Source organism: Gossypium arboreum, chromosome 11, assembly GCF_025698485.1.
Source record: "Gossypium arboreum isolate Shixiya-1 chromosome 11, ASM2569848v2, whole genome shotgun sequence".
In the NCBI taxonomy this organism is placed as follows: Eukaryota; Viridiplantae; Streptophyta; class Magnoliopsida; order Malvales; family Malvaceae; genus Gossypium; species Gossypium arboreum.
Window position 1 is genome coordinate 25,370,420 of NC_069080.1, and position 122,323 is coordinate 25,492,742.

The 122,323-nt window shown below is 34.7% G+C and overlaps 8 protein-coding genes, 1 long non-coding RNA gene and 1 other non-coding gene across 11 annotated transcripts; 6 read left to right on the forward strand and 4 right to left on the reverse strand.

Moving 5' to 3' along the window:
• The first annotated feature begins 16,599 nt into the window (after positions 1–16,599).
• On the forward strand, positions 16,600–18,217 carry LOC108473313 (uncharacterized). The gene is made up of 3 exons (XM_017774810.2): positions 16,600–16,857; positions 16,953–17,389; positions 17,483–18,217. Exons 1-3 carry the CDS (start codon positions 16,779–16,781, stop codon positions 17,984–17,986), a joined length of 1,020 nt encoding a protein of 339 aa, XP_017630299.1. The 5' UTR covers positions 16,600–16,778; the 3' UTR covers positions 17,987–18,217.
• LOC108473312 (uncharacterized) lies at positions 18,113–40,074 on the reverse strand. Its single transcript, XM_017774809.2, has 35 exons — positions 39,472–40,074; positions 38,625–39,349; positions 37,315–37,440; positions 37,145–37,230; positions 36,013–36,121; positions 35,780–35,875; positions 35,607–35,669; positions 35,459–35,518; positions 34,533–34,601; positions 33,628–33,709; positions 33,371–33,423; positions 33,163–33,261; positions 31,855–33,087; positions 30,687–31,658; positions 30,278–30,616; positions 29,698–29,956; positions 29,388–29,610; positions 28,905–29,292; positions 28,186–28,335; positions 27,868–28,089; positions 27,515–27,736; positions 26,574–27,227; positions 25,746–26,006; positions 25,309–25,656; positions 24,369–24,781; positions 23,858–24,287; positions 22,301–23,599; positions 21,707–21,967; positions 21,338–21,628; positions 20,762–21,247; positions 20,028–20,459; positions 19,548–19,826; positions 18,791–19,342; positions 18,487–18,696; positions 18,113–18,382 (listed from the first exon to the last, which is right to left on the reverse strand). Exons 1-35 carry the CDS (start codon positions 39,527–39,529, stop codon positions 18,263–18,265), a joined length of 11,670 nt encoding a protein of 3,889 aa, XP_017630298.1. The 5' UTR covers positions 39,530–40,074; the 3' UTR covers positions 18,113–18,262.
• Positions 40,075–41,178: 1,104 nt separating this feature from the next.
• Positions 41,179–42,222, forward strand: LOC108471953 (WEB family protein At3g51220-like). The gene is made up of 2 exons (XM_017773491.2): positions 41,179–41,429; positions 41,613–42,222. The coding sequence occupies exons 1-2, from the start codon at positions 41,280–41,282 to the stop codon at positions 42,111–42,113; spliced, it is 651 nt and encodes a 216-aa protein (XP_017628980.1). The 5' UTR covers positions 41,179–41,279; the 3' UTR covers positions 42,114–42,222.
• Positions 42,223–43,198: 976 nt separating this feature from the next.
• LOC108473259 (uncharacterized) lies at positions 43,199–43,745 on the forward strand. Its single transcript, XM_017774774.2, has one exon. It carries the CDS (start codon positions 43,331–43,333, stop codon positions 43,697–43,699), a length of 369 nt encoding a protein of 122 aa, XP_017630263.1. The 5' UTR covers positions 43,199–43,330; the 3' UTR covers positions 43,700–43,745.
• Positions 43,746–44,427: 682 nt separating this feature from the next.
• On the reverse strand, positions 44,428–48,402 carry LOC108473635 (RNA demethylase ALKBH9B). 2 transcript variants are annotated; one of them, XM_017775313.2, is made up of 6 exons: positions 47,948–48,402; positions 47,010–47,636; positions 45,892–45,977; positions 45,460–45,770; positions 45,282–45,353; positions 44,428–45,188 (listed from the first exon to the last, which is right to left on the reverse strand). In XM_017775313.2, the coding sequence occupies exons 1-6, from the start codon at positions 48,117–48,119 to the stop codon at positions 44,903–44,905; spliced, it is 1,554 nt and encodes a 517-aa protein (XP_017630802.1). In that variant the 5' UTR covers positions 48,120–48,402; the 3' UTR covers positions 44,428–44,902. The 2 variants fall into 2 exon arrangements, with proteins under 2 accessions (XP_017630802.1, XP_017630801.1); XM_017775312.2 differs by having other exon boundaries at positions 47,010–47,639; positions 47,948–48,400.
• Positions 48,403–51,504: 3,102 nt separating this feature from the next.
• Positions 51,505–54,441, reverse strand: LOC108473636 (uncharacterized). The gene is made up of 7 exons (XM_017775314.2): positions 54,037–54,441; positions 53,119–53,507; positions 52,990–53,020; positions 52,783–52,856; positions 52,515–52,672; positions 52,114–52,194; positions 51,505–51,787 (listed from the first exon to the last, which is right to left on the reverse strand). The coding sequence occupies exons 1-7, from the start codon at positions 54,200–54,202 to the stop codon at positions 51,739–51,741; spliced, it is 948 nt and encodes a 315-aa protein (XP_017630803.1). The 5' UTR covers positions 54,203–54,441; the 3' UTR covers positions 51,505–51,738.
• A 13,830-nt stretch (positions 54,442–68,271) lies between these two features.
• Positions 68,272–69,426, reverse strand: LOC128283712 (uncharacterized). The gene is made up of 2 exons (XR_008274121.1): positions 69,359–69,426; positions 68,272–68,524 (listed from the first exon to the last, which is right to left on the reverse strand). It is a non-coding gene; the product is annotated as an uncharacterized LOC128283712 (long non-coding RNA).
• Positions 69,427–94,558: 25,132 nt separating this feature from the next.
• LOC108471167 (AAA-ATPase At3g50940-like) lies at positions 94,559–98,096 on the forward strand. The gene is made up of 3 exons (XM_017772768.2): positions 94,559–95,748; positions 95,821–96,162; positions 97,126–98,096. Exons 1-3 carry the CDS (start codon positions 94,825–94,827, stop codon positions 97,804–97,806), a joined length of 1,947 nt encoding a protein of 648 aa, XP_017628257.1. The 5' UTR covers positions 94,559–94,824; the 3' UTR covers positions 97,807–98,096.
• A 2,274-nt stretch (positions 98,097–100,370) lies between these two features.
• LOC108471954 (endoglucanase 2-like) lies at positions 100,371–103,340 on the forward strand. Its single transcript, XM_017773492.2, has 6 exons — positions 100,371–100,861; positions 100,940–101,223; positions 101,292–101,729; positions 101,797–101,944; positions 102,124–102,290; positions 103,008–103,340. Exons 1-6 carry the CDS (start codon positions 100,621–100,623, stop codon positions 103,338–103,340), a joined length of 1,611 nt encoding a protein of 536 aa, XP_017628981.1. The 5' UTR covers positions 100,371–100,620.
• A 7,726-nt stretch (positions 103,341–111,066) lies between these two features.
• On the forward strand, positions 111,067–111,173 carry LOC128285050 (small nucleolar RNA R71). Its single transcript, XR_008275465.1, has one exon. It is a non-coding gene; the product is annotated as a small nucleolar RNA R71 (small nucleolar RNA).
• Positions 111,174–122,323: the final 11,150 nt, after the last annotated feature.

Sequence of the window (122,323 nt, forward strand, 5' to 3'; positions counted from 1 at the left end):
CTTACATATATTCTTGTTCTTTTCACTAAACCTATGTATTTTTCACAAGCACCACATTATGCATCACCATAACATCTTGCATATACACCTCCTGCAGGTGTATTTCGCAGCACCTCCGTCCCCAGTAAACCTGCTCATGGGTTAGGCCACCGGCCCAGCCCGATGGCCCGCCCGAAATGTGGGAGGGTTTGGGTAAAAATATAGGCCCGAAAAATATGCTTGGACAAAAAAATAAGGCCCGTTTAAAAAATGGGTCGAGCCTCGGGTAAGGTGTTTTTGGCCTAGACCTGGCCCGACCAAGCCCAAATTCACTCAAAGACAAAAAATTACATTTTTCAATATTATTTTCTTGTTGTTTTCTCCCTATTTTACTACCATTTTACTATAATGCTGCTACTATTTTGTTGTTATTATTCGGATATTGTATAAAACATATTTTATTGTTAATTTTGTTATTATTTTAGAGGCATCTATCTTAGTGTTATTTAAGTATACATATTTTCTAAAATTTATTTTCAATTTGTTGAGAAATATTTATTTTGATGTTTTTAGTATTTTTGATATATTATATATATCTTAAAGTTATATAAAAATTAATATGAAATTTGGGTCGGCCTGGTCCTAGCAAGCGAACTGAATTTTCAGTTTAGCCCTACCGACACGCCCATGCACACCTCTAGTCCCCAATATTATGCCTCAATGCTGACATTGATGTCGACACGAATGACAACACTAAATCCGATATCAATGTCAACATATCCACCAACAACAACAATTCATAGATATTATGCGGAACCAGATTTTATGACATTGTACAGTTATTCACCTATAGTGTCACAAACACCCACCGCGTCATTTTTTTTTTCAAGGTGCTCATCATCGTAACCATCTTCTCTTAGAATAGAGGATACTTGGCTGGAGGCTTGGATGACACCTCACTCAACCACAAAAAGATATGAGGACGAAGACAGCGGTGGAGATGAATATGAATATGAGGGTCGAGATGAACATGAATATGGGAGTCGAGGTGCTAGTTTCGAACCATCCAGCCTGAACTATTGAATTGGATCAGGGTCTAATTCAGATCCGTGAACAACATTCGCTGCCCCTTCGTCCGTGGCTGCATCTTCTTCCTCAGCTGCACCTTCATTGTCATCTTCAACCAAAGGGCTCGATGTACCTTCGTCGGACCCGAACGTAAAGAGTAAATCATCAGTTCTTTTATACCCCATGTTACAGTCAACATTTGCACCAGATTGCCAACCGGTGTAGGTTGATGGCATACCACTATAAGTGCTTTTGCCCAGGACATCGAACCATCAAAGTTGAAATCGAATGCACTAATTGAATACCATGCTCAGGTTTTGAGTTCGGGTTACACTCATACTTGACTGATAATGGGCACTGAAGTTGAAATCGATGTCTAAAACCGAAGAATGTCTTCCTATTGATAATTCAGGGACATTATAATGGGAGCTTTGTAACAAAGTAGTGAACCCTACGCACAACCGTGTCGTAGAACTTTCTGCTTATGCTGCGATTCCCGCATAAGCTGTAACATTGGTCAAACATGGACAAGCTCCATCAACCTCGACAAACTCAACATATAACTCCATTATAGATTTTCCACTTGAGTAGTGCAAATCTATACCAACTCCAACTCCAACTCCAGCTCACCTTTCACATCAAATAACTCATACTAAAATAGGTTCACTAACACCAGCTATCTACATTTCAAGCTCGAAATTCTTCATCGGCCTGAACCCAAAATTTCCTTTTCATTCTAGTCCGTAGCTTACGAAATTGAATGCTACAATTAAAAGCTAATTCCACAGATTGGGCTCCTGTACAACCTCGATGTTCGTATTGCAAATTTGACCGTTATAATAAATTATGGATTTTATTCGCCTACTCATTTTAATTTAAAACAAATTAAATATTTAAAACAAAAAATATTCAGATGGTTATCCAAAGAAATGAAAACGCCACTCACAATACAACTCTTTAAAAAAAAATTGCTTATGTCTAAGTATTGAATAATTTAGTAGTTTAATAGCAAAAATAAAATGACGAAAGAGGGAAGGCGTGCTTTAAAACACGTTAAAAAAGATACTTTTTCATCTAATAATAAAAATGAAAAGGTCTTTTGTACTTGAAAATAGATTTCAACCGAGTGTGCTTCAAAGAGCCTTTAGTGTGCTTGAAAACATACCACGATTCCAATGGGCAGGCTTTGAGTGGTGGTGGACAGAAAATGCATCCAGCTGGCCGAGCTTTCTTGCTAACATGTCAAGGAAAGTGCATTCATCTAAGCACGCTTTCCCTGACATGTCAACAGGAAAGCTTGCTCAGATAGATGCGCTTTCTATCCACTACGATCCAAAGTCTGACAAAATGCTATGATCCTAGGAATCCCGGGTAAGATTTGAGGCACCTCTTTCAAATATTCAATAAAAACGCATTTTCTGTGATGCATTTTCAACCACATGTTGTTTTTATCTTTTCAATATCACCCCTCCCCCATACCTATAAAAGGGGGGCTCTCCCTCCATACTCTATCATTCCTAAAACCATCGTCTTTCTCAGTCATCATCCTTTCACTTTACAACATTTCTCTCTCTAGTTTTTCTTCTCACTTCAGCATTCAAAATTTTTGACAATAATATTTATTCCTATTTGAGGCGTAATAGCCCATTTTTGCCCGGCCCATTTCAGTATTTAAAATAATAAACCCCCAAAAAAGTAAAAATAAAACAAAGTCCAAGTCCAGTACAAAATTACAAACATATAATTTGGCCCAATCGGAATGGCCCATTACTTGAAAGGATTTAAGGTCCATCTATAAGCTTGACTCATATGGAAATATAATCTTTAAGGATATGCAATCTTAGATATGATATGCAATCTTAGATATGATACAATCTTAGATATGATCTGCAATCTTAGATATGATATGCAATCTTGAAGATATGATCTTGTAATATTGGAGATTTAATTTGTAGATATCCTTTAATCTTAACCGTTGATGTAATTGATCTGTACCGTTGGATTTGGGGAGGCTCAACTATAAATAGAGGCCTCTCCCTTCATTGTAAATCACTTAAGTTTTGGGAAGCAATAAGAATTCTTGAGAGCATTCATTCAAATTTCTCTCCTCTTGCGTTCTTACTCTCGTGGTTTGTTCTTATTTTATTCTTCGTCTATCTTAGTTTTTCAACATTTTTATTTTAATTTCTTCATTTTTCAAATATGTATATTTATTCCTATCTTTTATACATTTGATTATGTATTTTATATATTATAATATTTAACCTTTTATATAGTTTATTTTCAAATATATATTTTCTATGCATGTATATATATTATATTATCATTTCATGTATTTTGAACTATTGCATTATATTTTTATAATTTGTAAATGTTCTATTTATTCATTTTTTAGTGTATGTCATTTATCTTATTTGTGCATAGTTTCATTTTTTTATATGCTATGTTTAATTATTTCTTTTATGTGCTATTTTATGATATATATTGTTGTATAATTTTTGCATGTATTATGTTTTTCTTTTAGTTTACTCATGTTTTTATTTGTTTATTATCTTATATTTACCCTAGTATGATTTTTTTTCATTAAACGTATGTTAATGTTATTTAGTTTTGTCTTAATGATATTATTTATGTTTGTATGGAAATGTTAGAATATTTTGTACATCTATGCTTCATGATGCATTAATATGTCATCCTAAAACGTCATTTAAAATAATATTCCAAGGTTTTTTTTAAAAAAATAAAAATAAAAAGGCAATGTTTGATGTTTGGAAACTTCGAGAAATGTAGTGCCCTAACTTACTGGGTTGCAACTTTTCTCGTTGAATTCGAATAGTCAAGCACCCTTTTAAGTGATTTTGAGTTTTCAAAACTTAAACAATTATTTCGAGATTTCAAAACATAGTGTCCTAATTTACTGGATATGGCATTTTGTTGTTTCGAGATAGAAATTTTCGAAAGACGAGCTTAGTTTCGAAGGTTTTAAAATGTTGCGTCCTAACTTACTGGATGTGATGTTTTGACTCGTTTAAAATAAGTGAGCCTTAATTTTCAAAATTGAGACATTCTAATTAAAAGAGGTTTGCATCTTAAAACTTTCAAATTTCTGACATTAAAGACACTTGATAATCAATTAGGTACCAATTTTTGGGCGTTACGAGGGTGATAACTCTTCCTCGTACGTAACCGACTCTCGAATCCGTTTTCTCGACTTTCGTAGACCAAAATTAATGTTTTAAAACAAAATGTTTTATAAGGTGATCCAATCACACCTAAAAAGATTGGTGGCGACTCCCGTTTTCGTTTTTCTTAAAGTCGATTCCCATTTTCTAAAACTCAATTTAAAAATGGTTTCGACGGCTTGGCTACTCCGCTGGGGACTAATAAGAGAGTTAAGCCATATAATTGATTACCTTTTGTCTTAATGTCGAAAATTTGAAAAATTTTAAAATTCAATCCTCTTTTCATTACATGTGTTTGTATTATTGCATATGTTATATATTCTGATACACATTGCATTCGCATGACCGTTGTGGTCACAACCTTAAGTGGGAGTAAGAAACTACGCCTTCGTGAGGTTTTCGCCTCCGTGCAGGATAGTGGATCACTTTCGGGATACATCCGTACCTATGCTTTCGTGAGATTTTCATCTCCGTGTAGCCATAGGGAAATGTATTCCCCTGAACTGAACTCGATTCAAATGAGTCTATAATGGGTGAGGATCGAGGAATCTGCTGGTTCGGGTACCTCAAATTTTAGAAACAAACCACATATAGAAAAACAGTAAGAGCTCAATATAGATAGAATTATACTTAGGTTATCTTTGTGTTTATTAATATCATATGATCTTGTTGTTTTCTTTCTTTTGTGCATGTCATTTTGCATTTAAAAGGTATCGATTCACGGTCAGTTTCTAAGTTAGAAAGTTTTATTATGGAGAACGGACTTCTTGATAGAATGGAGGGCAACGTTAACTTCCATAAATGGTCAAAGGAAACGCTGAAGGATACACATCAGAATTATGGGGTTACACTTGCATCAGCGTGACGCAAAATAATCTCCAGGAGTTAAAGGAAATATGGGATCAATTGAGTAATGAAGCCAAGTAGTTGTTCTACAATAACTAAGGAGACTTGCAGTATTTGTTTGACAGGAGGATAGATGAGCAATTCAAAGTGAGTGTGGGAGTATCGATGGACACTTCTACCATTATAGCATTTCTCTTTCATATGAAGACGGTTGCCATGTGGATGGTAAGGGTATTGGAAGGAAAGTGATTGATAGAGTGCATGAGACCTACAAAAATGAGTTGGATGGAAAGAATTTTGCCTATGATGGTAAAAAGCTCGTTTACTATAGGACCGCTACCAAACAACAAGCTTGAGTTTACTGTTGTACTTATCAGAAACAATGGAAATGCAAGCCCCGATGGCCTAGATAGCTCAAGTAAGCGTGAAAGAAAGCGATTAAAAAGACCGTATCATACAAAGACCTTTAGAGATTAGCTATCTTCTTGAAGGTACCGAGGCGGGATGCTGCGTGGGTAGAAATCAAAGCTCTCAAGAAACATTGAGGATATAGGATATTATTTTAAGGTAGCACACTGCGAGCAGGATACCTACACTGCTCGCTAATCTATCTCAAAATAATCGAACAACTTCATAGGTATTGGAGGAGGTGCCCTTAGCTGCACGGATTACCCCACAGGTGAGGTCGTAGCTCAAACTCAGGAGGCAACTGATTATTTACAGACATTGGCAGCACAGGCTGACATATTGAGCACCAATATGAGCTACAATCTGATCGTGGCCAAGAGTTTGTTTTGTTATTAAAACTTTAGGCATTAGGGCGAAAGTGTATTTGTAATCCATTTATATGTAAAGATATTCTTTTTCTAAATAAAGTTTTCTAAATAAGATTGAATCGAGATCGATACCTTTTGCATTCATGCATTTGCATCTCATAGTATTTCATTGCATCATTTACATTCAAAATTATAAAAAGACCCTAATTAGTTAAGGTTATTAAAAAGAGAAAGAAAAAGAGAGAGAGAGAAGAGGGTCACGGCTGAGTGAAAAAGAAGTTGAATGGGAATTAACGACGTTCCCTTACATATCCCCGACTTTTGTGTTAGGAGGGATAACTTACCAGAGAATGGGGTGTTTGGAAATGAAAATCATCCCATCAATGTCATACATGAAGAAGGGACTAAACAAAGAAACCTTGAGGGCATTTGCCCTTACGAACCGGGAAGTTCTTTAAACAATTGGACTGCAGAAGAACTTCCTGTAATCTTTAGGAATTTTACGGAGTAATATTCAGAACACTCCTGTTGCTCTAAAACCTAGGAGTAATGAGATTTCTTTTGAGAAGTGGGCCCATGTTCAGACATTTTTATTTTCAATAAAACATACTTTTATTATTTATCCGAGTAAATATTCTTTCATTTTGATTCTTTTGACCTTTGACATTCTTTATAAATTTTCATTTCATGTAAATAGTCATTCTTGAATTCATTTATTCCTTGTATATTCTTTTGTGTGCCTATCATAAATCCCTAGATATCAATGACACGGGCAACGATTCTACAGATTCAGAGTTCCTTTTGAGTGCAATATGTGTTTAGAGGAATCTCAGTACTTTGAAGGTAACAGAAATTGTGACTTGTTTCTGAATTTGTTGAAAATGGTTTTTACCCCATGAAGTGGTGGTAGGAAATATAGCCTTAAAGGAAAGAAAGATTGCGAAATTGGAATTAGTTGAGAAGACAAAACAAGACCTTGTTGAGACTATTATGGGAATTCAAAAATGTGGTCCAAAGATGCATGCAGGAGGATTTGCAATTGCCAGGATAAATATGAGGTTTTGGGGCACTGTTGGTCCACCATGGAAAGGGATCGCATCAGTTGTATAATGAGTGCCAAATTTAAAGGAGTCAAGACTTATGGGGCATGTATGTTATGGGCCCGAGCTCGTCAAAAGTTTCAAGCTGACAATGACTCATCTTTGTAGACGTCAACTACTCCATTAAGAGAGGGAGATAGCTTCATATGCCAACATTACAAAGTCAAAAGTCATCCATTTCAAAAAAAAAAGATTATATATAACTGCACAATGCCAAAAGTTTGCAGTCTTTTCAAAGATAATGCGCCATACCACAGCACAATGTTGCCAAAAGAAAAGAAAAAGAAGAAAAAAACAAATTACAGAAGATGACCGAGATTGGTAAAAATTGGCATAAGAAACTACCGCCCACTCTCTATGCTTATGCTGGGGCAAACACCTTCAATTCCAGTTGTTTCAAAGGTTCCAACCATCATCCTTGGAATGGGTGCATTGTTTGGCTTTCTGAAGCGATCGATGTCATCAATCAACAATTGCGATGGTTAGCTCCAGGAGGTGGCCATTGATTTCACTATGGGGCATCGGTAGCATACGATCCTCAAGCTTAAAATGCTAGATTCTTTCTTCAAAACCAGTTTCTGACAAAGTGGATGACAGTATCATGAAGGAAGCTCTCTTAGACTTCTATACAAGTTCGGGGAAGAGGAAACCTGATCAAATCATTATTTTCAGGGATGGAGTTAGCGAGTCTCAATTCAATCAAGTTTTGATCAAGTTATTGAGGCTTGCAAGTTCCTTGACGATAAGTGGAACCCTAAATATTGTGGTTATTGTTGTACGAAAAACTATCATACCAAGTTTTTTCAGCAGGGATCTCCTGACAATGTGCTACATGGTACTATCATTGACAACAAAGTATGCCATCCAAAGAACAATGGTTTTTTACCTTGGTACCCATGCTGGAATGATTGGAATCACGAGGCAGACCCACTATCATGTTCTCTTAGACCAGACTAAGTTTTCAGCTGATGATCTGCAAGAGTTTGTTCATTCTCTATCCTATATGTATCAAAGGAGCACCACAGCCATATTTGTTGTGGCTCCTATTTGCTACGCTCATTTGGGCAGCTTCACAGTTGGGGGCAATTTATGAAGATTAGGGATGCTTCAGAAACATCATCGAGTTATGGTGGGATGTATGCTCCGGGAGTAATCTCTATACCTCGACTTTCCGGTTGAAGGATAAAGTCAAGAACTTCATTCTTGTCTGCCGAGAATCATTGAACCATCTTTTGTATGGTTTGACAAACAACGACCGGGGCTGCCATTGGGCAATCCCTTTCTCATGGGTTTATGAATCAAGATTTTCCTCCAAGCTTTGATGGAGTCAAGAATTGAATATCTCTAGTAAACTTAACTTGAAAGTATTCATCCTAAGCAAATGTACCAAGAATGGATGACACAGGCTTATGACAAAGAAGGTTCATCCAAAAGAATTTTATAAAGGAAACCTTGTGCCGAAAGAGATCCTTCCCCTGTAAAAGGATGCTGAATTAGGAAGGGCCATATGTTGCGAAGAGGGCTTTCTCTAGAGGTGCACTGATTTTGATAAGAAATGGATAGGAAGAATATATCTGATCCAGTGAATTCGGACTCGATCAAGGAGTACTTTGTCTGAAGGAGAAGGGAAGCCAAGGTGAAAACCCGCAAAGGGCACTTTGGGACTTCTATTTTAAAAATAAAAAGAAAAAAAAAGAAAAAATGGAGAGGCCAAAGTGAAAACCCGCAAAGGGCGCCTTAAGACCGAAAGGGTTTTGAATTGAAAACCCGAAAGGGCAGCTCAAATTTTGAAAGGCCTGCAGTGATCTTGCTATACTAGATTTGACAAAAAGTGAAATATGTTACATACAGGGGCATCAACAAACTACTTTGGATCTTTTAAACACATGTTAAACTCAAAGCAGTCTTCACGGAGTTCACATACGGAAGCCTAAGCTGTGATATCTGGGGCAGCTGATTTTTTTTGTCATGTTTACTATCTTGGGATTCTCTTTCTTCTCAAAGATAGATTAACTTCCTTTGTTTTTTGATAAATCATTCAAATTATCCTCAAGATCAATTTATTCGTCCTCCATTATTCATAAAGTATGTTACATAGAAACAATGATTGATGAACTAAATATCTTTACAAATAAAGTTTTGCATATTACTCTGGAAATTTTTAGATAATATAAGAAACTGAAACAGGACAATTGTTTAAGGAATTCCCATATGTGAGGGTCGGATGTACTCGGGGAAACTGAAATTTCTTCTTCAGTCTAAATGATGATTGAACAAATCAAACAATTCGATCCTAAGAGAGGATCATCTTACAAACATTTTCAGCAAGTCATAGCATTTGAAGAATGGTACAAACCCACAAGCTGAGTAGGAATGAGACTTCGAGAGAAGTAAGGAAAACTTCGATGAGGGAATAAGTGATGTCGTCCGAAATAGGGGTCATATTCATAACATTTTGCATTATAACATGTCTAATTAGGAGAATTTGACTCACTTCGATCATAGCATCCTAATTATTAGGCATGAACTCATACGCATTCTACAGGTTATGTCTTTTATGGGATAATGTAGATCAGAGAAACAAGATTTGGCATCCCTGTGTTTATAGGGAACAGATCAAAGATAGCAGATCTGACACTCCTGTGCTTACAGCGAAGCAGATCGAAGATTTTAGCATGGCATCCCTATGTTTATAGGGAACAAGTTGAAGATAGTAGATTTTTCATCCCTGTGTTTATAGGGAACAGATCGAAGATAGCAGATCTGACACTCTTGTGCTTACAACGAAGCAGATCGAAGATTTCAGCATGGCATCCCTATGTTTATAGGGAACAAGTTGAAGATAGCAGATTTGGCATCCCTGTGTTTATAGGGAACAAATCGAAGATAGTAGATCTAACACTCCTGTGATTACAGCGAAGCAGATCGAAGATTTCAGCATGGCATCCCTGTGTTTATAGGGAACAAGTTGAAGATAGCAGATTTGGCATCCCTGTGTTTATAAGGAACAAATCAAAGATAGCAGATCTGACATTCCTGTGATTACAGCGAAGCAGATCGAAGATTTCAGCATGGCATCCCTGTGTTTATAGGGAACAAGTTGAAGAGAGCAGATTTGGCATCCCTGTGTTTATAGGGAACAAATCGAAGATAGCAGATCTGACATTCCTATGATTACAGCGAAGCAGATCAAAGATTTCAACATGGCATCCCTGTGTTTATAGGGAACAAGTTGAAGATAGTAGATTTGGCATCCCTGTGTTTATAGGGAACAAATCGAAGATAACAAATCTGACATCTCCATTTCGACAAAGAGCAGATACATAACAGATCTAACCTTCAAATGATTTTATTGAAGCAGATCCAAGATGATTTGGCATCCTTGTGTTTACAAGGAGCAAATCGAAGACACAGCAGATTTGGCTTTCACGTGTTTACGCTAAAGCAGATTTAAGATGATTTGGCATATCTGTATTGCCAGAAAACAAATCGAAGAAGCTGATTTGGCGCCTCTGTGTTTGACGGAAAGCAGATCGAAAATATCAACATGACAATCCTGAGTTTGCAAGGAGCAGATTGAGGACCATGAAGTCTGAAGCTGATGAGACCGGGAAAAATGGGTCCTTTTATAGTCTTTGCTCTATTCTCGTTGCACAATGAGCAAAGAGGGCAATTATAATAGCCCATTTTGCCCGCCCATTTCAGATTTAAAATAATAAACCCCAAAAAATAAAAATAAAACAAAGTCCAAGTCCAAGACAAAATTACAAACATATAATTTGGCCCAATCGGAATGGCCCATTACTTGAAAGGATTTAAGGTCCATCTATAAGCTTGACTCATATGGAAATATAATCTTTAAGGATATGCAATCTTAGATATGATACAATCTTAGATATGATATACAATCTTAGATATGATATGCAATCTTGAAGATATGATCTTGTAATCTTAGAGATTTAATTTGTAGATATCCTTTAATCTTAACCGTTGATGTAATTGATCTGTACCGTTGGATTTGGGGAGGCTCAACTATAAATAAAGGCCTCTCCCTTCATTGTAAATCACTTGAGTTTTGGGAAGCAATAAGAATTCTTGAGAGCATTCACTCAAATTTCTCTCCCTCTTGCATTCTTACTCTCTGTGGTTTGTTCTTATTTTATTCTTCGTCTATCTTAGTTTTTCAACATTTTTTATTTTAATTTCTTCATTTTTCAAATATGTATATTTATTCCTATCTTTTATACATTTGATTATGTATTTTATATATTATAATATTTAACCTTTTATATAGTTTATTTTCAAATATATATTTTCTATGCATGTATATATATTATATTATCATTTCATGTATTTTGAACTATTGCATTATATTTTTATAATTTGTAAATGTTCTATTTATTCATTTTTTAGTATATGTCATTTATCTTATTTCGCATAGTTTCATTTTTTTATATGCTATGTTTAATTATTTCTTTTATGTGCTATTTTATGATATATATCGTTGTATAATTTTTGCATGTATTATGTTTTTCTTTTAGTTTACTCATGTTTTTATTTGTTTATTATCTTATATTTACCTAGTATGATTTTTTTCATTAAACGTATGTTAATGTTATTTAGTTTTGTCTTAATAATATTATTTATGTTTGTATGGAAATGTTAGAATATTTTGTACATCTATGCTTCATGATGCATTAATATGTCATCCTAAAACGTCATTTAAAATAATATTCCAAGGTTTTTTAAAAATAAAAATAAAAAGGCAATGCTTGATGTTTGGAAACTTCGAGAAAGGTAGTGCCCTAACTTATTGGGTTGCGACTTTTCTCGTTGAATTCGAATAGTCAAGCACCCTTCTAAGTGATTTTGAGTTTTCAAAACTTAAACAATTATTTCGAGATTTCAAAACATAGTGTCCTAACTTACTGGATATGGCGTTTTGTTGTTTCGAGATAGAAATTTTCGAAAGACGAACTTAGTTTCGAAGGTTTTAAAATGTTACGTCCTAACTTACTGGATGTGATGTTTTGACTCGTTTAAAATAAGTGAGCCTTAATTTTCAAAATTGAGACATTCTAATTAAAAGAGGTTTGCATCTTAAAACTTTCAAATTTCCGACATTAAAGACACTTGATAATCAATTAGGTACCAATTTTTGGGCGTTACGAGGGTGCTAACCCTTCCTCGTACGTAACCGACTCCCGAATCCGTTTTCTCAACTTTCGTAGACCAAAATTAATGTTTTAAAACAAAACGTTTTATAAGGTGATCCAATCACACCTAAAAAGATTGGTGGCGACTCCCGTTTTCATTTTTTTTAAAGTCGATTCCCATTTTTCAAAACTCGATTTAAAAATAGTTTTGACATGAGGTATTCTTGAGTCGTCGGTGATGCGATATCACTCCGAGACACACACATTTCATATATCTTGCTGAAATGGGACCATTACCTCAGAAACATATCCTATGGAAGTCAGGTTCAGGGTGATGGTGTTTTATATGGTCACGGGTGGAAATCTACGTAGAAGACTCAATCAACGACTATTATGAGGTCATATATCAAAGTACAACTGGAGAGCTAGTTGATGGTTTTTATACGGGCATGAGCTCAAACTTTTTGGATACTTGGAGATGTTGCCTTGTAAATACCATACAAAAGTTTGAAGGCATAATCATAGGGAAAAACTGTGGGGCTTCCCGTTATAATCGATGTAGTTTTTTTCTCCATTTTCACGCAGTCAATATCTTTAACCTTTCTTCTTATCTGAAAGCTGGCACCGTCGTGGACACAATAAGACTCTTAGGTAGGCAACGTCTATTTCGGTGGAGTAAAGGCGATGCTCCTTTCGGGGCAACAATGGTTGTCATCATTCAACAACTCATTAATAACTACAATCGCTGTCACACCAACCCGAGTTTGACCTCTACTCTGCCTGAACATTCGCTCTCTACCTGAGAACCTTCTTATGTCCACCTCGGTGTTAGCCTTCGGATAAGAACAAAAGATTAAGAATATCGATTGTCTGGAAATAAAGAAAAAAATTATTTTGATTACATCGGAAAACTTTTCATTTTTCCCTATTATTATGGCCTCAATATTATGTATGGTATATATAAGGCATCATTTGCAGGTATCCTTAAAGCTTGAACTCATGACCGCATAACGATCATCAACTGACCTCCAATTATACTCGAACTATTGACAGCATAATGACTGCCAACTAGGACTTTCACTTAGGTTTCAACCTGTGACCGTATCAAGCACTGCCACCCCGAAACTTGACTTCCATATGATGGGTTTCTGAGGTAATGATCCTATCCTGACATGACATATAAAATATATGTATCCTAAGATACGTTATCGCATCCCCGACCCCTCAAATCTACCTATAAACTGTCACAATTTCACTCTCAAAACCCTAAACCCAATAAAAATCATAATTCCTAAACAAAAAAAACTCTAACCCTCTTAACAAACTCTAACCCTTAAAAAACTATAAAAAATCGATGGCCGACGTACTTTCCTGCCAACTGTGCAAAAAGCGCACCTAGTTGAACACTCTCACACACACTCTCCAAAAACTATTTTCCTAAATTTTGAAAAAAAGACTTATTTGGCCTATTAAAAATATGGTCTATATTGCCTATTTAGTCGTTATTCCTAGGATGCAAGGCAAATTGATTTATGGATTTTCTTTTTTATTTTCTTTGTGGTGGAAAAAATAATAGTGTTCTATATCTCTACTATAAATAAAGTATTGGGCTGATGTTAGAAGTTAATCGGATATTAATTTAGTCGATAAAATATAAATAAATTAAATTATCTAAAAAGTAATATATTAATAGGATTATACAGGTAATTTATTTTAAAATAAAAAAATCAATCTATTAAATAGTGACTTATGTTGGAAAAATTCGATTTAAAAGTAGTTTTTTTCTTATAGCGGAAAATTAAAAATTAAAAAATTGAGCCGATTTTTTATATTTATAGTAATAAACTTTTCTCGAAAATTATTTGTGCGAGACAGATCCTAAACATTCTCGGCTCTTAATTGAACGACCTTCTTCCCAATTCTCATATCACGAATCACTTTCAGTGTAAGCCCGAACAATTACGAATCAAACATAGAACCAAAAATAATTTTCTTACTTTCAGTAGGAAAGTAAATATCTCTTTATAAAATCTGGTAAAATTGATATTCCAGAAAATTGAATTTATACTTAGAAAATTTTTTTGAATGTTTTCGGGCAGAATAATAATATCTCAAAGTTGTGTGTTTTTAGGCTATCAGTGGCATCTATTTATAGGGAGAGATTGAAGAATAATGATTGAATTAGTAGAATACAAATAATACTTATCTAATAGAAATACAAGTCATCTAGTTCTACTAGGAGAGAGGGGCGACTAACCCTAGTTAATTATACTAGGGTTGCCACCCCTCATACACATTATATTTGGACCTCTCATGTATTAGGTCCAATTATACGTACTTCATACATTTTTAACTCAACACTTTATAATTTAATCCAACCCAATTCATGTTTTTCTATTTCTCAAAATAAATATTATTTATTAAATTAGTTTAAATAACTAAAATTTTCAATTAAATAATTTTCTCAACCCAATTCTAATTCCATTAAAGTTATGACAACTTTACCGTAAAACATCTATGAGAAAATATATTTAATTTCCATATTCAACGGATTCACAATGATAAATTAATTTAACTGCATTTTCTAATGTCAATTATTAAATAATAATTCGAAAAACTTAAATTAATTCTCATGTCATTTCCACACTTGGTGAGAAACCACATTCGTTTTCGAATGTAAATCATTTATCTAACTTTATCATTTCTAACCATTTTTGTTAATTTGATTTTATATTTAATTCATTTCTGGTTTCAACGAGCTAGCGAGGGACTAATTAGATATATGTAATTGGGGCTCAAATGATTTATAATTAAGTTCCAGCTTTTTGCCTATTAATATAAACTTATTTAGTCACAAAGTCATTTAACTATAATATCGTGATTGAGCTCTCTCCAATTACATGCAATTACGAAAGCTACTCGATTAGTGCTCATTCAATGATCTTGTCATAATTGTGTTACCCACATTAGATATCCTTAATTTTTTTTAAGATAAATTCATTCTCCCAATATGACCATATTTTATCTTATGGTAACCATTACATCTTCCTTCATGAAAAGTAAATTATTATCGAATACAAATGAAGTCATTCATTACAAAGACAAACGATTCATGGTCACATTTACTTTTCATCTATCATGTAATACAACATACTGCAGAAGTCGTTTACCCAACACACCTGCTTTCGGTTCCTTATCTATTTGAACTCAGACTTTTACTTACATCAAAGTATACAAATACGAATACATGGTCTGTCATCCACTTAGGATTAAGGTATATCACACCATAAACGTCACAAATGAATAAATCTATAAACGAATTTAAGATCTATTCTACTTGGGTCTTGTCTGATGTATTGTCAGTCCAATCAGTCACATCTATATCTCTATATTTTGGGAACCATTCACTTTGATACCCAAGACAAAACATCTCTCCAATTGGACTTGATAAACGACATATTAGTCTTTCAATCGATTTACTTATTTTTGATTAAACTAAGGACATGGTTAGGTTCATCTACTAATATAAGTTATCTTTCCATGTTATAATCCGACCACGTAATATCATTTAGTATTAGTTAAACGTTAGATAACCAATGAACCAATATTTGCTTTAATTTTACTTTGCGTGCAAAAACCATTGATGACAATATACAGGGGTATTAATATAGTTTATGGATGTTTTTATTAAATCAATTTGATCGAAAAAAATACAAGTGTAAACAGATAAAAATACTACACTTAGGGCACCAAACCCAACAACTTGAACTAGGTGTTCAGGAAGATTATTCTTCTGATGCTTAAGAAGCAAGGTTTTAAAGTTGAATCCTAGATTCATTTATAGATTTTTTTTTAGGGTTAGTTTAGCATTATTTTTAAAAGTGGTGTGGAAAAGATACTTTTGAAAAGTTTAGTTTAATATTTAAGTGTTTAATATTGATGTTAAATAGTATTTTGAGAAATAAAATATTTATTTTAGATATGTTGTAAAGTAAAAACATGCATTTAGATTATGTTTAAATTCATCAATATTATGATATTTCAATACAAATATAAGAAAATAATTTATTGTAATTTATTATTAATATTTTGATATATGAAATATAAATTTTAAATATTTTTAAGTAATTATTATTAATTGTTTGTAAAATGTAATTTGAATATACAAATTATATTTTAAATATTAAAATATGACCATTACAAATTCAAATGTACGATATTATATATTTGAAATAAATTTAAAAGGAAAATAATCGTATACCTAATATAAATAATACATATAATACATATAGATAAAAATTAATACACTGGGGCAGTCGCAATTCTAAAGAGGAGCCAAATATCAAAATGAGAAGACCAACCCATCATAATAAAGTAAAAGGAAGTGGATAAATGGAACCCTGAACAAAAATATATTAATCAAATAAAGAAAAGAAGCCCTCGAGGGCAACGGCTAGTTTTGTTTACAACGGTCAGAATAAAGATGTTACCCATTAAACCCTCGCCCCAGCCTTAATCAAAATCATATCTCCATACGATATATATAAACCCCTCTCCTCTTAGCCCTTTAAAAACCATCAATTCTAATCTTCTTTTATTAAGGGTTCTGGGCATCTTTCGTGATTTTAGAGTTTTAACGTTCTTTCATTAGCGGAGTTGTTTTGATTTTCAATGGAGACCCCTTTATCTTCAAGAAGAGTTACCAGGTCACAGACTTTGGCTGCTTCCAACAACGGTATCCCCGTTTCCAGTGAGTTATTTTCACTTCTCTTTTCATTTCATATATATTTCTTTGTCTATCTTAGGAAAAGAACAAGAAACTAATTTCCTCGTGTCCTGTTGTAGAAGTAAAGACTGAAGGATCGGAGAAGAGTGCCTCTAAAACAAGAACAAGAAATGGGAAACAAGAAGAAGAAGAAGAAAGGTCTGCGCTAATTGATATAACAAACGATTCGCCGATTGTTGGGGTTGCAATGAAGACTCCATCATCTGCTGTAGTAGGTAAGGGTAAGACCAACACGATGACGATGATGACTCCTGGTTCTGGTGAGGCTTTGTTAAGGGGTCAAGTCAAGACTCTGTTGCAGAAGGTTGAGGAAGAGGCTGAGGTTTCAAAAGTTCCATTGGAGAGCCGCCCTTTTGTTCATCTTCAATCCCCAATGGCACTTGTGGCCCCCACTCCTGCAAATACACCCCAGGTCCCTAATCTTTCTGAGTATGGAGGATTGGGTTCAATGCTGATGGATCTTCCTGTTGTCGAAGAAGAGTTGAAAATATCTGAGGTTAGTTTTTTTACTCCCCCATCGCATGATGTCCTTTTTATTTCGTGATCGAATTGCTGAACTTGAGAAATACTTTGGCATGTGATACGACAGATGGTGAGTGCTAACATTGAAGGACAGAAATGTGCGATTACTAGATCGCTGCTGCTGGATTTTGCTGAGAAATCAGAATGCCGTTCTGATAATGGAGTGATAATAACAGAGGACAGCAGTGCAAGCAAAGAGAAGACATTGGCATTCCACAATGATGACATCGACAGCGCCACTATTTGGTCTATCCAGGTTAATGCAAGCACCCATGATGAAGATGAGGATAAGGAAACTTTTGAAGAAATGGGAGATGAATGCTATGACCATAAAGTAGATGGATTGGTGGATGAGCTATGTAAAGGCATAAGCAAGATAAGCATGACAGAGATGTTCACGGTAAAGCACACGAGATTTTTATACGACAGTGATGATGAGATTGGAGAAGAAGAAAGTGGAGAGAATTGGGAGTACTATTCAAGTGATATAATGAGGTTGAAGGGGTTGCCAACACCCAAAGGAAAGCACCTGCGCTTTCCTCGGGAGGAGGATGAGCAAGATTGTGAATAGTAATCTCATTTTATGATTGGCTAGGGACATTATTGCTCGGCTGTCTTTCTTTACACCATTCATTCTTTTTTTTGTCATTTTTTGTCATCTCAAGTTTTTCATGACCAAAAACAGAAAGAAAAAATGTGTAGTAAGATCACCAATGAAGTGATTGTTTCGTGGGATTTAACTTCAAATTCATTTCCAGATTTGGTGCCAAAAATCAAATCTGAAAATTTCTACATTTATAAATTATCTACAACAGGGTTGGACATTTAGAGGATACCATAACTACAATCAAAACCAGGGATGCCATGTTGGATCCATTGTACATAAATTTCTGGGTAGCAGGGCAGCCTCGACTAACTCGGTAACACCCCTCTGTGCTGACTGTGGTGGGTCCATTGCATTTTCCTCCTGAATGCACCAGAAAAAACACCCGTAAGCGTTTAAAGCCAGACCACCAAAGAAACAGGTAACAGAGAGAAAAAAAATAATAACACACACACACAATTTTATACCTCTTCAGAGAAACACTGTGGAGCTATTCCGTTGATCCGGCCAATAACATTCTCCACGTTGGTGGTAACCTTATGTTTGAAGTCAGCAGGGTTCATACTACCACTTCCAGCGGCAGAGGCAAGTGGCATTCCGAGTGGTCTTCTCCAAGACCAAGAAAGCAGCTCATCACGGAAAAACATGGCCAGTTGATACCACAAATGCTGCGATTGCTGCAATGCACCGCAGAGGAATAAATATGTGAATCAAACATTGTCGTCAACATGACCATGTCTTGGTTTTGATACCAATGCTAAGAAAACATACCTTGGGTGAGACTACAGCCTGTGCGGCAGCACACATTGAAGATACAATAAGCCCTTCCACACCAAAATGGGAGAAGAATGCTTGCATGTTCCTTGTCAGACGGAAGGGCACTGGTTCACTAAATTCGATCATTCCATTAACATCATATGCAGGATGGAAATCTGTCTGGAATATTTTCCCCGTGTTTTTTGCAAATAAAATCTTATTGGGAGACCTTCCCCCAATTTGTAACATGAAAGACATGAAACTCGACAGAGCTAACTGGATTGCAAATTGCTTTTTGAAAGCCCATATATGATTGCCACTTGGCAGGGTCTTGTACATGTACTGGGAAAAGATACCATCTGTTACAAGATTTTTTGTTATATCATTATATGCTTGTAAGCGGAGATCTACCAGAGCTTCAGGGGAAATTTGCCCCAATATAGCCTGGTTTAATTGCTCCTTGAAGTAGGTGATTGGACGATCTGCCTCTCGGTCATTTCTTGCACAATGATTTTCATATACCTCAAGGAATGTGCTGTACATCAAATCGTCTTCAACCATGCGCACCTGTTAAAGAATCAGTTATTCTTTTATCTCGATGGGAATAAAACAGGAATAGCATGACCGGACCAACTGCCATGCATTCCAGTCTCCATGGATGCAAAGCTACAAAAAGTTCCTTACACGATATCTACAGAAAAATTTGCAGGTCTACACAAAAACAATAAAAGAAATCAAGGGATTGGAGATATTAACAGGTAAGACTGATCACCTGCGACCAAACAGGAATTATAATGGGTGTGTGGATGCATATATGACGACGTCGGGACTCCTTGTGCTTATCAAACATCTGGTTCATTACACGGAAGAGCTGCAATATCCGCTCATCACTTCTAGCATTAGGAGTCAAAGATGTCTGGACAATGAAATGCCTTTGAGAACCGTCAGAGCCAATCAGCGTCAAACGACGAAAGCTGCTTCCATGCCTTCGAACAATTTGTATATCAGCTCCCACACGATCTAACTTTACTGTGTGGTCAGGTGCAATTTCCTGGAGGTTCAAGAGATGATTAATTTAAGTAGAACAAAAACAAAATAATTGAAAAGCTGCAAGTGACCTTTGGGGCATATGTTGCATTTTATTCACAAATTCAGATAGTCCGAAAGACTAGAATGGCAATCTCTGGTACATTGCTGACCACACAACATAAAGGGGTACTGTAACTAATATAGAAAGTTCTGGTTTTGTTACCTGATCACTGAAATACTGCCCCGGAATCTCTACGTCAACTACATGGAAGTCCCGTAACACCCTGCTTTCCTCCTCCAGCTTCAGAACAGCAGGAAACCTGTCCTCAACATTGCTCTGTAGTATATTTTTCCAGTGTTTTAGTCGTTCAGTCAGTTCAGAAAGTGTGACTGGAAAGGTTGTGGTACTTTCTGGATCTAGATCACGCTCAAAATCCTGCTTGTACTCCCTAACAAAATCTACATGCTTGTTGACAGCATCTGCAGAGAAGCAAGCCCGACACACACCAGAGAGCTCTTTCTTGAGAGATTGGGGAACTTCTGAGGTAGTAGCAGTGGGGTACTTGTAACAGCGGTGCAGCAGTGCATTAACCACTGCAAGAAGTCTCTCCTCAGGCAGAGTAACAAACCTTGAACCAATTTCGGTTAAGAGAACCTGTGAAGAAGTAAAGGCTTAATTTTATAAAATTAAATAGAGATTGACTGATCGGTGTGGGAAAGAGCAAACATCACAGTTTTGATTTCATGGGTTATCTATGTTTAACATTAGTGGAAAATCACTTTAAATAAATGCAGGTAGCTGGTCATGAAACAGAATGGTCCTTCACTTTTAATCAAGCTCCACTCTTAATATTCATGAGATGCATAGCAGTAAACTGAATTCTGGTTTGTTATGAAGATCTGGTGTATGCCAAATCATAAAAGGGAAACTAAAAAGTTTAGAACAGAATTTCTCACCTCAAGCTCACCAGCCAAGTTAGCATGCTTGCTTCTCAAGGCCTCCATTATATCCTTAGCGGCATTAAATGGACTGGCAGCAGATGCAACCAAACCTAATGCACCATTACGCCTCATTGTACCCTGCCCGCCATCACTGATGCTTGAAGAACTTGGCTGCAGAGCTTGGTCATTTCCTGTGTGCACACTGCTCTCTGTTGCAGTGGATCGCTCAGGTTCGTGCCCATGAGAATTTCCCCCATCATGAGATCCAATTCCACTACCAGATTGAGAACCTTGATGAACTTGATTATCTGGTGCTAAATTGCCTCCAGTATGACTCTGCACTCTAGCACTTCCATCAGCAGCCAAGCCAAGAGAACTAGGATTGGCACCAGAGATGTTCTGTTGCATTCTTTGCTGAGCCATGGCCATTCTGCCAAGTTCTGATTTATTTGCAACATCACGGCGCTCAAGCAAATAAGTCCGGAGCCAGTAATAGAGTGCCTGGATTTTAAATGAAAAAAAGTTAAAAATTTGCAATAGCTAAATGAGTAACGTACATTTACTATGTGGGTGATTAGAATAAACATTTACCTGCGGATAAACAGTAGCAATTTTAAGAAGCACAAGTTTGCAATGAGGTGCTTCAGTCCGTTGCAAGGAAAGTAATAACTGTGGAATCCAAGAAAGCCAGACCCAGTGGGGAATTTGGTCCAAATACTTATCAAATGACCTCCCTACAGGTTCACTGGGAGTATCAAAGCTGAGAAGGTACAGAACACGAGCCAGATGGCTTCTCGAATTAGAAACACCAAATTTAATGCCTTGAAGAAAGCAGCTAACAGCATATTCTAACCAAATTTCATCATGACTGTCTTTATATGCCTGCAATGTGAAATAAACAATTAGTCCTCGCCTAAATTAAACATTAAAATCCAAAGCATCAAAATCTGTAAATAGTACCATGTCACAATAATTTCCCCAGCTTATCCACCCTTTAGGCAAATTTTTGAAAAGAGTGATGGCACTGGAGTATGCAACATTAGCCCCTTCCGAGTCATTTAATTTTACTAGAAAGTCTCCTTTGATGCAATAAATTTCTGCCTTGTGTTTCACAGGAAAATATTCCAGATTAGTGCTGTTGATCAAATTAAGGCCAGTAGTAAGTTCTCCCTTCATTTCAAGGTATGTCTTTGCCTGTTCTTTAATCTTAACAAAGGCCTCCTGTACATATTAAAAGGAAAAATCATCAAGAAACTTTCAACCAACACCCATCTCATTCACCATTCTCATAAAAAATAAATAAACAAACTAGGCCAAAAAACCATAAAAATGAAAAAAAAAAAAATAAGAGCAATTTGATGCTCTGCATTGCCACTCTCGTTCAGGACATAAAATTAATCAAAAATCAAATCAGGACTTAAAAGTACAAGAGCTTTTAACATATAAGACACAAAGAAGACAGACTTCAGAAATTTAGTAGCTAAATAGGAAGAAGTAAAGATTTTATGTCAATTTAGAAGAAGCATGTTAATATGCTATGGTGATATTTAGTACCTGTACTTCCATGGTTGAATGGCCATACATCTTTTCAAGTATCATCACACATACATCATAAAGGCCCTGCTTACGAGCAATATGAGCTAACTTATTAACATTCCATGCCTTATCACGGTAACCAAGATGATGAAGTTGCGGGTTTGTGGTGCTAAACTCTTTGAATGCATCTATAACAGCATTATACATTTCGTTCCTCCATTGGAGCAAATCATACCAGACAGACATATTATCCCATTCATTTGGAGTTCTCAATCTCCAAGTCTCAAGGATATCCTTAAGATCAGCATATAGGTTTCCAGGCACACCAACAACAGCATTGCCAGAAAGTTTGTTCCCATTGGCAATGTCCACAAGAATTCTGGCAGATTCTTGAACTTCAACTAATTGCTGAAACTGCTGCAGAAGAGGAACCCTGGCATGCACAGACATCTCAGGTAATTGCCACCAATGTTCTAAAGCAAGATCAACACCCTTCCCGACTATGTTTTCCGCATCCCCTACACCATTTGCATTTCTATCATGGAGGGCAAAAAAGGCTTGAATAAGGCGGAGTTTGGGAGTTTCTTCTACTTGAGCTTTAGCGATTACATTATCCTTCATGTATGCCCAATCAGGTAACTTCCAAAGACTATCAAGTAGAATTTCGTAATTCTCAGTACTCTTTCCAAAGTCTACCAATGCATCCCACTGGCTAAGCTGACCAGCACAATAAATCCATTGCTCTTCCCAAAGGCACATTTCAGCTTTAGGAACAGTATTGTTATATGTGCCTTGAGTAGCCTTAACCATAGCTTGGTAAAAGAGGCTTTGAGCACGTTGCCAGTAACCATGCTGAACAAGTGAAAGCCCAGCTTTAGTTTCTGCAGTGACAGACCTTTTCTTCCATAACCCACACCTCATATCATCTTCATTCAGCAAACGATAAAGGTCAGCCAAAGACTCAGAACACTTTGTTTCATTCATGAATAACATGACATGACTTTCCAGCAGAGCTAATGCAATATGCCATGCATTATATGTTTTTCCTATATATTTAATGAGTTCACTTGGCATTCTAGGCTGAGGGTGGCTCAACTGAAGCCCTTCCAACAATGCTTGCACAACGTTTGGTCTGCTGGCTTGCTGCTTCTTATGATAATCTTTAGATAGGAGGGCTATCATTGGTTTTGCGAGAGCAACTTGTTCATCTTTGAGTAAGGTAACCCACACAATAGGAAAAACTAACACCCACAAATGATATGCAACATTTGCATCCCTATGAGCAAGCTCCCTCAACGGAATAACAAGATCAGCAACCTGAATGAGAGGAAAGAGTTTAACATCAAACAGCATATTTATAGGCCCAGAGGAAATGCATCTCTAAGCATTAAGCATCAAGTAACTGCAATATTTTATCAATGCCAAGGGATAATAATCATTTAATTAAATCATACTGAACAGTCTAGCAAACAAATATGGTTAAGAAGAGGAGACAGAATACAAAAACAATAGAATTAATACACCTGTTATTAGCTCAAGGACCAAAAGACATTAAAATAAAAAACATGTAAGAACCTGAAGCTTGCTCATTTCATTCAGGAATTGTGCATGTTTGAGAACAATGCTATCAAGTGTCAAAGGAGCATCCTCAGAACCCTCTGGTACTTCGGTAATCTGTTGCTGCATTCCAGAACTATCTGGAACAGAACCAGGAGCAACAAGTGGTAGAACCCTGGCAGAGTTAGGAGCAAGTGTAATAGGTTTATCCTCAACTAAAATTGCCAAAAGGAGATCAAGACCCTGCTTGAGCCAGAAGACATCACTTAAAGCTTCCCAATCCTGTATTTGGATGATAAACTGCAACCTGGTGAACAAAGTTTTGCCAAGTGATTCATGATATAGGGAGAAGAACTTCATTCGAATTTCAGGATCTCTAGCTCGAAGACCAAGCATGAACTGCCTTTCCACCTTCTGAAATACCTCTTGACGCAGAGTCAGTGGATATCTGAAATTGAATCCAATCATACTACTAAAATTTTGCAAAACATAATTTAATTATCTGACATAAAATATTAAAGTTATTTACTTGTTTGAATCAGCACAAATGTCATAAAGAAGCTGAAGATATTTTCGGTCCCACTCTTCCAATACACTAGGCTGGAAATTTTGCTTATCAACCTGCGAAAGCTTCTGAAGGAAAGAGACAATCTCCTTAGGAGTGAGAAAAGCATTAGCGTTGGCTGACATGCCTGGCTTGCTGTAATCATCTTCAACCCAACCTTTTATAACATCAAGTATAGAAAGAAGCACACTAGAATCAGTTCCCTTCTCCGAAAGCAAAGCATTCAAAATTTGAGTAACAGATCTCTTGCATTCAGGCACCACCATGACCCTCTCACTAATTAGTTTCAAGACAGACTTCAAGTTGGAGATGACTGCTCCAATGTCAGCTCCTTGGCGAGATGAAGTAACAGAAGAATCTGGATCTGTTCGCTGACCCTAAATATAAAAGATGTCTCAATCAATGTAATCAATCAAATGATCTAAGGATAAAAGTTTATTGATTCTGACACAAATAAGTATTCGAAATAAATAAAGTAAAATAGGGATAATATGAGTGGTAAGTCAAGCAAATGAAACAAAAGGATTAAATATATCTAGAGTTGGGATGTACCAAAAGCAAAACATGCATTAACACGGCTGGCAAATGAATATCAAATAAGATCTCTGGAAGCACAAACACGCATCATACAATATTCAATGATATAACCAAGTGGTAATCATTCCCTTTCAACATCTAACTTCAAATTAACATCATTCATGCCCAAGTTGCAGGTTTCGATGAACGCTAATTAATTATCAACAGCAGACCATGAAGAAAACTGCACATTATGGCAAGAAGTTTGAAACCAAAGGCAACAAACTGCAAACCATGAAACTACATACACTGTGTACCACCAGACCTACTCATGTATGTGTCCAGATGTAACTAGAGCAAAGTTGAAAAAGAACATGCAGTGGCCTACTTGTCTTATGTTGGAGCCAGCTGATGATCCCATATCACGTGCAAGGCGTTGAAAGATACGGACCAAGATGAATGGATCAATGAAGCTCTTTTGCACCTCCGTCAATGTCTTAATGACAAGGAGCACAAAGCTAATTGAATTAGCTGAGTTATCTTCACCAGATGCCTGAGGAGCTGTAACAGAAGCGATGTGCTTCTGAATCAGCTCATCCACTTTTTGATACAAAAGCTTTACATCTGGTGGTGTAGTACTTGCATCCAGAGGAAACGCATCAAATATCATTTTCAACAAGGAGCACAATGACTTTCCAGCTTCTAACATTTTATACTTGAAACAAGGTTCTAGAATCTGAAAAAGTTTAGCAACAATCATAATACAGTGTAAGGTTAGCAAAAACCAGAATTATAAAGGAAAAAGCTAATTGGACAGGAACATACCTGGGAGATCTGATTGATGTTGTTTCTAATGAACAAATTTGGCTGTTTCTCTAAAACCTTGTTCATGACATCCAAACCTTGCGAAAGAGCCGTGGAAGGATCCTTCGACTGAGAGGGCTGAACACTGCTTAGAAGCTTTTCTAAATAATTGAACTTGACATTAGCAGTAGGCCACACCTCCAAAGCTTGTGAAAGTAACTCCAAAGCTTGTTTGTACATTGTATTTGATTCCTTATCCTTGGGCTCAATTACTAGAGCAACCTATGTCCATAGCAAATATGGAAGCTCTATTAAAGTAACATTAAGTGAAATAATGTAAAATGAACTAACAAAAATATTAATTTCAGAAGCATACAAGATATGTAGCAAAATCATAAGCAAACAAGATGCCCAGATATATAATCATCTAGGCAACAAAACAAAATGATGCCAAGCACAATTTGCACAGATTTTCTAAAATTCATCTTGAAAAAGCACCGTGTAGGAACTTATGCCAAGCAAATTGTCATGCGTAACCAAGTGTTTAGGGATATACATTCCTAAACCCTAAAAGATTCAGTCATTTATGTGGTAGACAGATATCTTGAACAACATTTGTGAAACATAAGAGATGAATTCAAGCCCCAACTGTCAGCTGCGGTTTATATTAGGTCAAACAATTTGATGAATCATCATAATAATTATTATTTTCAAGAAGCAGAAAGCAGTTAATTAGGTTTTATATTTATTTTAGGGGCCCTTCAAGGATCTGAGAAATTTTAAATTCCAAGGAATAGTGAGAAGGATCTCATCCTAAAATTAAAATCATAAGTCAAAAGAAAGCCTCACTCGTATAAGAAAATTGATAATCATCTCTTCCATGGCAGCATTTGGCTTAAATTCTTCATCCGGTTGGCCAGAAGACCCTGGGGTCTCTATGTTGGGAATTGATGAAGAAGCACCAGGTGACATGACGCAAAGAGACTGAAGTCCAGGTTCAACTTTAATTCTCTTACTGGGATCTTCAGGGAATGTAGAACTGTCAACTGAACGCTTAGGATCGGCACTAGCAGAAGCAGAGTTGAGCCCTTCACTGATCTGACTAGGGACATCACCTTCAGTCACAACTTTCATTTCATTTTGCCGCTGTCTTTCCCAACTAACCACCAGACCAGCAAGTTCAATAGCAAGGCGCCTATTTTCAGCTGTAGTGTTATAAGGCAACCCAAGTCGACTCAAAGAATTCACCATCTGAGGCACAAATTGTGCTCGGCAGCTGTAGAATAGATCTGAGTGGCGGACAATGAGCTGGAAAATGTGAATCAAGTTAGGGATTGAATGACCTTCCTCAACCAAGATCTTCTTGGTGTATCTTATCCAGATTGGCATGCGAGAATCCCCAAGAGGTAACCTTCTTGGTAGAGCTGGCATTAGAATATCAAGGGCCTGCTTGACCAACATTTTATTCTCCGGCTGGCAAGTTCTAAGGAGTGCAACAAAAACCTACATATTGAGTCCATATTAGAATATTTTCATATACGATAATATAATTAAGATAAAAGGAATATGGTCCAGTACAAGTATTAGCAAGTGTGCATGTAATCACATTGGTCAATGTTAGGTGAAATACTACATGTTAGAAGAGGTAGGACTTGGCACCAAAAGTAGTTAACTGAGTAACAGTACCTCATATTCTGACATGATAAGATGCAGTATAAACCAAACCAACAGTCAATACAAGTATGAATAAGTATCCAATTATGCTGCTCCTTTGCATCTTCTACAAGTACCTGAAGGATAATTTTCTCTGGGGCCTGATAGGCCTCCAAGAAGTGACAGACATTCACAAACGCCCATTGCTTACTGGCACTATCTTCACGTTTGAGATGATTCCAGCCAAATTTTATTAGTTCTTTTCTGTGATGAACAAGGTCGCTTTGGAGATATTTAAGAAGCAGAGTGGCAAGCTGCAAAAGTTCTATCCGCAAAGGCTCATCATATTCAGCAGAAACCTAGAACATGAAAGCACAACGTGTTAAGATTGAAGTTAAAAAAAAAAAATTCAATAATAATATATATTATGAAAAAGAAGTGTTTAGAAGGTGCTACTAATCAAATAAAAAATGGAGATCAAGAAGATTACCTCCTCTGGAGGGTCCAGAAGCTTGTCAACAATTGTTTTAATAATACTAGGATCAACAACATCCCAGCTCTGGCCATTCTGGAATGCATGAGCAAGCATCGGAAGAATGAGCATTTGCATAACCACCACCAAATGGTCATGCCCAAGTTGTTTTGATTGGAAAAGGTTCAAAAAGTGTAGGAGAAGTGCTTTCTTCATGTTGGGCGGGTAACCTTCAGCAACCTGAAATCGGGGACGCCATCAACCAAGTAAGCAACAAAACTAAGAACGGTAAGACAGTGCTCGATAATAAAAGAGTATTAAAAAATATTTAGGTACCTCAATAATGTAGAACTCCTTCAAGAAAGTATAATCAATGCGACTATGAAACAAGAAGATCGAAAGGATATCAAACAGAACATTAACTTCATTCTTGTCATGTCGTAAATAATTTAAGAAGCACTTGACAAGCCATTTGCTTTCTTTCACCTGCATATAAGAAAATAATAATTATCAAATACAGATTGAGTGCAAATGCAGCGATCTTCCCAAGAAGAGTCACAAAATTTATAATAAAGTCATAAATTAAAACATCTCGCACAATAACACCTTTCAAACTTTAAAAGGTTCCAATAAGCCATACATGCAAACACCATGTGGCAACTTCTTTCTCCAGGGGTCAAAAAGAAAGGAGTAAGAAGTAAAATTGCATGTATTAATACCTATGGATGTAAGATGAACAGAGAATTGAAATAAAAGAGCTCCATACAGAAGATAACAGGATGGTATAAAGATGCAACCAATTTCTTCAATAAAATAGAAGAGCTGAAAAAAAAGTCTCTGGATCAATTATAGGGGTTAAAGAGCTACTCAACACTTAACATTCATAAATCATAAACAGATGTATGCAGCTAACCCTTAAGCCTGCTTCTTGGGATTACATGGACATAAAAAGCCAGAGAAAAGCAGATAGATTTTCATAATCAAATACTTATTTTGTCAACTTTTCAAGTATACGAAGAGTCATATGTTTTTCACTGAAGGGAAATTGAACTTACTTGCACAAGGTTCAGCTCCTGTTCATTCTGTAGACGAGATATTCTTGCGGGCGAGTTCCAAACAAGTACCAGTGTATCAAAAACTAGACGATTACTTTGTAGCCAGCCAGGTATCAACTTCACCAATGTTTTAACAAGAGCAAGTCCCAGAAAGTAAGCATCTGAAGTTGCACCAGAGGCTACAGGTGGTAAATTAGAACTATCAGGCTGAGAACTAAGCCCTTCATCGCCCAATAAAGCAGCAGCTGGAGTTGAAGATCCAGAAATCATTGCTGCTTCAGATTTGGGTACGAATTCAGGAAATGCACTAGCAAGTATCTTCTGTGGTGACTTTGCAAGTTCATCTCTCAAAGGTTGACCAGCATCTGATTTTATTATGTACATAAACCTGAAATGAACATGTAATGGAGGAAGGAAAACAATTACTCAACAGAATTATGAGTGGACATATATTAACAGCATAACCCAGAATCTTAACCTTACCGTCTGAAGTATTTTGGCTCACTTAATCGAGCAAGGAAGTAATCAACTGCAAGTGTTGAATATCTATTTAGGAATTTGGTAAGTGGAAGACGATATGGACTGTTGATCTCACTATACACTTGGCCAGGGGGAAGAGCCCCCTCCAAATCAATTGTTAACATCACAAGTTCATCAAGAAATTTTGATGCAGCATGAGGCAGCAAATGAAAAAGTTCAACAATAGCTGTTTAAACAAGGAAAATAATTTTAGATAAATATGCATGTATAAAAAGTTCAACATCCCATTAGAGAAATTCTAGAACTCCATTACCTGCAGCAATTTTTGGCTCTTCACCAGCCTTCCATGACTTCAGACTCTGAGCAAGTTTCTCTGGTTCCAACCATTTCTTAAGGTGCTCCAACAACTTGCCACCTAAAGTGACATTAAACCAGTTAGATAGAAGTTCAAGCAGCCGTGCCAAACCTTGCAGAAGAGGCATGCTGAGATTCTTGGTGTGCGCCAAATTGACAAGTATAGGCCTTAGACTGCTCTGTAGAAGCTCTTTGGGCATCCTCTGTTGATTAATAACCTGAATAAAGATGAAGTCAAGAATAGTCACTGTCACTGTACTAGCAACCCAGCACCTGAGCCTTTGGATAAACTATAGGTGCAGGCACCTCCCTCCTCAAAGAGCCAGAACGAATCCCCCTTCCAAAAAAAAAAAAAAAAGAAAAAGAAAAAGAAATACAATATCAAAAGAACAATATCTTCTACCATCCACTACACTTCTTGAACAGCTAATGTGACTTGATCAGATTGTTAATGCATCAGTTCAAAAGTAACTTGGACCTTACATAAAAGCCCAGTAAAGCATTCCAAATGACAACTCTACCAGAGAAGCTCAAACTACCTGTCGTAGACCTTCTTTCGCAACAGCAACAATTTCTGGTGTTCTACAAGTCAAAGACTTGAAAAACATAGCAATGATCTTGGCACGTAATTCAGAATGATGAGGAGTAGTTCTGAAATCTGCCCATGCCATTGTGGTACAGAGTAGTTCAATGCAAGCTGTTCGAAGCTTATTTAAAGATGTGGCTACTTTGGGGTTCATGAACTTCACCACCCAGACAGTTTCGTCAGCCTCAGCTATTTGCAAAGCCTCTTGAAGAAAATTAACCAGTTCTTGTGTCAACTTGAGAAGAGGGGGCCTTAAGGCCAAGCAGAAGTTCAAAGCTGCAACTGTTCCAACCTATCAGCCATTCAAAAAAGTTAGAAGGGGAAAATCTTAAAGAAATTTGATCATAGTACACCATGATTACCTGCTGATCAACAGTCTTAGCTCGAAGTGGCCGCATTATAAGAGGCTGAAGCAATGGCTGATGCAAAGGCTCAAGAAGCTCAGATACTTCACTGCCAGTCCTACTTGCTAAAAGTGCCAAACAAGACTGCACATTCTTCCTAACGATGATGGATGCATTTGGATTGAACAACTCTGAAGCAAAAAACTCAACCACTCCTTGAAAACTTTGTCTACGTGGTTCATTGTTTGCTTCATCAACATTATTCACCACCCGAAGAACTTGTGTAAGAACCTGACTTGTTTCTTCCTGCTCTTTGCTAGCATAAATAGGCAACCTTTTAAGAACATATACCAGACCACGAACAATTCTAACTTGGAAAAGGCAAAGAGTCTCAACAGTGACCTTCCCAACTAAAGCACCAAGACCCATAACACCTCCCATTTGTGCTTGCCATTTACTTCCATAGCAACAATGTAAAAGTCGGGGCAGAAGTTGCTCAAAAACTGGTATCCGAACACTTGGTGGAGGAGAATATACAGGATTCATTGAGGGACTAGAAACAATCATAGGAGTACCTGGGCCTCCTCTTGACATCAAAAGGTCAGCATGTTTTGAACGAGCAAGGAACAGGAGGGTTTCAGCAAACACATTTAAAGCACTAAGAGCAGCTTTTGCATGGAACCTGTTTTCATCTGCTAGCACATCAACTAAGGCATCCAAAAATATTAAGGGGTCCAATTCTTTCAGGTTAGACGAACTTGTGCTTCTTGACCTGGAACTACCGACAGAAGAAGACACAGTAGAAGCATTTATTGTTGACTGATCCAAATGAAATGTCATAGCAAAATGGCGGCAAATGTTGGTAACAAAATCATCCTTGGGATCATTCAGATCTGGTTCCGCACTGGCAGCAACAGTAGTCATTAATAGAATCTTGAAAACTGACTTCTCAGCCAAAAGCTGGGTCTTCGTCTTTACACCCAAATCACTCTGCAAGATGATAACAATTGTTATTTCAAGGAGGAGAAGAATTTAATCAATAGCATAAATGATAGCACATCCTGAAATAACTCCCAAAGATTCTTAGAAAAAGGGTAGACACAGGAATGCTTGAGGATACAACTAGCTGTAACAGTAATGCATGCAGCCTTCATTGATATACAAAAGATAATGTCTTGAGTCTAACCTTTGCATCAGTTGTCTCAGACCTGCGCCAAGACGAATCAACACTAGAAACCAAAGATGTTAATAAGTGCTTTGGTGTATACCCTTCATCTGAAACATTTCCTGGCAGGTTAAGCTGAGATGATAAGCAAACACGAAGGAATTTCAGAGCCTGCTTTCTGTAAAAAGAATCCATGCCAGCATCTTTGAGCATGACAGCTGCTACAGCAAGATTTATGCATCGGTCCAGTGGAACTAAAAACGGGGTTGAGGGCTCAAATGTAAGAATCAAGCGAAGCCCATGCTCTGGATTCTCCTTGCACTCTAGTGCTAGAGGCTCTTTGAGAAAACGTCTGTTACGACCCCCTAATTTGCCAAGGAGTTGCAATGCTTTCCCACCCCAAGGATAGGGTGCAGGCCTCAAATGAGACCATAGTGCTAAAATCACCTCTGACATCACATTAGCCATACTGGGTTCCAAGAAATCAGGATTTAAACTATCTACCCAAAACTCAAGTGTTCTTAAGCCTAAGCTTACGAGCTCATCACTTCGTTTAAGACACATTACAAGAGGCTTCATTAGCCGGGGAAGGTAAGGTAACAAGGAGCTTAAGCGTGCAGGCAATGTTAAGCAAAGCTCCAACAAAAGATCCCTCATGTCCTCAGCTGTTGGACCCTCAAGCATTGTCAACAGCATATTTAGACAAGGTTGCAGCATAGGAATTAAGTCTCGCAATAGAAGTTCAAATTTGCATCCTGCAAGTGCTCTAAACATTGTACGGAGAAGTTGGAGATAACCAAGAGGCTTCTCAACTTCAGTAGCATTTTTCATGCACGCTTCCATGATTACAGGCACATGAGGCTGCAAAATACGTTCAAAATCTGTTGGTGCTTTCGCAACAGCACCAAATATAAACCTAAAGAGATGCAAAACCAATTTGGCAATGGGTGTATCTGGATGCTTCAAAGCGTCAAGTTTACTGCTTACAAGAAAATTAACCAAAACATCCGCAAACGGCCGGTAAACCTTGGGAGTTTGCAGAAGAGTAGAAAATATATGAACCAGTTGATTGTTGGAAATCATATATTCAAAAAGCTCGGGCATACACAAAGAGAACATGTCCATGAGATCCCTAGCTTCCATAATGGCCAAAATCTGAGAAAATAGTTGAAGCATTTCTCTCTCCTCATCTTTCTCCTTGAAGAGTGCTAAGCAGTGAACACCACTTTTTAGAACACCAGAAGCTTTCCAAACCTGCCAAAATCAGAGTCACGAGGAGTTAATCATGCCTAGAAGCCCACAATAGATCTAATCATTTTAGTATAATACCTCATCTTCTCTTAATCCTTTGAATGCTTGAGGAGCAGGCATGTTAGAAGTTGGCGAGACAAGAGCTTGTGGTTGAGTTCCATGAGTAGAAGACTGAACCTAAATAGTTGAAAAAATGAAATGAGAAATAGTATTCAACATTTTAGGAAAATATTAGCAAACAAACTTTTTAGGAAAATGATAAACAGAAGAAGAGAAACCACAAAACCTGTGATCGGGGCAAATGAGCGTGAGTTATGCTCCATATGATGGTCTTCATTCCTGTGCATGCATCAAGCCAAGGATTAGAGTGGTTTTTTCATTTCTCTCTCTCTCTCTCTCTCCTTTTTTTGGGGGAGGGGGGTAGGGGTATTAACAATTTGAGAAAATACATATTAGCATTTAGTGAAGTAGAATGAAAACCTCTGGGAGCTTTTGCAAAATAACTATCCAACACCACATGAAAAACCAAAGAAGATAACCTACCAACAACCAAGGTCTTAATTAGATTTTTACAGTCACTAACTTCCTTAGAATGCTCCACGGGTACCTGCAAATTAAGAACTGCCTGCGAGCACCAAATACATCGATACCAAGAGAGTCAAAGAGAACTGTAAAGGAGCATAATATAGTAAAGGCTAAAATATCATAGACAAAAGATCCAAAAAGCTTTCTGAGTTAATGAAAGCTTGTCAGCATTGGCACGAAAAGAGTGCAATAAATCCCAAATTCTAAATAGTTTCAAGAGAAACTACTCTGAGGCCTGAGCCGACATTAGAAATCATGGAAAAATTGGAGAAATTCGCACAAAGTAGAAGTTCAAAGTTAGGTCCTAGAAAAGCCACTTTTTCTTATACAAATAAAAAAACAACCAATTTTAAGTTATGAAATTCATCTACTGGCCATAATACCTGGCTGGTACATGAACCTAGTTTCCCATTCTCTCATGGATTTCTGCCATTTAAAATTTGATAATATTATTAACTTAAATACAATATTTTATTTATGCTGGGCCTATCCTTCAAATTATAACTTCCACGGTTGATTAGTCACAATGAATTTTCTAGCGTGCATTCCTTAACTAAATTACAAAATATCCAATTCAAACAGCAATCAAAGCCAAACAACTTGAATAGCAAGAAATAAATAAATGAATTGTAATAGAAACAACAAAATTTTCAGGTTAGAATAAATGGAAATCTAACATTCTTATCATATGAAAGGTGAAAAGCCTAGACAGCTGAGAGTGAATGAAATAAATACATTGATACCAAGACTTGATTATCAATAAAACAAGGGATACAAGCGAGCTCAAGTAGTGTCAGCACTTGAATAGTAGACTAGAAGAAAAAAAAAAACCTTAAACAAATTTAGAAGTATTAGAGGAAAACCTGAACAGGGAGCTCGAGCTTTGACCTCAGCGTAGAGTGATCTCTTCCCTCTTCACCCTCCTCCAACAACTATCAATAAACAATACAAACACATTAATATTAAAAATAATTGTGATAAGAAAAAAGATTACGTGAAAACCTAAAAAGAAGTTGATTCCATGAAATAATTAGATATAGTGTTTTGAAAAATGAAAAAAAAAAAAACAGTTATCTAGGGGGAAAGAAGAAAAAGCCAAATAAGGTTAACAAATTAGAATTCAGAAATGCAAGTCAAACAAAGAAATAATATCTAAGATAGTAACAAGAGAGATAGATGCAGACGTTTAAAAAAAAACAGTGCTTTATCTTATTTCAATGAAGCCTGTAAAAATGGAATATTATCCTAGGAAGTCATGTCCTTGTGAACTACTCTTATACAAAAGGATTAGAAAGAGAATTCATTACATTAAATAAATTAGAAAGATAAGGCTAAGACCATGTATAAAAACAAGTTAACAGCGCATAAAAATGTCATAGCCAATCAACTAAGCCCAAGTTTCTTTTCCCTGATTCCCAAAGCTTCCAAGGGCAGAAGGGAAAGAAGGCCGGATTAAAGCACAAAGTCATAGCACACTATTCTTTCCAGATGGTCCAATGATTGGAATTCTGAACCTGGAGGAAAGATCTGGCTAGCAATAGTTCACTAGTTTATAGAAACCACACTTAATAAAACCCAGATGGCAATATCATAACCAACAAGGAACTCTTCAACAGAAAAACCATGTGCAAGCAACATTTTACTGGTGGTTAATACTGTCCAGTCAAACCCAAGACATAAGAAAGGCAATCCCTAGAACATCATAGCAAAGCCAGTAAAATAGAAGTAGTTAGGCGTAAATAACAGATTCCTAAACCAGTCCTACACAAAATTCGGCAATCAAAGTTACCTGTGGAATGGTACGCTTGAAAGTACTAAATTTTCCAACAAAAGCATCCAAAATACGCCCCTAAAGAAAAGCAGAGATGCAAGAGAAAATTCCTTTAAATGAGACAATTCAAGCTAAGCTAACATAAAAGTTACATCAAACTGCTTACCAACAGAACTCTTGCTTCATCCATTGATGGCTGATCCACCCCTTTCTCAAAAATTGGTTCTACCTAAATTTCAAGGAAATTCATGAGAAAGAGTCGACAGCAAACATGAGATGAATCTAAAACTATACGTATAGGATGCAAGGAAACATAGATGAAATAGTTCGCAAAGGCACCAGATTTAACATCAGCCGAGCACAAGTCGTGTGAATGCCGAGTGACAAGGAAGCATCATGCATATTACTTGAAAACAAGTAAATAATTCGTGACAACTGCAGCAGGAATATGAAGTTTATCACCATCAGAATGAAAAACCAAACTGAACTATCACACTCTGAAACTTAAAGATATATCAAAAGAAATGCGAGACAGAGAAAGTCAGATGAAACCCTGATCTTAGAAACCAAACCTGAGATAGGGAAAGGTCCCCCCTGACATGATGAACAATCTCTGCCAGGAGACTATAGGCCAGTGGCCTCAAAGTCTCGAAGCAAGCACGCCCAGTTCCAACTAGAACCCTGAAGTAAAACAGAAAGAAATAAAAGAGAACAAATGCATGGTTCAGCAATAATTTCCTATTTAAGATTTGAATACAAGATTCATGGACAAAACTAAAGCAAGGATCAGTAATGAGTTTCTTCAACATTATATCAGACTCATAGGAAGAAAGCAGAAACATAGGTCAAAGCATATAAAAATTTTAGCTGAGCAACTTCTGTGCAAGTTTATAAATTGATGATCAAGATAAAGTGGAAAAGCCAAACCCCTGCCTAGCAGGCACATCACACATCCATAATGCAATCTAGCAACTCTTATTTCTACCCAAAGCATCCTAGCAGACAGAAGAATTATCTGTGAGATTTGGGAGCCATTAAAGGGTGAAAGTTCATCATTATGCCTACAATGGTATTTATATACTGCTCTAAATCATAAAGACAATTCACAGATTCAAGGAAGTTATTAAACGGTCCAACCAATCACGCTGTCAAACTAAAATATTAGGATTTAAAACAATGACACGGAATATAATAATGCAAAGATCCCTCTCAAATTTTTGTCACTAAGAGACTAAATTTGTTGCTACAAGGAGTTCATCCTTCAAATATAATACAGCACTGAGAAAGTCAGAACCTTCTTTTGGTCTTTAAGTTTTGCTACAAATTATAGTTGAAACTACTAACAAATGTATTGTATTAGTACAATCATACAAGAGCTTCAGGAATTGACATCTGCACTAGGCAGATCTCTGAAATTATAGATTTTATTTGCCACTGATTCATCATGAGTTTGTTAAGGCAAGCTTGTTCCCACTAATATGACTGCAGAAGTGATATAGATGCTGCAATCTGCTCAAAATTTTTCCACTCTCGGAAAATTAGTCGCTTCTCATTATAACATAATGCCAAAAACGTATTGAATTAAGACCATCATTTCCTTGACCTCTCATTAACCACAAAATGTTTGACAATATAAGATCTTTATCACGGATTAAAAATTCATCATGAGGTAATGTATAAATAAAGGGAGGAAAGAACCTTTACCTCTCTTCCAACAGTGTGTCAATCAAAGGAAACAAACCCCTCTTGAAATCTGTGCCCAAAACATGTTTTAATGCTACTAACAACTCCTGCATTCAGAAATAAAATGTGAAAAATTGAACAAGAAGAGCAAAAAATGCAAAATGGAAAACAGTAATTAAGACAAAACTCACCTTTCTGATGGATACAGAGTCCGAACATGTAACGAGTAAATTCACAATGCTTTTACATATGCTTTCTTCATGCGGCCTGATATAATCAGCAAAGCTCTTCAAGAGGTACGTTAAAAAGGAAACTGTCTGCAATAAAGGAGAAAGAAAAATGTGGAAAAAATGGAGCATCAATAATGGAAGAAAGGGCTGAATATAACTTCTTTATCTCGAATTAAAAGTTTGAACATGAAACCAAACAAGATAATTCGGAGGATTTGCTCAAGCAAAGTGTAGAAAAATGCTTCTGGCTTCATTTCTTTCATTCAAATGAATACTCCTAGGCCTTTACAACTGAGAGTTCAAATGATCAGTATAACTAATTCCATGTTAAATGAAATGAAATTTGAGTCATGTCGAATCAAGTGAAATTGTTCGAGTTAAATTAAAAAATTAAACATGTCAAATTAAAATCTTATTACAGTATAATTAATTCCATGTTAGAGCACATAGATTTAAAACCATATATATTTGAAAACTTGTTCAAAGAAAATTATAATAAAAATACTTTAGTATGAGAAACTTGAATCATTAATTAACTTATTTAGGTCCCAAAATTTTTATCTAGAAATTTTTAATTTTTAACTTTCTTTATATTTTTCTAGAATTTTTTGAAAATTTTATAATTTTTAAAAAATAAATTTTAGAATTTTTATAAATATTTTAAATTTTAAAAATTATTTTGAATTTTTGAAAATTATTTTGATTTTTTTTGTAATTTTTGTTGAGAGACGAATTTGCTCATTTTCAAACTTGACAAGGACCAAAAGAGTATTTACACCAATCTATTATTAGAATTGTAAAATTCAACTTGATTCGAACTCGAAACTCAAATTATTTATTCGAGTTGACTCGAATAATTCGAATAACTCGATTCAGTTGACTCGAATTTCTATTTTTATTTTTATTTTTTGAATCGAATCGAGTTTTGCTCTCCCCTACCAGAAAGCTATAGCCTTTTTCTCATCTAAGAAAAAGTTGGGCCATGACAACTTCAATTTTCAATTTTATATCTTCAAAAAAATAAATCATATTCAAAGAAAGTCCAGACAAGAGAAAACCTGTTTATGCAGCAAAACAATTTGAGATCCACACACCAACACTCCAAAAACAGAATATGCACATGCATGGATATGCAAAGGCTCAAACAAACCAATCGTACTCTACTCTATCTACAGCATCCCTTTTAACTAGTTTTATGATACAACTTTTTTACCATGTAGCAAGCATATATAAGTGAAACTATGGAGAACATGAAATAAAATATCACTCACCTTAACTTGTGCCCCTTTCAGTTCAATGAACTGAGTCTTCAAATGGGGAGGAACCTTTTCAGGTCCCGGAACAGATATTGCAGCAACCATCAAAGGTAACAAATGAGGAATATTAGTTTGTACAAGACGACTATACAATTGAAACAGAAACATAACTACAAGCGGACTCTCCGTAACTATCTTGAATGACCGCGTACTGGGATTCAATTGCCCATTCCCAACATATCCACTTGGAGTAATCCCTTGATCAGAAACTGAAGAAGTGTCCATAGGCTTCATATCTACTTCCATTCCCACCGTGGCATTATCAAAGAAATGGCTAACAGTCAACCTAAAATTCTGGTAAATCTTGCAAACAAAATCTAAAAACGGCTGAACCTCATTTTCTAAAGTAGGTCTAAAATTCCTAAGGAGATCAAAGATAATTCGAATACAAATGAAGCCATTTTCTTCATTATCAGTAGTTAGCACTTGCATAGCTACTTTTAACAGGTCCTGCACAAAAGGTCGAAGAACTTCACTGTGAGGAAGTCTATTAAGAATTTCCACCACAATATTTCGCAGCTTGTGCTCGGGATTGTCAGTGAATTGGGGCTTTGTAATCTGTAACAGGACGACTGAGAAGGCTCGGAAATAGCATTTGAGGAAATTTAAGTACTCCGCAGTGTGAGCTATCTCGAGACTGTCTCTAACCTCCATTGCCATTTGCAACCTCGTCTGAATTGCTGCTCAAGGAACACACACAAGCACAAAATTAAAAGAAATTGACAATTCTTTCAACGTTTATATTCATTTTACAAGAGAACCAAACAGAGAATTAAAATGAAGAGTGAGAGAGAAGGATTACGGAGGTCAGGTTCGACGAGGTGGCGAGAGTGTTGCTCGAAATTCTGAATAGGACTCATGATTGGAAGAAAAAAAAATCCCTAGCCCTCTCAAGCTTTAGCTTTCTAGGGTTTTTTTTTTTCACAGAACTATCAGCCTTCTTTCTTGTTCTTCTTTCTTCTCCACATATGTAAAATGAAAAACCCTCAGTTAAGGATGGATCGTGCCTCTAGCAGGTTCTTAAATTTAAGGGTTTCCCTTTTGGGACAAAAACAAAAATAAAAATTAGGGTTTTGGAATTGAAATTTTTTTTCAGACTCAGTAGAGAAGGTCGCTGTTCCTGATATTACTACCAGTTATGTATGTTCCCTCTCTTTTTCCTATTTGTTCCCTCGAGAAAAATTGAGTCCATGGTGGATTGTAAATTTGGGGATTTAGAGACCTAATTTTTATGAGCTGGACCATTGATCCATTTTCTTGGGTCCAAATATAATGGACAGATCATTGGGCTTCAATAATTGAACCCGATCCATGATCTTTTGATCCTTTAAGTTGTGCCTTTGATACGAAGAAGAGAAAAAAGAAAAGAAATAGAGAGAATGAAGACTGTTCTGTTCAATTCATGCTTAACTACCTCCTTGTTAAAAAAGGAAAGGGAACAATAACAGCCTAAAACCGAATGGCCAGTTGTCATCCCACAACCTCCAAAACTCACCGTTTCATTAACATGACACTAAAACGCTGCGTTTTCGTTTACAATTAAAATAAAAAATAACAAAACAGAAATAACAGTAATTTAAACTAAAGTGACCAGTGCCTCCTTCAGCCAACCTTTTGACCCAAAAAGAAATTTGAATTTTATTATATGATGCATTTTTCTAAGCACCAACTATTTTCGTTTTAATAGAATTTATTCCTAATTTGAGATGGAATTTTTTTAATATGATTTTAAATATCTATATTTTAAATTTTTTATACCTTATTAAGACATTTATCAATTTCTCACTCTATGTATGAAGTTTAAAAACTCGTTTTATTTCCAGGTTAATATTTTAGATATTCTTATTATTTTGAAGTCTTTAATTTAAGTCTAAGTTTAAATAGACTGTGCGATGCGTTAACTCACTTTATCTCAGGTTACGCATCTAATCTCATGACCACTATTGTTTTTACACTAAAAGTGTATTTGTACATAAATTATTGAAAATCTTCTTTAACATTTCTCACTCCCATATATATCATTGAATAATTAATTCAACTATCCAACTAAATCAAGATATATATGATTAAGACAACTTCAATATAAACACCGAAGTAGCAACGAAACTCAAAAGTTCCAAAATCCTCTTCCTTGCCATTAAACAAATGAAACCAGCTTGCTGGAAGCAAACCACCCTGTTGTACAATGGCCAGTATAGGAGCGACAAATAATGGTCCACTAATGGCAAGAAGGAGTCATGTCATAATCAGAAGTCTAAAAAGTAAAAGGGGGCAATGCTTTCAGTTCTACGAATCAAAGACATACATGGATGGAGGATCCAACCACCCTTTTTATTGTCAACTTCATTTAACAAAAATTTTCCAGTGAAGTGGACGCGAAGAAACTAACCCCATTTCTCATTATAACATTTCATTAGCTTCCCTCTTAGTCTAATTATTAGTATCAAACTCCATTACTAACGAACCTTTCCTTTATTTGTCACTTTCATCCCTCTCTTTTAATGTTATATATTTAAAAGCAGATCTTTGTCACCACCTGACCGTTCATTCAATTTTCCCCTACACCCTTCTTTGAAACTGGATTTCACACTGCTTCCTAAAGTACAAGCCATGGAAAACGAGCAAGGCGGCGGCAGCATCGTTGTCGTTGGACGGGCAGAGATCGATACCAGACCACCCTTTCGCTCTGTTAAAGAGGCTGTCATGTTATTTGGAGAAAAGGTTCTTGTTGGTGAAATTTATGCCAACAAGCTCAAAGAGGTTCTCTCCTCTTTTGTGACCTTTAATTTAGTATGGAACTATATGTAATTTATCTCATGCAAAATATAAGATAAAGCAAGTAGTTTATATTATATGACTCGAATGTGAGTGTTGGATGTAAGTAATATTTGAAGGATGATATCTCGTATTCATTTTTGGCTAATTATTGTTGTTTTTCATTAGATGAAGGCTCAGGCAGGAGAAAGTGGGAAAGGTGAATCCAAGATTGCAGCCTTAACAGCCGAGCTAGAAGAAATGAAGCAAAACTTGCAAAAGGCGAAAGAGGAAGGCAACTCGATGTCGTATTACATAAAAACGCTGACGGAAGAGCTCGAACGAACAAAAAAGGAACTGCAACAGTTCAAGGCAAAAGAGTTCCAGAAGCAGCGGTTTGATCCCAATATAGAAGACTTCAAGTTTGCTGAGAGCACAACGAAAATCATGACACAACATGAAGAGCCAGAGGAGTTTCAAAAGAAGAGGTACGTGAAATTTGCTAGCCCTCCTTCATTAGCTCAAGTTATCGTCAATCAAGATGGAACCCCGGAAAAAACGGCCTCAGTTAAGAAAGTTCGAAGGAAGCCACTCGTCCCCATTATTGGATGGCTATTCCAAAAGAAGAAAGCAAGTCAAGAAGATGATCATCTGTCCCTAAGAACAAACGAGGTCCAGAGGCATTATTAGCTGAGCAAGTAACTTCTTTTTTTTATGTTGCCACCAACAAAGATTGGAGCTTGTGCCATTACTCACAGGTCAGAACATGAAATAAAACCAGATTAGTGTACCATAAAAATTGTATTGTCATCAATGTTCATGAATGCCACCTGTTATATACCTCTTTACTTTGATCACTTTCTCTCTTCATCTCCACTCCACAAACACCATACCGACTCAAGCATCGTAACCTGTATTCGGAAACCTGTCACCCAAGCCTAACCAAGAATTCAACACAACTTGTTTAAAAGCATTAAAAGCTGAAAATAAAATGGAGAAAGTTAACTGTAAACTAAGAAACAAGGTCCATATTTTATCATACACATGGGATTTCAGTAGAACAATTTCATGTCTTATTCAAAAAGGGTAAAAACACAAAGGATTCTTGAAACGTCGGCAAGTCGGCTGAATTGAATTTAATATAATTGTGATGAGTAATGAACGAATGCATTAAAAATATATAACCATTGCACATGTATCCATGTGAACCTTACAGAAGAGTTACAGTTGAGACAAAAAAGCTCGCTAACATGCTTTGCTAATCTGTTTTTAATAACCCCGTTATATTACAAGCAAAAACCCAACATTCTAGCCACGGATTTTAAGTCTTGGGACCATTTCCAATTCTCATGTTATTGATATACTAAACCGACTTTTCAAAAAAAGGAATTGTTTATTTACCCTGTTTTATGGATTTTGATGTCTGGGTTTGCATATGAGGAAGTCATTGTGATGGTTACTTCTGATATAAATAAACAATTATTTTTGCATAACTGGAGCTGTTGTTAATTGCATTTTATGTAAAGATGTTCAGGAAATAAAGGAAAATTAATAGCAAAGTAACTTGAATTCTTAGTTTCCTACCCTTAAATGCATGAACTTGACTCAGAAAAGTCAATCAAAAACATGGTTGAGTTTTTCGAGGTTCCATGGGGAAAAAAAAAACCTAGTTGATGCAGTGAAGCTAACTACCCGGTTTTGTTTATCAAAAAAGAATTAACAAATGAAAGAATACAAGCGGGAATCTTGGAAAATCTACAGTATGTAATAAATAAGAGATATAGGTATTTCTTTACCTTGGTGAGCTAAGCTACATAACAAAAGACATGCATATAAAAAACTAGTCTGGTGCGTTAGATTCTTCTATAAAGGGCCTCTATTATCAAAGAGCAAAGGGTCAGAGAATTATGGAGAAGAAAACCAGAGGCAGCCCCAAGATAATGAAGAGCAGTATTCTATGCATGCCGGGGTTCAAAAGCAACAACAAAAACAACAAACGTTTATCACCGGTGACCCTGCTAGAACGCTTCCGAGAAGCAGTTTTTCGCTTGATAATGCTATCAGCTCTCAGCAAGGCCTCACATCATCATCATCATCATCAAAGTAGCTCATCAACCGTCCCACGAAGATATTACCCTGCTGATGCTCAACACAACGAAGCTGTTGCAGATTGTATCGAATTCATCAAGAAAAAGTCTTCCAGGGAGTCCAGAGCTAGTAGTTCAAATATGGATGCTGCCACTAGTGAAATTGTCATGCCGGTTCCAGTTATGTAATATAAACATCTTATTAATTTTAAATGCCGAGTTTGTTTTATATTAAGCTTCTGCTTTCAGTTTGCAGATTTGGGTGATGTATAATTCGGGGTGTATGAAATATACAGGGAGATTGTAGAATACTAGAGTCATATTTTGAGGTTTTTCTTTTTGATGCAGAAGCAGAACTTAAACTTCCTTCTGCTCTTACATTTCTGTCTCTGTTTACGTATTGTTTGGTTTTTTTTTTTTATTGGATCTATTATCCACATGTCCCAGAGAATGCCCCCCAACATGTTGGATCCCTTCCTTTTATGTCAGGTTCATCCTTTTAGTTTCACAAATCACAGGTGACAGGCCAACCACTGCACTAATAAAACACAAAAGGTTCAGTTGGTTGTGTTGGAGTAGTTGTTATGTAACACTCAAATCAGACAAAACCAAACCTACATTTTCTAGGAAAATCATCTTTTGTATGCGAACCTGATTTATTGATTCCCAAACAAGTAAAAATTATTGCAAGAAACATCACTCAAATTACATGTGTGTATATAGCCCAGATTCTCAATTTTCACGTGCAATACCTAACGTTACCCCAAGCGTTGACCGAATAATAACTTCCACTTGAGAATATTACCGTATGTTAGACCGCAGTCGAATTCAAAGTGTTGGATACCATCTTGATGGCTAAAGCCAGGGCTGTTCATACCTCAACATGTGCCAAAATCTCACATGGGAAAGTAACTGAATTTTGAGTGCAAAACGGGAGCATATTTAATTTCAAATCCTCGAACCAAATGCTTAGAAACTAATTAAGTACATCGTTTTATACAATTTATAAACCTAATGGAACATCACTCTCAATTGAGAAAAGGAAAGAAAGTACAGAATCTCGTCTTTCTTGTAGCTGAAAGTAGAACCAAGCAATTATAGCAACAATCCAATCTATCAAATTCCAGCAGCTTCCACCGGGTCAAGCCAACCTCAAGTCCGAGCAGTAGACCAGTTGTGAACCCAAGTTATAATTTTCCAGAAAAGTGACACCAATACGCGCCCTCTAAAGTTACAAGCTAATCCTATAACTTAAGTATGACAATCTAGCCCAATAACCACTATTCGAGGGTTTCAAAATAAGTAAATAGGAACTTATACCGCTCACAAATACTGAAATGATCAATAACATGAACAGAAAAATAATTTCCAGAGTAGACATTCAGCGACCCATCACCTGCTCTGATTCACAGTGAACCTTCTCCTATATGAAGGGCCTCTTTGAGGCCGGGTTGAGGAACGCCATTCTGAGGGCTCATTATTCTCTGTTAAGCCCTTGGCTTCCCTTTTATCTTCTCTTCTAAACGGTTGCCTTACAGGGCGTTCAGATTTTGGTGAATTAAATCCCTTGGGCCTCTCTGCATCATATGACAATGGTTCAATGCCCTGCAAGTCTGATTCTGGAGCATATCCTATAGGCCGTTTCAATTCATCCATTCTCCTAAATGTGATCGATATCCTAAGGAGGGAAGTAATAGAGAAGAAAATGAATATAAATTGATGAAAGATCTTCACATCTAACAACAAAAGGATCATAAATTTAAAATAGTACCTCTTCGTAGGAACTGCAGGCACACAATGCTTAGCAACATCTGCTCCATTTCCATTTAAAACTAGAACTGACCTGAGAGGAGAAATAACTGATTCTAAGTTTTTAACTCAATAGTTTTAAACGAATAATGATTACATTGGAGCAAGATAGGATCAGTAAGTGCATAAAAGAATCTTACCCGACAGGTAGGGGAATTGCAATTGGCCCGGAAAACTCACCAGCATCTACAACCTTCAAGTTTGACCCAAAAACTATATTGCACTCGCTAAGAAATGATACAGTGCAGAATGGTCTAACAAAATCATGGTTGTCAATGTGAGGAGGTATGCAGTCACCTTCTTCATATATATTAACAATACAACTGTCAGGCACACAGGTCGGAGGAAGCACATGCCATCTGACTAGCCTTCTAATTATTACCTTGAAGAGATCAGGTATAGGATCCACAACCTCATTTTGAAGAATACCAGGTGGGTTACCATTTTTGTCCTGCCACCAGAAAGAAAACACAATAAAGCTTTTCAGCCACCAGTTACCGCTTCTTGTGACTACAGTGTCTCCAGACACTTGACTAATCTTCACAGCAATACATGGATGCATAAAAGCTTACCATTGCATAATTGTAACAACAACCAAATTGGATGGTTATGCGCCCTTTTCCCCTCATCCATTTGTGAGGTGCTGTATATGTGCGTTCTGTAAAATATATTCCACATTGAATATACATGACATTCTTCAACATCAATTACTTAAACTTTATACATTAAATGTTGAGAAAATATTAATCCGAATGAGGCCATATCAGCATGTTGCACACAAGGATAACATAGAGCTACAAAACTTAATTCCAAAGACAGCCAAATTAATCTAATGCTCCATTGCATTGCTAAAGCTCATTCTGGCACAATGTCCAATAGGAGGTTAAAAGAATCCTATTGACACTAAGAATTCTCCTGCTAGAAGTCTCCTTCAGAACTTGGTTATAGAAGTATCATGATTTAAAACTGGCTTCTGAATAATCCACTAGGATCTAAAAGGTTTAGAGGTAGACTTTACATATCAAAGTTTGTGCAGCATAATGAATGCCATTAAATGCAGTAAGACAGAAGCTAAGGGGAAAAATAGTAAAAAGTTGAAATATAACCCAAAGAATCCATGATCAAGATAAGGATTGAATCAGCCAATCAGCTGCATCTTGGCTTGGCATACAAGACAAAGCTGAGAAGCCCAATAAAAATTTATATATAGAGAGAACTAAATTTAGTAAATCTAACCTATTTAGATTAAGTATTTAACCAAAACCTTAATGTCCATTGCTGAATAATAGACAACAGGGCAACAAAGGGTATGCCAATAGGACATAAGGACTTGTAGGCACTGATCAATAAATTCTATCACTTTGACAGTACATTGAACCAAAATATGCATACCCCATATTGTTTAATGCTCCTTGAACACTACTTATAACACATAGCATGAAAATTGATCATCCCCATCATAGCATGAAAATTGATCATTCCCATCACCTTTATTGACTTAAGGTAACAGTTATATTAAATAAAGCTGGGTGGATGTACCCATAGCAAGCTCATTAAGCCTCAAAGAAAGAACCCTACCCGGATAAACTACTTAAGAACATAAAGAACATGTTCACAAATCAAAGAAGGTATTGCATAAGCACTCAAAATTTGATAGTATGAACAAGATTAGCAATTTGTAAATACTAACCTTTCAACTCCCCTTTTCTCCCCATCTCCTGAAGCATGTAAACATGGTCAACTATCCTCTTCTGTTCTGCAGCACTGAAAATTCCCTCATGGAGTTCAAGCCCCTCGAGAATATTTACAAACTTACCATTAACTCTCTCCAAACATATAAAATCTTTCTTCCTCTTCACATTCATAAACCTAATGGACTCTCTCTGATCCCTAGACAATTTAGGCTTCTCGACAACCTTAGATATCCTCAACTCCCCTGTAGAAGCAGTTAAACTAACAATCCGCTTGCTTGACTCTGACACCAGTTGCTCTTCTTCTTCTTCTTCTTCTTCTTCTTCTTCTACTTCCTCAAGCTCATCTTCCTGTGCCATGTCTGCCCATGATTGACGGGGAACAGGGGTTTGAAACAGAGGTGATGCGCATGCAACTCCACTACTAGTGGATGCTTCTCCGATGGGTTCAGAAAATACATTTCCCTCATCTTTCCAACTACCCAATGAGTTCGTATCTTCATCTTTTGAACTCCCAATTGAGTTCACAGCACAATTGTCACGACAATTCTCATTTAAGTCTTCTGATTCAGTATTATTGGGGGTAGAATGGATTGCATTCAGATCATTGTTGGCCAGCTCAGCATCTCCTTCAAGTTACATGATAGCAAACACAAACAAATAAATTTCTCTTCTTTTTTTCTTTTATACATATATCTATGTAATACCCTCATTCCAGGAACTATGGACAAGTAAAATAAAACTCAAAGATTTATTATCTTTACTTATTCACTACAAATCCTACTTATAAAGGAACACTAGCACAATGAAAAATTTTAAAAACTAAAAAAAGAACGTAATAAGAGGCAACTTTTTTCAGCCAAAAAACAAATAATATCCAAAAAAGCAAACTACAGTTAGGAAATTTTAAAAGGGAAAATCTTAGTTTAGAAGTTACCTGGGTCTAGAGAGCGGATTCGTCGGGAGAGGATTTGAGTGCATCGACGGCAGAGATCCCTGGAAAGGAAAGGAAGCCACGTGGTTAAGAACTCAGAGGCGATTCTGAGTTCGGAGGGCTGATACTTGACGAGAAACGGGTCTTCCTTCTTGACTCGCTCGAGATCTTTCATTGGGTTGTCCGAGTCTTGAATCGGAAAAGAAAGAGTGAGAGAGATTCTTGTGATGGACAATTGATTGCTGTGAGAGGAACGAACAACAAGTTAACAGGGAATAAAGTGAAATATAATCAAAATCGAAATCAAAACCAAAACCAAATGTTTGTGTTGGTCGAGATTTTTTATTTTGTTCTTTTGGAAGAGCACGATTTTCGTGAATATAAAGAGAGTAGGGTGTAAATGTCGTTTAGAAGAATCTTTAAGGAGTTTATGGTAATTTTGGTTTCCTAGATATTGGGCTTGGGAGTTGGGAGGTTTTTACTTCGACTCAATGGTTTCATATTTTCGATTCTCCAACAAAACGGATTTATTCTTTTTGCATAATTACTTATTTGGATCTCTAATTTTGCAAAAAGTTATTTTAACTATTTATTTAAATTTTTATTTTTTAACTTTTAAATTTGTATTATTTATCAAATTATTCTTAATTTGATGAAAAGTTAATGACTATTAACTTTGCTAGCATAGTATACACGTAGATTGTCATATGGAATTGTGGATATCATGTCAACAATTAATTAATTTTTAAAATTTAAAATTAAAAAATGTTGAAAATTTTAAAATTATTAAAAGTATAGAAAATATATAAATATATTTTTAATATTATTAATTTTAAAAATTAATTAATTGTAAATATAGCATACACGTGGATGTTACGTCAACAAAGTTAGCATATATTAACTTCTACCTCCATTTTTGGTAATTTAACAAACAATACAATTTTAAGAGTTAAAAAATAAAAATTAAATAAAAATCTAAAATGACTTTTTCTTAAAGTTAAAGGATCAAATAAGTTATTATATCTATTGTCTTTTTTTCTTAGTTTTCTTAATAAACAAACAAAATAATTATTTTCTCAATTATCTATCTAAAAATTAAGTTAACAAAAATATATGAAAATGTGTTTTTAATATTATATTAATTTGGTTCAATGATTTATTGATTTCTATAAATAAAAATATTTTGTTCAATATCTTAGTTTTGATATATTAAACTTTCGATATAGCGATATTTAAATTAAAATTTATATATTATATTTCTTAAGTTATTTGGTGAAAATACAATTGAATTTTATCAAATGTATTTAAAGAGTTGCAAAATACTCAAAAATATGTTTTCTATGTGTTTCATCCTTATTAAATATTTTTGAGTCGACACTAAAGTATTTTAAAGTGTTTAAAATATTTTTAAAACACTTTGACAGTCAAGTCTCGAGCCACAGGACTATATGTCTCGATACGTGAAAGTTTAAATGTAAAATTTTGCTTCAAGAGTTGCATGTCTAGAGACATTAGCTTGCTAACAACTATTTTTCAACAAATCTCGAAACATATGTTGCAGAGATAATTTTTAAACACGAATTTAATGCTTTTAATAACTAAAATTCATCTCCAACTGTCATAAACATCCACAAAGTCAATCTTTAATATAAATACTCTACAAGAAAAAAAAACAACACCCAAAGAAAAAGTTAAATTGAAAATATTTCATTTCTTTATTTTCTTAATATCTCTTATACTATTCATTGAGAGCTTGTTGTAATGAATAATATTTAGTACACTACTAGTGAAGTTTTTAAACTCTATAAGCAGGATGGTTGACATGTGTTTTACAGAGGTATAGTATAATATTAAAAAAATACATGACAATTTTTTAAAGCTATTTTTAGAAAGAAAAAAAAGAGTACATTATTAGTGTACTAAATATCAACTCTTTTTGTAATATATTTTAAAACTTCAATTCACAAACACAGGTTCATTATTAGTTTGCTCTTTTTTTATTATTATTACTATAAAATATATACTAAAGGATTTTGAGGTTTAAAACATTGAAGATTAAGAGAGTTGCTTGTCGAGTTTTATAAAAGTTAGAGGATTTTAATTTAGCCATAAAAGTTAAAGGGATGTTCTAATTTAGTTTTATGAAAAAAAAATAGAGATTTCCTTTATTAACCTTGTGAAAGATAGAGGGATGGATGTAACAATTTAAGTACACTAAATTGAAAAATCATTGGTTGAGGTATAAGAAGGGAGTGAAGGTAAGAATTGGAGTCCAATCACTATAAATAGAATTGTTCAAACTTTTCTTCCATTTCATTATTATTTAAAGAAATTTATAAAGACATTTAAAATACCAATTCACTCTCTCTTATATTTCCAGTCTTAACACAATAATCAGGGAAAGTGTTAACTACCTAGTTGTTCATCTAATCTCTAGGGTGCTTTCATTTTGGTCATCCAATTTTTAGGGGATTTCATTTTAGTCACTTTCATTTTGGTCACTCAATTTTTAGATCGCTTTCATTAAATCTATAACGATACTTAACTGTACACGCCATATCATGTTTACATTTTCATTTTGGTCACCTAACTTTTATGTCACTTTCATTTTAATTACCCAAAAATAATTTTTTAAGTATCAATTAGGATAAAAAATCAAGAATTAAAGTAAAAAGCAACAAAAACTAAAATAATACACAAAATTATCAAATTGTACTTGTTTATCCCATTATTGAAATTCTATTTTTTTAACATTGAAATTTTAAATTTCAAAACATCAAAATAAATTGAAAAAATTGTTAAAATTTTTTATCCATTAATAATGTTAATCAATTTGTTACTACAATATTAAAATTAATTTGTTTAATTTCTTTTCAAATTCAATATCATCTAATCAAAAGAAATTTGAGTTTTATAGACAACTAAGAAAAACAATAATTCTCATTGATATTTTTCTAAAACAATTTCAAAACATCAAAATAAATTAAATAAATTGTTGAAAACCTTTAATCCATTAATGATGTCATCTGCTTTAATATTTTAAAAAATTATATTTCAAAACCCAAATTTAGAAGAATTTAGACTTTTCGACAACCGGATAACAAGCAAAATTTGATTTATTATTATTATTATTTTAGTTTCTATTGCTTTCTCATTTTAATCATTGATTTATTTTTTACCCCAATCAATACTTAAAAGGTTATTTATTTGTAATGTGTACTGTTAACTGCTATTAGAGATTTAATGCTTGAATGACTAAAATAAAAGTACGGTAAAAGTTGAGCAACCAAATTGCAATAATTTCATTTTGAGTGGCCAAAATAAAAGCACCCTACAAACGAAGTGACCAACTAGGTAATTTACACTTAGGGATATTAGAAATCTACGTATAAAACTCCATATACCATATAGAATAGTATTTGCTAATTCCAAGTGAAATAATTTGAGATGGCATTGATTAAATTTTCGATTAATAAATTTTTCGAGTTTTTCCAATTTTTAATCGGTTTTTCAGTTCCCAATTCTTTGTATCGGTTTCAAATAGTTCTAACTATTTCCGGTTATATGTCCCCAATTCAACCAGTCAAGTTATACAATCTAGCATTAAACAATAGTTATATAAAGCTCCCCCGAGGGAACTCATAATCACAATCACAAACACAAAAAATGAATCTAAACCTATAGTGAGCTTTGGTTTTTGTTGTACATGGAAAAACAAAAAACAAAAAAAAAGAAGAGCCTGGCCAATGTACTAGAAATATCCCTCAAGAATCAAAACCTGCATTCAATGATGACTATGCAGCATTGACCGGCTCAGCGACAGTGTCTCTCTGAGTCTTACACCTGTAGAAGAAAAAGTAACACCACCAAAGGTGTGAGTTTTCCCCAAAATAAAGTGACAGATCCTTCCTTCAAGGGAAGTTTGCAATGTTACCTATTGATCCCTATACTCCCAAGAAGGGTCCGGGAGCGAGGTTCATTTACTGACTCACCCCCAGCCTCATGTATGTTATATGCAATGATTTAAGTAACTACTGTACAACAACAACAAAAAAACCAACAGCCATTGCATTGAGCTTAAGATGCATAATTTATCAAGTAGCAAACCACTTCAGATCACAATATTTGCATAATTTATCAAGTAAAAATCCACTAATATAGCTACTGACCTATTGCATTGAGCTCGAGATGCATAGTTGTGATTGTTGCACTTTGTGCACCTCCAATCTCCACTACGCCATTGCTTTGCTCTGATAAATGAAGTTAAAGCATTAGTAGATCTAAAAGCAATCCTCTGAATCTCAAATTAAATATCATATTTGCAAAATATGAGAGTCAGCAGTTTAATGCAAAAACAAAACCCTGCACATAGACCTGATTGAATTTTAAACACTGTTCACGATACAGTATCAAGCAAGTGACCATATCTTTAGCATACAATCAACGAGAGATAAGACAACTGGAAATAACAAATGAGTAAAATACTAGATTTTCTCATCACTTGTATCTATAATTTATCCTAGATCAATGACAAGCATATATATAAGGGGCCAATTTACTCCATATTTACCCTTTTCCAAGAAGGGTTGGTGCTGCAGCTAGCTGAGGAAATGGAATTGGAAACTGCCAATTTGAAGCTGCACCGGGAGGATATGCCCCAGATTTTGGGTCAGTATTAGCTTCTATCATTTGCTCAAACCCAGGATACAGCTGTGGCTGCTCAGTACCCTGCAGATGCAGAAAAGGGAAAAGCAGCAGTTCATGAGTGGTCAAATGAGTCAAAGCATGCTGGATAAATAACATTGATTATAAATGCAAAACCGAAATTCAGCCCTCACATGTCCTGAATTCAATCTTTTGTTATCCCAGTTATGTACAAATTCTTCAGATGCTAATCGCTTGGTTCCAAGGGCTACATACCCCAAAAAGGGAAAATAAAAGAGATGAAAAAAGTTAGTGGCAACAGAACCGACCGGCAGGTTGAAATTAAGCACTGGGATCAGAACAATACAAATGTAGGTTCACAGGCCAGAAACAGAAAGTACCTCGTGATATAGATGCATTGCAGTTTTTGCACTGCAAAAATACTAAACTGGATCAGAACCATAAGGACATTGTGTGCATTGTAGAATTTGTGACAAATGTTAAATCCAGTTGAAGAAATAAGATAATACCTGCGAACGTGAAGAGTAATTATGGAAGCCACAGTTGCACATCCAGTCACCATTTCTCCATCCTTTTGGAACAGAAAGAGACTGATTACAAGGAAACCTGGAAGTTTGGTTTCCAGCAAGAGGCCATGTAGACGCTGACTGAAGTCCACAATTATCAGCCCCCACTACAGACCAGTTGGAACTCAAAGGAAGCGAGCGCTGGGGAGCACCACTGCCTACAACTCCAACATTTATCTTTTGTTCCAGTGCTCCTAGGGCCCTGGCAAAATAATGGGAATAAGTTGGGAGAGAAGCTCCAGGGATTGCAATTGCTGGCATTGCTGCTATCTCCTTTGGTTGCCCGCACTTTTTGCACTTTTCTCTCGATGCATAATTGTTGTTAGTGCAACCTATTGATCCATTGCCACACACACCCCCAACCCACAAATGCAGCCACGAAGAGGAAAAGGAAGCCAATTATACGCACACCAAGCAGTTCATATACACATACAAAAAACACAAACCACTCGACCTAATTGTTATTCATTTCCCAGTCCCAGCTTCATAAACCACATATTGCAAAGGCAAGTTTCTCAACAATTGATATCAAAACAGTTGATTTATTATGGCAAGTTAACAAAACTAAATCGTAAAACAGGTTCATTAAAACTCTCCCAAGTCATTGTTTAAGATAACCCATTGCAAATCTTTACTCAGGAAAAGCAAATATCTTATATTTACATACCCTTAATGAAATTCCAACTTATTATCAAAATTCAGAACGCAGAATCCAACTGGCCCCTGAAACCCATCTTCGATATCTATTATTAAGCTTGATGGTTGAATTAAAACATAAGAATAAAAGCAAAACCCAGTTGAGTCAACACAAAAAAAGAAAAAAAAAATGAAGATAGATTTAAAAGAGAAGTATAAACTGACCACTGCAGATCCAATCACCTATACGAGGGAGCCACTTAGAGTCAGCTGGAGTTTTGGTGTCAACAAGAAGACGAGGCTGCTTACATCTGTTACAAAAGGATCTAAAAGCGTAGTTCCTGTTCTTGCATCCGCTGCACTCCCAGTCCCCTTCTCTGCCTTCTCCCATTACTCCAACCCCCTCTCTCTCTCTCTCTCTCTTTCTCTTTATCTAGTGAGAACTACAACCAATGAGCTTGTTGCTTTAGAAGCTGAACAAAAGGAGGGGGTCTTCTACTCGGTAGAAGAATGAAAAACTCGCTGCAAATTATATGGAAGTCTGGGGAATGAAATCGAGCATTTCAGTAAATTATTTCTCAGACAGGGTCTAAAACCAGGACACAGGAAATCAGGGCCATGAGCCGAATGTTTCTGTCTTTGGGCTATGTTTTGGTTCCATTATCATCGTCTTCTTTTTTTGGCCCAATTAGTAGCAATTATGTTGGATGTTTATTGTTTAATGCTGGCAGCACCATCAGTCGAAATCCTTGGTTCGTGGCTAGACTGTTGATGTGGATGGCATATTGAGAGGAGAGGTGTTACAATAATAAACTACATTCTAAATAGTAATCAACAAGTTTTAAATACAAAATTAATCAACTTTTATAAGAACATGGAGGGCATAAATAATTAAAAGAAAAAAGAAATTATCTGGAAAATGAGATTTTTTTTTATCCAGTCATGATATTCGCTAAATTAGGCAATTATGTTTTTCTTTTATTTGACTTTTTAGGTTTTTTTTTAAATTAGGGAAATAGTCCGATTTTGTAGAGAGAGTATGAAAGCGTATTCAATCGAGTGCGCTCTCTGTAGAGGTGGCAGGAAAGAACGTCTAGTTGGGCATGCTTTCACACTATCTCTCATAGGGTTAGAGTTTTTTTTGTTAGGGTTAGGGTTTTTAAGGTTTAGAGTTATGGTTTTAGGGGTGAAATCGTAAAAGTTTGTAGGTAGATTTGAGAGGTTGGGGATGCGATAACGCACTTCAGATCACATACATTACATATGTCATGTTGGGATAGGATTATTACCTCATAAACCCATCTTGTGGAAGCCAGGTTTCGAGGTGACAGTGCTTGATATGATTACGGGTTGAAGTCTAAGTGGAAGTCCTAGTTGGTGGCCTTGATGCGATCACATATTTGTGTATAACTAAAGGTTAATTGACGATCGTTATGCGGTTACGAGTTCAAGCTTTTTTGATACCATCAAATGATGTCATATATATACCATACATAAGATTGAGGTCATAATTATAAGGAAAAATTGAGGGCTTTCCGGTGTAATCAACATAATTTTTTTCTCTATTTCCAAGCAACTGGTATCTTTAGCATTTCATTTTTATTCGAAGGCTGACATTGAGGTGGACACAAAAGGGCTCTCAAGCAGAGAGGACTGTTTCGATGAAAGTAGATGTTAAACTCAGGTCGGCACGACAACGGTTGTAGTTATTAATGGGTTGTTTAATAACGACACCGTCGTCGCCCCAAAATGAGCATCACCTTTACTGTACCGAAATAGTCGTTCCTCGTCTGAGAGTCATCTTGTGTCCACGACGATGCTAACCTTCTGATAAGAAGAAAGGTTAACGATACTGACTGTGTGGAAATAGAGAAAAGAATTATGCTGATTATAGCGAGATGCCTCACAGTTTTTCCCTATAATTATGCCATCAAACTTTTGTATGATATTTATAAGGAAACATTCACGGTTATCCTAAAAGTTTGAGCTTGTAACTGCATAACGACCATCAACTGGCTCTCCCGTTATACTTTGATCTATGACAACATAACAGTCGTAAATTGAGAACTCTATGTAGACTTCCACCCGTGACAGTACAAAGCAAAATAACTTCGGAACCTAACTTCCACAGGATAGGTTTCAGAGGTAATGGTATCATCTTGACAGGATATATGAAATGTGTGCATCTTGAAGTGATATCGCATCACTGACGACTCAAGAATACCTCGAATCAAAAATTATATAAGCGACGAAAATTTTTAACATTGAAGCGAGGAAGAAAACAGAGAGAGAGAAATATTGTAAAGTGAAGTGATGAAAGCCGGGAGAGATGATATTTTTAGGATGTTAGAGTAAGGAGCGAGAGCCTCTTTTTATGAGCTCAGGAGAAGGGTGAGATTGCAAAGGAAAAAATCTCATTATCGAAAACACATTGCAAGACTAGCGTTTTCATCGAATATCTTTAAAATATGTTTCGAATCTGTAAAAAAATTGTCGAGGTTGGGTACTTTTTTTCAGACTTTATGACAATGTTAGTGAAAACTCGTCCAACTAGGCTCGTTTTCCTGCCATGTCAGCATGGAAGCTCGCCCAACTAAACGAGTTTTCACTAATATTTTCATAAAGTCTGAAAAAAAGTACTTGACCTTGAGAATTCTGGGTAAAATCTGAAGCACGTTTTGATGCGCTGAATGCCCTCTGAAGCATGTGTCTAATTTCAATTAATAATTTGTAAAACACATTTTTGAGCACCAAAGAGCATTTCATTACCATTATTCGATAAAAGTGTTTCCTCATAAATGAATTTTGAAGCATGTATTACTTCTCTCATTGTTTTTGGTTCTAAATATCTAATTCTTTTTTAAATTGAAATGAGTCGACGAGTGAAATTCGTTATTTACTACAACGGTCAAATCTATAATATAGAAGTCGAGGTTGTATTTGCAAGAGCCCAATCTATGGAATTGGCTTTCAACCGTACCATTCAATTGCGTAAACTACGGACTAGGATAAGGAGGAAAGTTGGTGGTTTGAGCTAGGAAAGAATTTTGAGCTTGTAATATAGATATATGACATTGGTTGACCCCTTTAAGTACGAGTTATTTTATGTGAAAAGCAAGCTCGAGCTGGAGACAGTCATATCATTGCATTGCATAGGTGGAAATACTATAATGGAGTTATGTGTCAAATTTTTTCAGGCTGATGGAGTTGGTCCATCTTCAGCCATCGTTGCAGCTAATGTTAGAATTGAAACTGAAATAGAAAGTCGTACTACATGGTTTTATGGTGGGTTCACTGATTTGTTATAAAACATTTACTATAATGGCCCCAAAACATCAATGAGTAGACATTCTTCGATTTTCTGCACTAATTTAAACTTTAGCGGCCGCTACCAGTTAGGGTATTAGCGTAACCCAAACCTCGAAACCTGGGCACGATATTCAATAAGTGTTTTCAATTTGAACTTTGATGGATTGATGTCCTGGGGCGAAATCACTTATACGGGGGGCCATCAACCTACACCGATTTATAATCTGGTGCAGATTTTGCTGAACACTTGTGGTATAGAAGAACTAATGACTTACTCCCTACGATCAGGTCTGACGATGGTACATCAAACCCTTTGGTTGAAGATGATAATGAAAGCATAGATTTGGAAGATGATAATGAAAGCATAGATTTGGAAGAAGATGCAATTAAGGAAGAAAGGGTAGTGGGTGCAACTGACAGATCAGAGTCAGACCCCGATCCAATCCAACTGTCTGGTCCAGATGGTTTGAAAGTAGCACTTTTTCTGAACCAGAATAGGTTCTAATTGAGTTAGAACCTTGCGGTTCTGAGATGACAGCCTAGATAATACTTCAAATCTAGATCTGTAATTCAAGGCATATGAACCTCCGCCCCACATGACCAACATTGACTTCTCCGTCGAAGGTAGTTAGGAGTTCGACAACTACCACACAAAACACCTAATCATTGAAGCTCATCGTCAGATGTCCAAAAATTGGAAGTTGGCATGGAATACTCAAAAAAGATATTTTTTTTGTTGCATTGAAGTGGTATAACTTTAAGAACAACGTGAACTATCACGTCATAAAATCCCGTTTGAAGAAATTTAAGAGAAATTGCGCAATACGCAATAGGAGGTGCAAATGGAAAATCATGAAATCTTTTTAGAAAAAGACGAGAGTATTTTTTCTCAATAACATTACTTTAACTTGTAATTTACAGGTGTAAGTCAAAATCGTCCGAGGCTAGACTCCGACATGATATCTGACATTATTCTACCTATGATGAAGGTGAGTCCCAAGATTCCTATCCCGGTGTTGATTGCCAATATCCATAGCCAGTACAATTACACGGCATCGTACTACAAAGTATAGGTCACAATACAAAATGTTATGGATAAATTGCATCACAATTGAGTTAGGTATTGGATCGAGATCAAGTTATTTACTTGGGTATGTAGTTGTCACTATTTCCACAATCATGCTATATCATATTTCGTTCATTGTTTGCAATCATGGGTATACTTTTCTCGAAAGGGTACGAACTTGTCCAACATCGTTTCCATGAAATATTGGATAACTTGTACGCTATCAATAGCTATGGTGTGACGTAACTCACCAACATACCCTTCTAAAAGTGGACACAGTAGTTTGATGGGGGTTTATAGTACGGGCACATAATGACGAACTTAGCCGAATGCATCAATTTTTTACTAATGGGGATGCGTCATTTGTCGATAACCTCGACTATCAAAGAAACATACTTTTGCCTGGCTGCCTTATTTTTAAAGTAAAGGCAGCATATGCTTGGCATATTGCAGGAGGACACATTTGGTGCGAGGATGTCATGAAAGAAATTATATGAAATACATCGAGAGTGAACACTATATATGTAGTGTGTCACTCGAGTTAAAACCTATAATTTTGGGTCACGATTTACACTAGGCCTAACCAGGACATTTCAGGGGCATCATATGTCGACTTACCAGAAGGGACTTTGTGATTGTGGGAGATTCCAGACACTTTAATTCCCATGTGCATATGTAATTACCCCATGTATGAATTGGGTATATACCTTATATAAATGATGTTTACAGAGTGAAACGCATGCACAATGTATAAAGACTGAATTCCCATCCATCCCAGATGAGAGTATGTGGTCACTAGTATCCAGTGTACAGTTCGCGTTGGCCCCAAACATGAACTTATGTCGTGTCTCAAAAGGTCATCCGAATTTCATTCGGACATGGACAAATATGGATGTTCAGAAGAGGGACAATCAATAGAGGTTATGTGAGTACTGTAAAAACCCAAGGTATACGAAAATAACATGTTCTGTATTAAGGGTTACATTGGGACCTCAACGTCGCTAACACTCATTTTTTTCCTATGATGAAAAATTGATTACACTATTTCCTTTTTCTTGTGTAAAAAAATTGTTTTTTCTTTTTAATTTGCATTTCAACTATATTTTCACTGTCTACTAACACTTACTTAGTGTAGAAATTGCTATTTTAAGCACTTCCTCAAGTACCAAAAATAAGTTTTTCGGGGAATTAAACTTTTTTCCATTTTTACGAGTTAGTCCCTATACCTTTAACATGTAAGTTCAATAACGATAAAGGTGCCTATCCAAAGTTACAAATTTCATATAAAATATTAAATATATGGAAATTTATATGTAATTTGCATTAGAATTTAACAAATACAAATATGAGTAGCAATAAAAATATAAAAAAATCATAATTTTTTATTGATGTCATCTATATTTACATTGCAATATGTAAATAAAAAAATCATCGACATCGTCAGGCCGAACGTGTGCCGTAGGGTAGTGGTTGACGGGTGCGCGTAGGATTTTTGCGCACAACTAGTGGTGTTGGCTCTTCCATTAGATTGTGACCATTATCCTCATCTTCCTCGTATTCACCTCTACCTTCATGCTCAGCTTCATCTCTACTGTTGTCTTCGTCTTCATCTTCATCTCCATCATCAGCTTCGTTTTCGTCTCATTCTCCTTCCTCCGTGTTTGAGTACGGTGCCGTCTTAGCCTCCTATCTTATATCCTCCACTCCACAAGATGGTGTTACGCCGATAACCTACCTCAATAAAAAAAATGACATGGTGGTTGTTTGTAACATTATCATAGAATAGTCGTATAATGTTGCAAAACCCAGATATGTTGGCATTGACTCGGGCATCGATACTGGTATTGATGACAACATCGGTAACGGTACTAGCATCAACATTTGGCTCGACATTTGCTTCGACATCAAAATAGAGGCGTAGAATGCTGGAGACGGAGGTGCCTCGAAATATGTACATACGGAAGGGGTAGAAATAGGGCATTGCAGTGGTGCATAGTGTAGTGCTTGTGAAAAAAACATGAGGTTGGTTAAATGAACGAGAATAAGTAGAGTGAACTAAGCGGGATGTGGCGGCAACTTCGGTCACACTTGTCGGGTTGGAGCTGGTGACGAACTCGTCGCAATACCTTTTTCAGGCTTACACTATTAAGCCACCTGTCGTTGCCTCTTTTGACGAAGTTACCTACTCCTTACCTTTATCGATAGTAAATATAACTTGTCGACGACTCTAAACCAAGGCATGTACTCCAAATAGGTCGTCGTGTCTGATGAGAAAAAAAGTTTACAGATGGGTAAGAATTCCATCATATAATCCCAAATGTTGATGTACTCCTTGTGGTAATCTTGCCAATTCTCGTCGTTCTTCCCCCACGGGTCTAACTTGTGTAGCGCTTCTATGTCACGATGTAGAGATAAAATTTGTTGCCTTCACCCAAACTGTCACATCATTCGATTTGATTCGTGCATTTCTATCGTCACATACTCTATCAAAGACACTTTCGTATCCTACATACTCCGATTAGCCAAAAATTCTAGTGAGATACATTCTTTGATATTCGGGTTGACATATGAAATCCATTCAAACTGCAGTGCACAATTGTAAATTTTGTTATGTACGGAATTTTATTTTACAAATAATTGCGTAATTATTATAAGTTTGAAAAAATAAGTAACTAACCTCAACTTCTAAGCGTTGATCTAACAACAGCCAGATATCTTTGAGCTACTCAGGTAGTCCCATGTAACTCGGCCTATGGTTCCACCTACACAAGCGATATGTTAATTCAAATATAGAATAAATAAACAACATTTACTATACAAACTAAATATTTACTCATTCATCTGCTTTCTTTGATCCCCAACACATTTGTAGTAGCACCTTATGTGTATCAAATTTTGAGATTTATTGGGTATTAAAATGCCCCCGATTAACCTCAGGATGAATACTCAAGCATATTATTCTTTGACAACATTGGGTGCATCCTTAGGAAGATCTTTGAAATTGGTTTCTAACCACTTCATATTTATCTGGCACTGTAAAACTTATTCAATACCTTCCCTAAAAATGCCTCGCAAAGGTCCTCTTTATTAGGAACGACTACTCACCCCGTGACGACTGGCCTATCCATCGGTAAACCGAGTTGTAAAGCTACCTCTTCGAATGTGATTGTACACTTGCTGTATGGAAAATGGAAAATGTATGTCTCGAGCCTCCATCTTTCCACCAGTTCGCTGATGAGTGTAGGATCGAATTTGCAGCCGTATTTGGGCTATTTGATAGATTATGTATGAACCCCTCCAAAATAAGATCATCTAACTATTTATATCAACAAAAAATTAATTTAAAATATTTTAAAAAATAAAATACTTTAAATTTAACTTAATTAAAAATAACGAAATTTAAAATTTTTTCTAATCATTATTGCTTGAGTGGAAAAAATGTACTTGTCGTCAAAATGAATCAGAGAGGTTGCCATCGTGAAAATTTAATCGGAATGAATAATATATGAAACAATTAAATAAAACTATAATATTTTTACCTAAGCGTATCAGAAAATTTGAAACAAAACTTGAGAAAATCGAGAGAGTTAAGATTTTAAAAAGAACTGAGAGAGTTGGATTTGAGTGAAAAGAATGAAAAATGACCTAATATTTATAGGAAAAAAATTACCATTGGGGCCCTTCAAAAATTTTGTCGTTGCCAACGTTAAAAAAAAAGACCGTTGCTAGAAAACGCGCCCAACTGGTTGTGCTTTCACACACTCTCTCCAAAATCAGCCTATTTTTCTAATTAAAAAAACCTACGACCTTTTGTCTCGTCCATTGTAGCACATGTGTTGCTCAAGGCATAATAGGCATGATGATTTGATGTCATCCTCACCTTCCTCCTGCTTATCACCAGTAGTCTACTCAGAGTTCCAAACTCAATCGTGAAAACTAAACACGAGGGTTGCACTCGTTGCGGGACTTAATCCAATACCTTACAGCATGAGCTGATGACAACCATGCACCATCTATATCTGCATTCCCAAAGGCACCCCTCTCTTTTAAGAGGATTCGCGGTATGTGAAGCCCATTTAAAAGACCAAATAAAAACAACGACATAATTGTCTAATTTAGCCCAGGATATTGAAGAATTATTGAGACAATTTGGCTATGTGCAAATTATTGAATGAAAGTTTGTATCACACCATTATCCGTGATTGTCCATCAAATTACAATAAATAAATAATCGGTTGCAACTACATGATGATACCATCTCTAATTTAATTTAACTTTAATTAAAATAATTAAAATTTTGGGGGAAAATGTTGAAACTACATGATGGAAAAAATATAACCAAAAATAAATAAAATTGAAAATACTTAAATCAATAATTAAAAATAAATAAATGATAAAAACATAAGCACAAATTGAAAAAACGTAAAATCAACAATTAAAAATTTAGGAAAAAAAGTAAAAATTGAAATTTGAAAAATTGTAATCACCGTGGTTCTATCAAATTCTGAAATTTGATTAAAAATTAAACAAAATAGTAATAGAAAATTAAAATTAAAATTAAAATCAAAATGGAAAAAAAATTGCCTACCTAGAAATTAAAAGAATTTAAAAACCGATTGCTTAAATATAAAAACACAATTTGAAAGCAAAAAATAAAAGACGATTATAAAAAAAGAAAACATGCTTATTTATTAGAAAATTTAGATTATTAAATAATTTAGTTAAAGTTAAATTAAATTAGAGAAGACTAAAGGACTAAAAAAGGCCCATTTCCAAAAAAAAAAACGAAAATGGGTTGTTTCCGTTTTGCTCAAAAATTATTGGAAAGGGCCAATTTCCCCAAAACACACTGAGTTGGCATCGTTTTTAGGGAAAACACAGAAAAGTGCGTCTAGTTTAGCACTTTTTTCCTGATGACCAGTAAAACGCGCCCATGTCAGTGTGCTTTAGTAAAGCGCTTCCAGGTAGGCAAACGTGCTCCAACGGTTATTTTAATTAGCTGTTGAACTCCAACGGTAAAAAAAAAGTATAAACCCCCATACATTTCTTATACATAATTTTCAGACTAAATGACCAAAAAATGCCTATTTTTTTAAAAAAAATCATGGAAATGAGTCATTTTGTTCAAAAAGTACTGGAAATGGCCAATTTCCCTAAAATACACCGAGTTGACGTCGTTTTTAGAGGAAACACTGAAAAGCACGTCTAGCTCAACGCTTTTTTCCTTGAAGATCAATAAAACGTGCCCATGTCAATGCACTTTAGCAACGGTGCTTCCACGTAGGCACGCTTTTGCCCATGCTCCAACAGTCAACTCTAATGACTATTTGAACTAGCCATTGGACCCCAACAGTAAAAAAAAAAAAAGTATAATCCCGCCACACACAATTCTCACAATTCTCTCCAAAATCACTCAAATAGTCTCTTAAATTATTTTCCTAAATTCTATTTTTATCTAAATTATTCTTTTTATTATTTTTTATAAGTAATTTCAAGAAATAGTATTTTTATTAAAAAAATTGTTAGTGTTCAATTATATATTTAGCAATGGCTGGGTGTCTAGTCCGTCTTGATAACAAACACATCTCCGTTAACCAATTGCAAATGGAAAGAATAAATTTTAATAAATTTTAAAGTTTTTTAATTTTTTAATTTCATAGTCATAATTAAACTTAATATTTTTTTATAACTTTTATGTAAATAGGCGGAAGATCAAATTTTGTAATGCCATATTCCTAATCTACACTGTTCTCCATCACCAATAATCGTAACATACTTGAGGGAAGCTAGTTTTTTGTAAGTGGCGCTTGTAGGCCGGGGTGTAAGTTGGACCCAAAACTCATAAACACGTTGGTAGAGAGGTGGAGACCCTAGATGCACACATTCCATCTTCTATGCGATGAGTGTGCTATCACTCTAGAGGATATGCGGTTACAGTTGGGTTACCCGTGGACGGGTCAAGTCGCCAGGTCTGTTACGATCTATTAGGTGTGGTTACAAAATAAGTTACGAAATGGCCTAATTACGAAATAATTTCACAGAGCTAATGGAGGATTCTACTGAAGAGAAAAGAGAAAGATACGCTCAGGCGTACATCTTTTATATTATTTGAGGTATTCTGATGCCGGATAAGCTACGAAACCTTGTATATCTAAGGTGGCTGTTGAAACTCATCAATTTTAGAAGAGTTGGTGAATTTAGCTGGGGGTCCTCCGTGTTGGCGACATTGTATCGGGAGATGTGTCAAGCGACGAAATTAGAAAAAATCAAAATTGGTGATTGCCTTTTACTACTACAATCATGGGCTCGGTACTGCTTTCTATTTTTACGTCCTCGAGTGGACTACCTCTATATATTCCCACTTGTAACAAGGTAAAATTCAATAGATATTACCATTATTAAATTGATTTAAAATAAAATTATTATGCTAATAAGTTATTTAAATAGGTGGAAGCATGCCCCGAGCCACGTGGGATTACCTATCGAGCTTGAAGATATACGACTTCTATTAGATCAACGGTCAGAAGCGGATGCATGTATTTATTTAATTTTGAACTATATACAAATAACATAGTCGATTTCGTATATAATATTCAGTAGTATATATATAACAAATGTTTTGATCACATTCGTATAGTTTGAATGTACACCATATGAGGACTCGACAATTTAGGTAGTAGTTTTTGATGAATTCTTTGTAAATTCCAATGCCTAGCACTTTAAGGTCCCATTGATAGTATACGCTGCCATAAAGATGCACGAGATGGATAGAGTGTTGCGACAGTTTGGATTTCGACAATCAATTCTCGTCGCACCTCAAGAGATTAATTATCTACATCGTATCAACTTATGGCGACCGAATATGAATTGGTTGGTATTCCACTCGAAATACATCAACATATGGAATAATTGATATGATTTTTTACCTACTCATGACGTAATTCTCGTTCCGGAGTTAGTACGCGATTCAGATTACATGCTATGTTTTAGGATCCATGGCAAGCCATATTTGTTAGGGGAAGAGGCGAGGCGTGGGCGTCTCTATATGAGTAGGCCACGACAGCCTCCTTTAAATCCAATGGGTGGCGAGGCAGGCCCATCATTAGTGCCCACGCAAGAATCGACCCGGACGGCCTCAGTACTATCGCCCTCACTACACCCCATTTAGTATGTACCACCTTATTCTGGTCCATATTAGTATGTACCACCTTATTCTGGGCCGTATCCTAGCCCTTTTATTTTCACTCAAGCACAAAATATTGACCACATTTTTCTGCTTCTAGTCCTATGTCAGGTTAGACTGTTGTCATCCATCGTCAATGTGGTATAAACCAAATAATATTGGCGGCAATTGGATATCCATGTTGGTCACTTTTCATCGCTCAGCGGTAGATCAATATTGTTGGTAGTAGTTGGACGCAACGTGTCTTAGATAGTACCGATGGTGTGTGTAATCCCAAAGGCTTTCCTGTTGTTCAATTGGGAACAATATTCTAATTCCCCGATCTGAGATGACGTATATTTCAGGTTAGGGGCAAATATGCCTTCTCAACCTAGACAGAAAGAAATCTCTATCGTCTACTTTCTCCTCAAGTATTATTACAAACGCAATTGGAATGATCCTCCAATTACCATCCTGAACCACAACCAACAACAGCCGATGGGTATATCTACCATACATGAAGGTATCGTCTATTTGTACCAACGATTTGCAATATTAGAATGCATCCCGACATTGCTTGAAGGTCTAAAATAGATGCTTGAACACTTGGCACCCACGGAGCAAGCGATTGTTTTATTACGCGGGACTTGTTTCAAGATCTGTTACACAACTTGGTACGTACCTCTCCAGCACTTCACACCACTACCATACCTCATTGTAAGACGCATCCCACACACTGTGCATCTTCTCCAAGGCTTTCTGTTTAGCTATTCGCGCTTTGCGGTATGAAGGCGTGTAGTTGAATTAGCTACAAATATTGGCAATTAAAACCGACATAGTAGTCCTCGGATCCACTTTCAGCATTAGTAGTATTAGGCCTGCGATCATATCTGAATCTACTTCAGATGATCCCGTGAAATACCTATAACCTCATGAGTACGTTAAATTAATTGGAAATAACCCTAAACTCTAAATTTAACCATAATAACCTAGTGATACTGTACCAAAGACAACAGATATATGTAAACCGATAAATTTTTTTATCGTCTATAACCCCATATTTTTCTTAACAAAAGCCATGATTTTTCGTGAGCAGCTGTTGTAACAGCTCGATTTTTAATGGAGACGGAACAATGATTTTGGAACCATAAATTTCCTTTGTATCAACTCGTAAATATTTTTTAGAATATTTATAGAGTCATTAGAGTCGTATTAAAATTTGGTTTATAAATTTTAACGTTTAGATAGTTAATTAAAGAAAAAAGACTAAATTGAAAAAGATGAAAAACTTGATAATTAATGCATTTAGTTGATTAAATAGCTTGAGAGTTAATTGAAGAGTGACTTAAATGGTAAATTAGCCTAACTAAATTAGTGGGACAGTTAAACAAGACAGTTAAACAAGTGAAAAAGATATAAATATTAAGTTTTAATGGCATAATTGTAAACAAGTAGAAATTAAATAAAACAAATTAGAAGAAATAAGTTTTTCTTCATCATTTCTTCTTATGCATTGCCCAAACACCATAGAAGTAGCTTGGAGAGTTGGTTGAGAATAGAAGCTTGCATGTGAGTTCAATTCTTACCTGTTTCTTATAATTTTTATATTTTTGAGATCGTTGCAACTAGGTCCAGCTAACCTGTACCTTCGTTTTTGATTCTATTAAAAATTTTGGAATTTCCATTATTTAATATTGAATTTTTTTTAATGAATATCATATATTTAGAGCTTTGATTGTGTTGTGTGATGATGTTGTAAAATGATTTTGTTAAATTTTAATTTTAGGATTAAATTTTGAAAATGTCAAAATATTAGGATTTGATAGTGAATTTGATGTTTATTAGGGGCTGTTTGAGGTCCTAGTATATTCGGATAAAATATTGACTTAAGAAAATTAGTTAATTTGATGAATTTCGAGTTAAGGGACTAAATCGCAAAAATGGTAAAATTTTAGGGTAATTATGTAATTTTAAAAAATAAAAGGGTTTTAGTTGTAAAATAGTTTGGAATTGAAATATATGGTAATAAATGAAGAATTTTACATTTTAGATCAAAATCTCGTAGATACTCGTGGAAAAGGAAAAATAGCGGAATAGTCCTTGAACCTCTGCAACTAGTACAATTCAGTCCAGGTAAGTTTGTACAGTTAAAATTTAACATTTGTATAAATTAATGGTTGATATTATATATATGTTCTATTGTTGGAAATAAATTATTGTTGGAATTACATTATCGATTTTAATATTCAGTTTGGATTGAATGCGGGATTTGAGTACATTTGTGTTTGGTGTATGACAGGGGTTTTGAGTTGAGATGGCATTGGAGGGAGATACCGGCATATTACCCAAGTAAACCAAGGTTCAGCATTTGTTGTGAACTCTTGCGTTATACTTTCTGTTTGGCCTGGTTCGGGTGGTTCAGCTCTTACGAGCTTCTGTTGGTGTATTCGGGAAGACCAGCACTTATAAGCTTCTGTTGATGATGTACTCTTACCCGTAAGTCGTTCTTAAAATGGAAAAGCTTGGTAAGGTAATTTTTTTAATGAATTTTGTAACACTCCTAACCCTAAACCGTCGCAGGAACGGGGTTACGAGGCATTACCGAACATATCAGACAATTTACGAATAATTTACAATTAATATAACTTTCATAGTATAATTTAATAAATAAGTCCTTATATTGGACTCTTGAAGCCCAAAACACGTATTAAAAGTAGAACGGGATTTGTTCGAGTATTCTGAAAAATTTTCGTAAATATTTTTTTTAATAAAAATTTCGACAGTATTTCTGCTTATTCTTACCTAAAACCCCCTGCAATTTCAAACCAAAAACAACCAATACCAATGTTTCAAATTCACCTAACTAATATTTATATCATTAACATAATTTTAACTTAAATAACTATCATAGCATCATTCAAAATTGATTGAAAACTTCATTCATTTAATAACTTAATGTTCATGTGTCAAAATATCATATACTTTTCTACCATTTCATTTAACAATCTAAACCTTATAATTCATCCTTCACAACCAAAATAATATACATATTCAAGTGATCACACAACACCTATGTACATGCCACCTTTACCCAAAAGAAAAAAAATACATCACCAAGTTGTGTTAGAGTCGGGAATGCTCTGGATGCTGAGTCGGGACACTTGACTTCTACTAACCTGTGCACGGAAACAACCGTACGCTGAGTATGGATATACTCAGTGGTATTACCATAATTCAAATTATAATAGCAATAAAGAATTATAATTACCGAACATGTAACTATCCAATTTCTCAAATATCAATTCATTCTTAAACTTCATTAATTAATAATAACAATACAATTTTTAACTATTCTTCAATTTCCATCACATATCACATGTAACAATTTCAATCACTACATGAATATTAAATTCATGCCTTTCATTTTCAATCTTCATTTCAATTCATAATTCAACTTTCTCATTTCAATATTTCAATAATATAATCAATCAATTTATTTTAAATTTCTCATTTTAGATGTTCACCCTATTAATAGACCCGAACTTTGACGGATACACGGATTCCAACCCAAAACACACCGGTACGACATATTGTGCCTAAAACGGTACATAGTACCTGATCAGAATACGACACATAAAGTATCTAAAACGACACACGAGGTGCCTGATACGACACACGAGGTGCCTGAAATACGACACATAAAGTGCCTAATCAGTAAAGCCGGCAAGTCCCGTACACTTCTAGATCCTATGGCATGCCAATTATATCCGACTCAGCCCGACTAGTTAATAGGGTATTTCATATCAGTTTTCAATTTCAATTTCAACTCAATTCAATACACTTTTCCATTTCAATCCACAAGCAATTCAATTTCAATACATATTCATCATTCAATTAAATTTTTATACAAATCAACAAATATACTTACCTTATAATTTACTTACCATATACATAAATTAAATTAAACATATAATGAATAAATAAATAATTTGAATTATAGTAATACAAACCCGAATTTTGCGATTACTCCTCGATAACTTTCTCCTTTTCTTTTCATGCCAATGCTTCAGGTTCTTTGTCATTCTGAAAATAATAATAATTTACATTATTATTTATAGCATTAATTATAAAAATAATTAAATTTCTAAACAATTCCTACCTTATTCCCAATTTAATCCTAACTAAACTTACTTACTTTCTTAATCCAATTCACTCTCTTTTTCTATTCAAATTTTGTCTAAACTCATATTTAACTATAAAATTTCCAGCATATTTTCCTAATTTCGAAATTTCTTTAATTTAGTCCCTACAACATAAAACTTATAGCCTAGTTTTCAATTTAATCCCTTAATCGATTCTAACTTAGAACTCATTCAATTAAATCCCTAATTCCATAATTTGTCCAACATGAACCCTATTTGGAAACATGTGAACTCTTGAACTATCAACTTAATTTCATCAAAATCTTGTTTTAAAGCTTCTAAAACATCAAAATTAAATAGAAAGGACTTAAATGACTTACCAATCAAAGCTTTAAACCTTAAACTCTTAGTTTTTCCTTTTTCTTTTCTTTCCCCTTTTCTTCCTCCCTGTTTCGAATCTCTCTGTTTCTTTCTTTTCTTTGATTCTTTTTATTTCATTCTTTTATTCTTTTATTTACTTTGTTTATTTAATTAACATATATTATAATATATTTATTTTAAATATCTATTAAGTATTTAATCATATACACACAAGTGTACACCATCAATACCATACAATTGTCACCATTTATTTTATTTTACACACAAAAATCTAGTAATTTAATTATTTAATTAACAAATATCTTTTACTTTAATATTAAGTAAATTAGTTATTTTATTACAAGTGTACATATCTATTTATTACAAATGTACCAATATTTTTATTACAATTGTCATTATTCAATTTATTTGTCAAACAAAAATCTCATAAATTAATTATTTAATTAATAAATATCTTTAACTTAATATAAAAATAATAATAAATATCTATTTTAATATCAATTAAATATATTACATTTGTACACATACATATTATTACACAGGTATATTTTATTACCATACAATTGTCTACTATTTAATTTATTTAATAATAATACCAATTAAATAATTATAGTAATAATAATAATAATAATAATAATAATAATAATAATTTAATATAAAACCATACTAATAATTAATAATAATAAAATCTTAGAATGTTTTTTAACACATATGCCGCCTCATCTTTTGCAAATGGCTCAACTGCCATTTTAGCCTTTCTACTTTCTATTACTTTATAATTAAACTTTTACTCCTTATTTAATTTAGTCCCTTTTTACTAATTACTCTAAATTAAGCTAATTTCACCTAATTAAAACCTAATTAGACACACCACTAAACTCATAAATATTTCTAATAATTATTTTCGAACTTATTTCACTAAGACGAAGGCCCTATAACTCACTTTTCCGGTGCCCGTGAATTTTGGGTCATTACAAATTTGAAAGATATGTTATTTATTTCGTATTGATCTGAATACGGATGTATTTATCGACTGAAGTTGTGAATGACAGAGAGTTCTCTTGGATGATTATTATTGTTTGAATTATTATAGTTATTTCGATAAGATTTATTATTTAACTCGTCGAACTTACTAAGCTTTATTAAGCTTACTTGTGTTGTTTAATGTCATTGTAGATTTTCGGAAGGTTGGATGATTGGATCGGCACTCAAGTCACACTATCCAACTTATCTCGATAGTTTTTGAAACGTTTAATTCAGATTATATGGCATGTATAGGCTTTTGTGCGGTTTTGGTCAATGTTTGGCTTATGTAAATTTTATGAATGATATTTTGTACAAATAACCAACTTGTATTTTGTATGAAAATGATGTATAGTTGTTATGCTAGTATGTGTGGTATATATATATTTTAAATTGTTGTGATTGTGGTAACTTTGTTAGGTATATTGATTATGTATTGCTTGAATGAATTGATGGATTGAATTGATGTGTATTTTGTTGTAAAGTTGTATATACTTGTGGTACCAATGAGAGTACATTGGTTAGGCACATATTAGGTTGGTTTTGATGTGTTTTGGCTTGATTAATGTCATTTTGAATTGGTATTCTGGTTGGTAATTGAGTTTCTTAAGGTCCAAGCAAACTTGAAATGATAAACTTGTGTATTAATGTTCATTTTGGGGCAACACGGCCTGAGACACATGTTTGTGCCTCAGTCGTGTGTGACACACGACAATGTGACACGACCATGTGTCCCCTGTAGGTTCAAGGCATGTAAGTCAGGCTGTTACATAGCCTAGCACACAGCTTGACACACGGACGTGTAAGGTTATTTCGAGGGGTACAAGACCTGGCACACATGCATGTGGCTTGGCCGTGTGACCCAAGTCAGTGAGTTACACGGGCTGAGACATGACCGAGTGTTCCTATTTTGAATGTCCACACAGCCTGAAACATGGGCGTGTGTCTTAGCCGTGTGACTCACACGGCCAATTGACCCCTACTGTCCAAAGTTTTCAATTTTTTCCTAAAATTTTCAAATGTTTTTGGTTTAGTCCTAGATTGTTTCTATAGTATTTTTAGGGTCTCGAGGGCTCGATTAAGGGACATTATGAATATATTTGAATGAAATTTGATTATGTTTGTATTAATGTATGGTTTGAATGGTTTACTATTTCGTTTGTTCAATAATGCTCTATAACCTTGTTCTAACAATGGATACAGGCTAGGGGTGTTACATTTAGTGGTATCAGAGCTACAGTTTAGTCGATTCTCAGACTGAACGTAAAGTGTGAAATGTCTTAAATTACATGGCATATAAATCTGCGATAGTGTAATGTGTTTGATCCAATCTAACCTTTGTTTTCTTATAGATTGTAAAGATGTCAGACGGATTTGATCGTGCTGACAATGATAAGGTTAACAGTAATGTAGCAACTTCTGATCATGGGACGAGTAGTAATGTTTTGATTCCTCTGACTCAGCAACATGAGCTTAAAAATATGTTCTTTGGGTATATGAACCAGTGGTTCAGCGAGTTTATGCAAATGAAAAATCCAACTAAACAACCTCTACCCCCTATTGTACCACCTGTTGTACCTCCGGTTGCACATCCACCTCTTTTTGTGAGTGAACTTAATAGTCGTATTTTGATTGAGAAACTTAGAAAGTGTGGTGCTGAAGAATTTCGGGACAGATCAGATGGTGATCCGATTAAAGCTAAGTACTGGCTTCAAAATATTTTAAGGGCTTTTAAAGAAATAATTTGTTCTCATGATGACTTTCTTAGATGTGTTGTTTCGTTATTAAAAGAGGAAGCATATAGTGGGTGGTCTACGATAGTAGCTGTGGTACCGAGGGAGAAAATTTCATGGTAATTCTTTCAGACCGAGTTTAAAAAGAAGTATGTCGGGAAAAGATATCTAGACAAGAAAAATAGAGAATTTCTTGAGTTATGTTAGGAAAATAGATCGGTAAACAAATAAGGGAGAAAATTTGTGTATATTAGTAAATTATGCCCGATAAATTGTACCTATCAAATAAGAGATGTGTATTCAGTTTGAAGACGGCCTGAATGATGAAATCCGAATAATGATTGAAGGTAATGAAATTTGAGAGTTTGTTTTTTATCTGTGCAAAGAAAATGGAAAAAGTGTACAACCACAAGCTACAACAAGATAGATAGATTCGAGAGTTCCACAAGAGAGGTTCTTCCAAGTTGTATTCTGCATCACCGGCTAAGAAGACTAAAGATGATTTTAGCCGAGCTACTTCAGTGTTTGGGCATTCGAATAAAAACAAGATAATTTAGCAGGATTTCAGAGTACCTACTAAACTAGTTGATAGTGTGGAAAGTGTACAAAATGCTCCGAAGCCCAATTGTAAATACTGTGGGAAATATCATCTTAGTAAGTGTAGAGGTAAATCAGGAGCCTGTTTTAGATGTGGGTTGACTGATCATTTTATTCGTAATTGTCCTAAATTTCCAAAAGAGGATGAAGATCAGAAAGAAAAACAAATGTCTACCTCTCAGAAAAGTAGATGTCCAAGCCAGAATAATGCTACCGGGAGTACTCGTACGATCATGAAAGACACTGTTCGATACTTAATAGATGAATTACAAAATTGATACTTAATAGACGAAATTCTCATTGCCATAGATCAGAAGATTTTTCGCCTAATTTTTTTTACGAAGTTCTGTCAACTTTTTGTTCTGGTTAAAAACCAGTCGCATTGTGTTCTCCAAGAAAAATCATGCCATTCTCAATGACATTGACCTCATCGTTGTAATAAATGATAGCACTAATTCGTCCACTTATTTTCAACCAATTTATCTGTCGAAAGAAATTCAAAAACGAAAAATTTACATGAAAAATCAAAACATTATGCATTAAATATAATGTTTCATATAAATATCAACACGAAAAATTAACTTATACCTTCAACCCCAACGTCTATTCTTCTAAACTTCTTTAATTTTTATTGCTCCAACTTATGCAACCAGAGGTTGAAGTATGGGTCATTTATAGCCTAAGGAATAGCATCCCACTCCTTTCTATAAAATGCCCTATATAGTGGGAGTTGAAATTTGTAGAGGAAAAACACCTCAAGTAGGATACACTATGAGAAGCGGTATTGAAAAGGGCATCTAACTGAAAGTGTTTTTAGTATTTTTGCTAACAATGCATCCTACTTGGAGCGTTTTTCCTCTACAAACCTCAACCCCTACTATTCAGGGCATTTTTCGTAGGCCTCATCCTAAGATTTTTTTAAGAACCATTTCCTCAAATTTATTTTCTTAGAAGTAGCAATACTGAAAAGGGTGTTTAGTTGGAAGTGTTTACAGTAATTTTGCTGACTGTGCATCCTACTTAGAGCGTTTTTTCTCTACAAAAATCACCCTATCTCGTCAAAATTATTTCTTTAGAACTTATCTCCTCGAATTTTTTTTTCAGAACCCATCTTGTACAAATTATATTTATTTCAAAATTTAAAAATTAAATAAAACCCTAAACCTAAATGCTTAAAATTAAAAAAAAACAATAAACCCTAATTTCATAAACCTTAACCTAAAACCCTAAACCCTAATTGGTATTGGGAAAACACGGGCAAAAGTGCGCCAACATGGAAGCACTTTACTAAAGCGCGTTGACGTGGGCATGTTTTACTGGTCATCAAGGAAAAAAGCGTTGAGTTGGACGCGCTTTTTGCATTTCCTCTGAAAACGATGCCAGCTTAGTGCGTTTTAGGGAAATCGACCATTTCCAGTAATTTTTGAACAAAATGACCCATTTTCAAATTTTTTTTTTGGAAATGGGCCTTTTCTGGTTATTTAGTTGTTAGAGAAGATATTAAATCTTTTACATTTTTAAAAATTGATGATGTGATATTACACTATTGATGCCTATAATCTATATTTTTTAAAATCACCTGATATAATTTATTCCCACAAAACAAATGAATGTGATGGAGTTGGACAATTTTGTTACAAATATATGAAGTTCTGAGTTTCACATTTACTTAAATATGTTTATGTGCACTCCATTTGTAAAAGTTTTGAGACTTTACAAAAATAATCAAGATATTAAATACTTTCATAATGTTTCACCAAAAAGGGAAAAAATACAACAATTTGATATCTATTATCATGATGATTAAATTATACATTTTTTGATAAAAAGAATGTACTTTTGCACACGATGAATGTGTTAAATTTTTTTTTTATAAATTATGAATAAATTAAAGATATTCAAATTGGATAACAGTTATGAAAATAGAATGGTAGTATTGAGAGGGATCGACTCTTCCGGGAGAAGTTTTCAAAATGTTGTCTTTAAGGACGCCAATCCGTTCCCTCAACAACGGAAGGTATTGTCCCCCGAGGGAGGGTTTTGTCCTCGATTCTATAGAGAGCCGTGTACAGTTTACGGAGGGGAGCGTGTCGACTGTGTACCCCAACAATTATCTTATATAGTACAGGTCAAAGGTTTGAATCCCACCAAAAGTGAGACACTCGCATCGCCTCTTGGTGGGTGGACGTATGTCCATGTGCAGTCGAGGAGCCTCCCTTTAGTGAACCGTCCATGACTCTCTGTAGAGTGGAGGAAAAACCCTCCCTTGAAGGAAAATACTTTCCATTATTGAGGAATCGAGTCAGCGTCCCTAAAAATGACAAGTCAAAGACTTCTTCCAAAGGAGCCAATCCCCCTTCACCCAGTAGAAATTTATTCTAGCATGTTAGTGCTAATTACAAGAGCTAGTTGCAACATAAGAAATGCTTGGTAGGCCATTGTAACTCGATGATGCTTGAATCAGACTAAACTACTTGGTTTAATTGGTTGAACTGAAAATTGACAAGTATGTTGGTCCTGATAGGATAATAGATAAAATTTTAATCGAATTATTTAAAGCTATCATTGAACCGATTGAATTGATAAAGCCTAAAATCCATTATATTTTTGGCCCAAACTAAACCTTAAAAAGTAAAAGTTGAAAAGAAATGGCTCAACCTATTAAACTTTAAAACCCAACCAAAAATAAACAAATAAAATATAAAAGGATAATAAAACAAAGGGTAAGCTATCAAAATAATCACTTTTCATGGTATATTTTAGTCACTTATGTTTGAAATGTTACATTTTAGTCACTTACGTTATCATGTTGTAATATTTTAGTTACTGAGTGTTAATTGTCGTTAACAATGTAACGATAAGCTGAAGTGGCACGTTAAATCATCATTTCAAACAAAAATTTAGGTTAAATTATACAATTGATCCCTATTTTTTTTCGTTTTGAGAAATTTAATTTTTTCTTTTATGTTCTTTGAACTTTTTTTCCTTTATTTTCCATTCTTTTGTCATTCTCCCTCTGTTTTCTTTCCTTCTTCATTTCTTTTAACGTGGTTTTTCTATGTTTTTCATTTGTTAAAACTAGTCCCTATACTTTACTTTTTGAATAATTTAATTTTTCTTTTTTATTTCTTTATTTTCTTTTTCTTCTTCCCCTATGTTTTTCTCTCTTCTCATATTCTTCACTGCAGAAACATAATCTTTACCCACCAAATAATCTAAGTCCTTATTTTTTCACATGATTCCTAAATTGAATTTCACTGAAAACCGAATATCAATCATTTTTAATTAGATCTCAATTTGATTATAACCTAATTTTGAAACTAAAATTGAATTTAACTAATCAATATAAAAACCATATCCTTAATCAAATCTAAACATAAATTGAATTCTTTATATTTAAAATAATTTTTCCATTTCTAAAATTTTATAGAATCGTAGATTATTCATTTCCTTTTCTTTTATTTTTGGACGAATAAAATTAAGCAAACGATAAAATCGATCTAAACCTTCTTGGATATTCCCAAGCATACTTAATTGGAAGTCGAACATGGATGAACCTAAGAGAAAAATGGAGCAAGGAACCAAATTGGTCTGGGTAAAGTTGATGGTAAGTTTCAAATGACGGTCGTTTTAGTTATTAAGAGTGTAGAGCTCGTTTGAAGAATCCGTGAAACAAAGTAGTTTCAAGAGGGTGAGAATGTTGTAGGTAAGATAGATAAGGTGGTTGTGGAGGTTGGTAAGGAGGTTAAGGGAACGGGCTCGAGAAACTTTGTTGAGGGTTAATTGTCATAAGTCACGACCAGCAAGGTCTTTGAGTGAGGCGAACTTGTGGGCTAGATCATTGAGAGATTCGAATTGGCTCATTAAAGCGATGATGGGCGATGAGGGTTTGTATTGTGAGATAATAATATGCGAAGCAAGTTTTATTTTAGTTTCAACTTTCACTTTTTCTTTTTTCATAAACATAAAAAAGTTTTAACAAATTGGAAATATAGAAAAACTATGTTGAAGTGATGGATAAATGAGGAAAACAGAGGAAGAAACAAATGAGAATGGAAAATAAAGAAAAAAAGTAAAACAAAATAAAAGAAAAAATTAAATTGCTCAAAACGAACAAAATATGGGGACCAATTGTATAATTTAACCTAAAATTTTTGTTTGAAATGATGATTTAATATGCCATATCAGCTTATTGTTACATTGTTAACGACAATTAACAATTCAATGACTAAAATGTTATAACATGTTAACGTAAGTAACTAAAACAAAATATTTCAAATATAAGGAAATAAAATGTAACCTAAGGTAAATAAAAATAACTATTTTGATAGTTTACTCTAAAACAAAATCTAAATTCGATAAATTGAAAAAGGCATAATTGTATAAAATACCCTCAACGTCTATGTAACACCTCTCACCCGTATTCAACGATGGAATAGGGTTACGGAACATTATCAGACTTAACACACATATAAACATACAGTTCACATATAATTAATCAAATCTTATACATTTCAATCACAAACAATCATTTTGTCCCTATTACGAACATACGAGTGGACACACGCCCTTATGACTCGACCGTGTCCCTTAGATGGCCAAAGACACGCCCTTGTCACAAGACGTATGGACATTCGAAATGGGAGCACATGGCCGTGTCCTAGCCCGTGCCCGGCCCCGTGTAACTCTTTAACTTGGGTCACATGGCCAACACACACGCCCGTATGGCTAGCTCGTGTGCCTTAAAAATGGCCATACATGCCCGTATGCCAGACTATGTATTAGGTCGTGCCAAACCTGTAACACCCCTTACCTGTTACCGTCGCCGGAACTGGATACAAGGTATTACCAGAACATAACACATACCATTAAACATAACCGAAATATAAATATGTCATCCAATTTGATAGTGCATCGTATAATATATGTCTTGAACAATATTAGCCAACTTTAATGGCTTGTACAAATTAGCTGGTCGAGTACTGTAACTAATATTTTAAACCTAGACAAATATGACACGTAACAAAATAATTAAGCCTACTATACATGCCATAATTCAAAACGTTTAGTTCAAATACCCTAAAGTATGATAGTGCGGATAGATCTTCACGATCCTTAACTCCTGAGCAAGCCGAAGAACACTATAAGACAAAAGAGAGAAACAAAGTAAGCTTATAGCTTAGTAAGTAAGTATGTAAATACTAATTAAAAAAAAATCTAACATGTTTACACAACAATTCAAGTATATCTACTTTAACTTCACTATTCATTCCACTTTGATTAAGCTGTCTCTGCTGCGTCATATTCACTAAATAAATCATAACTCGAGTTACAAAACTCGAAATTCAAATCCGTAAAATTTCCCTGAATCTAGACTCATAAAGCTTTTTGATAATTTTTTTCTATAATTTTTGGTTCAGCCGATTAGTACAGTTTATTAGTTAAAGTTTCCCCTGTTACACAGCTCGACTGATCTGACCTCTGTTCACTACAAATTGAATTTCTCTCAGTACACAATTCAAACAACCCTGAAGTCTGTTTCATTTAAAACTAGTCTCAACAAGGAATTTAGGCATGTAAACTATATTTCTTAATTTGCTTTGTACAATTTTTAATGATTTTTCAAAGTTGGAACAGGAGATCACGTATTCATCCTGAGCAAGTCACATACAATTGTAAATATCTCAAAATATAGAATTCCTTTGCTTGCTCTGTTTCTTTTACATGAAAGTAGACTCATTAAACTTTAATTTCACATCTCATTCAACTTCTAATTATATTCCTCCTATTTTTGGTGATTTTTCAAAATCACATCACTGCTACCATCTAAAAACAGTTTTAATGCTAATTTCACTCTTTCACACATTCTTTATGCTAACCTCATTTTATCTTATATATGTTTATACCACAAATCATTTTCACCACATTTCATTCACCAAAAGTGTAGGTCCAAACCACAATATCACCACAAAACCATCCCGTTGAACAATTCGGATCAATCCTCGATATTTAATGGTTTCAGCACACATCCCCACCATCATACTTCATTTAGTTCGGCTCTCTTGTACACATGGTGAACACTTAGTACCACTCATGCGACCTAGCCGATTTGTCTCAGTAGCTATCTTGTCTACATGGTGTCCTTCACTTGGAATCACGCATGCGACCTAGCTACATTTATCTTTCACGTAGCTCTCTTGTCTACATGGTGTCCTTCACTTGGAATCACGCATGCGACCTAGCTACATTTATCTTTCACGTAGCTCTCTTGTCTACATGGGATACATCTCGTATCACACATGTGACCTAGCTACTACAGGGTGTCTCGTAGCTTTCTTGTACACATGATGTGCACTCAGCATCATACATGTGACCTAGCTACGCTCCCTCTATTTCATTCGATCTCTCCGATTGTTCAACCGGGATCTCTCTCTCTATATTTATTTCCATTCTTCCAATAGTCGATTTACATTTTAACATCAGCTAGTATGTTTATATAATAGGCTGAAATATAAGAATGTACATGAAATTATTGTAATATTTACATACAAACTTACCTTGGTGCAAAATGTGGAAATTTTGCAATTTAGTCCAAAACTTTTTCCTTCCCCCGTTCGAGATCAATTCCGCGTCTTTCTTGATTATGGAGCTTGAAAATTGAAGAAACCCTAGCTATGGAGAGAGGGAGAATTCGGCAGCAACTAAGGAGGATGATGATCAATTTTGTGTTATTTTTCCCATTTTATTTCATTTAATATCCAAATGACCAAAATGCCCCTCCTTACTAAACTTTCAAAAATTCCTTCCATGTCCTAATTTTGTCCATGAACTTAAAATTGGTCAAATTGCTATTTAAGACCTCCTAATTAATATTCCAAAACAATTTCATACTAAAAACTTCTGGGATGCAAATTTTGCAACTTATTCGATTTAGTCCCTACTTTCAATTTAAGCACTTTAGGCATAGAATTTCATCACGAAATTTTCACACAATCATGCAATCATATCATAAACCCCCAAATAATTATAAAACAATTATTTCTATCTCGGATTTGTGGTCACAAAACCACTATTCCGATTAGGCCCTAATTCGGGTTGTCACAAAACCTGTAGGGTATACTAACTTATGCCACACGGCCAAGTTACACACTCGTGTGTGAAGCCATGTGGAGCATACTGACTTGATTTTAATTTTAACACCAGGGGACACACAACCGTATAACATAACCGTGTGTCACACATGGCTGAGACACACGCCCATGTTTTTACCCATGTGGACAAAAATAGGCTATTTACCAAGTCATTTTGCCACCCAAACTTGCATGTACCTACACCACATCATTTGGAACAAATATTTAGCATCAAAAGGTATTTCAATTCAACTAAATCAAACATAATTCATGCACATTCAATGCTCTCATTCTCTATACACATTAATCTCAAACACTTATATGCATGCAATACTCCCATTCTTTATACACATTAATCTCAAATACTAAAATTCAACCTCGTACCAAGAGCTTCTTGTAGTTTCTTCCAAAAGTCGATGTAAACCTCTGATCTCCATCCGAAATAATCAAAACTAGAACCCGTGCAATCTAACAATCTCAGATATGTACAATTTAGCTAATTTATCAAGTGAATAATCAGTACGTACCGGAATGAAATATGCAGACTTTGTTAGTCGATTTACGACAACCCAAATAACATCTTTCTTATTCAGAGATAGGGGTAATCCTGATACGAAATCCATCGTAACTCTATCCCATTTCCGTTCTGGTATCATTACAGGATGTAGTAATCCTGAAGGCACTTGATGTTCAGCTTTGACTTGTTGACAAATCAAAAAATTCGGTACAAACTCAGAAATGTCTTATTTCATACCTGACCACCAATATAATTGTTTCAAATCATTGTACATTGCGGTACTCCTCAGGTGAACAAATAGGCAACTACTATGTGCTTCGTGCAAAATTTTCTGAATGAGCTCAAAATTCTTTGGTACACAAATTATATCTTGGAACATTAAACAATCATTAGCTTCGATCTGATAGTCTGAATCACTATTCGACTCACATTGCACTCTTTTAGCTTGTAACTCGGTATCACACTTTTGAGCTTCACAAATTTGTTGAAGAAAAACCGATTTAGCTTTCAATTCTGCTAGAATCGAACCATTATCAGAAAAAATCAGTCTAGTATTAATTGCTCATAAAGTAAATAGAGATTTTCTACTCAAAGCATTTGCGACTACATTTGCATTCTTTAGATGGTAATGAATTACTAACTCGTAATTTTTCAGTAGCTCGAGCCATTTCCGTTGTAGAAAATTAAGATCTTTTTGAGTCATTATGTATATCAAGCTCTTATGATCAGTAAAGATGTGACATTTTTCACTGTACAAATGATGGCGCCAAATTTTCAATTCGAACGCAATAGTAGCCAATTCTAAATCATACGTCAGATAATTCTTTTTATGCGGTTTCATCTGTCTAGAGGCATAAGCTAAGACTTTTCCTTCTTGCATCAAAACGTAACCCAGACCATTCAATGACGTGTTGCTATAAATCACAAACTCTTTACCCAAATCAGGTTGAACCAACACTGGTGCATCAGTTAGCAATGCTTTCAACTAATCAAAACTCTGTTGACATTTTTCGGACTACACAAACTTCATATCTTTCTGTAGCAATCTAGTCATTGGTGTAATAATCATTGAGGATCCTTTTACAAAACATCCATAATAGCTAGCTAGTCCCAGAAAACTTTTGACTTTGGATACATTTCTCGATAGTTTTCAATCAACAACTGTTGAAATTTTGCTCAGATCAACTCGTTTACCTTCCGTTGAAACAATGTGTCCTAAGGATCCAATTTTTTGGAGCCAAAACTCACATTTACTGAATTTAGCAAACAATTGCTTCTCTCTCAAAGTTTGTAGCACAATTCTCAAATGTTCGGTGTGCTCATACTCATTTCGTAAATAGATCAGAATGTCGTCAATGAACACAACAACGAATCTGTTTAAATAAGGTCTAAAAATCTGGTTCATCAAATCCATAAAGATTGCAGGAGAATTAGTCAATCTAAAAGGCAGAACAAGAAATTCATAATGTCCGTACCTCGTTCTAAATGTAGTTTTTGGCACATCTGAGTCTTTAAATTGCAACTGATAATAGCCAGATCTCAAATCAATCTTCGAAAACACTGTTTCCCCTTTCGACTGATCAAACAAATCATCTATTCTTGGCAACGGATACTTGTTCTTTATTGTAACCTTGTTGAGTTGTCGATAGTCAATACACATTCTCATTGACCCGTCTTTCTTTTTTACGAACAATACTAGTGCACCCCAGGGCGAAAAACTAGGTTGTGCAAAACCTCTATCTGTTAACTCTTGCAACTGAGACTTCAACTCTTTCGATTCTGTCGGAGCCATTCTGTACGGAGCTATCGATATCGGTGTAGTTCCCGGTACTAACTCAATAGCAAATTCAACCTCTTTTATCAGTGGTAACCCCGGTAATTCTTCTGGAAACACATCCAAAAACTCACAGACTACCGGCACTGATTCAATCTTCGATTCAGATACCTTTGTATCTAAAACATAAGCAAGATACGCTTCGCACCCTTTTCTCACACATCTCTGAGCTGACATAGATGAAATCACAGCAGGTAATTCATTCGATTCATCTGATTCAATTCGAATAATTTCACTGTTCTGAGATTTCAATTCAATGATCTTTCATCTACAATTTACAATGGCATCATGCAAAGTCAACTAATCCATACCCAGAATTACATTGAACTCATCAAATGGAAAAAGCATCAAATCCATAGGAAAATAGTAACTCCGAGTTATTAAAGAATAATTCTTTCAAACTTTATCAACTAGAACATACTTGCTTAAGGGTTTCGATACTTTAATCACAAATTCAGTATATTCAATAGGTAATTTCTTACTAGACATTAAATTCTCACAAACATGCGAATGAGTTGATCTAGGATCAATCAATACAATAACATTAGTGTCGTAAAGAGAAAATGTACCAGTGATAATATCGGGTGACGACGCCTCTTCACGAGCGCGAATAGCGTAAGTTCTAGCAAGTGCTTTGACCTCAGATCTTACTGTAGAATCTCTCGTAGTACTGCGATTATCACTCGTATTTCTCACATTTCTTAGTGGCCTCCGTCTAGAGGCTATGTTACTCGGTCTTGCATTTTGGATATTATCTTTCTCTACTAACTCCGGGTAATTACGTATGAAATGATCTTGTGAACCATATTTGAAACAAGCCTGGTTATTCATTCTACATTCACTAGGATGACGTCTTCCACATTGTTGACATTCAGGTTTATAGTTTCTCATACTGCCAACATTCAATACCGATGTAGCTTGAGCATTAGGACTTGAAAATTGTTTTCTACAATCTCTACTTGAATGCCTAAATGAAACATTTTGACGAGTGAACGGATCTCTAAATTTCTTTGACGAAAATTGATATGGCTTATTAATCGACCTTTTTTTCGAATCTCTAGCCTCTGAATTTGCTTTTCTCTTTTCTTTGCTAAGTTCCTCAGCTTTGCAAGCTCTATTAACCAGGACAACAAATTCTTTCAATTCAAGAATTTTAACTAGAACTTTAATATCCTCATTCAACCCATCAACGAAATATTTGCATATGATTTCTTCAGTGGAAACATACTCTCGAGCATACTTGCTCAACCGTAAAAATTTTCGTTCGTACTCAGTCAAAGTGATTCAGCCCTGTTTCTGTTTCAATTCTAGAAACTCTTTATGCTTTTGATCAAGAAATCTTTGACTTATATATTTCTTTCGAAACTTAGTCTGAAAGAATTCCCAGGTTACTTTTTCTTTCGGTATCACTGATACTAAAGTATTCCACCATTGGTACGCAGTGTCTCTCAATAACGATATGGCACATTTTAAACACTTGGCTAGAGTACATGACAGTTCATTAAATACTCGAATAGTGTTTTCTAGCCAAAATTCAGCTCTCTCTGGATCATCATCAACTATAGCTCTGAACTCTTCAGCCCCGTTTTTTTAGATCTTATCAACTAGAATATTAGTCAGTCGTTGAAGTTCCACAACTTGAGGAGCTACAGGAACTGATTGGGGATTAGGTGGGGTTGGAGGTTGTTGAGTAGCCAGATTTGTCCGAACATATTGCGTGAACCATTCGTTCATCATTTGGAAAAAGGTCTCATTAGCCCCTCCTCCGTGACTACTCGATATATTTCTAGATTCAGAAGGCGCTGTCCCTTAAGCGGGAGCTAGAACATTACTCTCAACATCGTCAGCTACAACTCGATCGGGATCTATTTACTATATGAAAACACATTTTAAATTGTCAGGAGTCATTACACTATCACATGTTATATATGGCATGTATAACTAGACTCTCACACATGTTACGTTAGTCTAAGATCGACTAAACCATAGCTCTGATACCAATAAATGTAACACCCCTCACCCGTATTTAACACCAAAATAGGGTTACAGAGTATTACCAGACTTAACACACATTAAAACATGCATTTCACATACAATCAATTAAATTTTATACATTTCAATCACAAACAATCATTTTGTCCTTCTTACAAATATACGAGGACCTAAACATACATTGAGAGTGGTTCGGGACTAAACCGATAATTTTGGAAACTTTTTAAACTCTAGAAAATTTTCTCAAAAACAGGGGACACACGCCTTGTGGCCCGATCGTGTCCCTCACACGGCCAAAGATACGCTCATATCACAAGCCGTATGGACATTCAAAATGGGAGCACATAGCCATGTCCCAGCCCGTGTTCGACCCTGTGTAACTCTCTGACTTGGGTCACACGGCCAACACATACGCCCGTGTGGCTAGCCCGTGTGCCCTAAAAATAGTCATACCCGCTCGAGTGCCAGACCGTGTGTTAGGCAGTGCCAAACCTATAAGGTATACTAACTTATGCCACATGGCTAAGTCACATGCCTGTGTGTGAGGCCGTGTGGAGCATACTGACTTGATTTTAATTTCAACACAAGGGGATACACGGCCGTGTAACATAACCGTGTCTCACAAACGACTGAGACACATACCTGTATCTCTGCCCGTGTGGACAAAAATAGGCTATTTACCAAGTCATTTTGCCACCCAAACTTGCATGTACCTACACCACATCATTTGGCACAAATGCATAGCATCAAAAGGCATTTCAATTCAACCAAATAAAAATAATTCATGCACATTCAATACTTCCATTCTCTACACATTAATCTCAAACACTTATATGCATTATTTCAACCAAACATTTTACCTTACCTAAATTCAAAAATATACAATAGCCATTTCTAGCCATTAGCTACCATAAATGCTAAATTACCACAAACCATTTACAAGCAATTATGGACCACATCATAGGCCATTTTCACATATATACATATACATCCAAAATAACCTATTTAAGCCAAATCTCATGGCTATATATTTACAACCAAATATAAACATTTACAAGCCAATTCAAATGGCCAAAATCATTATCAACTCATAACCACAATGACTCAGAATACCTATACATGCCACATAACCAAAACATAAGTTCAAAAGTACCAAAGTAATATTAGGATAGTGTGATGATGTCTCCGACGATCCCCAAATCCGAGCTAGCTTTAAAATAACTATAAAACATAGAAAATTTAAATGAAGTAAGCTATATAGCTTAGTAAGCTCGTATGAAATAAATTCAATCTTAGCAGGAATATACAAATCATCAATTTGAACATATCAACATATAATTCGTTTAATTAAACCTTTCACATTTTTAATCATAATCGTATCTATGATCTTCACAACTTCTTCGATTTAAGTTTTTACGGTTCATGTACATACCTATACCATCTCGTATCAATCTTATACTCAACCACGTCTTTCATTTATCCATTGAACTATTCGGAATACTATCAGATACTCGAGCATCTAGCACACTAAGTGCCAATATCATGGCCCGAAGCCAACTCAATGTATCTCATATACTGCTTACACTAGAGCTATCAACGGGCCTGCTCACATAAGCTTTCAAGTATCCACAACACATGCCTGTATACTCAGCCACTGGTAAGGACGTACAGGACCAGCACTCGGATCACATAATCACAATAATCCCTAATAACATGTCACTAGTATCCAAATCTATTCCTAAGGTTCAACCGAGACTTCAAATGCAAAATCGTCGTCAAATCATTGTCGAATGTATCTGTAGTCTCGTATTCACATTTTATGCAATATCAAAGCATTTAAAACATAATTATAATCTCGGATGCTAAAATGGCGAAACGAGTCAACTATTTCGTAACTTTGTTCTTTACCCGATCTAAGTTCGTATTTCGCCTTTCTTAATCTAAATATAATCAAATTTAAATTATTCAATCATCTCTCTATTCAATTTAGTCCAAAATTCACTTTAAGGTATTTTAACACAATTGCCTCTAATGTTTCACATCTTTTACAATTTAGTCCTTATTTCATAAAAACATAAATTCCTGCAATTTAGCCACAACCCATGCTAGCCGAATTACTATTATACCCCTAGCAGCCATACTTGTCATTTATTTCACATTTCAACCTCTAAATTTTCACATTTCACAATTTAATCCTTAATTTTCATTTTTACCAAAAATCACTTAACAGAACTTATATAATTCACAACCAACATTCATAATCTATCATTAAAAATCAAAACACATATGTATTCATCAGTGGCATCATTCAAAATCTTTAATAGTTTTGCAAAATAGTCACTGGGCTAGCTAGACCTAGTTGTAATGATCTCAAAAACATAGAAATAATAAAAAATCGAGTTAAAATCATTCACCAATTTACTCATGCAATTTTCGAAACCTAAATAGCATCTATGGTTGTTTTTTTTTCTTAATTTCGGCTAGAATGAGAAAGATGAGCTAAAATTATGATTTTTGTTTTATTTAATTTACTTTAATAACTAAATTACAATATTAACCTTTAATATAAACTATTAAAATTCATTTATGCATGTCCATCTATTTTCATTAACACTAAAAATGGTTTATTTACCACATAAGGACTTTTACTTTAAGGTTTCGTAGCTATTAAATACCTTTAGCTAATAGAACTCTATTTTTACACTTTACGCGATTTAGTCATTTTTATGAAATTGACTAATCAAATGATAAAATTTCTTAATGAAGTTTTCACACAAACATTATTTCATGCTGTAGACATTAAAATAATAATAAAAATAAATATTTTGACTTCAAATTTGTGGTCCTGAAACCACTGTTCTAATTTGACTAAAAATGGGCTGTTACAGTTTAGGGGTTTTTGGTTTCGTGCTATTGACCTTTTTTATTGACACCCTGAACGTTATGATTTTTTCAGAAATCAACCTAATTTTAATGTAAACGTGAGCTGACCATCAGTCAAGCGTCGGTTAATGAAGTAAGCCTATGTGACATTATAAATGATGCCATCCATTTTTATTTTCATTTTTATCCATCTTGTTTCTTCTTCTCCCTTTCTCTCTTCCCCTATAGCTTGATCGGTGGCTAGAAGTGCTTTGGAATGATCAAACTTGACCCAATAGAATAGTCCTCTCTCGCTTATTTAAACCCCAAACAAGATTTACTCTCAGTTCTTATTTCTACTGTTTAATTTTAAAAATATCTTTCAAAAAACCTTTTTTATTTTTTAAATTAAAAACAAAGTGTTGGAAATTAGATTTGCTAAACATGGATCTCCAAACCTTTTGTTTAGTTTCAAATCCTAATCGTTCCATTGAAGATTTTTCCATTCAATGTCGTATAAGGATCTAGACTTCTGCCACTCAGTGGATGCTTGCGCCTTCCAGCTTCATTCGTGAAAAGCTTTTCACCTCCAGCAAGCCCTAGACTCCTCCGATCCCCAACTTAGTCCTCCTAAGCTTCTTCCACCAATAGCTTCCATCCTAAGTGTCCTTGCCTCTCTGGTTGTACCACTTCTTTTTCTATTGATCTCTCCAAGCTAACCCTTATCGACGATGATAACAACAACCCTGTATGTGCCAATCCTCAGAAAAGTAGTTTCAGGCTGTTTTCTAGAAAACATCGCTGTCGTGGGTCTAGGTCCGTTCAGGTCAAAGCTTCGATCGAGGCAGGACTCGAAAGTTTTGTTCTGTGGGGGTGTAACGCCTTTAACCCGTATCGTCGTCGGAGTAGAGTTACGAGGTATTACCGATTAATACACAGGGTATAACATACATTTATCAACCATAAAGAATTCATTCTTATAAATCATTCAACACAATTACATTGTCCCTTATAAGGGCCTACGAGGCCTTAAACATGCTTTAGAAGTGGTTCGGGACTAAACCGATATCATACAAAAATTTTGGAAACTTAGTAAAATTTGAACCATACAGGGGTCACACGCTCGTGTGAATAGGCTGTGTCCCTTACACAACTTCTTACACAACTCCAGACACACTCGTGTCTTAGGCCGTATAGAAACAGGGCATACATACTGACTTGTATCACACGACTGAGGACATGCCCGTGTGCCAGACCATGTGAAAACTGGAGGGTATATTGACTTATGCAACACGGCCATGTCATACGTACGTGTGCTAGGCCGTGTGCCAATTAGGGGGTATATTGACTTGTACTATATGGTCAGTCATACGCCCGTGTATGAGACCGTGTGGGGCATACTGACTTTATTTTAATAACAACATTAGGGGACACACAGCCGTATAACATGACTGTGTGTCGCACACGACCGAGACACACACCTATGTCTCTATCTGTGTGGACAAAAATAGGCCATTTGTAAGGCCAATTTGCCACCCCAACTCATGCTCACCTAAACATCCAAAATGGTACCATTTCATCATACAATTAGGCAGCCAAATATATAAACCAAATACACAATTCATACAATATCCATTTCAACCAATTTCAATACGCAATTCAATGCCATTTACCTAATCAAATACTCAACTCAACTTCTAAAATCATACTTCATCAAAACATTTCTTAAGCATTTATACCCCACAAAACAATTAACCTTATTCATACCAAACATACCAAAGTAAGCCATTTCTATTGGCCAAACATACATCAATATTAACATCATTTACAAGCCAACTTTCATGGCTATAATCACAACCAAAATACCACATCTAGCTTATACATGCCATATACCATATATACACAACTCAAAGGTACCAAATAGATGTCTGACAGTGCAATGATGTTTCCAATGACTTTCAGATCTGAACTAGCCTTGATTCACTATAAAACATAGAAAAATAACAGGAAGTAAGCTTCATAGCTTAGTAAGCTCATATGTAAATAACTTAATTCATCGAATAAATTTAAATCAACCAATTTCTCATTAACTACAAACCTTTCTCATGTCTTAAAACATGATTAAATATGATCTCATTTAACTTTCTCTATTTAATACTCAAATATGTTTTGTACATACCTGTATCGTCTCATACTAACCTCATTCTCAACTTCATCATTCATTTACTCATTGAACCATTCGGAATAGAAATTGGATACTTAATAGTCTTATATAATAAGTACCTATACCATCGCCCGTAGCCAAATCAAGGAAACTTATCCGAAGAACAATTATCATGGCCTGAAGCCAAATCATCCGATATGCATGGCCTGAAGCCAACTTAACTTATCATATAATAACATGAAACTAGTATCCAAATCTATTCATAAAGTTCAACCGAGCTTTCACATTTTTCGTTTTTATCATCGAGTGCATTCGTAGAGTCGTTTTCACAATTCGAACATTATCCATAATCTCATAATCACAGTTTATGCAATATCAAAGCTTTTAACGTACTTTTATAATGAATTACCACATACGAACTTACCTCATATTCGGAATCGACAAATCGGATCGACTACTCGATAACCTTGCTTTTCCCCCAATCTAATTCTGGATTCCTCTTGTTTTGATCTAAATATATTCAAAATTAACTTATTAAATCAACCATTCATTCAATTTAGTCCACGACATACATTTAGGCCTATTTGCACATTAGCCCTTAAACTTTCACATTTAATCAATTTAGTCCCTAATTCACAAATACACAAAATTCACATAATTTCACTAAATCCAAGCTTGGCTGAATTATTCATAGGTCCCTGGCAGCCCAAAAATTCCATTTATTTCATATTTTAACCACTCAATTTGCACATTTCACAATTTAATCCCTATTATGCATTTTCATCAAAAATCACTTTACAAAACATAAAAATCTATCATCAAAAATTCATATTTCAACATTAAACATCAAAGAACACATGAATTCAACAATGGCAACTCTCAAAATCTATTACAGTTTCAAAATCTAAGGTACGGGCTAGCTAGATTGAGCTGCAACGATTACAAAAACATAGAAATCATAAAAAATGGAACAAAAATGAACTTACAATTGAGCTAAGCAATGATTGAACCCTTCAAACCCTAAAATGGTATTCTTTCCTCTTGAATTCGGCAATTGAAGAAGATGAAAGCAATTAAAGTTTGTTTGTTTTATTTATTATCATATTAATAATCAAATTACCTAAATAACCTTTAATAAAACATTTAAAAACACCTAATCATATGTCCATATAAGTCCAATAATGTTTCAAATGGTTTAATTACCATTTAAGGCCATCATATTTAAAAGCCAAAGCTATTTGACACCTTTAACAAGTAGAATGCAACTTTTGCATTTTACTTGATTTAGTCCTTTTTCTCAAATTGAGCAATTAAACGATAAAATTAACTCACAAAATTCTCACGCATATCAAATTATATGCTGTAAATATTAAAAATAATATTAAAATAATTTTCCAACATTAGATTTGTGGTTCAAACCTTTATTACGATTTAGCTAAACCAAGGGTTATTACGAGGGCCTTTGACCTATGATATGTGCTCAGATTTTTAAATGGCGATCGAGACAGACTCGAGTGGGGAACCATTCGGCAATGGTGGGGATTCGTATTGGGTCTCGGATGTGAGCGAGGCCCGGAATATCAAGAGGGAACGAGGGGATGGTGAGAGTGGAGAGAAAGAGACTTTATGCGGGCAATTTGGGGTTTTTATGCTTAAGGGAATGAATCTGGGTATGGGAGTGAGCTTGGGAAGAGAGGAAGGGAGAAGAAGAAAGAAAATGGAAAAAAAAATGAAAAAAATGACGTCATCTATGACGTAACATAGGCTTACTTCATTGATCGGTGCTTAACTGATGGTCAACTCACATTTACTATCAAAATTGGGTTGATTTCTGAAAAAATCATAATGTTGATGGTGTCAATAAAAAAAAGGCCAATGACGCAAAGCCAAAAATCCCTAAACATTGAGGGTATTTTATGCAATTATGCCATTAAAAAACACTAATAAAGAATAGTTGAAAGAAGAAAAGAAAATAATGGTATTTCGAGAGAAAGATTGAGAGAAGAGTGATAAAAAAAAAGAATATGATGGTATATAGAGAGAAAAATAGAAAGAAAAGTGAAATATAAGGGATACAAAATTGATGGACTTTGAAGAGATAAAGGCAGGTTGGCAAGGCTTTTTATTTTTGTAGAGTTTTTTTTTTGTTTGACTCTCTCTACAAGGATGTTTTTTCTTTCCAATGTCTTCATTTATTTTTAGTACCCATTTTTAAAGAAAGTTGAGGCTTCAATCTAAATTGTAATGAATGCTTACTGGTTCTAAAAGCGTTGAGAAACCAAGAACAACCCATTGTTTTAGTTTGTTAAAACCCTAAAAACATGTTTGATTAATAGGAACGAAATAAAACTGTAATTGAATAGTCATTTTGTGGAAATGAAATATTCGAATAGGACCGTAATGAAATTAAATAAGTATAACAGTGATTTAAATAGATAGAATAAAACGGGTATTATAATAGTATTCGTACATTTAATTAGGAGGAATAAATATGTAATAGCAAAAAAAAAACTCGAATGACTAAAATACCTTTTAATATTTTAATGTATTTTCACATTAATTTAATATTAAAGAATAATATTTTCTATCAAAAGAATAATATTTAAATATATATTAAAATATTTTTTATTTTTATATTAAATTGTATTAAAATATTTTATTTTGTTATTGTCATTTTTGATAATATTATTACAGGAGGACGAGGAATAAGAAAATAATAATTGTTCCATTGAATAAATAGTTCTTTCAACCGAAAAAATTAAATAATTTACCATTCAATGAATAAGGGAAGTGTTATTCCATTCCCCTAACCAAATATCATGAAAGAAATTGGTATTTTTTAAATTTTATAGACATTGGGTGTTTGTACAAAGCTGGCTGCTAAACTCCTTCAATTTTCAAGCTTTTTAGCTTCTTCAATCTTCAAATACAATGAAGGTTGTGGTTTTTAATTCTTTCAATGCTTGGTTGGACGATTGAATTGGGATTTGATGGTTTGGTTTGGCTAGTTTAATCTTCGATTTAATTTTGAAAGCATTGTTGTAATTTTCTTTATTTAGTTGACATTTTGACCAAAATTGTTTGAGTTTTTAATTATTTATCTTTGAGGATTTTTAGAAGCTCATTATTGAAGACATACCATGTAAAAATCAAGCCAAGCAAGAATTGTATTAAGACTTTTAACGTGATCAAGGTTCTCATAAATAAGATATTTGATCTTCAAGGAGTTTGATGTTTCTTAAAAATATCTTTTTTTTTAAATACTGATTGGGTGAAATAAATTCTTTTAATATTAAAATTTTAAATTTGAAATTTCAAAATGTTGAAATAAGTTAAATAAATTGTTGAAAGCTTTTATCCATAGATAATGTCAACTAATTTGTTACTATAATATTGAAATTGCTTAATTTAATCTTCTTCTAAATTTTAATTTTAATTTTATATTTTCAAATTACCCTTAACAAAATCAACTTAAATAACTCATATTTAATAATTTTTATGAAACTTAATTTTTTATTATATAATCTCAAATATTTCTTATTAAGCTAAAAGCAAAGAAAAATATCTATAATTAATTATATTAATTGCTTGTTCTTCATTTGGGTAAATAAGCGATGAAAAATTTATGAATTTTGTCCGACATGGAAAATAAAATTAATTAAATTAATTATTTGCAAGGATTTTTTGCTCTTACTTAGTATGGAAGAGTTAAGATTATATCTTAAAACAACTTTGAGTTTTGTAGACAATTATTAAAGATGATTAATTTTAATTGATTTTAATTTAGAAACATAAAATAAAATTTAAAATTTTAGAAGGATTAGATTAATTAATTAAATTAATTTTAATATTATAGTAACAAACACTATTAAGAGATAAAAAATTGCTTTTGATGTTTGAAAATTGAAATTTTAATATTGAAAAAAAAATTAGAACTTTTGACAGAGGATAAACAAGTATAATTTAGTTTCTATCTTTTTCCACTTTAATCCTTTAATTTTCACTCTAATCAATACTTTAAAAAAGATTTTGTTTTGGGTGAAATAAATGAAGTGTAAACATGATATGGAAAATATAGTTAACCGTAATTAAAATTCAACTTTTTAGTTACTAAAATGAAAGTGCCTTAAAAGTTAGAAAATAAAATTGCAAGAATTTCATATTTTATGACAAAAATAAAAGTTCCCTAAAATTTAAGTCACTAAATAGATAGTTTACACTTAATTTATACATAAGTAGACAGTTTGTGTTTTTTAAATGCTCTGAATAAAAGTTTGCCTCTTTTCATGTCTTTTCTAATAATGCTAGGTTTTGTTGTTTATTTGGTGTCTTATAGGCATGATAATGGCATCTTTTAATTTATTTTTGAAACCATATTATTTAATTCCAAAAACAAACAGGTTCATATTCATTGTTTAATTGCTACACTGGGAGTCAAGTCGATATTATTAATTATATATTGATGTACAATTTGAGAGTATCCATGTGTTTTAAGTAACATCCTTTCATTCATCCCCGAAGGAGAAGACTTGAGCTTTCAACTGAAAATAGAGACACTGTAACACAGAAATTACATGGAAAAGGCAGCTGGTCTATTATTTGTCCATTAATTTTCCAAGCATGAGTTTCCAATACATTGCAGTCCACTGACTTTAACAGCTACCTCCATTATTTTTTTTTGCCAAAATCATGCTATCTGTGGCCCCCAACAATGATTAACTTTTTTTGTGGTGAATGTTATCTAAAAAATTAAATGATTGATCATGAAATGTACTTTATTCTTATGAGCAATAATTGAACCTCGATCACATAGCTTCTTAGTTTACGAGTTCGAAGCGTGGCTCTTGTGTGGGTGAGGCTTACACCCTATGTATTATTGCGTGGATAGAGTTTCAAATACATGGGAAATGTAGGATCTTTATGTCCTTTTCTTTCAATTTTTAAGCGTTCAAATTTGACAAGGAAATTTCTCTGTCATAAACCAGAAAAGCAGTGGTTGAATTAAAAATAAGAGCCCTTTTCTGGTTTTACTTCACTATAAAATGGATTAAAAGAAAGAGTTGCTACCAATGAGAGGAAATCAAGAGGCTAAAAAGTTGCTATGGCATCGACACTGTCAATTTTGGCTAGTTTCACTATTATCCGCAGCACATTCAATGACTTCATCCCCAAGGAAATAAGAGACTATTTGTGGAGTTTCATCCGCCGTTTCTCATCGGAATTCACCTTGGTTATCGAAGAATCACATGATGGATCAAGCAACCATATTTTCCAGGCTACCATGGAATACCTTGGCAGCCATGTGCTGTCTGCTTCAGCTGCCGAAGGTTTCCCGAAGCGGCTCACCGTAGGCAAGAGCGAGAAAGTAAGGAAGTTCACGTTCGGCCTCGATAGACACTCAGAGATCGTGGATATATTTCATGATGTTCCCTTGAAGTGGAAGTACAACGCTGATGTCAACACGAATACTAATAATCAACACACATCTGAATCGAGGTGGTACGAGCTTAGTTTTCAGAAGAATCATGTTGAGATGGTAAAGAGCAAGTATATTCCTCACATCATCAACACGGCCAAGAAACTGAAAGACCGGAATCGGATGGTGAAGTTTCACACTGTGAGGCGTGAAAGGTGGAGCTCAAGTGCTGTCAATCTAGACCATCCTATGACATTTGATACATTAGCCTTGGATGGTGACCTCAAAAAGACTATTATGGAGGATCTTGACAGCTTTATTAATGGTAAGGAGTACTATAAGAAAATTGGGAAAGTGTGGAAGCGTGGTTACTTGCTATATGGTCCCCCTGGAACAGGCAAATCAAGTTTGATTGCAGCCATGGCAAATCATCTCAACTTTGATATTTACAACTTGAACTTATCAGCAGTCAACTCGGACTCCTCTCTTGAGTACTTGTTGCTTCATGTGTCGAATCGTTCCATTCTTGTGATCGAAGATATTGATTGTACAGTCAAATTACAGAACAGAGATGCAGGGGACCCAACCGCGAGTTATCCGCATGTCCAGGTAATTCATCAACTTGAATCTTGAATATGACCATATGAAGGCTGTTAACTTGTGTTATTGTCATGTCATCAGGTGACACTTTCTGGACTTCTGAACGCCATCGACGGCCTATTGTCGTGCTGCGGAGACGAGAGGATCATTGTTTTCACCACCAACTACAAGGATAAAATCGATCCTGCGCTGTTGCGAGCCGGTCGCATGGACAAGCACATATGCTTGTCTTACAGCACCGCCTCTACCTTCAAGCAACTCGCGGTCAACTATCTCGGCATTTTGAACCACAATCTCTTCTCTCGTATAGAAAAGATTATAGGAGAGATCAATGTTTCCCCAGCCGAAATTGCAGGTGAACTAATGAAGTCCAAAGATCCCAAAACTTGTCTGGAGGGCCTTATTGAGCTCCTGGAAAGCAAGGTAACTTAATCTCCAACCAATTCATGTTGATGTATTAAGCTGCCAGAAAAAGAGGAGTAGGGGCAATGCAAGAAAAACAAGAAAGTAAAGCATTGAATCATAGTTGTCATTACATCATCGTTTGATGTAAGGGCTTACACATGAAAGTAGGTGAGCCCATGTATTAGTGTCAAATAAAGCAGCATCTCTGAATGCATAAAGAGACATCACCAGTTCACTGCCACCACCCAAACTGGTCCCTCCCCTTATTTTATTTTGCAGTGTCTGCCTTTTCTCGGCCCTGTCTGCATTTTAAAATGACTTTAGCGTTGGGAAAAAAGACATTTTCAATGTCAGGTTTCAAGCATCCTATTGGCTATTGGAAATTGGCATTTTTGGGATTAGAATAAGGAAATTTCATGGAAATTCAAGCTCAAAATAATAGCAGTTACTGTTCCTTTTTTGTTCTGAATTTTGTAGTTGTCCTATGCATGTTTTAATCTGCATAGATTGCTAATGTTTATTTGGTTTAATTTTGGTGTTAGTCCTTCTACCGTACTGAAATTTGGGATTAAATCTCTTTAATTTGACATAATTTGGACATCTAATCTAATAATATTATTAATAGATCTAAATTGATAGCGTCCTTAATTGTATCCGTCTAAGTGAAAATTTAAATCATCACTTTAAAGGCAAAAATTAACAATGATATCAATTTGAATCTACTACCAACCTAATAAAAGTAAATAACCAAATTTGTCAAATTAAAATAGAGATATTAAATCTCAAATTTCCACATGTTTGAAAGATTAAAACTACAATTATACCATATATTTTCAATTTCACAGGCATAACCAGACTTTATAATTTAAAAAATATAATCATATTTGGGTTCGAGTCTAAAGCTACATTAAGTTAGTGGTTGATTAGTAGTTTCATTGCTTTTGCGCTTTGTAACAATTGTTCTATATTTGAACCCATCAGGCATCGGAGGCGACTTCAAAACCTGAAGAAGGAGAAGGCGGTAACAATACAAAGCAGGAGAAAGGATGTAAAAGCAAAGGTTCCAATACCACAAACAGTGACTCTCCAAACCATAATGCCATTACGTTTCTCACCGTGGGTCCTGATCCAATGACAGTGAGAGAATATACGGTAAAAGCGGAGCTAGCACCAATCCTTAAAGCGGTTCTGTTGAAACACGGGGACATTGTTACCGACTGCTCATTGAACTCAACGCAGTGCCGTTCGTCTCTCCTGGAGATCGCCTGTGGGATCATCCAGAAACTACAAGCGGCGAAATTGGAAGATTTAACAGAACCTGAGCTCCGCTCCATGCTTGCAAGTGTTTCAGATTTGGAATCGTTGAAGTTGCGAGTTAGTTGGCTCCGCAAGAGACTGGATCAAATTATTGAGGCACTGCAACTAGTGAAGCAATGTTCAGCCCTAGAGGAAGACAAGAGGAAAATTCTTCAAGAAATCGAGGAGATGCAGAAAGAGCTTGGAAGTTGCCACATGGAAACACTAGAAAAGGAAAAGAAAACCCTCCGAATCCAGGAAATGGAGGCTGTGATCGGAACTATTTCGGAATCCATCTCTAGCAATGAGGCAAGATTGAGTTGTTTCTATGAGAGGTCTTTGGTGGATGGGCTACTTTGTCTTTGACCCCCAACTGTTACGAACTATCACCACTCAAATGGACCAGGATGCGTCGGGTGAGCATCGTGAGCACAAGATTGATATTATTTTCATTGTGCTGAACGGCTGAACCCAAGACCTCTTCGTACAAGAGTTCACTTTGCAATTCTAATAACTCACCAACCTACCAACTTTTTTTTTTCTTTTTTATATTATATATTTATAATAAGTTTATAATATTTATAATAACAAATTACTACCTTTAATCTTAATAAATACTCTAAACCTCAAATATAAAATTTGAGCTTGAAATTAAACTTGAATTTACTGAGCCTAATTAGAACTGTTCATGAGTTATTTGCTCGAATTCATTTAAAATTTAAAAGGGTTTCGATAAAAATATTAAGATCTGAAAAATAGACTTAGCCAAATAATTTAAGCCTGTTTAATATATGATTCGAACTTGAGCTTAAAAATTTAAGGCTCAAACCCAACTTGTTTTTAAGTTTATAATAGTTTATATTATAATATTTTTATATATTATGTAATTTAGAACACATTAAAAATAAACCTATACTAAATATATAATACTACTCTAATATAAATATTAAATAATATTAAGATGATTATATAAAAATTTTAATAAATAAAAATTATAAAATTACTAAATGTTAAAATAATATAATATAAATATATTTTCTAAAAATAAAAATAATATGAGTGAGCTTAAAATGAGTTTGTGCTAGTGATTTGCAAATATGGACGAGTTTAGATAAAATTTTAAGCCCATATTTCAAACTGAGCCAGACTTAGTTAATCATAAAGTATATTAATATCATGTTTAAATCTGATCCGAACTTAATCTGATTAGGCCTATAAACGCCTCTAAATCGAACTCAATGTTTTCGTCCGTAGCACGTTGAGGCCAAATTTTTTCCTCACTCTCACTGCAGTAATCCAATGCAGTAAAAGAGGCCAAAACGCACTGAAGCTACAATCCTTTGGCTGGAGCCAAAGCCTCCAATGGAGATACAGAGAACCAGGAAGATTATTGCATTACTTTTCAAAAGAAAAAAAAAAAAGACTATTGCTTTCACAAATATAATCATACCTTTATATATGATTTTTTTATCCTTTAAAATTATCCAAGTATGATATTATTATTTATGAAAATAATAATTGACAATGTTATAAAAATAATTAATTATAAAAAGTAATTAAAATAATTATAATTTAATATAATAAATAATTTAAAACAATTAATTAAAGTATTTATAAAAATTATGATATGTACAGTTAATACATCACAACTTGTCAGATCATTAATTAACAAAATATTAAAAAATGAAAGACTTCCTAATAAATACTTAAAATTTTATTTAATAATTATAATTCTCCATTTATAATTTTCTCACCTTACTCATGTATTAACATAAAAAGAAAAATGCTCTACGGTCGATTAAATCTTAAAACATTTATTGAAATTTATAGGATTAAGGTTTGGATTTAAAATTAAAATTAAATTGAATTGAATAATTAACTAAAATTTTAAAATTTTTATTGAAATTTATATGAAATTTTATATATATTAGCTGAAGCGAGAGGTAATTATCTTAAACAATTTTTTTCAAAGAAACTTATCAATAATATGAATATTAAAACTTTATTTTAAAAGTTATTGCCCCATCAAATTTAACACTTTCAATGAATATTAATTAGAACTATATTTTAAAAAGTACTTGTTCAAGCAAGGATTAAAAGAGTTTAAACTTTAAAACAATTCATAAATTTTTCAAAATTCATAATCATATAAACTAAATTTAAATAAAGTAATAAAATCATACCTTCAAATTTATTCGCTAATAAAATCGAATTGCACCAATAGTAATAAAAATAAAAGAACCAAATTCATTTGATATAAAGTTTCTTTTCAAGATTTTAGAACCTCATGTTAAAACTTCAGTATTGTTATTAAGAGATGAATATGATGAATTATAATTACTTTTAAATAAAATTTTAAGTATTTTTAGAAAGTCTTTCAATTTTTTTAATATTTTGCTTATTAATGACATGGTAAATTATAGTGCATTGATGGTATATAGATATTATGTGCTAACTGTGAATCAAAATTTATCCCTGATTTTATTAAATAAAATTACAATTTTACATATTTTTAATAATTTCATAAAATGAATATCATATTTCATTTTAACATGATATTTTAATATTATTTTATTCTTACCTCATTACTACAATTACATTTAAATTTAAATACATATTTCATAATTTATATCAAAATTTGATATTAAAATCCCGTTATTACAATATCCAATTTCACAATGTTTGTATCCTCATGGGAACAATTCCATCAACGATTCCGTTTTCTATTTTATCCAAGCTGATGACATGAGATGGAATTTTTGTTGCACAGATGATCGTCTTCTCCCCTATCTTCTTTTGAAGCAAACGACAAGTCGACAGTCTGCCCTTGTCCTCCTGCTTCCCCACCTGCCACGTTGTCCGTTTCTCTAAAACGGTATCATCCTTTCGGCTACATCCTGATGCTCCATTTCGACTCTAACCTCACCCATCCGATGGCGTATCTCACTCAGCCGCTTTTCATGTATCGAATTTATCAAGCATTTCTCTACCTAGTATAAGTAGTAGAACAAGAATCAACGTACTCCAACTTTGTCTTCATTCAGTCGTCTCATCACCCCTCAAAGCTCCCTTTTGTTTCCTTTTTAGAGCTCTGGACCGACTTGGATTACTTTCTCTGTGCCGAATATTCGTTTCCATGTCTTTTTTGTTGGGTGAAATAATAGAGCTTTGCCTAAGCAGATGAAGCGGATTTCAGAGGCTGAAATGGGAGGGAAGCAGGCCGAAGCTTCGAACCCCAGGGACAGGGGCTCCTCTATCTGGTGTTTTCTGGTTTTACTAATCGGAGCTCTTGTAGTAACAGCAGCTGCACTCACGATTTTAAAGTACTTGCATTTTTCCAAGAACAATGAAGCTCACCCCATCAACAAGAAATATGCCGATGCTCTTGAACTAGCTCTTCAATTCTTTGACGTACAAAAATGTATCCTCATTTGATCAACTTGTTCTCTTTTTCACCTTCTTGGCACTTGAGTGTATTTTTGTTTTTGCCTTTTTGCAGCTGGCAAGTTAGTGGATAATAGGATTCCTTGGAGAGGAGACTCGGGGCTGCAAGATGGGAGTGAAGAGAATTTGGATTTATCAAAAGGAATGTATGATGCTGGGGATGCAATGAAATTTGGATTCCCAATGGCATTCACTGCCACAGTACTTTCATGGTCGATTCTTGAGTATGGTGGTCAAATGAATGCTGTGAAGCAAATCGGATATGCATATAATTCTCTTAGGTGGATCACAGATTACCTTATCAATTCACATCCTTCTGAGAACGTGCTTTATTTCCAGGTAATTTATTTCTCATACGCAATTTGGCATCCAACTGATACATAATATGTATTTTTGTGCGGTTAAAGGTGGGAGATCCGGGATTGGACCACAAATGTTGGGAAAGACCTGAAACCATGACAGAAAGAAGGCCTGTAACACAGGTTAATACATCTTTCCCCGGAACTGAAGTGGCGGCGGAAACAGCTGCTGCTCTGGCATCGGCTTCTCTGGTTTTCAAGGAAAACGACCCTGATTATTCGAGTTCGCTCCTTACGCATGCTAGGCAACTCTTCACTTTTGCTGATACTTATAGAGCTTCTTACAGCATCAGTATTCCTCAAGTGCAGGGATTCTACAATTCCACAGGATATGGAGATGAACTGCTGTGGGCTGCTTCATGGCTCTATCATGCTACACGAGACGATTCGTACTTGAGATACGTAACCGAGCTAAACGGGCAACGTTTTGCCAATATGGAGATTACAACTTGGTTCAGTTGGGATGACAAGCTTGCTGGAACTCAGGTATAAATCATGATGCAAAAATTGGTGATGGTAACACCATCATCTTATTTGTCTATGTTTGTTACAGGTCCTACTCTCCAGGATAATCTTTTTCGGTGCCAAAGACATGCCGACCGTCGAGAACTTAGATCTCCAAATGTATAGGAAAACAGCTGAGCTTGTCATGTGTGGTCTTCTACCAGATTCACCAACTGCCACATCAAGAAGAACAGATGGTAACTTTCCTAAATAATTTTGATAATCAATTTAAACCCATCAAGGCAAAGGTTCCATGCTTGCAACCAAGTCTCTTCATCATAAGCTTTTAGGCCTCCTTCCATAGCTATTACTACTGTGTTTAAGCTCTGGTAGTATGTTTACAGCAGCCTATCTTTATAGTATTCCTTCATTGCAGGTGGCTTGATATGGATCACAGAATGGAACCCATTGCAGCATGCAGTGGCTTCTGCATTCCTAGCTGTACTTTACAGCGATTACATGCTCACTTCGCAAACCGAAACACTATATTGCAGTGGGAATCCATACAAGCCAGACGATCTTCGCAACTTCGCTATTTCCCAGGTAAACCGAAACTTGGTGGCAAAGGAAACATTGTGCCGGATGATTGATATGTGTAGGGGTGTAAACGAACTGAGCTTGAACGAACAAGTCTCTGTTCATATTTGTTTGTTTATTTTTAAGTTTGTTCGTATTCAGTTTGTGTTCATTAAAAATTTTAAATTTTTGTTCATGTTCATTTATTTAAAATTATGTGTGTTCATGTTTATTTGTTTAATATTCTCGCACATGTTCATTTAACTTAATTGAATATGTTCACAAATATTAAACGAACATATTCATGAATATATAATTGAACATGTTCACGCACAATGTTAATAAATAATAAACAAACAAACAAACAATAAATACATATATACGTACACATATATTGTTTAGATATAAAACAGTCAAATATAAATATTAATAATTATATTATAAATGAAAAAAATACAAACCAATATAATTTTATTAATATATTTAATGAAATTTTTATAAAAAATATCATTAATAAATAAACGAATCATAAACGAGCTTATAAACGAGTCAATAAATGAGTTTGCTCGTGAACATAAACGAACCGAACACATCTCTTTTCGTGTTCGTTTGTTTATTAAACGAATATAAAAATTTTATTCATACTCGTTTATTAAACTTAATAAACGAATATTATACGAACAGTTCACAAAACGGATGCAACTTTGGATTTAAATAATGTGTGTATGTATGTGCATTTTTCAGGCAGATTATGTTCTGGGAGAAAATCCCATGAAGATGAGCTATCTTGTTGGTTATGGTAGTAGGTACCCCTTTTATGTACACCATAGGGGATCTTCAATTCCGGTGAATGCCGACACCAGCTGCCAAGACGGGTTCAAATGGCTTTATTCAGATGACCCGAATCCAAATATAGCTGTTGGAGCACTTGTTGGCGGCCCTTCTTTGAATGATTCCTATTCTGATACTCGAGACAATGTGAAACAGAGTGAACCAAGCACGTATAACAGTGCCCTCCTCGTTGGCCTGCTTTCTGGCCTCATCTCAACTTCGTCTGTGGTTAAATCTTATACATAGAAAATAACTATAAAGTTTTCAACACCTGTGAAAAATTTTGAGCTTGTAAATATATACATAGACACATGAGAGAAAGCTAAGTAGAGCTTCGGTACTCTATTCACAAAATTAATTTCTCTACCACTTGTTTGGTTATTAATGTAATAATATAAGAAAAAAAAGCCTATTTATTATATATATATATATATATATATATATTACAATAGTTAAATATTGTTTGATTGGAATGAACATTGTTGTCGATACAGGAGGACCTGAATTCAAATGTGCTGAAATGTCTTAAGTTTTGTGTAAAAAAGAACAAATATTTTTTTGTCTATACATATTTTATTAGTATAATAATAAATTTAATTCTTAAAATTTAAGCTTTATATCAATTTAATATTAATTTAATAAATTTAACCCACAATATTTAATTATTTTATCAATTTAACTGTAATCTAGTATCCGTTGTATGTTGTGAAAGAATAGTAAAATGGTAAATATTTCAGAGCATTGTTATTATATTTACCTGCTAAAAAACTAATATTATAAAGAGGACAAAGTAACCCATTACTAAATTACCAAAAAATGCTGTTTTTTTTTTTAAATTTACCTGATTAAGCTGTTTTTTTGGAATAATTACATGAATAGGTTTTTTTTTTTTTTAAAACGCTTCCACGCAGACGCGTTTTCAAGTGTAAATCAGAAAAATGCTTTTAGGTGGACGCGTTTTTAGTGTTGTTAACTGAAAACGCTTCCACGTAGACGTGTTTTCAGTTTGTTGTTAGGAAAATGCTCCTATGAAGACACGTTTTCTGACAGGTGATCTGAAAAAGCTTCCAGCTGAAAGCGTTTCCTAGGTGCGTCTTCCAGCATTAAGGTTTTCTTTATTAGGGTTAGGGTTTATTGTTTTAATATAGGGTTGTTTAGGGTTTTAAATAATTACATTCGAAATTTGAAAACAACATATTTTCATCGAAACTCAGAGTACTCGTTTGGAATGAAATATTAGTTTTAAAATTTTTGCACATTTTTAATACTAGTTTGATCCGATATTTTAGCAAATTATTTACTATAGTGCATTAATTTTGACGGGATGGGTTCTGAAAATATATCTCGGGATATATGATGGGTTTTCTATCCCAAGTAGGGGTTGAAATTTGTAAAGGGAAAACGCTACAAGTAGGATGCACTGTCAGCAAAAGTACTAAAAGTGCGTCTAGCTGAAAGCTTTTTAAGTACCATGTCAGCTTAAACTGCTTCTAGCTAGACATGCTTTCAATACTTTTGTTGATAGTGTATCTTGCTTGGAGAATTTTCCCTCTACAAATTTCAACCCCCACAAGGGGGAAAATTTTCAGAATGAACTTGTAGTTTGTCCCTGATTATAAATAAAACATATTTTAGGCTCGAACTATATGTTATTTACGAGCCAATAAAAAGTTGTTAAGGAGATCAGATGAAGAGAAGTTTGTGGAGTGCTTATAAGTTAGAGCAATGACGTAATTTGGGTAAAAGTATGCATTAATTTTTGTTCATTTTTAGTTGCAGCACTCACTTTTAGCATGATGTTTTTGTTTCGAATGTCTCCCGACAGATTATTTGGTTAAAAATGAGTTGATGGATTAATGCTATTATATATTACAACGATGAAGTGCGTGACACCGAGAATGGGGTCGTTTTCTTATCAGAGAATACAATGTGGCTGACTTTTAACCAGAACATATAATTGCCAGAACTACGAACAAGAATTAGGCAGAAAATCGTCAGTTCCAATCAGCTGAGAGTTGGATCGACGGAAATATGTAAGTGTACACAATCGCAACAAGTAATAAAATGACAAGTAAATGTCGAGTTATTATACCCACAGGGACTGTGAAAAGAATTATTTATGAATATAATTTAAAACACTTTGGTGGAGAAAATATTTTGATTTGAAAGTTGATTAAAAGCTATAAAACAAAGTAAAAATAAATAAAATAAAATAAAGTTCTAATGCACGATTTCAAAAGATGATTTAAATCAAGATGACATAATTGTGTTAGATTAATTACATTTCTTAACTTAGAAATATTAAGCTCATGTTTATGTTGTTACGAATAAATCCACGACAACTCGATCGGTAATTTGCTAACTTATGAACATACTCACCTACAAAGATCCATTTATCTCTTGACTATATCTCTATGTCAATTCAACCGATTAAACAAACTTTAATAGGCAAATGTGTTAATGCACGTACATACTTATGAAATTAAAATAATCTCTTGTACATATCTCTATGCTAATTCAAAAAATTAATTTAATCACATAAGCATATAAAAGATTACGTGAGGTAACAATGTATTTTTACCTTGAAATAGTTTAACTACAATAATCTTGCATGTTATGCAAGGCAATTGTATCGCTTGATACCGTTGCTAATTTAACCCTTAGCTACCTTAGATGATTAAGCATGAACTCATTAAGTATCGTGTCAATTAATTATAATTTCAATCCGTTTAAATAATTAATTCATTAGTTACCTCACAATTGTAATGCAAGAATAACTTAGTCATGGTTTTACTTAATCAAACATCTTACCGATGCCTATAACAACACAAATACAATTTTAATAAATTAAGAAGACGAAATGCAATCAACCTAACACGAATTAGATTTAAGCCATATTAATTAAATAAATCATATCAACATAAATATTCATAGACATGTTCATCATAACAACAACAGAATTTAAAAAGATAGGGAATAAGAAGCAAATTCCGTGTTTCTCCGTAGCTTGGCTGGGTTGCTCCACTCTTCCTTCTTCACTTGTTCTTGTCGAACCGACTTCTATAAACACTTGAATGCTGCTCCAAATGATGGATGAATGACTCTTTTTCAAGAGGTGAAATCAGCAATAGGATAAAGGAAAACAGATGGAAAAATAAAGAGAGAAAGTTGAGAGAGAAGAGAAGAGATGAGATAGTTATGGTATGTTTGAAGTGAGCAGCCAAGGGGGTATTTATAGGTTGAGAAGGCTGCTAAAAATATCCAAAATCAGCAATCAAAGACTCCCCCCATGGCTGGCCACACATGTGGCATGTTTGAAGATTTTAAACATGCTATTTTTAGGTAGGGGCAAATCTTGAAAGGCATGAATACTGGAGGGGTTTGAATGAAATTTGAAGGAGTCTTCAAGGGCCATTTTGCAAGAAAAATAATCATCCAAATCATTGGGTCAGCATTTGGGACGGTTTTGGGCTGCCCAGTGCTCGGTTGGATCAGTTTTCTCGGTTCAGCTCAACTGAGTCGCTTTTCGTAATTAATTAATAATAATTTATTTAACCTAAATTAAATTGGATTAAAATTAAAACTAATTATATTATGAATTAATATACATAATTTGGACCGTCCTAGGCTAAAAAATTATTTTCCCTTGATGCTTCAAAAATCGCTTCTCAATTTTGTGCTTCTAGCAGTCTCTGCCGAGCCAATTTTCGCCCTTTGTGCAAATCTGTCGAAAATGATCAAAATTAATCAAAATTTATTACAAAATTAATTAAAATTCAACATGTTCATAATTTAAGTACAATTTAATTATTTTATAATAATTATATATTTAATTTTATCGAAACTGCATGAATTTGAGTTAAAAAGGGCATGAAAAAGTGTGTATATTTTCGAGTTTCCACACCCCCAAACTTAATTCATTGCTCGTCTTGAGTAATTCACAAATTGGAAAGAATTTCTCGGAGACACCTTTGAAAAATTCCTTCAGAACAACATTCTTCTCAAAATTATGAATTTAGCATATTTATGCTCAAGAACAAGAATTTTGATAATTATGCTACTTAAGTATACATATCATTCAAATTAATCTCAATAATTCTTATGATAACAAAAATAGACTAAATGCTTCCTAATAAAGACATGTTAAATCCCTACCTATTTGATTTTATTCCCTTATTCAAGATTAAGCTGCAATAATTAAGTTTAACTTATGCCTTCGTATGTTGAACATAGCAATTTCTCTTCACTAATGTAGGTTGAATCATTAGGTCTTTAAAAAGGTTGTAACGTGGCTAGGCTAGGGGTAGGTAAAAGATAGATAAATTTAGGCTAAAAATCCTAGACTCAGCTTTAATTGGACCTTCGGAATAATTACCTTCAATACACCAACTTACTTTGCTTTCACATATTCTTTTGTACATATATTTTCTTTCAAGTACATATGCTCTTTTTTTTTTTCACAAACATTTTACTGTATGTACTACAAAATTTTTTTGAGCATTTGATACTTCTTGTCAAGTTCCCCAAACTTATTTTCAAAGAATGTTCTAAATAGTACTGAGTCTAGTGTTTGGAACAAATTTAAAAATAATTAAGAGAAAAGTGATGGCTAAATATTGTAAGGGTTCAAATAAAATGAGGCCATATAGTCTCAAAGTTGGGTTTCAAGGGATAAAATTTCATCAAGGTCGGCTTGAAAGGCTCAAACGGTCCAAACAAAAGTTGCCTAAATCATTTTCAACATTCCATGCTTCCTAGGATTTCGCCTTAAGAAACTACTAAGTCAATTTTAGAGACTTAAATTTTCATGCATGCCTAACTTTCTTAAGGAACTAAAAATTTTATGGTATTATTTGCATGCTTTATTAAGAGTACATTTATGTCATAATTCAACCAACATAGCAAATATTGAAATAATAGAATTTTATTCATACTGAAGTTTAGCATACTTAACAAAATTTCAAATTTTTGAACAAAATATATCCTAATCATAATTAAAAGAAAAATTTATTCTGAGAAGAAATAATTTCAATTTTTTAGTCCCCCGAAAAATGTCCTCATTGTTAGAAGTGAATAGATACTATACACCAGGTAGGATTCTAGAAAATAAGAGGTGAGCCAATTTGATTGCTTAAGTACCAAGCTCTCTCTAGATCCAATCCTAGACATGTATAAATATCTATTGCCACACTTTGTACTTTGTAACTTGTTCATTTTTATTTATGATTTCCACCTATTGTTTTATTATGCGAAAATAAAAATCATAATAGAACCTAATCCTAAAACATTAAATAACCCAGGGAAGAAAATGAAATAAAGTAAAGGTCCCCTATTTTTATTTATTTGTAGATCCCTTAGAATCTGACTCATCTTTTTCCTTCATCGACATTGGAGTCCATGGTTCAAGTATAAAGTCTAGAAATCCAGGCACAAAAATAAATGGGTTATGAAATATATATTTTAAATGCATCTTTGATTGAGTCATTCCGTATTTTTGAGTATCTCTAGTAATCTTGTTACTGGAACTACATGTGTTACATCATAGCCATTATACCAAACTGTTCACTTCGTGGAATGGTGCTAGATAAATGGACTCTCAGCGTCAAACTTTAAGAAATTTGTTAAGGGTGGTTTCAGTTTTGGGCAGGTGGGTGAGTAGCTGAGGGTAAGGTTTAAAGTTGAAGAGGGTGGCAGTTTTAAGGATAGTTTAGGTGCGGTAATTGGTGACTTTGAATGAAGGTATTTGGGGTGGTGATTCAGGGAGTTAAGGGCTACAACATTAAGGGTTAAGTGAGATGCACTATTGGGCTACTTAGGAGTAGAGGTGGAGCAAGGTAAGGGATATAGATTTGTGCGAAAAATGGTTGAATATTTCCTTTCCTAGAAGTGTCTTAAGCCTAATGGCAGGTCCTTTTTGGATCTTAAGCTCCTGTACTGAAAGTAGATTGAAATTAATGCTTGGCTTAAAAGTTGACCCTTTTATTTAACAAAACAAATACTTAAATTCTTTGGCCTACCAAGAAGAATATTTTTCAAAAAATTACGTTAAATTAAACTCCTAGGAAAGACTTGAGAGGTCACAGATGGTCCCGTTTAAGTCTCAATCTCCTAGACAGAGTTTTAATTAATGTAATGAACCAAAGAAAATTTTATCTAAGTTTACCATTTTATTCAAATGAGAAAAAAAACTAAAAATATAAAATAATGATAAAGAAAGTGAAGAGAACTCCCTCCATTTTATTCAGGATCGTCATTGACTATGGTGGTGTCAAATGGCCATTTGTCATACCAACCATAACCATCTAGGAAGTAATCATATTCTTTCCTATCAAATCTGTCCAACATCTTATTAGGGAAAGAAAACCCGTAATGATCATTCCTGGTGGCCTTGTTTAACTTCCTGTAATTTCTACAAATTCTCTAACCCGTGACTCGAATATCTGAAATAATCCATCTAGTACCCTTGTTATGCCTTTCCAAAATCACAAGTGCCTCTTCTTCATGATATTTGGTGAACTCAACTGAAATAATGACAGGTAAAGTCGAAGACAGACCCAAAGAGTCATATTTCAAATGAGGAGACAAAATCTTCAGTTCCAATTTAGCTGGCTCTTCAATCAACGAATTTGGTTGCGTATATTCTTGAGATGATAACTCTAATGATTCGAGTGGAACTTCTTGAGTGAATTCCTTCGAATTAGCTTCTAACCAAGCCAAACATTCCTTGTCTTCATCATCACTTGGTGAATCCTCCAGTAGAATATGTTCTAACAGATCGTCTAAAGAATTGAGCTCAAATTTTCTAGAAGCCAGCGATTCCATATTCGAAATAGCAGAGCAGTCTTTAACTATATCTTGGGATTTAGCAGCATCGAAGTCATTAAAAGTCACCTCGTCATCAGATATTTCTTTCAACTGAGTATCATTTTGCTGCTTCTGGAATCGTTGAGGATATGACAGTGGTGGAATCTTAGCTTTAACCGGACAACTCTTTTGTGGAAATTTTTCTATATCTGACAAGGGTGTTAGGTAATCAAAACTAATTGGTTTAGAGTTTACCTCATCAAGGATCACCGTATCTGACTTTTGTGGAATAGGAGTTTCAACACTCAGTTGAACTTCCTCTTTGCCGTGAGCTACAATAGGCTTATCTTCAACCTTGACAGCTTTGGGTTCCCATGTCTTCCCACTTTGTAAAGTGACGGTTTTGCAATGCTCTTTATCTGTGCTTCTCAGATTTTCTGTATCACTCAACCAAATACCTTGGGGTCTATTTTTGAGCTCATTGGCTAGCTATTCCACTTGGTTTCCTAAATTCTTCAATGTTGTTGCTTGGCTTTGGATTAGTTCATCATTCTTCGTTATGTATGCCTTCAGTAAATTCTCAAGATTAATTTAAGATTCAGTTGGTGTGGGTTGTTGCACTTGTTGAGAATATTCTGACAGATAATTTGGTTGAAATGACATAGAAGAGTCGCTATGATCTGCCCATTGATTACTCCATGGAGAAATTGGATGATTCTGCTATGAAAAGTTGTAATAATTTGATTGTGGAACATTCCAATTTTGATTTCCCATGTAATATTTTGACTCTTGATTCCATGGGCAATTTTCAAAGAAATGGCCATCTCCACAGTATTCACAAGAAATATCCTCGAACTGGTTCAATTGTTGACCTGTTAGATTACCATTGAAACCATTAGCAATTATGTTCTTAAGCATAGAAGACATAGAGGATACCTGGGCTGCCAAAGAAGCAAGTGTATCCGCTTTATGTACTCCTGCTACTCGTTTTTCTGAGGCTTCTCGGTTGGTTGGCCACTGATAGTTATTCCTGGTAATTCTTTCAATAATATCGTAAGCATTTTTATAAGACTTAGAAAGAAGAGCTCCATTTGCTTAAGCATCCACCATCATTCTAGTATGAATATTGAGACTAATATAGAAAATCTCCATTTGAACGCAACAAGAAATGTCGTGATGAGGGCACTTTCGTAATAACTCCTTGAATCGCTCCCATGGCTCATATAAAAATTCTTCATCAAGTTGCTAAAATGAAGTGATTTCATTTCGGACCTTAGTGGTTAAAGATAGAGGGAAATATTTCATTAAGAAACGTTCAACTAACTCTTGCTATGCAATTATGGATCCGGACGGCAGGGAGTTCAACCATGCTCGTGCTCTATCTTTTAAAGAGTATGGAAATAATCTCAGTCTCAAGGCATCCTTGGTCATCTCGACTAGTTTAAATGAGTCACCCACTTCCATGAATAGCCGAAGATGAAGATGTGGATCTTCAGTAGGAATCCCACTAAATTGACCCATATTTTGCAACATTTGGAACATGACCGACTTCAGCTCTAATTATTGTGACTCGATTTTGGTTCTCCTAATACTCGGATTGAGCTCGTTGAATAGAGGCATGACATATTGTTGAATGGAATAGTTTCTGTCATTGGCAATAATGATCAGATTGTGAGTACTATAAGCGAATGTTCCTCCTAGATTTTGGTTTGGATTTTCGAAATTCATATCTTCGGTCCTTCTTTGGTTTATTTGTCTTCTCCTTTGTCAAAAAGTCCTTTCAATTTCAGGGTTTACGGTTAGTAAGTCAATGATTTGATAAATACTCATAAACACCCGAAACAAACACAAAAAAATGGAATTAAAATTTAACAAAAAAAAAGTAGACCAAAATGCAAAATTAACAATTTCAAAAATAATGTCTTTTAAAACAGTCCCTGGCAACAGCGCCAAAAACTTGGAACAACGGAAATGTGCAAGTGTACACAATCACAACAAGTAATAAAGTGACAAGTAAATGTAGAGTTATCGTACCCACAGGGATTGTGAAAATAATTATTTATAAATGTAATTTAAAACACTTTGGTGGAGAAAATATTTTGATTTGAAAGGTGATTAAAAGCTATAAAACAAAGTAAAAATAAATAAAATAAAGTTCTAATGCACGATTTCAAAAGATGATTTAAATCAAGATGACATAATTGTGTTAGATTAATTACATTTCTTAACTTAGAAATATGTTAGATTAATTACATTTCTTAACTTAGAAATATTAAGCCCATGTTTATGTTATTACGAATAAATCCACGGCAACTCGGTAATTTGCTAACTTATGAACAGACTTACCTACAAAAATCCATTCATCTCTTGACTATATCTCTATGTCAATTCAACCAATTAAACAAACTTTAATAGGCAAATGTGTTAATGCACATACATACTTATGAAATTAAAATAATCTCTTGTACATATCTCTATGCTAATTCAAACAATTAATTTAATCGCATAAGCACATAAAAGATTACGTGAGGTAACAATGTATTTCTACCTTAAAAACAGTTTAATCACAACAATCTTGCAAGTTATGCAAGGCAATTGTATTGCTCGATACTGTTGCTAATTTAACACTTAGCTACCTTAGATGATTAAACATGCACTGATTAAGTATCGTGTCAATTAATTACAATTTCAATTCGTTTAAATAATTAATTCATTAGTTACCTGAAAATTGTAATGCAAGAATAACTTAGTCATGGTTTTACTTAATCAAACATCTTACCGGGGCCTATAACAACATAAACACAATTTTAATAAATTAAGAAGACGAAATGCAATCAACCTAACACAAATTAAATTTAAGCCATATTAATTAAATAAATCATATCAACATAAATATTCATAGACATGTTCATCATAACAACAACAGAATTTAAAAAGATAGGGAATAAGAAGCAAATCCGGTGTTTCTCCGTGGCTTGGCTGAGTTGCTCCACTCTTCCTTCTTCACTTGTTCTTGTCGAGCCAAGGCTTCTATGAACATTTGAATGCTACTCCAAATCATGGATGAAAGAATCTTTTCAAAAGGTGAAATCGGCAAGAGGACAATGGAAAACATATGGAAAAATAAAGAGAGAAAGTTGAGAGAGAAGAGAAGAGATAAGAAAGTTGTGGTGTGTTTGAAGTGAGCAGCCAAGAGGGGTATTTATAGGTTGAGAAGGCTGCTAAAAATAGCCAAAATCAGCAGCCAAAGACTCCCCCCATGGCTGGCCACACATGTGGCATGTTTGAAGATTTCAAACATGTTACTTTTAGGTAGGGGCAAATCTTGAAAGGCATGAATAGTGGAAGGGTTTGAATGAAATTTGAAGGAGTCTTCAAGGGCCATTTTGCAAGCCAAATAATCAGCCAAACAAGCTGATTGGGTCAGCATGTGGGACGATTTTGCACTGCCCAGTGCTCGGTTGGATCGGTTTTCTCGGTTCAGCTCAACTGGGTCACTTTTCATAATTAATTAATAATAATTTATTTAACCCAAATTAAATTGGATTAAAATTAAAATTAATTATATTATGAATTATTATACATAATTTGGACTGTCTTAGGCTGAAAATTTATTTCGCCTTGATGCTTCAAAAATCACTTCTTGGTTTTGTGCTTCTAGCAGTTTCTGCCGAACCAATTTTCTCCCTTTGTGCAAATCATGGAAATGATAAAATTAATCAAAATTTATTATAAAATTAATTAAAATTCAACATGTTCATAATTAAGTACAATTTAATTATTTTATAATAATTATATATTTTTCGACAAGAATTTTATCGAAACTGCATGATTTGAGTTAAAAAGGGCATGAAAAAGTGTGTATATTTTCGAGTTTCCAAGAGTATCATCCCTTAAATATCAATTTTGTGCTTCGGACGACCCCGTTAGATATGATGTTTTCAATATCAGAGGTGTGAGGGGGTCAGAGGCGATGGTGCAGGCGCATTTGGACAGTGGATCACCATTTCTTGAGTTATATGCCGAGTTTACAAAGCCAAACCAAGGCATCTAGGCTTCGACATCTGTTCATGTTCAAGATGCCAGAATGCAAGAACGTGTCGATAGTCTAATGACACAGTTGTGTGATGGGTTCATCACTTTGTTAGGAACTTCCTATTATGACATCCCGAAATCATCTATGGGAACACACCCATCTATCTCGACCCTCGGTTTCAACCGCAACAAGCAGAACACTGAACAGTCAAGTTGGAGTGGTAGGGCAGAATACACGACCCATGTATGACACTCAGTTAGTGGTGTTGATTTGAACTTCGGTCAGCCGATGTTTAATGCTAGGAACTCTTACACGGGAATGACATAAACTTTCGATGGTTGGCTATGGACAAATGATTTTGGACGTTTGGACAACTACAGGAGGAGGGATGATGTACTCCTTACTACGTCCACTGGCGATGGGATATCTAACCCGACACATGTAAGTGGGTCTAAGAATAAAGACGACAGTGAATCCGATGTCGATCCAATTTGGGAGCTTGGTGCTGATGGTTTAGAAATTACATTATTTTTTGAACCATCGCCTGTTCCAATTGAACCAGAAGATGGTGAAGGATATGAAGATTACGACGAAGATGCTGAAGAAGATCCATGGTTCAGGGCGTACTTGTAAACAGAAAAATATATAGGATTTTTCCTATGTCATTTATCACCTTTTTACTTAAAATTGTTGTTAAAACTAAGTAATTGTTTAATAAATTAATGAAATATGTGAAAATATGAAATTAGGACATAGAAATTATTAAAATGTGATTTTATACTTTATTATATAGTTTTCATGCAATAAATGGCTTATTTTATATTAATTTGAATAAATTATATTTTTAAGACATAAAGTGGGCCATGCATGATTAAATTAAATAATAAAATATAAAATTATATTTTGTCATTCTCTTTAAAATATTTCATTAATAATTTGGGTTTTAAATTAATTAATTAAATTGGATAAATTTTATTCTGTGGTCCTCTAACTTGTTGATTTATTCTGGACAGGTCTGATAGCTTTGTTGGATTACAAAATCATCCAAATTAGGGACCAAGCCAACCCAAAATTCGGCTGTGCATGGCTGTCCATAAACCACTTTTTGGTTTAATTGCACAAGGTCCTTGAAGAGTTGAAGAAATTAGAGATTTACCTGAAGATTTACACTTGACTGAGTCTCAGCTCTATGTTGTTGTGGCACTCAAATTGACCAAAAATAAAGAAAAAATCAGCTCAACTTCCTCAATTTATGGCCGACCACCCATGGAAGATACTTCAAAAGATGAAAACTCCTATTTTTAGTAAACTATCCCCCTCTCCTCACCTATAAATAAGACCTCATTCTTACATTTCTACTCATCCCTCATTCCTCATTCATTCTCTCAGCATTCTTCTTTTCTCCCCACGTCTATCATCATCTTTTCATAAATATTTTAACATTTGAGCCTCTGAAAGAACCCTTGGTCAGCCACCTTAGAGAGCCATCAGCAAAGGAGCGAAGCAAAGGAACGAAGGAGCCTTGTCAGTCAGAGTCTTGGGTGACAACCACTCTGAATTGGGTTTAATCTTTCTTTTCTTTAATTTAATTTAAAGATGTTTGCTATGTGTTCTTTGTTCTTGTTTACAACAATGTTAGCCTAATTTTATTTAAGCTAGGATGATTGCTTTGATTAAATAATATTTATTAGATTCATGCTTATAATGTTTGTCTCTCAATCGATCATGTTTTCAATTAAAATCAAGTCTGTATTTTGTTCATACGTGATTGAAATACACCTGAATTAGCTGAGCGATCCTAACCAGACGATGGTTAATGGATGCATAATTGAAATGTGCATGCTCAATTTAGATACTAACCCGATTAAATTGCAAGTTGCATAACAACCCTAACCAGGCTCTATTATCTGCATAGTTTTTAGATTTGTATGATTAAACTGTTTCAAACCTAACACGTCATTGTTACCTCGCACGAATACTAAGAAACCCTTAGTAAATAAGGATCAGTAAAATGCGTATTTACTAAGTAAAGGATTCCGAAAGGACTTAACGTGGTTTCCAAACTCATGAAAGATCGAGTTGCCATGGAATGTTTTTCCGAATATTATTAAGCATGTTGATAATAAATTGAGTTTAATTAAAGTAATTGTCCTAGTTTATTTATGTTATAATTGTTGCAAATTGTGTTTAATTTTGCTAAAATCTATTTCATTCCTATAGTTTGCATACTTAGGTTAATTTGCATTGGGGATCATTGCATTTAGTCTAATATATTTTAATCATCACTTCTCAACTAAATTGTGTTTTTATTTACCAAATTGTTAATATAATTTTACAAATTAAGTGACTTAGCTCAAATACAATCTTTGTGGAGACGATAACTTGATACTTACTTATTACTTGATAACGACTGTGTACACTTGCACAAACCCCAGCGTTACAGTACTTATCTCCAGCCTACATGTATAATGTGGACCTATCGACAGAAAATAGGCTGGAGTTTGCAGAACTACCACACAAGAGGCTGGGCCACGGAGTTCTTCGTTGGATTTGGGAGATTTAGAAGTGGGGAATGAGTTTTCCACTCATGATGGTTTTGTCTCTATAGTGAAGGATACAACATCAAGAATGGGGTAAAGTTCTACATGGATAAATCTCGACTAGAGAAGTTCGAGGCGAAGTGCGCAATGCGAGACCGTGAATGTGCATGGAAAATCATGGCCTTTGTTAAGAAGAAGACAAGGTTTTAAACGATAAAGAAGTTTATCGCTCCACATATGTATGTTGCAACGGGTATTGTATCAATGCCGGTATATATTACATTAATTTTTAATTGATTAGTTTAATGTACTTGTAACAGCTCGGTTTTAGCTAAATCGGAACAGTGGTTTCTGAATAATAAATCCGAGTTTAGAAAATCATTTTAATATTATTTTTGGTGTTTATAGCATGTGAATATGTATTTGTGAAAATTTCGTGAGCTAATTTTATTGATTAAGTGATTAATTTGGGAAAAATGATTTAATCACGTAAAATGCAAAAGTAGCATGCTATGAGTTAAAAGTACTTAATTGTTATGGTTTATTAAATGAAAGGTCCTTATGTTGATATTAGACCATTGATAGTGGAGTTTGACATAAATAGCCTTATATTTGATGTTTTAAATGTTTATAAACCAGACATAAATGGCCTTATATTTGATGTTTTAAATGTTTATAAACCAAGGTTAATTAAGTAAATTATGAATTAAGTATAATAAAACAAAACAAAATTTATAATGGTTGTCATCTTTAGTATTTCACAACCAAAATATCAAAGAAAAAAAAGCTAAATTAAGGCTTGAACATTCGGGACTTGTAAGCTTCAATTGGTATGTGATTTTTGTTCGGTTTTTGATGATTTTTATGTTTTTGTGATTGTTGTATTGAGTACAAGCTAGCCCGTACTTTAATTTTTGGATTTTTTGATGATTTTGTGAAATTCCATTGATGAATGCTTGAGCTTTGTGATAGATGATGATGAAAAATGAAAGATAAATGATAGATTATCAAGTTTTGTAAAGTGATTTTGAGTAAAAATGCATATTAGGGATTAATTTGTGAAAAGATAAAAATGTGTGGTTAAATGTGTGAAATGTTGAAAAATATAGGCTACTAGGGACCTATAGAGAATTCTGCCAAGCATGGGTTTTGTTAAATTTTGTGTAATTTGTAATTTTATGAAATAGAGACTAAACTGTAAGAAATGTAGATATTTAGGGCCAAACTGCAAATTGGCTTGAATATGTGTTTGTGGATGAAATTGATTGAGTTGGTGATTAAATGGATTAATTTTGAATATATATAGATTAAGAACGAAAGAAATTTGATTTAGATCGAGGACAGTCAAAAGTTATTGAATAGTCAATCCGGTCCCTCTATTCTGACTACGAGTAAGAATTGACAGAGTTACGACATCTGAAAGTCCTGTACGAACCTTCGGAATAGTATAGGATATGAATGTCATGAATTAGGTTATCAAGATGTGATTACATGTAAGACCATGTGTGGGACATTGGTATTGTATTATGATTATGTGTAAAACCATGTCTAAGACATTGACATTGTTAATCGATTATGTGTAAGACCCTATCTTGGATAGTGGCATCGATATGTGATAGCATGTAAGACCATATCTAGGATATGGCATTGTACGAGCTATATGTGATTGCTGAGTATCCTTAACGATTCTGAATGGTTCAACGAACAAAGTTAAGTCGAGAAAGATGTCTAAATGAGTTAAGTGACTCAGGTACGTACGAGATTCATGCGAGTATTGAAAAGGAAAGTATTTGATGAATTCAATTATGATATTGAATATGTGTATCATGAAAAAGGTTTGTAAATTTAAATTTATATTAGATGTGCTTATTCATATCTTGTTTAATTGATGGAAATGATATTGATTCATGAGATGATTTATTTGTATATGGTTTACTAAGCTTTTAAAGCTTACTATGTGTATTTTCACTGTTTTATAGATTATAGAAGCTAGCTTGAACTCGGGGATTGTCGAGAAATGTCATCACACTATCGATCGTCTTGTTGGTACTTTTGGAGCTTTGTATATATGGTATATGGCATGTATAGGCTAGTGTTATCTTAATATGTTTTGAGTTATGATTTTAAGCCATGAGATTTGGCTTGTGAATGGTGATGTGTATGGCCATTTAAGTTGGCTTAAATTATGTGTTTTATAAGTGATATATGTGATGTATATAATGCTTTATGTGTTAGCTTGTTTGGTATGGTTATATAGTTGCTCTTTTGGATAGTTGAAAGTTGGAATATTATTGCTTGGAAATTGGTACATTGTGGCTTGATTTTGAAATGATGATATGGTATGTTTTGTGACATGAAATTGTTGATAAGTTGATAAGGAAATGCATTTGGTATTTATGTAAGCTTCGATGATTTTGGCATAATGATTTGGTATGTTCTAAATATGGAATTTAGTAGTTGAAATGGTTGAGGATAGATGGCATGAAATGTGTATGAAATAGCATGCTTTGGTTGCTTATAAATGTATAAAATGGTGCAAATTTGATGTGGTTTAGGTATGCCTGAAGAGAGTGAGAAATGTGGCTTTTACAAGCCTATTTTCACTCACACGGCTGAGCACACAGCCGTGTGGCTCGACCGTGTGTGACATATGACCTTGGTACACGGTATTGTGTCTCCTAGGGTACCCTTTTGAATTAAGGCAGTATACCCTACAGTTTTGACACGGCCTAGACACACGGGCGTGTTTACTGGCCGTAAGTGGCACACGGGCTGGCACATGAGCGTGTGTTTAGCCGTGTGACCCAAGTCAATAACCCCTCCAGTTTTCTCACGGCCATGGCACATAGGCGTGTCTCCGACCGTATGGTGCAAGTCAGTATGTATGCCCTTTTTTCACACAGCCTGTGACACGGGCGTGTATGGTGGTCGTGTGAGGCACACGGCCTGTTCACACAAGCGCATGACCCTTAAATGTATAAAAATTTTCTAAGCTTATCAAAATTTACACATGTAATCGGTTTAGTCCCGAACCTCTTTTAAGCATGTTTTGAGGTCTCGTAGACCTATTTAAGGAACATTGTGCATGTGAATGAATGTTATTCGATAATGAATATTTATTGAGTTGTGAAATGTTAGTTAAATATTAAGTTTGATCGGTAATACCTCTTAACCCTAATCCGATGATGGTTACGGGTTAGGGGTGTTACAGTACTCGTGTGGTTGCAAGTATTTCATGGAATCATCCAAAACTGGATTCTAACATGATCGCAGACATTATATTGCCTATGGTGAAAGTGAGTCCTAGGATTGCTGTACCAATTTTAATTGCAAATATTTGTACCCAGTTCGATTACACACTTTCGTACTGCAAGGCATGGATCGCAAAGCAAAAGGGATAGGAGAATATGCATAGTGGGTGGGATGCATCATACAATGTGGTATGGTAGTGGTGTTAGGTCTTGGAGACATATGTCTCAGGTTGCGTAACCGATTTGGAAACAGAGCATGCATACTACAATGAGCAATTGCTTCATAGATATTAGATGTTCAAACGTTTGTTCTGGACTTTCAAGCAATGTCGAGCGGTATTCTAGTACTGCAAGCCATTAGTACAGATTGACGGTACTTTTATGTACGGGAGATATACTCATCGATTGTTGTTGGTTGTCACATAGGATGACAATTGGAAAATCTTGTCGATTGCTTTTGCAAGCATGCCTGGAGAGTCAGTAGACGATTGAAATTTCTTCCTATCTCGGTTGAGGAGGCATGTTTGCCCCCAACTTGATATTTGCGTCATCTTCGTTCAAGGACCTAGAAATCGACCACAATTGAACGACAGGAAAGCCTCTAGGACTATACACACCATAGGTATTGTCTAAATTATGTTGCATCAAACTACCACGAACACTATTCTTCCACTGCTGAGCAAGCACAAGTGACCAACATGGGTATGTAATCGCCATTATTAAAGATTCTTTAAAATTCTTTACTATGTAATTGCCACTATTCACTTCTTTAGATATATTACAAGCTCGTGAAAGACTATTTCCATGAGATGTTGGAAAATTACGGACAATTAACGGTGCGGATGCTAGCTATCTCTCTAACATACCCTTCGACCAATGGACACAATCCTACGACGGGGGTCTACAATATGGCCAAATGAAGACAAACCTAACAGAATGCATCAATTTTGTTTTGAAGGGAACATGTCATTTACCGTTTATCTCAATTGTAAAAGAGACATACTTCCATCTGAAGTGAGTGGCAATTTATGTTGGGCATATCCAAGGAAGCCACGCATGGTGTCAGTATGCACTGAAAGAAATTAGAAAGGCCATAACACAAACTGTATGCATCCAGTGTGCCATTCGTGTGAATAACTATGGTTTCAAGTAACAGAATTCAAAAGACTGAAACAAGGTATTTTCGATGGAGCATATTGTGTACACCTAAGACTGAAGAATTGTGACTGTTGGAGATTTGATGTACTTCATTTCCCATGCGCTCATAGAATTACAGCATGTAGCAATCAGTGTTTAGATCCCATTAGCTTTGTGGACGAAGTGTACAAATTAGAAAATATGTACAATGTCTGGAAACACGTATTGCCACCAGTCCCAGATGAACATAAGTGACCATATATATCAAGTGCTCTATTTAAGTTGTTACCCGATAGATCATTGCGTCATAAACCAAAAGATCTCTCAAAGTCAACTTAAATACACGACAAAATAGATATTCAAGATCAAGGTTATGCGGGTGGTATAGGAACCTGGGACATTCAATACCTTTATGTCCACATTGAAGGGATGATACAAGTGCAACATATCGTTAACACCAATTTTATTATAATCTGGTATCTACGTATAGTCTTGATTTAAAATTTTGAATTGATAACAAATACCAACTACAATGAAAAAATGATATTCATTTAAAAACACAATAATATACATCATTGATAAAATATAAACATTTTATATTTATTTAAATGTTAACAAGACGAGCACAATGATAAAGTAAATCAGTGCAAATGCCAATCAAAATATGTGCCACATAGGGGTGGGCAACGGTTGTGCGCCAAAATTCCTTCTTGGTTCAACCTCTGGTTGGGGTACTGGCCTCGACCTCTTATCTTTTTCGCCTTCGGTTGATTGTGATGGGTTGCTCCTTGGTTACCATTGTGCATTTTCTGGTCTAGGAATAAGTGATTGGAAAGATAAACTACCTTGGTAGAACAATGATCCTAGAGGTGTTTGTGACATAAACGACATATGAGTACAACTATGTTGTGTCCTATACACCGATGGCATAGTGACTGGAATTTTGGTCGGTGCCTGATACATAGACGGCCTATACTTGTAACACCCCTACCCATATTCAACGTCAGAATAGGGTTACGGAACATTACTTATAACACATTTTAAATATACATTTCACATACAATTAATCAAATCATTTACATTCCATTCACAACCAAACATTTTGTCCCTAATACGAGCTCACGAGGCCCTAAAGATACATTGAGAGTAGTTTGGGACTAAACCGATAACTTTGGAAACTTTTTGAACACTTAGAAAATTTTCTCAAAAATAGGGGACACATGCCCATGTAGCCCGGTCGTGTCTCTCACACGGTTAAAGACACGCCCGTGTCGCAGGCCGTGTAGACATTCGAAATGGAAGCACATGGCCATGTCCCAGTCCCAGGCTGTGTCCGACCCCGTGTAACTCTCTGACTTGGGTCACACGGGCAACACACACGCCCGTGTGCCCTAAAATTGGCCATACACGCCCGTGTGCCAGGCCGTGCCAAACCTGTAGGGTATACTAACTTATGTCACA

Coding starts and splice junctions, on each gene's coding strand:
- LOC108471167 (XM_017772768.2), top strand. CDS start 94,825: ATGGCATCGACACTGTCAATTTTGGCTAGTTTCACTATTATCCGCAGC. Junction 95,749..95,820: donor CGAGTTATCCGCATGTCCAG/GTAATTCATCAA, acceptor TCATGTCATCAG/GTGACACTTTCTGGACTTCT. Junction 96,163..97,125: donor TTGAGCTCCTGGAAAGCAAG/GTAACTTAATCT, acceptor TGAACCCATCAG/GCATCGGAGGCGACTTCAAA.
- LOC108473312 (XM_017774809.2), bottom strand. CDS start 39,529: ATGAGTCCTATTCAGAATTTCGAGCAACACTCTCGCCACCTCGTCGAA. Junction 29,957..30,277: donor CGAAAGAAGGTCTACGACAG/GTAGTTTGAGCT, acceptor ATCTTTATTCAG/GTTATTAATCAACAGAGGAT. Junction 24,782..25,308: donor CTGGCTCCAACATAAGACAA/GTAGGCCACTGC, acceptor TTTTATATTTAG/GGTCAGCGAACAGATCCAGA.
- LOC108473635 (XM_017775312.2), bottom strand. CDS start 48,119: ATGAAAGATCTCGAGCGAGTCAAGAAGGAAGACCCGTTTCTCGTCAAG. Junction 45,978..47,009: donor GAGAAAAGGGGAGTTGAAAG/GTTAGTATTTAC, acceptor TATATTTTACAG/AACGCACATATACAGCACCT. Junction 45,354..45,459: donor GCAATTCCCCTACCTGTCGG/GTAAGATTCTTT, acceptor TTCTCCTCTCAG/GTCAGTTCTAGTTTTAAATG.
- LOC108473259 (XM_017774774.2), top strand. CDS start 43,331: ATGGAGAAGAAAACCAGAGGCAGCCCCAAGATAATGAAGAGCAGTATT.
- LOC108473313 (XM_017774810.2), top strand. CDS start 16,779: ATGGAGACCCCTTTATCTTCAAGAAGAGTTACCAGGTCACAGACTTTG. Junction 16,858..16,952: donor CAACGGTATCCCCGTTTCCA/GTGAGTTATTTT, acceptor GTCCTGTTGTAG/AAGTAAAGACTGAAGGATCG. Junction 17,390..17,482: donor AAGAGTTGAAAATATCTGAG/GTTAGTTTTTTT, acceptor GTGATACGACAG/ATGGTGAGTGCTAACATTGA.
- LOC108471953 (XM_017773491.2), top strand. CDS start 41,280: ATGGAAAACGAGCAAGGCGGCGGCAGCATCGTTGTCGTTGGACGGGCA. Junction 41,430..41,612: donor ATGCCAACAAGCTCAAAGAG/GTTCTCTCCTCT, acceptor GTTTTTCATTAG/ATGAAGGCTCAGGCAGGAGA.
- LOC108471954 (XM_017773492.2), top strand. CDS start 100,621: ATGAAGCGGATTTCAGAGGCTGAAATGGGAGGGAAGCAGGCCGAAGCT. Junction 101,224..101,291: donor AGAACGTGCTTTATTTCCAG/GTAATTTATTTC, acceptor GTGCGGTTAAAG/GTGGGAGATCCGGGATTGGA. Junction 101,945..102,123: donor CACATCAAGAAGAACAGATG/GTAACTTTCCTA, acceptor CCTTCATTGCAG/GTGGCTTGATATGGATCACA.
- LOC108473636 (XM_017775314.2), bottom strand. CDS start 54,202: ATGGGAGAAGGCAGAGAAGGGGACTGGGAGTGCAGCGGATGCAAGAAC. Junction 52,673..52,782: donor AAAGATTGAATTCAGGACAT/GTGAGGGCTGAA, acceptor CTGCATCTGCAG/GGTACTGAGCAGCCACAGCT. Junction 52,195..52,514: donor CCAACCCTTCTTGGAAAAGG/GTAAATATGGAG, acceptor TTCATTTATCAG/AGCAAAGCAATGGCGTAGTG.